At 34.2% G+C, this 144,179-nt stretch overlaps 1 protein-coding gene across 1 annotated transcript; it reads left to right on the top strand.

Moving 5' to 3' along the window:
• The first annotated feature begins 35,418 nt into the window (after positions 1 to 35,418).
• On the top strand, positions 35,419 to 37,331 carry LOC145667561 (uncharacterized). The gene has a single exon (XM_081735034.1). It carries the CDS (start codon positions 35,769 to 35,771, stop codon positions 36,735 to 36,737), a length of 969 nt encoding a protein of 322 aa, XP_081591160.1. The 5' UTR covers positions 35,419 to 35,768; the 3' UTR covers positions 36,738 to 37,331.
• Positions 37,332 to 144,179: the final 106,848 nt, after the last annotated feature.

Here is a 144,179-nt window from a genome sequence, read left to right as displayed (position 1 = left end):
ATATTAGTTTCGAATTCATATTTTTCAGAGTCGCTTAGATAGATACTGACACTCACATCACAATGCAGTTTAACTCCAAGTTCATCCTTATCGGCAGGTAGAGTGGGACAGGAGGGGTTAAAAATAAAACATCAAAAATGACTGAGATTTGTATCGAATTCATAGTTTTCGGGGTCGAGAAACGTCTTACCCAGTTGACATGACTTTTGGAAGATAGTTAGTACCCAGTTCAAGCTGGATTTTAAAAATCATATCAGTTTCATTAAAGTCATATCCTTTGGAGGTAAGGTGTTACTATATTTATGTCAAAAACAGAGTCCGGGATCTTCTGTATTTTTATCATTACACTTTCATTGAAATAAATATTCTAAGAGGAACGAGGATTCAAATATTTCCAATAAACTTGTTCTCCCCGTGCGAGGAAAGGGTATTTCAGCTAGTAGATTTGATTTGATTTGATTTTCAGTTTAGCGTTCTTTCAGCAGTTAAGTTATATGAGATATGGACCTACAGCTTAACTGGGATCCAAACCACGTGAGTTTCTGTCGGGAATCGAACTCAGGTCTCCCACATCAAAGGCACATACGCTAACTGCTTCAGATAGTAGAGGAATAGAGACTATATTAAAGTAGTAATTTCGTCATTTTCAAATTGCCTAAAATGGTATCACGTTTTGAATGTGCCCAAATGGAACTTTTTATTAAGTTCTGAATCCATAATGCCGTCAAGAAACGGAGAATTAGCATTACTTAGACCACAAAGTGAACCTATATTTTTATAACAAAACCACAGTAACTTATAACAAGCGCGAATTTCCAAACTTATATTGTAGCCAAATGATGTACAGATCAAGTTTTTTTTTTTTTTTTTTTAACAAAATTGTAAATCAAACACTTCTGTCACATTTCAGTGAAATACAAGAGAATGTAACTAAAGAGTGCTTCTAGGCCAGTGTTACAAAATAACTAGCAGACAGAAGGACACAAAAGGAAACTTTGTGCTGATAAAGATCCGTGTTTTTACTATTTCCGAAAAGTGAGATGAGATTTTGCATTTCGAAAGCCCATTGAGATGTTTTATTTTCATAAGTCTATGCTATAGAATGTCGAAGTGCCCATGGTATCTTTGTCGTCAATTCTACGACCAGTCCTCCAGTAATAATATGGTGTCAAGTTCATAGTTGATTGGTTTGTATTATTGAAAACCAAAGAGGTGCCTAAACGGAAAATTTAGGTTTTCTAGGGGAGATTTATCACAATATGAGGTGCACACAAAAACTAACTGCCACTTCGTTCTAATATCCAAGAAGAAGGAAATACAGGGAACTAACCTGTGTCTATTTCTCAGCAAATACTCCCTTTTTATTCGTACACAGTTGCCATCGCTCCATGTGGAAAAGTTATCTTTGGAGATATGTTTCGGATACTGAAAAATAGCACTTCCCGGGGATGATCTACTGGTAACATGGTGTCCACCAAGAGAATCCTCGAGGTTTGGGAACAATCAGAAGTCACTCGAAGCTAAATCTGGTGAGTAGAGTGGGTGACAGAAGTTCAATACTGCGGTCAGCCAAAAATGAGGTCAGAACATTAGTACGGTGTGGCGGTGCATTGCCCAACTGAAGGATGAAGTTACCATGTCATTTGTGGTCGTTTCTCAGTCAATTTTGTCGAAAATTCTGTATCCAAAAATGTTCGAAACTACTCACCCATTATTGTATGACTTTTCGGAACAAGGTGGGGCAATATCACTTCCTGAGAATCCCAGAAAATAGCTTTCAGTACCATCTAATTGGATGCCCCCTGATGAAATTTGGGGGAAGGGTGAATCTGTTTGTTTCGACTGTATCGACTGCCTTTTGTTTCTGGGTTGAATAATGGAATATGTAATTCGTCCACAACACACCATTTGCAACATTTATAAATAAATTGCGCCCTTCTTTTCTGAAGTGTGTCAAATTTGCAACACTTGATCGAATCCTTGCCTCTTTTTGATCGTCATTAAGTATTCGTGGAACCTAGTGAGAAAAAACTTTCCTTAGGCCCAGTTCGTTTGTAATCATTCGTCTGACTGTTCCTATTGTTAGTCTCATGTGAACAGTCAAATCTCCTGCAGCCAAACGCCTATCTCCCATGATGAAATTTTCAATACGGGTAATGTTAGCGTCAGTTGATGCTGTTTTTGGTCGTCCTAACCTCTTTTCATTTTTAACACTCGTTCGCCCTGCTTTGAAGTCCTATGAACTTCCTAACAGTGTTTTCTGCAGGAGCACTATTACCATACACACATTCCAATTGGCATTGAATACCGGCTGTACAATGTCCAGCAGCGGTGAGGAATTTCATAATTACTCCTTGCTCTTCAACCGAAAATCCCATGTCCTCGTGCAGTGGCGTATTTACGATTTTGTTTCGGGAGGGGCTTGACTAACTTTGCTCCTGGAAATGTGAAAATTATGCAAAATATTTCATTTACTTTAATATAGTAAATACAATTTCGGGGGGAGCTTAAGCCCGGAAGCCCCTCCCTTAAGTACGCCACTGTCCCCGTGTAATATCAGAAACACGTCTTACTCGTTCAGGCACTGTGACTCCACTGCTGCCACCTAGAAAACAAAACTTGCTCTGCTTAGAGCCGAAGGACGGAGGTCTCCGATTCCTCAGTTGCTTTCCTGAAATTATCAAAAATGGACTTTAAAACAAAACGACACGTACTTTTGGAGTGCACTTCGTATATGAGATCAAAAGAGAACCCTCCTATCATGAAGGACAAACTATATTATGCTGTATAAAAATTAGCCTATTTCGGTAATAAATTAATGATGATACATGGATAAATTAATGATTATACTTTGCGATGCAATTTTTCCTTAGCATCGTAATTCTAAGATTTTGTGTCGCAAACTGCGATGTAATACCGTTTAAAAAACGCTGATATATATATATATATATATATATATATATATATATATATATATGTCTACTTACTATGTTTAGAAAATGAGTCTAATGATAGACACACTGGGGAATCTACAACAAAATAAACATTCTCGTCATCATGACACTAACTTTCAAAAGAATCACCAAGAGAATGAAAGAAGAGTACGAAGTTCATTGCAATCAAAGGAGGCCATCTTAAGAATTAACTATTATCCTCTGTAACACTTTGGCACACACATATTTTTAAACGTCCTATTTTTTACACTATTTTTTAACCCGTTAGTCATCATTTTCTCACTTTTTAATTATTTTGTTACAAATCATAAGATTGATCGTACTCTTTACATGTTAGACTGCATAATTGATCTGTTTGTTGTTGGCAAAGATGTATATGTGTTGACCAGTAATAGTGAATACCTTTTGATAAATAATTCTTCTTCAAGCCTTGCGTAATTGAGAAGTTACTCAGAAGTTAATGTCAACACTTCCTAAAAGAGAGTCTACTGTCACGTGCATAGAAATTATCTAGCTGCTTTCTTTCAATTAATGATACGTGTAAAGTAGCGTTACTTAAAGTATGTGGATATATTTATGATATATAGGCCTACACATAACATACTAAATTCCTGTAACACCTACTTATCAATGTTGAATGAACTCTGTCTCTTTTCGTTCTTTTTTGATCACTTCTTTCTTCCTTTTTTTCGACCACTACCTTCTTTATATTTTACCCAACGTTATATTTCATCAGAGTTAAATAATAATTATGCTGAAGGCTGTATACGGGAAGAAGACTAATTTGGTAGTTTCAAATATTAGAGATTCAAGTCGTGTACGCGAAGAAATCATTCTTGATTTCGATAATTAGCAATGAATCGTCAAGTGTTTCAAATTTTACTTAGGAGGAAAACTTATAAATTGGAACACTCATCGAATCTTGTCTGTGTGGTATTCAACAAATGCAGTTTTGCCAACAAGATGAGACAGAATTTTCGTTTCGACATGTGGGATGAGACAAATTAGTTCCAATAGAGGCATATACACTTTCCAAGATGAGATATTACTTCCACTCCTTTTCGAGACAAAGCAGCCTTAACTATTGTCTCGTAGGGCCGGGACCAATGGCATTGTCCTGAAATACAGCCCTCTTGAAAATGAGAGAATTGAGAATTAGGAATTAGATTTCTGGGCTTTCGGTATCTCTGACCACATTATCCCGTCACATATATGAGAGATGACGTCCCTCCCCTTGGTGATCACACTGCCCAGAGAATTGGAGAGGAAGAAAGGAAGTGGTCTTGGACTAGTATTATGATAGGTACCATCCCGGGATGACTAGTGTGAATGGCATGGCTGGCCTGAAAACGCTGTTGCACCTTAATATAGCTGTTGCGAATAAAAATAACTCAAACGGTGTAAAAAATACTTTCTTGAAAGCGAGTAAAACAAGTTGATTTACTAACATTTGAGTAAATTTAAATTAAATACATCATATTTGCAAAAGCTATGGAATGTATTGTATCCCTACTCTTACCATTCTATTTAAAGGATGTCATCGTGATGTAATCACGCCTAGAAAACCTTAATATTTCGTATACGTAGTACAAAACTAAATAGTAAGAAAAATTGTCAATAACCGAATACATAATGAGGATATGCACAACTTTTGAGACCACATAAACCAAATTTTCATAAGGATATCAAATGCTTCTAACATCAACATTCTCCAACAATTACTTTATTTAATATCCACAATCAATCAGTGTTAACGGGATAAAGATAGATTTTTCTTTGCCTTATGCTCAGTATGTTTCTATAATTATTACAAGTAAAAATGTTATTTGATTCAAAATTATATACGATTACGTGCATTTCTTTATTTGTAATTCTCAACTTAAATTATTTAGTGTATAATTATGTATTTTGCAATCTACGATATATATTTCAAGTTATTCTTGTACTTCATCACTTTTTAAATCTTGTATCCACATCGTAATTTCATCGTTTTTTCATGTCTTCACACATCATTTGCATGATTTTCTGTGTACTTGTTTTATTTTTTCTATTTCCAGTAGTATTTCTTTGCATTGTAATTTATCATATGCATTATTTGCTTACACTTGATAAATGGGACATATTACTCTGTCAAAACCATTGAATTAAGTAAGTAAATAATGATTGTGATGATGGTAATTGATAAAACGTTTGAATTTGGTTTATAAGTAGTATATACCTCTCCGAACCAATAAATGGTAGTCCCTTTACATGATATTCTTACAACAAGAAATAACAGGAAACGAAATGTGAGAAGTTATGTGTTTCAATGTCATTCGTTTATCAGTGTATCAATCGTGTTAACTGATGTGTGAAAATAATTAAGAGAAAAAAGATCATTGAGACAGAATTTCCTTCGGCCTTATACCTCCGATAGTGTTAAATACTAACAGGATATTGGAATATTTGTTAGTTTGACAAGCCAACCAGACACTGCTGGCGTGATGAATTGTTAGATTTTGACGGGAAGGAACAGTAAACAACCATTCGCATTTGACCATTTCCTGACCGCAGGGATGAAGTTATACAACACTTGTATTTGGTGTTTTGTTCTATCTGAGTTGTTTTCATCGGAAATGTGCAATGGATTATCCTCATAATGTAATAAACACTTCCTGTGTTGTATTGTGAAGCTTTCTTCGTATTTTTTGACGTTTTTATTTCCAGGTTGTCAACAGATGACAATTCGGTTACTTTCAAAACTATCCTGACGGTATGTTCGTATTTCCTTTGCGATTATATCAAACATTTTATCATAATTCCTGTAAACCAATATTATACCATATTCAATAGTATGCGCGTCTACTACGTGAGTGCTCCGGTGCTCCAGCACCCACACAAATAATCTTGTAGGTGCGCCGCACCCACAAGATTTTAGTTTGATAGAAACAAAAGAAAATAAATATTTATTACTTGCCATTATTAAAAAGTAATAAGCAATTAAAACACTGAGATGGAAGTTAAAATATCTAACCTCTAAAACATAATTATTTGTGTTAAATGTATTTTTGCAAAGGCATCCAAGCAACACACTTAAGTTAGTCATTTTGTAGTTTATGCTCACAACCAAATCCTTGCATAGTTTTTTTCTGCAATACCATTAAAATTATTTGCTTTTATGAAGATTTTTTCATTTTAATTTGAATGAATATGGTATTTTCTTTTTAGTAACGCGTTGATAACATCATTGGCTCTTGCAATCATTAAGCGTCATGGAAGTTGTTAAAAGTATACATTTAATGATATGGTTACATATGTTGAGAATATTCATTACAGTAATTTACACTTAAGCTTGGACCCGGGTTTGAACCCGTTTCTCTTGCGTTTAAGTCAGCCGTGCTACCAACTGATCTAGCGCAGCTCCAATTTGTCCTCTATGACAGCACAGTCCTTTATGATAGTGTTCATAAAAGATTTTAGCTAAAAGTAAATCAATCAAAAAATATCGAGACTCCCCTGAAAACATATAACACGGCCCGTCATTGATACGCACCCACAGAAATATTGAAAAGTCGGCGCCATTGTCCAATAGTATTGTTATAGAGAAATCACTAGCTCATATTCTTGTGTATGTTAGAGGTAACAAAGTACTATGTGTGAGTTACCATTCCAAATTAACTTTCCTCATGTTTGATGGGAGATCCCGGGTTCGGTTCCTGGCGGTAGTTCATGTGGTTCGGATGCCACCTTAAACTGTACGTCACATATAGCCTTGTCCAATCTGATCAACTATCCAATAAAATTAAGCTTTCAAAAATACAATTAATACGATTTTGAAGAAGCTTTGATAGATTATAAAGTTCAAAATAAGACTTTTCTTTTAAGCCCCAATTGTGAAAATACTTTTATGACTCCGCCCTGCACAATAAGTGTTCGTCGTACTTGGTACTGCTTTGTATTAATGAACTTTGGGTTCAATTTAAATATTTGTACTGACTTCCACCAACTAAGGGTAAGCATTTCTTCACCTGGAAAAACAATAACGTATCAGGAGTTTTTTCAAAAAATAATAGCTAAGTCTTGACTCTTACAGGCTTAGCTTTTCATATTTGCTTAATCACTTATCATTGACAAGTTTAAATTGCTTATTTAAGAATTAGGCCTACGCTGTATGTTTATGTTTGTTTATCTTAAGATCGCGTGTACATGTACAGTACATCATTTATGTTTCCTGCATTTAAGTTAGATATAATAATGTGTACACTAATTTTATCCTTGGACTTCCTTTTTCTGTAATATTGTTTTAAAATACAATGCAGTACAAATAAACATTTATAAAGAACTTATCTGTATTTATTGGTCAGAAAATATGAATAAGAGTTAGCTTTTTCATAAAAAGTGTGCTTTTAATAGTATGGGTGGGGCAAGAAATGAGTAATTATAGAACTTTTTTATTCGGCCCATCATTCTGCCTCGCGGATAGTCGGAAGTCTACTATACTTTAAAACAAATGAATGGGTAAAATTTTCCAAAGTTATTCCCCTTAGGCTAAAGCGGACGGATGATTAATTAAAGTGAATGAGTATGTAATAATTGGTGGAACAACAATCTTTGAGAAAACAAGATAACCCACAGACACAATGTTATCTATCACAAACTTACCATGGCCTGGGATCGAATGGAAGGTCTCTCACACCAGAGACGAGTGTTCTAGGTCTGAACCACTGTGCCTCCACAGAAGTATTTACAGAAATATCTGTTTGCCTGTCCATCTATATGAATGAAAATGAATGTAACGACGTTTGATATTTAATTTCCCCTAGATCAGTGCACCAATTTTAGTGATTTTGGTAATGAGTGGACCAAGTTTTTCTTTTTTTTTTAGCACATTTTTGACAAGGAAAGAGAAAGGTTGAGGTATAAATAATCTAAAATGAGTGATGTTAGTATTCAAACTATAGTTTTCGAGGTTGCTAAAATGAGTAGTGACGTTCCCGATACCACTTGAGTCCAAATTCGTTCCTCATCGGATGGGAGTGATGGGATGAAGTGGAAAGGATTGATATATAAAAATAATCGATAATAATGTTCAATCCATAGTTTTCGAGGTTACAATGAAAGTCGCAGTCTCGATGCCATTTACGTCTAAATTCATCCCTCATCGGCAAGTAGTGAAAAGGGGCTGACATCTAAAAATAATGGATATTATTGTTCAATCTATAGTTATCGGAATTGCTGAGATGAATAGTCACAGTCCGGATGCCGTTCAAGTCCAAACTTGTTCCTTATCGACATGGAGGTGAGAGATGGGGTGAAAACTCCCTCGATAGCGAGCAATGTTAGTGTCCAATCCATAATTTTCGGGGTCACTGAGATGAATAGTGACATTCGATTAAGCTCAATTTCAACCCTCACCGGTAAAGGGGTGAGGTGAGAAGAAGGTGACATACAAAAGTAATCGACAACCGATACTAGCGTCTAATCCATAGCTTTCGCTTCGCTGAGATGAATAGTGATACTCCGGATGCCGTTTTAAGTCCAAATCCAGACAGACACCGGCTTGGAGTGAAAAGGGATGAGGGAAGGGAATGACATTACAGGTTTTTAGAGTTACATTTTCAATAAAATGTGTATGATAAGGGGGAAGGGGGTTGGAATACTTTCCACAAACTTATCCTCTCCGTGAGAAGAACATTTCAGCTAATCATATCATAAAACATTTATGTGATAACAAATATCTTAAGAATACTGAATCACTTTATATCATGGTACACCCGTAATCTCTAAACGATTGTAGAGACATTGTTTCCCGTTGTTTTGGTAAATGTTATTATCGTAATTAGTACTTTTCTGAAAAATTTATGAGATTTGCTCCTAAATTTAAGACAATAGTTATGTAATGATAATAGACATGTAGACCATGAAGCACCTAATACCTATAATTATTACTTGAAACCTGCAATCTTAATTAAAATTCAATGCGTAAATTTGTTCGAAAATAGGAAAGGAAGGATAGAAGTAACAAAAAAAAGAAACATAAAAGGAAAAGAAAAGAAAAAAGGAAAAAATATAGCTAAAATGAATCCAACAGGTAGAGAGCTCTGTAGCACGTGCCAAAACAAATCCTCAAACTATAGATTTCTTTTTCTCCAATCCACACAAATTAGGTAGGGACAACTTTGTCTTGGAATCAACCGACAGATATCTTTCCTAGATCCTAAAACTTCTCTTCGTAATGCAGGGGAAGCATTCCTTGAAATCGCCAGAAAGAAGGTATATATAAAAAAGGAAGAAATAAGGGAGGTTACAGAAAGTCGTAAATATTGCCATTGGATTGGAGTCTTTTCTGTGGAATTTATGAGTGTAAGTATGGCTTTCAGTGACCATATGAACAACGGAACACCACGAGAGTTTTAAAATCTTTCTATTTAGTTTGATGGACGAGGGCCATGTATAGCCACTCATCAATTAGAAGTAATGGCCAGAATAAGCCAATTAGAGAGTTGTCCGCAGTGGTAGGTCTTCCTTATGATGCACAGAATGACGCCAGATTTCTAAGTGGTCATTATTAGCAATGAATTCAAAAATGCATCCTTTTTATCAATATACGAGAGAAACAAGTGTTTTACTTATCTTAAATTAGGTGTACTTATAATGTAAAAGTGCATTAGAAGTAAAATGTTAATATAGGTGTATAAAACGCTTCTCTTGTTTGCATTTGAAGTCTGTTTACTAAGTGTAATGTTTAGTATTGTTTTAATTTAGTATATTTTTTATGTGTGATAATTAGAAACTGTCTTAGTACACTTGCTTATGTAATATATTTTAAAATTTTAACTTAATGCGATACACAATTTTCAGTAGAGCGTCATGAGGATAATTGGAGAGTTACGAAGCCCTTTATGACCTTTTCCTATACAGTTTCGTTTTCATTCCATTTTCGTGCTATGAAAACAAGATCATAATCGCCGATCATTAGAATGCAGTTCAGGGTTGTGCCATATAGGCTAAATAAAACTATGGCAAATTAATCTTTACTTTAAAATCATCAGAAATGTTAAATAAACACTTCTTTGACTCGAATTCACTTGGGATTTATTTATTTATTTATTTATTTTGACTTATTTTACATGTCGAGGTTAAGGCTATATGTAGCCTTATCTACCACCTAAACATGACACAAAGTTGAAAAATCAAAGGATATAGCTAACAATAGCAAAAGAAAAAAAGTTAGAAAGTAAAAAAAAAAACACAAGAAACAGACTGTCACTTGAACACACACACACACACACACACACACACAAATATAATATAGTGCTTTATGTAATAAGTGTTGAGTTTCATATCTTTATGACAAGCTTCTCTATTGGCTCTTCTGTCTCTGTGTCCATTCAACCCTGCTTCGATAACAATAAATTATAAACTGCTCTTTTAAAAGATGCTAAAGATTTTGACTCACGTACCGAGATTGGCAAAGTATTCCAATCACGACACGTTGAAATTGTATATGATTTGGAGGAATAAGTTGATCTATGAATAGGAATTGCAAGTTGGCTATTAAAACGTGATCTTGTGTCCCTCTCATGGAAATCGCTTAAAAAATTAAGATGTTTTAGAAGATAGGAAGGTTCTGTAAAAGTAAGTGTTTTATACAGCAGTACCAACGAGTGCAATTTTCGCCGTTGCTGCATCTTCAGCCATTGCAGCTTTTTAAAGAATGGCGTAACATGATTTGAGAATTTTAAGTTAAAAATAAAACGTATACAAGCATTTTGTACTCGCTGCAAACGCTTTTGTAAATGTATATCAGCGTCAGTTAAGGCGGTGTCACAGTACTCCAAATGTGGTACCACTAGGGTTTGAACAAGAGTTTTTTTCAACTGTGTTGGTAAAAAGTTTTTTAATTTGCTGAGAGAATGAAGAATTCCAAAAGCCTTCTTGCATGATGCGTTAATTTGATCGGACCAAGTTAAATATTTGTTAAGTATGACGCCAAGATTTTTCACAGAGGAAGAGAAGGGAATATTTACGCCTTCTAAAGTTATATTGGGAACAAGTGAAGCATCTATTAACGTCGTTGCACGTTTGGAAGTAATTAAAATTGACTTTGATTTGACTGGATTTATAATCAAACAATTATTTGCTGACCATTTAGCCAAATTACTCAAGTCTTCGTTCATCTTTGTTATACAAGTATCTATTTGCTTTGGTGAAGAAGATAGATACAATTGAACATCGTCCGCATACATGTGATACTTACAGTGTTTTAGAGATTGTGCTAAGTCATTAATATAAAGGCAGAAAAGAAGAGGCCCTAAAACACTACCTTGAGGAACCCCACAAGGAAGGTTACGCTGACCAGAAACTAAGTTGGCAACCACCACATACTGTTTTCGGTCGCATAAGTAATTTTGGACCCACTTAGCAGCTGAAGTAGAGAAACTAAATTTTTGTACAAGTTTCTGCAGCAAAATGTCATGGTTTACTGACTGGAACGCTTTGCTATAATCCAGTAAGGTAAGTATGGTTATCTCTCTCTTGTCCAAAGCAGAACGTATATCATCAGTAATGCTGGTAAGGGCTGTAGAAGTGCTGCAATCTTTACGAAACCCGGATTGAAAAGTGTCTAAAAGGTTATAAGTTCGAAGGTGCTCACATATTTGATCACTTACAATATATTCAAGAGCTTTAGATAGGGCAGGTAATATTGAAATAGGCCTTAAGTCTTCTGCAGATCGGACATCCTTAGTCTTAGGGAGAGGCAGGACTCGTGCTGTCTTCCACAAGACTGGGAATGTTCCGGTAGTAAGGAAAAGATTAAATAAATTGGTAATTGGGGAGAGGACGAACGGTAATATTTTCTTGATCAATGTTATGCTTATTTCATCAGCACCTATAGCAGTGGATTTTATCCTCTTAATCGCTTTCATTACATCATGTGGGGTAACACAAGTGAAAGAGAAAACATTTTCTTCAAAATTAGGGATTTGTCCTGTATTATCAGATCTTGCATTTATCTGTGAGCTAGAACTATCAATTCTACAGAAATAATTGTTAAGATAATCAGCAGAGAAAGGAGCAGCTACATCCGGCTGGACTCTTTTGCTGCTACGAATGCCAAGTAGCTTCAAATTTCTCCAAAGATGGGAGGGATTCTTGTTCTCAAACAGGGTGTAGGAAAATTTTAATTTCGCATTACGCACGGCTTGATTACATCTATTTCTAAGGATCCTATATTCCTCAAATTTGTCATTTAAGTTGGGTAGATTCAGTTTACGTCCTTTCTTAAATTTACTATACGCTCTGTCGCGACAAGCCATTAAACTTCGAATTTCATCTGTAATCCAGGGCGAAGGAGAACGAGAAACACGTTTTTCTCTCAAGGGGGCATGAATGTTCAGAAGATAAAATATTAACTCATTGAAATAAGATAGTTGGTCATCCACAGAAGGAAAAGAACTTATTAGATGCCAAGGCAATAACGCAGCATCACGCAAGAGTGCTTCATTGTTAATGTTGGCTAAATCTCTGTATAAAACAACTTTAGGCTTGAATTTGGGAGTCATAATAGAATAGCAAACAAAGATAAGATCATGACGCGAAATGCCAGGTACTGAAAATTGGCCGAAATGAAGAACTCTATCAATGTCGGAAGTTAAGATTAAGTCAAGAAGTGAATCTGAGGTGGTAGTATGAAACGTAGCTTCGAGCGGACAGATGGACAAATGGGATCGCTTAGCTCCATGCATAGACCATTCAAATATGGCACCAGAGTAAATTCGTAGGTAGCAAATGTACAGCTTATTGTTCGTATACTACTACTACTACTACCAAGTGTAAAATTGGATCTGAAAAGGTAGGGGAACGCATGAAGTCACGCCGTTCCCCGTGCCTATCTTTGCTCATTTTAATTTTTTAGGAAGTGGAGGGACACTGTAGATATTTTCTGAAAGTGGAAGAACGACGTCCTCTCGCGTTCCCTTCACTTTTACCCGAGACTACTACTACTACTACTACTACTATAATAATAATAATAATAATAATAATAATAATAATAATAATAATAATAATAATAATAATAATAATAATAATAATAATAATAATTGTAATGCAAGTAGAATATCAAAGCGTTTGTTTGAGTAATTACACATCAATTGATTAATAAAATCATATTGCAGTTTAGATTATTATATTCATATAGGCCTATAACAAATATTAACGTATTAATCTAGGGATTGTTACTAATGATCAAATTAAATTATGCAGTAATAAAAAAATACTTTTGTTTTCTAAATCTGTATTTTTATGAACTATCAAAAATCGTATTATCACTGTATATTAACGTTTGAACGATATTTCGAAATTTAAAATGGAGCCACGATGGCTCAGTGGTAGAGCATTCACCTCTGGAGTTTGGGGTCCCTGGTTCGATCCCAGCTCGAGCCAAGTCAGCTTTGTGGTGGATCAACACCGTGCGTGGGTTTTCACGGGGTTCTCCCGTTTCCTCCCACTTTCTTCATTCCACCATTTCATTCATCTCTCATCATCACCATTTCCTTTAGCCTGCATGACATAACCGTGGGACATAAAACTGAAAAATTTCATTTCATTTCATATCGAAATTTAAAATTTTAGGACTGTAATCTATACTATTATATACTTCATTGTCCAAGTCAAAGTGGTTGCAATACACTTGATCCACTTTCGTTCATGATATCATGAGGATGTTAGTACGATTCGTAGAAAGTGTCAGCCTACAAGTTCAATATCTCGAGAGCCATTATATACAATACTGGACGAAAATATCGAAGACAGATCTAATGGTTTGTTGATAACACATATAAATTTGAGTGAAATTGTTGATACGTAGCCTATCTTTGGAAAACAAAAGTTACTAAATTTTCGTCGACTTCTCTTGTCTGTGGCTACTATGACATCAGTATCTTCTACCTAGATTAACCTTATTATCTTTGTCTTTTAGTTTAACACCTTTTTTAGCCCCAAAGGTGTATGAGAAGTAGGTCTACAATTAAAGACTGAGTGATCTGAACCACATGCACTTTTATTAGGAATCCAATCCAGGGGCGCCCGAAGAAAATTTTCTAGGGGGTCATCTCCATGGTTGCTATATTACATCTGGTATTTTTGGTGGTATACGTGGTTTGCTGTGTTACGTATAAATTTTTCGTGAGCCACGATGGTCCGAACCCCGCATAGCACCACCATCGGGCACTCATGATCCAATCTGAATCCTCTGCACTAGGGATGCGCACGAGACAACATTTGAGACTGTCTCGTCTCGAAAATGTGCTGTAAAGTGATGTCTCGACTCGAAAAATATATATTTTTCTATTGGAAGGGCTGTGTCTCGACTCGAATTTTGTCTGGAAAATTCTGTCTCGACTCGACTCGAGCGCATCCCTACTCTGCACATATTGTAATATAGTTCTTGTTATAGATATTTACTACTAGTAAAGATGTTACTTTCTAATTCAAATAATTCGTTCTGTGTTTTTGGGAGTGATATCGATGATGAAAAGGAAAGAAAGAAAAAAACGAAACCAAACACAACTGCGAATCCTTTTGTCTTTGGATGAAAGAAACATCTTTTTCTGACAATGAGAATGTCCTGAAGCTCGCCCCTTGATCATGGATCTCAGTAAATCTTCTACCGCCACCACCAGCAACTACACAGATAGAAACAGAGTAGAACAAAAAAGCGCTGCAGGTCATCATTAAGTGTTTGTATTCATGGGTCACGACAAAACGAAATTAACAGACATATTGAACAGTAATTGGAGTTGGTTGAATAGCTTCAATGGTTATTGGTATCTAGTAAGAAGCTACCAATGCATGAGTTAATGAACTTTAAAGAGAGAGAAGGGTTTCATTCTGTCCCTCTTCTTCCTACATCTCCTTTTATTGTGTTTATCCCTTTCATTTTCTTGTCATTAATTAGTAATTGTTGCCAATGACCGTTATTCCTATTGTCTTCTCATCAATTTCGTTTCCCTTTGATAAAAAGTATTTTTTTAAATAATGAATAATTATGTCGCGGGGAGGTCACACTATTATTTTTGTCCTTCTTTACGGATCGAAATTAGTACTTGGTATATTTCAAGTAAATTTCTCATTATTCTTTACTTTGCGCATCCACTCCTGCTTTTATTTGAATATTCATTATAGTTAAGAGTACTATCTTTTAAGGACAAAGGCGCTCTTTCAAGCCAAGTACGTAACGCTTGTCTTTTTCTGAGTATGTGGACCTGGGTTCAATTTCTTGGATTGTAGTGATTTGTATTCCACTCTAAGTAGTAGACTCAGCTAAGAAGAAAACAAAAAGCTAAACTCCAAATAATCTATCAGTAAAAAAAATTGTTTCCGGTTTTCGGATTCTTGCATTCTGTAGATTGTAACATTTAAAAACGTATATTGCGTCAATTACAACTTCGCTTGATTAAAATAAGAAAAATTAGTAATATATTCCGTTAGTCAGTCACTTTTTACTATTCTGTTACTTAAGCGCTTTCAAATCGATAGAAACAAAGAAAATATAATGAATAATCAGAAAAGAATAAGTAATCTATATAAATAAAAATTAAATATTAATATTGTAGGCTGAATTTGGATTTAAACGGCATCGGAAGTGTTCATCTCAGAGACCCCGAAAACTATGGATTTGACTCTTATATCGATCATTTCCTATTATTTTATATAGCTCCCCCTTCCCTAACTTGCAACATCAAAGAAATATAATAAACACCATCCCAAGCCCGAACCTCATCTATGTGGCAAATTTGATCGAGATCGGTCGGGTGGTTCAAGAGTTCTTGAGTTACAAACGTAGTTACTTTTACTTTTATGTATTTTTAAAAATCTCCTCCTTCCCTTCTCTAAGTTGCATAGTGAAATAATAATAGTCATCGCAGACCCGAACCTCATATATGTTGAAAATTTGATCAAGATCGGTTGAGCAGGTCAAACATAGTCACAAACACAGTCACTTTCATTTTATAGAGATTAGCGTTTAACGATGAAAATTTGTTCGAAAATGATCACATTTTAATCAATGGCTTTGACTGAACTAAATGACATGGATAAGTGTAAATCCACTTGCAGTTTTTGTAAAAGTTGAGAAAAATGATTTGTTTTTCTAAACTTAAAAAAAAGTATCATGTACATTAACCACAAGATATTGAGATAATCCACTGATAACAAAGTATACCCTCATCAAAGTCTTTGTTGTGACGCAAGCAAGACGGCAGCACAAAACTTGGGTTATTGAATACCATTAATGCATAAACCTTAACTATTGTTTAACTATAACGTTGTTGACAGATAAAACACATATCAATCTATAAATCACACCGAGCTGAACAAAATGATACGTTTGAAGGTAAATTTTCATGCGTAGTTATCTAGAAATTCGAGAGAAACTAATTTTTATGGCAATAATAAGCGTGTCGTTCGTTGCCAATAATAATTGATAATTTTTATTCTGCAGGAACAGATTATTTCTTAATTATTATTTGTGCGTGTATTAATTGTTAAGTAGCACATTGCATCTCTTCTTACAATGGCACACATATTCCTTACAGTGGCACACATTACTCCAAGAGTGACACACATCCTACATGTACTAACCCTTTATAAAATAGACGTTCATTTTCTTAAAACATACACTGAATATATATAGTGACGGATCCGGATATGATAAAGGGAGGGGCTAAACCATAGTTTACCGCTTTACCCAGTGTAAAGCAGGATTGAAGCCTATTTTATCCAGTGTATACCTGAGCGTCAAGGGAGGCTATAGCCCTTATAGCCCTTTGGATCTTCCACCTCTTCCCGGGACTTTTTGTGGAAGTAAAATCTCCTCATTTTATTGACTTCTCCACTCGTGGAAGTGATGTAGTCAACACCAACTCCAAGACTGGTTTACTACCTCTAATTTCACTAGGTACCTATTATAAAGAGCCTAAGTAAACCTGATAGTCACGAGGGTTAGGTTATCACGATAGCCTCGAGATAGGTTATCACGAGGAAAAAATTGCCACCCTAACCGGGAATCGAAGAAGGGCAGCCCAGTAAGCAGGCAGACGCCTCGTTGACTAATGGCACTATGACTCTTAAACACTAAAATATACAAACAACACGAAAGTATAATAGCCGATTTTTTAATCTGGTATTTGTTGCCTTGAAGTTTGTATTAAACAGAAAAACATGCAATTAACAACCAAAGACTTCAACGTGTGATAAGGAAAGTAGCTAAGTAGTGTATACAGAATTGGGTCATAAAATCAAATTATGTTATGATTTTTGCACATACTCCACTTATTCCTATATCGTTGTTTAACTGTAAAATTTATTTGTGATAAATATTGTCTGAAAAAAGTTTAATGAAGTGAAAATCTGACGATTCTTCATTTCTACAAAAATGTTTAAAAAACTTCAATGTATTTTCCCCTCAGAATTCACCTTTGATCTCAAAAAATCGTATTTCGTTCATTTAATACGCGTAAGACGATGTTTTCTCAAAGATTTAAACGCAATAAAATCAAAACATTTCTTCTTATTTTCTATTAGAAAAATAATCTTCATAAGAAACTGGAACTTTTATGTTTTATGTAGTTATTTCATTACATAGGGCAGCATATATGTAAATAAATAGTGGAATTTTTCTGTTTTTGAAATAATTGATAAATTCCACAAAGGTTTCTTTTCGATTTCTTATTACATTTTAAATAATGGATATGATATATTTGTACTCTACGAACTCCATTATATTCCTTCACTTTACACATACATACAAAGTTTATAACTTGCGAACTATATATACACAGAGTGTTTTCTATGTAACTTTTCACCTGCCAACTCAAAATGGAAAATTTTTTCGGTTCCCCGAAACCTAATTCGAAAATTATAATTTGTTGCTGTATAACTTTCCTCTACATGAATTCAATTTTATAGCTCAATGTGCAGTTAAATACAGTGGAAAATTTTCCACCTAACATCACTGTACGTAATATTTAAAATTGTCCGGATTATGAAAAGATTTTCCACTTGTTTCTACATCATCATGAAAAATTTTCTAATCCATGAAAATTCCTTTCACTTGCTCCTACAGAGAAATAAAACTTTCCGATTCATAAAACAAAATACTTTACTTTTGCTTCAAAATGATTAAAATTTTCCGACTTATAAAAAGTTTTTCAATTTTTTCATACTTGACATGAAAAAATTATTTCAACTTGTTCATACATAGTACAGGGAAATTTTCTGAGCCATCAAAATTTTCAGATTCTTTAAACGATCTTCCACTTTTAAACATTTCTATACATGAATTCAATCAATTCTATGGTTAATAAGGATGTGTTACTTGATCACTGATATTGGTTTTGAACGACAAATTTTCCAGAAAAATATAGGTGAAAATTTTCCATGGAAAATTTTCCCACTCACATCACTAGTCCTGGGTATGTCCTCCATTATATTCCTGATGTGGAGTGAGCATAGATTGAACTATAAAATTTAAGTACGTGTATCTTTATTTACTCCCTAGAGTTAATCAAGCTTTATTAATTATATTAATATTTCCAAGCGAAGAGTACAAATCTGAGTTATATTTACATGGATTTTCATTTATCATATATATATAATATATATATATATATATATATATATATATATATATATATATATATTATATATATATATATATATATATATATATTAAATTCACCAAATATTTAAACGCATTTTTTGCATAGAATCTTGTTAGCAATACTAATTTCCAATATTACATTAATACCATACATATGGATAGAAGAAAAATCAATATCTTGTGTTTATGAAACAATCTACATTTTACTATTACTATTATATTTTATTAAAAACTATCTCGATCCATCACTTAATACAAATTATCAATATTCTATAATGTCAATATAATCATATGTTCCAATACGATTGACTAGATAGCACATCAGGTATAGCGTTGTAAACATTGAGGAATTTCGCGAACTAACTTCAGCCAATCAGAGAACGGCTACTTTCAGAAAGTAAAATACTAGGGTGAAGTCCAAAATCTAGCGATCTGAAGCCTTTCCTATAGAGCTGTAACAGTTTCATTCAAAATATCAAGCAGAACTACTAAAATGTCAGAATGATGGATTTCAGAAACTTCCACGTAAGAAATATTAGTGTATGGTGTATATATATGGGTGCAGTAATGCAATAATGTTATGAGGTCACAATCAGGGTGACATAGGAATTACAATTAAGTATAATTTCTGAGATTCTCAAAGTGCTTGCCTTCACCATTGTTATTTATTCCTTGGCATGCTTTTCTTAGAAATTTGTCTCTTAGAACAAGGCCTGAAAGTTTAAAATTCGCTTCGTCTGATCAACACACTTTCGGATAAATCCATCATCTTGTCATCCTGCATTTCAACATTATCTCGTAAAATTGTAATCGGCGATCTGTATCATCCTCTGATAATCCATGAGGTAATCTTGGCTGATACATTTTCAAACCTAAACATTGTATCAGACGCCCCAAAGATCTACGGAAAATGTTTAACTTAGAAGCTCTCTCTTTGATGTTTTTGAGCTTTGGACAAACGCTTGCGCAACGAACACTTCATTGTTCTGGGTAGTAACACTGGCCGGTCAACCACTCTTTGGCACATTACAGATGAGGACCGTAATCTGTAACTTGTTAGTCTACTGGTGGAGGAGTATCAAAGTCTGTAGCACATTTCTGTCGATGCTTTTCAGTTTTCTCTGTCCCCTAGTATTGTTTGATTATCTATTTCCGTTGGCCGATGGTTATATTATCAGTCATAATTATCTGAAAAATACTGAACAATAATGAACTGTATACCTACTTTGGTGCATCTCCCTGTATATATCCTTAACTATCATTCTCAAATCTTGTAGATCTCTTAATTAACAGTTAGAGTAGATAAATGATTAAATTGCTCAGTACTGAATCTTTTGTTAAGTATTGTTGAGGTTCAATTTTTCTTGAATAGCAGTCTTCAAGGAACTTCTAAGTGCTCTCTAAACCATACACGTTTAAGATAAAATGCATCATGATCTTTTAAAAAAATATTGCAAAGGAACATAGAGTTTAGAAAGCGGTAAGTGACCAATCAGTAAAGGAAAAAATGGAATATTTCAGCGGTAAATTTAAGTTTAAGAAAACGCCAAAAGTGGAACTGTGTGAAATATGATGCCCCAAGAAAGGTTTAATTATTCATAGACGTGAGAAGAGGGTTGACAGCATTTGCGTCATGTCCGAATTCAATACAATTACTAGATGTTCTAGCCCAGAGTTTAATGTACTAAAACTTACAACCACGGTATGATGTATGTCACAAAAATATATGCATTGTGAGTCATGCAAACTAGATTTCCTGAATGTTTTAACACAAGGCAATACTAAAATTCTGTACCTTTCCTGTGCAATGTATATACAACCGATTGGAAGACGATTTATTCGTTTTAAAGTGTTTTTTTTTTTGTCAAAGTGTCCTCCTTTTTGATTTTGCAAATCTGGCAACCCTAAACATACTTTAGGGAATGTGTGACACACCAGTGTGTCGCGACACATAGGTAGAGAACCACTGCACTAGAGAATACTAACCTTCAGTTTATGAAATTGGCTAAAATCTGTTAACAATGAATAGAAATAAAGGTAACAAATAAACTTCAGGCACTGTGTTATCAATCAAAACATATGTAAAGAACTACTAAGTACAGCATACTCCTGAGAAATCTCTTTCGTAAGTCCATAGAAAAGTGTATCATATGATGTATTTAGTATGCCAGTAGTCAAATATATATTTCACATGTACAGTATAAGCTACTACGTTTATATTATTGTAATATGCCTTAGTCAATGTTGATAGAAGGTTATGTCTCTCTGTTGAAGTAAGAAAGCATAGCAGTTTAGTACGTAGTTGATCCTCCATCAGGAATGATTAAGAAATAACTTGGAGTAAGAAGAACATAATATATGCTCTTCCCTCCATTGTTACACAAGCCAAACACCATTAACGATGTCATATAACAAAAGCAAAGATGTGTTATGAGGAACTGCTTTTGTTATAGCGTTGGAAGATGAAGCCCATCGTCGAGTCTTCATAGACTGCAAAAGAACATGATCATTGCAAATACAGAACAAAATAAAAAAAATAATAAAAAAGGTAAAACCCGTTGCCCTTCGACAGGTAGAAAAACATAAGAATCTTCTAATATGTTTTAAGAACTTTTGTTATTGTTTTGCGTTGGTCTGCTCGTGGGATAATGTTTTTTCAGTCACCTCTTTATGACGTCCAGTGAAATATTTCTTACTTTTCCCCGCCCTTTGTTGGCCAAAGGTAAAAGAATACGGACTCTTCTTCATTGCAAGAGCAAGGAAAGATTTGTGCAAAAGGCGTGGCTACTGTGTGACGTGCTTAGCTCTAAACAGGACTTTCTCTCTGGCAAAAGAAAAGGGGAGCGTTCGTCGGCAAACACAAAAGAATTTATTTATTTTTTTATTTTTTAAATGTTCTTCGCTCTTTCTCCCAGTGTTGTTTTGTAGATGATATTTCGGAAGTCAAAAACCTTTGCTGGTGGTGGTTGTTGTACGGAAATCGCGCGTGCCTTTTCAAAACTTGTGGGTTTCGCTTTAAAAAAAAATGTATTAAAAATTAGCTGTTTTAATAGACACCACTTGGTAATTTTTCATCTTTTACGTTTCCTGGAATTTTAGCCTCTTTCTAATTTTGCTGATGACTCTTAGTTCACGAAAAAAAAAAAAAAAAAACGTTTTGGCCTTGTTGGCTGCTAAAATTACAACAGACTCAAGTTTGTTTCGAAGTGTAAATTGAAATTAACTGTTAAGGAAAAATTGGGATATCGTCCATTCAGATACAGAAGTCAATATTGAGCCACCACCTGGTTAGTACAGTTAGTACAATAGATCAGTGCTTGCCAACCTGTGTATCGCACAGTTCCATAGGATGTGTCGCGAAACTTTAGAATTTAAACATCATAAAGCATTTAATAATTAATTAATGTCAAGGTCTCCAGCGGCAGCAACATTCTTCAATATTGCTAATCTCTCTCTCTCTCTCTCTCTCTCTCTCTCTCTCTCTCTCACACACACACACACACACACACACACACATATATATATATATATATAATGGAAACACCTGAAGTTGGAAATACGTCAGATATCTGGGTTGGCAACGAACAGGCGGTGGCTACAGTTCCGGATTGTTGGCAAATGGTGTATTTGGGCGAACTCCATATTATGCCAGGAGCAGTGGAACTGCAGTGTGCAATGAACTGGGCACAGACAGTGATAGTACAAAATGGGAGATCTTTGTGATTTGTAAGGAGACATGTTTACTTAAGTTAGTTTCATGGGATTTGAAAGACACTTTACAACGTCTAAGATTAACCAAACCTTTCCGACACCTTCTGGCTTGTGAATTTTGTTCAAATCTTACCACGTATACCATGGTGTTCTTCAGTGCATAACCCTCACTGTAACTGTGCATGACGATAGGTGACTTATCTAATCTGGCTATTTGCAATGTCTTGCAGCAAAATGCAATTTTAGGAACTACGATGAGAAGACGCATATGCACGAAAAAATTCAAATGGTCGATGACACTAGAAAGTGTAATTAATTATTCGAGGAAAATGTACCAAACGAAGACAGCTTAAATTTATACCTTCTTTGTAAATGGATAATTTTACTCGAGAGAAAATAAGAATGTTAGTGTAGTTGTTACGGAAAACAGATATCGAAATTTTATTTTAAAGTATTATTAAAGGTCCCTTATGTATATGAGTAAAGTTAGTTAGAGGGAACACGGGAAACAAAAGATATACATATAATATATATATATATATATATATATATATATATATATATATATATATATATATAATAACATACTTGTTACAGAACACGTTTCCCCATGAAGTCACACGTAGGCAAGATTAGAATAGTTTCTAAAAAATGTTTGTATACTCGTATTATGAAATATTAGAAATCCTGATAAATCCGAGTTGTGCGTTAGCCGCCGTCTTGACAAATGACAAGGAAATATGTTTCGTGTGCAATCTTTTTCTTTTATCTACATAAATGTTAATTACATGTGAAAAAGTAAAAGACAAAAATTGAAAAGCATAATACAATCGGCTAACTTTGTCAACTGTTGCTTTAAAAAAAATACTGAAAGAATTGTACTAAAATAGGAAAAGGAAAAAGAATCCTTTTAAGTGACTACTTTCTTAAGGACCGATTTTCAGTGGAACAAATGGAGGTCACATAACAGAGGTTTTAATGTATCTAATGTCTAACGATGTGTCTCATAGGTGGATTACATAATCTTACCCCAATTATTTTTCAATTTGTCAAATTTTTGACTTCTACAAATATGACATGAGTGTTGCTCAAGAAAAGTGATGTCGACCTTAGACTTCAAACACTGTTTTTCTATTACATGATTCATAGTATAAAAACTATAAATTGATAAAGGAATTATACGAACACAATGAACAGTATTTGCCAGCGTCTAAAGATACGAAAGTCCGTACACAATATACTGCAATAATAAATATGGTTTAAATTTTGTTATACCATCCCTTTCTGGACCTCTCGTGACTAGGAAGGTTCTGATACGTTCTAGATGAAATTTAAGAATAAATCAAAAGGCATAAATTTTGTACATAAATTTACGAAACGAGAAAATAAAATTTCCGAGACGAGACAAGATTGAATTCTTCGAGAATCGAGACAAGATATAAAAATTTCGTCTCGTCTCGTCTCGTCGGTAACACTATATGTCATACAGCAATAGAGTGTTGCAAATAATGTAACTTTCATCTTCGTAGGAAGCTTTGTAAAATTAGCTACAGAAACGTTTCTCAAACTTTTTTCAAGTAAAGTCCACTTTTATTACTCAAAATATTTTACATGCCACCTTACTTGTTCCTTTCAAAACCTTTTTTTGTGTTTTGAGCATATACTACTCCGGTATATAACATATACCGGTTATACCGGTTCGGTTTATAACTTTTAAAAATATTAAATTCACATAATTTTATACTGTTATTAAGGGAAGAAATACATATTTTATTTTATCATTTGAAAGATATCAAAATATTTTATAATAATACATCTATATAAGCCATTAGAATTTGTATAAACTTTCCCTTATTAATTTGTATAATCTATTATTTGTAATGTATAAGCATCTTACCAGTATGAGATTCTCGATTGTAATGTATGATACACAATCCAGTTGAATTTTATTTATTCTGTTTTTTTATGAAAGACCTCGAGGACTATTTATGATGTTCGGAATATAGTTAGAATAACGCTGCCTTATAACATTAAATAAATAAAGTTATTTGTATAAAAATATGTTTCTTTCTTCGCAGGTATATATTGCAAGGCCATGTAACAAAACATTTATTTACGAATAAGTTCGAGTTGGACATCTAACAAAATAAGTGAACGAGGTATTCAAGTTTTCATTCCTAAACGTAACTGTACTCCTAAGTTAAATAATGTTTCCTTTCCTCTATATCTAAACTATTGAATTTAGATTGAGTAATATTTGAAAAAATGCTTAATGCTTGAGGAGTAAATATTCTGACAAGTAACCATAAATAAAATTAAATTTATGGCAAACTAAACCTAAGAGATAAAAAAAGCCTTATCAGGAAATCAGCGTACATCATATTATAATCTTAATTATTTCCCTACTTAATATGCTTCTGGGTTTTATATTTGGTGTCATTAATCAGGTTCTTTTTGTTTTAGGTCGCAACTTTGAAGTGATTAGGATGAAAAGTGATTTACAACATGATACAAGACAATTTGGATAATGTGATTAAACTAAACAAGAAATTCACGTTGTCTACTCATCAATACAATTTACATCCAAGTTGAAGTAACGCAATGGAACAATACGAATAAGCAATTAATTTGTTGAGAATGACAGTTCCCTTTGTATGAATATTAATACAAATTTTTGACTAACCAGAATGTTGAATGTAAGAACGACCAAGTAGTATAAGGTAATCCTATAAGGGAAAAAAATAAAGATATTCAACATAGATTCATATCTGCTTAAATAATCTCCATGATCTATCAACACTTTCAATGCAAAGAACTCTTTGTGTTTCTCATTAAGATGGAAGAACAAAGTAGCTTTCAACTCCACCTTATTATCTTACTTCGGCTTTATTATTATTATTATTATTATTATTATTATTATTATTATTATTATTATTATTATTATTATTATTATTATTATTATTATTATTATTATTATTATCATCATCATCATTGACATAAATTGCCAAACGCACACCCAGAAATTTTTGTTGTTATGGGTCAATAGTTTGGAGGGGGTCCATTACTACAACACACTACAGCTATATAGTATTCAACTGGCGTTATTATACATCCTAAAAGACGATAAGCAATTGCTAAATACTGCCACTCATATTCTTAGGAAAGATGATAGATCTAAATTGTTTTTATATATATAAAAAGAAAGTGTATATATTTAGTGTACGATAAAATCTTTAGGCTATGTCAATCATTTATCTACTAGACAATACTTTTTTTTTATTAAAGTGTACAAATATACAGGGTGTCCACATGAAACCTCCTTGATTACAAATATTAATTGCATGAATCTTGAAGAGCAACTCAAGCAGTTTTTTGTCTATATATGCACTTCTATCTTGGCTCCGTTAGTAGCTCTCAGAATGTCCAGTCGATCTTCAATCTCCCGCCATGTGTTGTGTAGCATGTTCGGTGTAATTCAGTTGATGGCGTCTTCAATTTCGTGACGAAGAGCAGTAGGATCACTATAGGTGTAGCGTAGATTCTATCTTTGACATAGCCTCATAGGAAGAAATCCATAGAGGTTATGTCAGGAGATCGCGGTGGCCAAGGAGTGGGTCCATCGCGTCCAATCTATTGCTGTGGAGACATTCGGCCTAAAGCCCAAATATCAGTGCGGTTGGGCACCATCCTGTTGGAATATCATGTTTGGTTGCAAAGGAAGTAGCTGAGGAAAAGCAAAGTGTTCAAGCATGTCCAAATAAAAGGGACCAGTTATTGTATGTTCCATGTTCCATGAATAAAAATGGTCCGATAATTCTGTCGCATCCGAAAGCACACTACACATTCACTTTCTCGCTATCTCTGACATATTCACGAACAACGTATGGGGGTTCGGAACCCCAAATGTGCAAATTGTGACGATTCACCTTGACTGATGTGTGAAAGGTTGCGTTATCACTGAAAATCACCCTCCCCAAATAATCGAGTTCATCCTCGATCCGTTTCAGAATCTCCATTGCAAACCTGGTTCGTTTTGGTAGGTCATCGGGCTGTAGCACCTGAACGATTTGCATCTTATGTGCATACAAACACAGTCTTTTATGAAGCACCTTATGGACCGTTGAACGTGGGATGTTCAGCTCGCGTGACGCTCTGCTAACTTTGTTGGGCTTCTAATGAAGGCCTTCCTGACCTCATCCACAGTTCCCTCAGACGTTCGTTCTTTGCCTGAACCAGGCTATCGGTTGACACTTCCCGTGGCTAAAAGCTTCTCAAACAATGTTTTAATAGTCTTGACGTTTGGTGGGTCCCGTTGGTACTTTCGTCTGAAGTTCCTTTGCACACTAACTGGTGATTTAGTCTCAGCCAACCAGACGATACACTGTGCTATCTCTTGTGCTGCTGTCATCTTTGTTCATGAATACCCACAACAAATAACAAAAATTCATATAAACTTTGTTAGTGAAACCTGCAACAAAGAATAATCAACAACAAAAAACTGTTTGAGTTGCTCTTCAAGATGCCGCAAACTGTTATTCTCTGGCACTAATAATTTCCGTGCAATTAATATTTGTAATAAGGGAGGTTTCATGTGGACAACCTGTATATCGAATTAGGAAGTTTAGGGGGATTTTGGACCCAGTGAACCCCCGCATGGATGCGCCCCTGTAAATTGCAAAGAATCTACAGATTGGTTAAAAATAAAATCTGTAAGTATAGGTTTTACTTGAATTATAGTTTGCAAATTAAAGTTTTCCACTTTTCCAATCGATAACACTTAAGGACCCATCTAAGGAAAATAATTTTCTTACCAATCCAATGATTAGGCAATGGTTATCCTACGTTTGCTCAACCTATTTAGCTACTGGAGTCGTCTTCATTTGTTTTTCGTTTCAACCAGTTAATTTCCTCCATTCTCTTCCATATTCTCATTTCAAAGGGATCTAGTTGCTTCTCGTCTCTTTCTCGTGATATTCGTTATTGGGCCATATAGTACAATAATAAAACACACGTATCGAGTTTCATAGTTCAACAATGAAAATCACTAATTTTATAATTCACAAAATAACTTACTTTGATATTTTTATTTCAGTCAGTATACCGTATTTTGAACAAAACTGACGAGTGTATTTCTACATAAAAAATTGCAAATTATATTACTTTGTACTTCTTGTTTCGTAAGAATATTTGAACCATCATAAGCACCAAATTAAAAAGACTGACAATAATTAACACATTTCTCTTGTAATTTCATTATTTCACGGGTATAGTTATTACTCAAATTTTGGGTTTATCTGTTCCTCAGTCGTTCTTTAACGTTCTTGCAACGTAAAAAAATTAAAATCATATATTTACAATGCCTCTACATAATTATCTAGTAAGAACTTACTCATTATTATAAAATACCTTTATGAAGATACAAATAAAATGCCATGTTCATTGAAAACGTCTTTAACCTGTTAACTGAGGAGTTTCCGAATCAGAAAGTAGCATCTGAATGGGAAATAAATTGGTTAAAAGTACGTGAGTTTTGCTTCTCAAAGAAAATACATATTAATTCGTCATGCCCAATACGGATTTTATTATGACGAACATAGTCGTCAGACTGCAAATACATGAGAAATTCTCATGACCAGTTGAGTCGTCATTGGCAGACGTATGTAGGTGCGGCTTAGACGAACATAATGGAATGTCATATTGTATTTCCTAACTTTCTAGTAAACTAGAAGAGAAGGTTGACCATTCTCATGCAATGACACATATCAAACAAGCTTCCCTTGTCATCTGCAGTTACATTTCCGAAATCAAACTACCTATTTACTCTTCTGTGGTTTCTATCTCAATCTATTCCCCCGTAACTCAGCTTCACCATTACGCTCACCCGATATATATATATATATATATATAGTTATAGTTATATATATCCAGAGTGTTAATGAACTATACCGACAAACTGTAAGAGGTGATTCCTCACATCAAAATAACAGAAGTTCATATGGACCAACGGCGAAAAGTGCATAGCTTCAGAGCTAGGGCTGTCCAAAATCGCGAAAAAGCTAAATTTCAACAGGCCCTATTTCGAATTCCGGAAACTGTGGATGGTAGTTCTTATCAGCGTAAAGGAGTCATGCATACGCAATCCAAAAATGCACATTATATCAATTTTCAATGGGTGTGCAGGGTATACTGTACAGGGTATAATTCTTACATATATTCTTAATTGAGTTTTCAGATATACTCTGATTTCAAGGAGGGCCCAAAGTAGGCAGGAGGGAAGCCTTGACAACAATCGACATCTAGTGCTTCAGAGGGGACTCTGAAGTGTTAGGAACCGGCAGCTCCATGCTTTTTGTGTTCGGAATAACGTGTAATGCGATGTACTTCGTCACGGAATATTTCACGTTTTCTTTACTTATATGCGTGAAAGAAAACGTCGCAGCATGCTTTCTCCCGAGTACAAGGGACCGTGCTGTTGACGATCATTAACACTTCCGACATCGCGCCAAATGATTCCGTGCTCACTTCTGTCAATCTACACACTCACTGAACATTAATGAAATATGCATTTTTGGATTGTGATGCGTGACTTCATTTGCGCTGATAAGGAACACTACTCCAGGAATTCTCGAATTCGAAATAGGGTCTCTTGAAATTTGGATTTTTGGCGATTTTGGACAGCCCTAGCTCTGAAACTATGCACTTTTCCCCATAGGTCCATACGAACCTTTTGACTTATTTTGATGTGAGGAATCACCTCTTAAAGTTTGTCGGTATAGTTCGTTAACACCCTATATATATATATATATATATATATATATATATATATATATATATATATATATATATATATATCCCCGTTAGATAGATATAGATATAAATATAGATATAGATATAGATATAGATATAGATATATAAAGTTAGCCAAAATAAGCTTGGATTAAGATCAGTTAAGTGGTAATGGACCATAGCAAGAACGCACCACTTTGTAGCTACACCAGTGGAAACGTCAACTTTAATTTCTTGGTGGAGGAACAACCAAGGGCCAGATATTTTAGGTGGAACTATTATTTATATACTTAAAATGAGTTTTATATTACAATACATATCTGGGGGGGGGGCAGTTGGTGAGTATTTCAAATTAATTGCCCATAGCCAAACTCCCTCCATAAAAATTGTTGCGTGAGTACCTTAGGATTCTGAAATATGTATTTTTTGGATAACGCACATATTAGTTTCCAAGTGAAGTCTTGACCCGACTACGGTACGTCTCATACTTTTGGAGCTATAGGCTTTTCAATTTTATTTTTCATATTTTCGGCAGCCTATATCTCCGAAAGGCAGCATTTGTGCACCCAGGTTGGTCTATATTTTTTGTCTTATCTTGGTGTCAGGAATTACCTCCCAAACGTTGTCAGTATTGCTTTGAAACACCCTGTACATGTAATAAGGAAATACAGTAGAAGCCCTATATAACATGGTTGCTGGGGAACACTTTTACTCCGCTATATCAAACGTGACCGTTGAAGTGATAAAAATCAATATGTCGCGTTTCTTCGGCGAAATCATAGGAGAGTGACAAAGAGAATTCCTAAAGACGATCAAGATAGCCAATGATTAGAAATCGACCCCAGAGATGTTAGGATTATAGAACTATTAATCGCATATCGCATGCAGCAAACATTTTGAACAGAATATGGAAAAACATGTGAAAAAGTTGAGGAGGAACAGTTCGGGTTCACGAGAAGTAAGGGCACAAGGAATGCAATTGGATTATTAAAGATAATTGGTAACAGGTTTACAGAAAAAAGGAAAGAGGTGTATGCTGTATTTATTGATCTAGGAAAGTCTTTTGATGGCGTGAATTGGGAATTGTTGTTAGGAGTTCTAAAAAAGGTTGGGTTGGAATGGTAAGATCGAAGACTCATAGAAACTTATATATGAAGCAACAAGTAAACGTTAGAATACCAGATTAAATAACAGGTGAGTGCAATTAGAAGGGGAGTTCTACAGGGATGCTGTTTATCGCAAACAATATTTAATATCTATCTAGAAGAGATAGTGAAGAAGAGCCTACATAATGAAGGCGGCATTTCGGTAAGAGATAAAATCATTATATGTATACGGTTTGCAGGTGATATGGCACTTGTGAAAAGAAAATCAATGGGATGTTAGAAAGACAAAAACCATGGTGATTGCAATGAAGTGGCTAGTGTCAAATATAGAAACAGGAGGAAAGAAAATAGATCAGGTGACTAGTTTTCGATAATTGGGTATTATTATTATTATTATTATTATTATTATTATTATTATTATTATTATTATTATTATTATTATTATTATTATTGATGATGATGATATGAAGTGCGAACGTGAAATAAAAGCATGAATAGAAACGACGAAAGAAACTTTTAGGAGAAAGAAAAGTCTTTTTTGTGGGACCTTGAATAAAGAGTTAAGAAAAAGACTCATAAAATGCTTCGTTTGGAATATTGTACTGTGTGGGGTAGAAACATGGAGATTACGCAAAAATGATGAAAAACGATTGGATGTGAGTGTGAAGAAGAAAAGAGATAATTAGTTGGGTGGAGTGGAAAACGAATGAGAGAATGTTAGAAATGGTGAACGGAGAAAAGAACAGTTTTAGATATTATTGAGAACGTACGTGAAGACGAAGAGACTAGCTGAAAATCGTGAAGCATGGAAGCTTCTCAGTTGCGGCAAGTGATCTGTCAATAATGACAAAATACCTATGGTAATGATGATTATAACTAGTATATCTTTATGCTAAAATTTATATATTATATGTATGTACACTGTACATACGTACATTGCGTGGAGAAAAGGAGATACACACCGCAGAACTGTATATTCCAGAACCCAACAGAATAGAAGTAGAAACCACCATAAAAAAAAATTAAAGAAACACAAATCTCCGGGTGTAGATGAAATTCCGGCTGAGTTAACTTTAGCTGGAGGCGAAAAATTGTGGAACAAGATACACAAACTCATTCTCCTTCTATGGAAGAAGGAAGAATTGCCACAAGAGTGGAAAGAATCAATCATTGTTCCAAATCACAAGAAAGGCCACAACACTGACTGTAATAATTATCGAGATATTTCTCTTCTGTCAACATCCTATAAAATCCTTTCAAATATTCTATTAGTAAGATTGGCCCCATACGAAGATGAAATTTTTGGATATTATCAGTGCGGATTTAGACGAAAGCGATCTACTATCGACCAAATATTTACCATTCGCCAAATACTCGAAAAAAAAGTGGGGATACAATACCCCGGTACATCAACTATTTATTGATTTTAGAAAGGCGTACGACTCGGTTAGGAGAGAAACATTATACAACGTTCTTACAGAACTTGGAATACCGAGAAAGCTAGTTAGATTGATTAAGAGATGTTTAAATGAATCCCAAAGTAAAGTCCGGGTAGGAAGATTTTTGTCCACGAGCTTTCACGTCGAAAATGGCCTGAAACAAGGAGATGCGTTGTCGCCATTATTATTTAACTTTGTGCTGAAATACGCCATAAGGAAAATCAAAGATAGCAACCAGGGCCTAGAATTGAACGGTATTCACCAGGTTTTGGCATATCCTGATGATGTAAATTTAATAGGTGATGATAGCAGAACAATAGAAAGAAATGCAGAGATCTTATTAAACGCTTGCAGGGACATGGGTTTAGAAGTAAATGCAGAGAAAACTAAATACATGGAAGTGCGTCGGGACCGTAATAAGGCAAATTGTGGATGCGTTAAAATATTAAATAATACTTTTGATAAAGTGGATACTTTCAAATATTTAGGATCGATATTAACAGACAAAAATCATATTCACGAAGAAATTAAATGTCGACTAAAAGCAGGGAATTCGTGTTACTATTCGGTTCAAAATCTCTTGTCGTCGCGAATTCTGTCGAAGAATTTGAAGCTTAAAATATATAAAACGATAATCATGCCTGTTGTTCTGTATGGTTGCCAAACATGGTCGCTTACTCTGAGGGAAGAACATAGACTGAAAGTATTTGAGAACAAGATCCTGAGAAGAATATTCGGACCCAAGAGGAACGGGAATGGGGAATAGCGGAAACTTCATAACGAGGAACTACGTAATTTATACGGTTTACCCAACATTGTTAGGGTCGTCAAGTCTAGGAGGCTTAGGTGGGCGGGTCATGTAGCTAAAATGGAAAAAAAGTAGAAACGCTTTCAAAGTCTTGACTGAAAGACCCATCGGAAAACGAGCATTAGGAAGACCGAGGCGCAGATGGGAGGACAATATTAAGATGGATCTCGCAGAGAGTGGAATACAAAGTAGAAACTGGATGCGGTTAGCTAAGGATAGAAGTCAGTGAAGAGCTTTTGTGAACGCGGCATTGAACCTCCGGGTTCCATAGGCCATAGAGTTAGTTAGTTATAGATTTTTTTACGTGACATAGCTCGTATGTCACTTACGTCCTTTAAACAAGAACAGAAACACGGATTTAAATTCTTATGATATGTAGGATGTTAGAGTTAAGTTATAACGCATATTTTTACTAACAACTCAAGATAAATCTTTAAGTTAATACATTTGATCTTAAAGAATTAATTTTGTATATTTTGTAAGAAATAAAGGTTTTTAAAAGAAATGTTTGTTTTTCTTGACTTTCCTTGGTGTAACTCATTAGTGTTATCCAAATTGCATTTATTATGTAGTTTTATGACGGTATAACATCCAAAACATGTAACGCTGTGAGTATAAATAAAAACAACATATTATCTAAGTTACATCGAAGGGATAACACTGTCATTTGTTAAGTAGTAAGAGAGCACGGTTACTTAGTGCTAGACAACTCAACTTTGGGCGTGGAGTCCCTGTTTCAATCTCAGGTCTTATGAGTTTGTTGTGGACAACATCGTGTTCTTAAGATTTCTTTCGTTTCCTCCCAGATTCTAATTTCACCAATCCTTTCATAATAATTAAATTTTATTACTCATCTGTCTCTTTTAGCCCGAATCGTAGGGCGTTAGACTAGAAAATTAGTTTTATTTTATTTGATAGTATTTAAGAGTAATATTTAAAATAAATTGACAAACTAAAAATAATTCTTTGAGCAGTAGACTAACAGTTAACGTTTTCGCTTCGAAAATGGAAAGTCTCAATTTGAAGTACCAATGCCGCCGTCTTTACAAGATTTTTTAGGATCTCCCAATAAATAAATAAATAGAAATAAATATTCTGCTATCATTGGCATGAAAATTGTCAGAATTGAAAAAATTAACAACTTCGGTCCCCTGCTACCGTCTTCGACTTAAAGTAAAATTATCTTCTAAACACGGTTCATCAATTGCAATCTTATTTTCATTTAGATTTTCCCCTTCCATTACACCTTTCACCATGTAATTGATTTTATGAAAAGCACAATTTCCTTGCCAGTTTATTTCCTTTTGTCATATTTTTAATGAAATTGAACCACATATCAAAACAGTATTGTCAGTATTTTGGCTGACTAACCGGATCTTCTCTTTCTTGAAAGAAAAAAGACGAAAGGAACCTTGTTCAACGAAATATAAAAAAGACTAATGGAGATTGGACTCACATGCGAAGATACCCAAGAACGGGAATCGTTGAGAAAGGAACCTCCAATAACACCAAAGCAGAAGCTGGAAACGGGAAAAACATATGCTGAAGAGAGAAAGAAGCAACATCTACTACGAATAAAGAAATATTATTCAAATGTCAAAACCCGGCGAAAACAATTGAATTCACGTGACCCTTAGTTGGCCGAAACGAAAAATAGAAAGAGAAAGTATTCTTAGTAATGTTCAATTTCTTGAGTATCTTAATTACTGCTGGTAAATAATAATAATAATAATAATAATAATAATAATAATAATAATAATAATAATAATAATAATAATAATAATAATAATAATAATAAAAGAGAGAATTTTCACGTTTGAATCACACAATAACAGCAAACCTGAAAAATTCCTTTTGTAATATGTTGTAATCAACAAGCGTAAAGATTAATTTTGCCGGAAAACACCATATTTAAATTTCTTTCAGATAAGAGCAGAATCACCATTTTTTAAATACAGGTGTTTCTTTGGTCTATAAAACTTCCTGGTACGTAAAAATGAGTGCACCTGCCAATAGTAATTGATAATTCTCTTTGTTTGTTGAATACCTACAAGCACTTACTCAGAGCAAGGGAGCACGAAAGAAAAGACGTGCTTAGGTCTTGAAAACGCACAATTACTTGTTTGACCACTGCGAACGAATTATTTTTATCACCTTTCCTCCTAGACTATATCTGCATTAAAACAGCTTTAAGCGTTAAGAATTAATATAAAACAACAAAGAAAAGGAGGAATAAGTTTCTTATGCAAATTGGAAATAATGCTTACCCCTTTTTACTGGAAATACTGAAATAAAATTTTATAGAGTCAAACTAAGCTAGCGTTTCTTCCTCTAAGTGTGCTGGACACCGAATTAGCATTTCTTTTGGAAAAGAAGATTAAAGAAATCAGTCATAGAATTTTTAATGACAGTGCTTCGCACGCGTTCTATTATTGTAGTTTATGAACTTTCTTTCAAACGAGTTATATGCGCGTGTGTTTATGTATAGTAGCGTAACCTTGTCCTTCATTCAGATTGCTACTGTCTCCCCCCCAAGGTTGAAATCTTTTTCTTTTATGAAAATGAAAAGCTTAGCACAAAGGGCACTTTTTCTATTTCGGCTCATTACTAATCGTTTTGGTCGCGGTTCGGCTTGTAGTTTAGCTAGATAGTAGACCGTGGTGGTACACAATATAGGTAAGACAGAATCAGGGGATTTCTTGATTTTTTCTTTTAGTGGGGAATAAGGAGGAGAGGATCAACCGTAGTTGGAGAATTACTCCAAGCTCTCTCTCTCTTTTTCTCTCTTTCTCTCTCTCTCTCATTCTTTCACTCACTCTGTATGCTTATGCCTCTGAGGTTTTTTCGGCAGACCTGATACCACTTTTTTTTCTTAGTAGCCGAAGAAGAAAAGGAGGCAAAAGGCTGGCCTTGAGTCACGTGACGATACGCGTCATTCCAGTAGCCCTCGTAGTAGCTAACACTGGAAAAGATTCTGGGAGGAGTTTAGTGTTACTTCGTCTTCTGGTGGACGAAGAAGATCTGGAGAACCACAGCGAGATTATTTCTAAGTGTGACAGTGGAGTTCCAACATGCTTTCGTACCTGAGGTACCGGCAAACGAACTAGACATTGGTGACAGCAAATATTCAAACGGTTATTAATTCCTGTTTCGCCCTAAGTGTTTTGTTTATAAGTGTTTGTGTGTTGTTGTGGACACAGTGAGATGCACGTGTGACTGACAACCTCAAAGTGTGTGTTACATGTGCAGGCAGCAGTGGGCGTGTTTATAATCAATATACATATATAGTGTATATTAGTTCATATCAACTCAAAGACCATAATGTCAGTTGCATCCTACCACGCTTATTCATCTCCAGGGTACAGTGAACCGCCGTCACCACTGACAAATAATGGGGACTTTTATAATCCAATGATGATGTATTTATGTAACACATCATCTTCGTCAGCATCGCCGTCGTCAACATCTTCATCATTATCTGTTACTGGTATGTGTCATCATTCATACCAACAACAACAACATCGAAAGACAGATGGTTGTTCTGATGGTTACCACACTCCTGTGTCAAGTCCAGATAGTTACGTGTCAACGCCAAGTCCAGTGGAAGAGAAACACCTTTTAGAAATTGGCCCTGCATCCACTAGACATTCTTCTCCAATGATTTCCAAACATAATTCGGATCCCACTGCTTTGGTACACAACAATTGGAACTATTCAGCGACCGGTGTTGCGGAAGATAGTGCGGAATGTTATTTCAGTGATTTGAACGCTCGAGAAAACAGAAACATTACCATCAATGATAATAAGATACATCGTAACAGTGCCAGTGAATATCCAACTAATAATGACTACCACCAATATACTAATAATAGTTTTCAACAACGGCCAACATATCATCACTACCACCATCACAGTTTTCCCAATAATTCCACCAACAATAGGTTATTACAACAACCAGAAGAAGAGGAGGAAGAAAATAAGGAACCCAGAAGAAAAAATCATCATTACAATAGAGTGATGCATCAGCACAATAGTAGTAATAGCAGTAGTACAAGTAGTAATCCAAAGAAAAGGCCCCAGAAGACTCCTCCGGTGGAAGTGATGAAGAAGAGGAGGTTAGCAGCCAATGCACGCGAGAGAAGACGAATGAATAGTTTGAACGATGCTTTTGACAGATTACGTGATGTCGTACCGTCCCTTGGCAATGACCGAAAATTATCCAAATTTGAGACATTGCAGATGGCGCAAACTTATATTGCAGCACTTCATGAATTACTGCAGCGAGAATAGGTTCTGCTTTAAGAATCATTGCATTAAAATACGTTCGTGAATAATAAGGTTCCTGAAAAAACATTTTTTTAAATAACAAAACTAAATGCTCAAGTTACAACCACTCTAAAGTTTTATTATTAATACTTAAGAGTTGTGATAATGTTCCTCTTTGACATAGAAGTGTGTATATAAGAAACGAACTATATATTTCGTAAGTATATGAGAGAAAATCAACATATAAATTGATATGTTCTGTCATTATCAGTAATAATCTTGTGCCTGTATTTATACATTCCGTCCATTGTTTTGATTATATAGATGTTATTTAAGACTTAATTAGATTTTCCTTAGAGAAATATCAGGTATAAACTGGTTAATATCCCGAAACAAAAATTTTGTTCTTTAGACAAGTTTTATCTTCACTACTTTTAATATTTATGTTTTTATTATTAGAAAATTTTATTCCGAAAAAAATATTAAGATTTTTAAAATATTTTTTTTGTAAACATTAAATTTGATATGGATTTTAGAACTTGCAGAGAAATTTATGTTAGTCAAGATCTGATTTTCTCACTACCTATAAAATAAATAAATTGTTATATTTTTAAACTACTACTAGAATTTATAATTTAAGTAGTTACGTAATAATTATAAACAAATTTACATTACGTTCTCAAACGTAAAATCTTTGTCCAAAGATATTCTTTTGCCGGAAACGGACTAAATTACTGAAGGTTAAACTAGGCTGCACTTGTTTTTTTTAAAAAAAAACAAACATATAAGGTAAGTTATAGTTTGTAAGTACTTAATTTAATTTTTAATTTATAAAACAAACGTTACGTTCCTAGGGTTGATTCTCATACACATTGAACAACAAATATATAAACGAAAATGTGAAGTATCTAAAAGCACCATAGGATACACTTGTCTTTATTAATTAGGTTATTATGTAGTGGCGGATCCAGAGAGGGGGGGAGGCGGCTACCCCAATGATTACTCTTCTTCTAAGTTCAGCTATTTAGCATGTAAAAGTTTAGCCTGTCTCATTTACGGAAGGTGACGTGAACGTGACTTCTAGCAAAGTTTATTCCGTTTCTATTAAAAGGACTTGCTCTCGTTTCGTGGACAACCCTATTTGTAAAGTGCGAATACTTCATCTTTTGACTTTATTGTAAAATTTATAGTCTGTGCAGATTATATGCATTCAATTGTTGCTAGTTGAAAGTAATAGATGTGTTAATGAACGAAATTATATATTTATTAATAATATTATAATAATATATATTTAATTAATATTAATAATATTGATAATAATTATATTAATATATTAATTAATATTAATATTAATAATATTATATATTTATTAATATTAATTACTAGCAAATATAGGTCTAAATGCATTATTTGATATATTTCGAATATGATAAATATACTTAAGATATTAATCTATTTGCGCACATGTCAATGCATACTTTTTATTTTATTAAAATACGTAATTAGGAACAAACATTGCGAAGAAAATTTTCTAGAAATGTTTATAAGGATACATAATTGAATTTAGTCAAGCCTGAAGATAGAAGAGTAACTGCGGAAATCAAACACATTTCCATTATGTTCCTTTACATGGGTCTTTCTTTGATCTTACAATTTAGAAATTAATCACCAATTTAGAACGGTGGTTTAAGTTAGCATTTGAAAAAGATTTAATAAACTATTTTAAAAACGTCAAAAGAAAGAAGGAAAAATATATCCTGAAATAGAGTAACAATTGGTTGTTTTTCGTGTGTCTTGTGTTAAACAGAAATGTCGTAGGTATTTCTCAAATGATATTATTTTAATTTTATTAAAATCTGTCACTGTGAAGGTCCAAAGCAAAAGAAAAAAGTTTTAAAGATAACAGCTTCTAGTGACGTATTAAAAGAACAAACTGCCTCCAATGCTATTCATATTGAAAACTTTATAATAAATCAGTTTCCATTACACTTTGCTGAATGTTGATGGTCTATCATCATTCTTATTACAAATGAATCAATAGATGTTCAAACAGTAGCATACGCAGAATTCCATCAAGTGGGAGGTTTATGCACGCAATCTTACATTCTTCCAGGAGCGTGATATGTGTACGTACAGTATTGCATATATGTCTTCTCATAGTAATGTTTATTTGTTCATAATATCTATCAAGATGAGGGGCAGGGCAGGTTTAAACAACGAAACTTCTCTTGCATACGTCAGTGGTGTCAACATCTTTAAAAGCAATATTAATTTCATAATATTATAATGTAAATAATTTTAACTAATCTATCGTTTATGTCTGAAGCGAATTTCTACTTTAGTGTTAACATTAACTTATCCTTGTTTTTACAAACAAAAATTATTTTAAGTTCTGATTTGAAATATTGCATATTCTAAAATCTATTTAGTTAAATAATGATATGTATAGTAAAATATGGTGACACCGCTGGAATAGGGTTACAAAATAAGATTAGTGGTGACAATAGACTTAAATCGCATTTACTCTTTTAATTGAATGCAAAAAGCAGCGGTGCAAATCTGACTTCAACATATTTATGTGTGTTGAAAATATTTATGAACTTGAAAAACAATGCTGTGAAGGGTCAGGGGAACAGAGTTGTCTTTCACATCTGGAGGCGGGCAGATTTGAGGCTAATTCTTGTGTGTGTGTGAGGGGGGGGGAGGAGACTCATATTACGGTTGATGGATCTGATTTCTGAGGTGAACCTGTTGTATATTATATATCAGGCGATGTGGATGAAGTGGCAGTCCAACACAAATCATCACATTCCTCCCCAGAAAACACATTTCAAATCGGAATATTGGGGGAAAATGCCCCCCTCATTGAGCGAGTGGCAGTATAATGTTTTTCTGCTCTATGTTGAAAAAAGTGTTAAAAAAAGACTAACTCTATTGACACATTCTTAATTTACTTACGTTAGTAAGTATACCATAAAATTCAAATGTAAGATAGACTTCTATAAAAACCCGCATTCAATTACAAAACCTTCTAACAATGTAAGTACAAGTATATAATTTAATTAAATGATATGAGCCCCAATATGTTTTACTATATATTACGTTTATTACTAGAAAATATAAAAACTCCACTATTACTTCACGAACTATGTAGGTGTCTGATTCCGGGTGCTACGTATTTCCTGTAGGAATACAGGATTTTTTAATGTTTATCTAAGGAAATTGACAAGCTACCTTGATTAAGAGGTATCAAACTTCCAACAAGAAAGCCAGAAATAACGACGATAGAAACTGATATTGCCACACATCGCTCAACTAAGATATGTCTAGACAGCCATTGCTTTTCGTGGTCTGTATCAGCAGGTTGGAGGGGAAAAGGGTAAGAGTTATATTGCTTTTAAATCATCTGGTTTACTATAGAATTTTTCTACCAGCTAAATTTTTTGAACCATTTAAGCATAGGGAAATGCGTGCCTTGATTTGTCGTAGAAATGGAGGAAGCGTCCCTTGTTTCAAGGAAACAACACAGCAAATTTTAAAGGATCAGGCTTTTTCTCAGAAGTTTCAAACTACTTTATAATTTGTTATACTGGTAAAATATGTCGCTCAAGGCATATTTAAGTACTACTGTTGTAAAAATTCTATAAAATTTGAATAACCCAGTAATCAAATTATCGAACAATATATTTATGAATATCTGTTGTTATAGTAACTTCCCGAATAAATGAATATTCGAATGACAATGTTCACATAATAATATGAATAACGAAAATTTATCCGAATCTGAAACAATCAGTTGTATAATTACATTAATGAAATTAAGATAAATCACTAATTGTATTAAGAAATATTCGGACAATTAAAGTATTTTTTAAATAAAATTATTCAAATAATAGGACAAACAATTTCGAATAATTAATCGAGTTGAGTTTATTTTGAGTTTAACGTTCCTTCAGCAGCGAAGCTATATGAGATGGGACCTACTGATTAACGTGGAATCTGAACCACATGAGCTTCCGCCGAGAATCGAACTCGGATGTCCTACGCCAAAGGCACGTATGCTAACCGCTTAGCCACGAAGGAGCTCGAACAATAAATCGAATAACGTATATTTAAATAATTTCGAAGGACTAGTATATATTAGTTTGTGTAAAATTTCTCAAATATATTTGCAAATCCATATCCAAATCAACGTAACTCGACAAGAGTGTGATTTTGAAAACATGGTTTGAGAAATTTTACACAAACTGATATATACTAGTCCTTCGAATTTACTTAAATATGTTATTCAATTTATTATTCGAGCTCCTTCGTGGCTAAGCGGTTAGCATACGTGCCTTTGGCGTAGGAGACCCGGGATATATATTACACCTATTACTGTAATTTATAACTGGGAAAAATGCGAATTTGAATTTTTATTTATAAATATTGGAGTCTTTCTCATTGTAACCAATGTAACGAATCTCTCCAAATCTGTTTCTATAATCTGAAACAACTCTTCATATTTATAACAAAGCTTATTTCACTAACATGATGGCGTTAAAATAACCATGAGAAGAAGATATACGTAGAAGCAAAATTTTAAAATGCTCTTTATTATAACTAAAACCAGAGCGTTTCTCAATATAAGTAGGTATAAATAAAAAGTCAGTAAATACTAGTGTCAAAAATTCGCGGCTAAGTGGTATAACGAACTTAAAAACATTTAAATAATTTTCATTCATTAAAACAATTTATTATACTTGCATATAATTTAACAATAGAAAATGAAATGAAATCTTTAAGGTTTACGTCTCACGGTTATGGTGGCTTGGCTAAAGGAGACGGTGATGATAAAAAAAATGAATGAAATGGTGGATAGAATAAAGTGGGGGAAACGGGAGAACACCAAGAAAATCCACGCACACGATGTTTGTCCAGTACAAAGCTCACTTGGCCCGAGCTGGGATCGAACCAAGGACCCAACGCAGTAGAGATGAAAGTTCTACCTCTGAGCCAGCGCGGTCATAATTCAATAATAGAAACAAATTGCAGTTAAATAAATTTACAAGTTTTGTTAAAGAACAGGCCAGAGTTATCAGCACAAGTTTTAAGTGTTGGGATATGAAAATCTAGTTATGCATTACATTTTGTACATTGTTGCGTGTAATAAAAATGTACTTTATAATCATAGCTTTCGAAAGATTTTGTCATATAAACTTATATAATTCAAACTTTTAGAATTAGTATAAAAAATCCTTATAGCTGATTTTCCCAACAAATAATAATAATAATCTGATACCAAAACTCGAAAAACCTACCTTGCTGGTCTAGTGGCTAGTGCATATGACTTTGGTGCACTTGGCCCTGGGTTCGTTCCCGATTAAAAAGCACAAACGTTTAATTTCACAATCACTCATTTTCTTTAATCATCCGTCTCCTCTAGCCTAAAGAAAATAAGCGTGGGACATTAAACTAAAATTATTTTATTTTATTTTCAAAATTTTGAAACTTCAAAAAGTTTAATGATTAATTCTTTTAGATCTTCGGCCATTTGATTAACAAATAATAGTCGCCCTAGGATTCTTTAAAATGAATTAGGCTACTGGAACAATTGCATGGAGGATTTTTTTCTGAAAATTTTAAGAATAGCTTCAATTCTGCCTTTTACACACCGATATATGTAACCTGTTGCCTCGTAACATATTTGAAAATGAACATCCTCATTTCTGTTGTTTGTACGAGGAAAAATTTCTTCAAATTTTCTGTAAGAAATGAAATTATTTCCGCTACCCTTTATGTATAGAAATACGTTACACATTTTAATATAAGTAAATATTTTCTTTAAAAAAGAAAAAAGAAAATCGTGGTCAGGATTGAATATATGTAGTTCGTAGACTTCACAAGTTAGCTGTATGTTTTACTTGAACATTTGCTTTGACTTTTTATATTATACTTACTCAATATTTTTATTCATGACCTGATTGTAAAAAATAAGCATGTGAACGTTTGTTTGATTTCTCCTTTGGAAACAGCAAAAATTTAACATGCACATTAAACTTAAGTGCGTATTAAGGTGTACAGTATATATATTATAAGGAAAATGAAATGGAATTTCTAGTTTAATGTCTCACGTTACGTCCTTTAGGCTAAAGAAAACGGATGATTAATGAAAATGAATGATTATAAAATAATTTGTGGAAAGGGAATGTGGGAGTAGACGTGAGGATCTAGAGTAACCCACCGACATGATGTTGTCTACCACAAACTCACTTGACTTGAAATCATACCAGCCACTTCTCGCACTAAATTTGAGGTCTCTTGCACTGAGGCACCATACTCCACCATTTAAATGAAAAATCTGTAAGTTTTACGTCCCACGTTTATGTCGGCTAGGCTAAAGGAGACGATGATGATGAGAAATGAATGAAATGAAGAAAGTGGGAGGAAACGGCAGAACCTCGAGAAAACCCACGCACACGGTATTTGTCCACCACACACCACTTAAAGAATTGGGAACTAGAAACTTATCACATCCACCTATATACTTTAATTCTTACTTTGCAAACATGTTTAGGTAGATCTCAGAACGTATGTCAGTACCATCGTATAACTGAGGCATTAATACGCATTACTATGCTGTTATAGTTTAAAATTAATTTAGGTTCATTAAGGGGCATAACAGGATACATTATTTCCTGTTTTAATTCAATTATTGATTCAAGTTCGCATAAAATTTCCTGAAGATTAATCAGAACACCACACTATTTTTGATCCAACTTCTATCATATGAACACCGGCAATAAATAGCCGTGTGTTCACGATTATCATTTTGTGTGCTACTTCGTTCAAATTTTAATTCAGGGATACAAGTGGATATCAAAAAAGGTAGGGTGACGCATGGCGTCACGCTTTACCTCGAGCTTACCTTCGTTCATTGTATTTTTTAAGGAAGTGGAGGGACGCCTTAGATATATATGGAAGGGGGCAAACTGCGTCCATCTGCGTTCCCTTTCACTTTTATCCCTGGAAAGGCACAGAAAAAGACAATACAAGACGAAAGTCAAAGTTCAACTTCTGTTCCTGGTAAATTTAAGATGAAATATTTAAACTTCTACATTTATAAACTATTCTGAAGGATAGGAATTATAAATGAAACTGAAGGATGACCAGATGAATAATAAGATGGAAAAAATGTGCGAAAATGGGAATGTCGCGATAAGAAGCCGCGAATATGATATTGTTCCTTACCAAAACCCACATGATCTGAAAAAGAACTTCCTTTGCACCACAGATAAGTACCATTTATTTCACTATTTAAAGTCTTCGTGTGTTACATCTGATTCCTGTGCCATTTTCTGTACTGAAGCCATATTGTTCTAATGATCACATTACACACGAAATCGTAATATTGAAATTATATAGGGTCTCTGAGACCCAGTGGTAAATTTTAAAACACAATAGTGACACCCCTGCTTGCTCGTGAAAGTTTGTTTATTTGGCTCTTTTATTTTATACTTTCATATACCATGTATATAAAAAACCTTACACATATTTCAAAGTAAATACATATAATTGACTTATAGGTCTCAGAGACCTAGTGTTTCTCATGTTTCGGTTAAAGTGTTAAGTCTCTGGAATCTTTAAAAGATCAGGAAAAGAAATTCTGATAAGAACGAATTTTGAAGAAGAAGGAGCTTTTAGTTTTCCGCATCTTTCACAAATTAGTAACTTTCTTAATATATATATATATATATATCCCTCTTGAGATGAAAGAACATATCTCATTCTTTTAACTTTTCCAGGAGGCAAATTTAAACCTTTTCTCATTGTTTATTCTATCGTCTTTTTTTAAAAATTCGGTTTGTTATCCTTCGTGTCAGGTATGTAACTTACGAGATCAAATTAAATTTTGACAGAACACAATAAAATAAACTTATGATAACATCTTTAAATTTGTCTCTTGGAAAAGTTGAAAAAATGATATATATATATATATATATATATATATATATATATATATATATATATATATATATATAGTAGTGTGTTTGTGTGTGTGCAATCTAGAGAAAACACATGTTGGATTATTTCACTAACACCTATAAATGTACGTAAGTACTGGGCTATATTGTTTTTAATTGTATGTAGTAAAATTGACCTTATTTTCGAGACATACATTAGAGATTAGACAAAAAATGAAATTTCAATTTAACGTTCCTACAATTATGCTCTTTAGGCTAAGGGAGACGGATGATTACGGCAAGTGAGTGATGATGGAAGAATTGGTGGAATGAGATAGTGGGAGGAAACGAGAGTACCCCGAGAAATTCCACTTACACGATGTTGTCCACCACAAACTTAATTGGTCGAAGATCGAACCAGAGACCCTACGCACCAGTGGTGAATGCTCTGCCACTGAACTACCGAGCCCCAGAGAAATTCTATTTCCCAACATAATTTTCTTTTATTCTCGATGATGATGATGATTATGATTACCCATTGCTCTAATTATCCGAATTTCTGCATATGCTGATTGGATCCAGAACTCATTAGCAGGGTAATGGGAGTTTCACTGTGCTTTTAAACAAAGGGGAACTCAATCTTTCTTATTTCTTTTTCCTTCTTATAGAAATCTAGTTCGTTGTTCAGCGAGATCATCGAATAATATATTTCTCGTGACTAAATTGTTATAGTTACCGTACTTAATGCGGAAGTCCCTGTTTCGATTCTCGGGGACTTCCGGTAAGCCCATGTCTTATAACTAACATGTAAGTGCCGAAAAAGAAAACTAAATTTGGACAAATCAAAAGGAAGTATACTTTCTGTTAGAGACGCGCTCGACACAAGAGCTGAAACTGTTTCTTCTCGAAAAATGTGTCGTGAAAGATGTCTCGTATCTGTTTCTATTGATAGAGCTTTGACTTGTCTCCTTTTGTATAGTACGTAACTCTACTCTGTTTCCATTCTGAGGACTATATTACAGGCATATTTCGCGGGGGAAAAGATAAATTTAATTACAGATCATTCTTATACAGAAAACCTCCTTTAGCATATAGTGTTCCAGTGCAGCCGCCTTATATTTGATTTTGTGCGCCCTTGGACAAAGTTTTCTGAAAGAAAGCCTGATTCTGGGACTCTGAATGCCTGCTCAATTATGTGTTCTACAAGAGGTCAGTAAAGTGACAAGACCTCGACTAGAACGATATTGCAAAATAACTTGGAAACTATGTTTAATGTGTGAAATATGTATTATTGTTATTTATGAAACAATATTTGTCCATGAAAGGCAGTTGGAGAAATACTAAAATATGTATGTGAGTGATTTTCTTACTAGCAGGAAATTCAACCTCACTTTGCTAGTTGTTAGATGGATTAATTGCCTAGCAATATCTTACTAGACAGGGAAATCGGGAGAAATGTAACAACAACAACAACAAAAAAAAATATCACCAGTAGCCCAGATGGAGATTAAGATTGTTGAGTACCTGCGCCATTACTGTTTTTATCCTATTGATTTAATAAGAAAGTATTCTACTCTTTTCGTTAAAATGAACCAGAGTTTTAATGGTTTGATTTTACCGATTTCTTTTACAAACCTAATTAATTGTTCCTATCTTTCTGAAAGTTAAATTTTGTGATGTATAGTTTTTAATATTTTAAAATCAAATTTAAATTTAGTAATAATATTTATATACAAATAGATGTGAAAAAAGTAATGAAATCAAACAATAAAATCATTGTTCACCTAATTTGGAACTAGGAACCATTTGTCCTATGGAAAATTAAATTCATACCATGTACAGATATTCCTCTAAATAATGGGAATATCTATATACTGCTTGCTAGATGCAACCTTTGAGTTAGCAACAATGAACGCTTGTGCGCTACGGCTGTTTTATGATGAGTGATAGTGACTAACACGCGAGATGGTGTAGGACGGGTTCCTGTGTGCATTAGGCCAAACTTTGGTAGTGGAAAATAGAAGACATCTTTGATCTTCAATTGTGGATGGGAGGTTATATCAAGCTTATCCAAGACTACCTATGTGTTAAATGTATCAATAGCAACAATGTCCATGATGGTGAAGTAATACAGAAGTTGTGGCAAGATGTCATTAGAGAAGAGGTATAGTGAACGAAAATTGAACGTAGATGAAACGGATCGACGAACGTTGGAGAAGATTGTCATGAAGAACTATAAAGATAATACACTACAACCAATTAATGCGAAAGTTAGTCAGCCTCTAGAACGATATATTTCTGAGCCCCCTGAATTTTTACTGGCCCCTAAACTTTTCATGGTAAGCTTGCAAATGAACTATAATCTAGTTGGATCTCCTCTTATTTCTACCGGGCCCCACTACATTTATGGCGAACGTTCGACAGAAGTTGCAGCTGCTTCGAGAACTATCTGTACATAACTTCAATATCTGCGGCCAGGTTGATTTTTTTCAAAAGCTGTAGCGCGAAAAATATGTTATCAAGATTGTAAAACATGAACCGCCAGAGAAATATGATTTGACGAGTAATATTTTTCCTTTTCTTAAACATCAGGCTGGGTTTATGTATAGCGGATATAGCCAAAAGGGTGTATCTTTCGGACTGTCTACTTCCTACCGTTGAACATGGCTATCTGCTGATATGCTCCGCAATTTCATTCTATATCGTAGGTCCCATCATTATACAAAGGTTATCGGAAATGTTATGATAGCTCTATTTGTTTTTACAAAAATGGGAAAGAAGAAGACATTCTGAAATGAGCAAATGGAATGTTAGTATATATGTGAACGTTATATATAGGGAGTTTGATGAACAATCTTGATAACATATGTCCTCATATCTAAATCAGGACATAGCACGAGAAAAATGAGTACAATGAATTGTTCGTTTTATTTATGTTTTACTTCGAATTACATTACAAATCATTACAAGTACAATTACAATTATGCAAAAGCCCAGAAGGCACTTAGAGTCCTTCAAAGTAGCGTTCCAAAGAATGCAGTAGATGTCAGATCATGACGTGTGTGCAGAATCTCGTACGATAGAGATGGGAAGTACCCGAGCATCCACCATATTGACCAGAATTATCACCTTACAATTTCGATGTCATAGCAAAACTGAAGGAGCTATTGAGTGGAGCACGCTTTTGAACACATGAAGACGTTATCGTAGCAATTAGTTTTGAAATAAGAAGATTCGCTCATGGTGAGGCCACGGGTAGTCAGCGTCTTCAAGATCGTTAGGAATTTGTGATGGATTTTTGGGTGACTACTTTGAAGTACTCTAAATGCCCCTGGTATGTGTTTCTGAACTTTATATATAATTGTAATTACATTTGTAATTGTTTTTAATGTTGTAACGCGAGGTAGAATATGTATGAAACGATCGATTCATTGTGTTCATTTTTCACGTGCTATGTCCTCATGGGATATATGTTCAAACTCCTTACATGTAACGTTTACATTTGCACTAACCTCTCATTTGCTTATTTCAGAATTTCTGGCTTCATTCTCATTTTCGTAATATACAGAGTGATCACAAAGTCCCGTTACCCACTATCGGTTATCCACATATTCACAGATGGTCGCATTGTATTAATGTGTGATCATGACAGAAGACAACTTTGAGGAAGTGTGACTTTTCTTTACTATGCATTCCAGTGTGTCTGTGTGTACACCATCGTGTTCATTACAGTGTGATTTTCCACCATGTACGATGTGAAATTCTCCTTAATATTGCTAGCGTCTGGGCCGTCACGTCGGAACCAGGGGGGCGCCGGAACGACAAATCAACAGAATTCAATGAATTCAGATTATGTTGGTAAATGATTTTTTTTTAAAAAAATAATGTTAATTCAGATATTTTAATAATGATCAGGCCACGGCTAAGTAAAATTTATTTATTTATTTATTTATTTATTTCATAAGGACAACACAACAGGCTTGATGTCCAGTTATAATATCGTGAACGTAATTATCTAACATACACTATTATAATACATTATTATACATACACAAATATACGTCGTTTAATTGTGCATAAGTTATTACCTGACAATTGTTTTGAACTTGTTTTCAGTTATACCAAATACATTTACTGCATGAAATCTGATCATCTCGTTATAAGAAAAAATTCTCCACAGAGGAGACTTACGCAATGTTAGTTCTTGCTTTTCTACAATAGAATGTCCCAGTGTTTGCTGTTCTAGTCTTACCTGTTGGGGCACGTAATAACACTTCTGAAACTAATTCTGGACAATCAATTTTACCGTTTAATAATTATATAAGAACAACCGATCAAACACCCATCTCCTTTTTCCTAATATTTGAAAACTAAAATTCGTTACTAAGTCTTCATAGAGGACAGACTTTGGATAGAAACCGGTTTTCTTGTATGTAAGCATTTTTACAAATTTAAACTGTATATTTTCTATTGCATCAGAGTATTTAGTGAAATTCGGTGTCCAAACAGTACAACAGTATTCAAATTTTGACCTCATATACGAAAAATATAATCTTATAAATGTTGATTTTTTTTTTTTTTTTTTTGGTAGAAATCCTGTCCTATCATATAAATTAAACCTAGGTTTCTATATGCAGTACTCGTTAATGCTTCAGCGTGTTGAGTAGAGATTAATTTGCTATCATATATAACTCCTAGATCTTTGGTAATATTTAGGGTAGACATGGAAGTGCCACTTATTGTATGGGTAAAGTTAATTGGATTTTCTTTCCTCGTGAAAGATAGAGATTTGCATTTGGACACATTCAGAACTAATTTATTCTTATCATACCATACTTGAACTCTCTGTAGATCCTGTTGAAGTTTCACACAATCATCAATTAAACTTACTTTGGAGTATAATTTGAGATTGTCGGCAAAATGAAGAACTTGGGAATTTCTTATACACAGAGGAATATAATTAATAACAAGAAGAAACAACAGGGGACCTAGATTAGGTCCTCGAGGGACTCCCGATAGAGTACTGAAATCGAAAATTACCAGTAATGTAAAACTTCGTCTAGATTTATTCAACTTTAACTCTCTCCAGCCCACTGTCAGAACAAGTTCTTTTTTATTTTGGAATTTAATATTTGTATATATTCTATGCTATTACTATGTTGTGTATCAAGTTCAAAATAAACAAGAATAGCACTGATTTCAACAATTCAAACTACGCTTTCATTAACTTTTATGCTAAAAGCCATTCACTTAAAAAGAAATCACATAATACCAACTTCTTTTATCTTAGATTATGATCTTAGGTCCCATATTTAAATCTAGGAGTACAGGATAAACTCTGGTTGTTTCTCATAACAAATGGGGGGCGCCTCGGAATTCTCGCCCCGGGCGCTTACAAACAACACGACGGCCCTGGCTAGCGTGATGGCAGTAAATGCACGTCGAACAGCACCCTTAAGTTCGTCAAATGTTTCGTAATGTGTGGCAGCAATCTGTTTTATTTTGTGAATCCCCATAATGCAACGTCGCATGATGCCAGATCAGGACTTCGGGGTGCTCACTCCAAAGGTGCAGGTAAATGGGTAGAATCGCGTCCAATCCATTTATCAGGAAATACTTCATTGAGATATTTTCTAACGGCAATACGAGTAACATAATGTTCTGGTGCTTCATCCTGCTGGAACCATACACTACCAAGTAGTCCCCGATCTTGCAGATATGGAATAAATCAATCACAAAACATGGTGAGATACGCAATGTGATTCAGAGCACCGTCAAAGAAATATGGACCTATCAAGTAGGTTGTAGATATAGCAGCCCAGATCATGACATATGGTGGGTTGTGTTCAATTTCTTCATAAAAGTGTGGGATTTCTTTACTCCAGAAATAAACATTCTAGAGGTTTTGCACGGCACTTTATCGCAAACTCCTACCAGAAAAACATTTTCCTCCTTAAAAGAAGAGTTTTAAAGACATTGAGCATACTACCAAAGCCTGCTGACGTTTTTACATGTCACTATCACTCAACTCATCTACAAACGAAAGTTTAAATGCCTTAATCCTCCTTCACATGTTTTTGTAATGTCGACGCGAATGCTCGACAGAAACTGCAGCTTCCACACACGTTTACAATCATGTTGGTGGTCATCCTGAGCGGAGCTTATCTTTTATGCAACCAGTTGTAAAGAGACCTTTCTCTCATCGTAAAATTGTTGGTTTTGGAGGGGAAGATTTCTGAATCCTTACAGTGAAATCATTCCGAATATATCTAATTGATTTTCCTGTATGGGATTGTTCGTGAGCTTCGTGCTCATTACGATTTGTTCCTTCATGGTGCAGTGGCCTAACTAAAGGCTTGGGAGCTCTCTCGCAGACAGCCTGGAGCGGGGCCCCTTCTCTACGTCCCACTTCACGATTTGGGGGCCCCCTGATTTGAGGCCCCCCGCAATGCGGGATCTTCGGGGCCCTTATTTACGCCCCTGCCATGGTGTAAGTGGATTCATCAGCCATGATTTAGATGTTAATCAGCACCTGCAATAATAAGAAACAGTAATTCATTTATATCTGTACAGTACATAGGTGGTAATGGGCTTAGATGAATATCAAAACCTGCAACAAGAAGAAACATCAAATTTATAGGAGATAACAGGACTTTGTGATCACTCTGTATAGTTGCCATGACTTTTGCGGTAACAATCGTGCTCAAACGACGAATAATTGACAATGGGCGCAGTGGACATTTTACGAAACCAGATAATTCCTGGGTACAGATGTTCCCTAACAATGACATAATCTTTGATAATGGCAATGCGCCAGTAGATAACCCCACTTATTCAAGCTTGGTTAGAGGAATATCAGAATGAACTAATAATATCTCACTCAATATCTTCACTTGAATACTATTGAACAATTATGGTCAGTTCTAGAGTAGAAATTTGGCGCAACTTTCTCCCTCATTGCTAATGCGAGTGAATGCTCTGCTGCATGCAGAATGGTCAAGTACTCCAGCGGAAATGATTCACGAGTTACGTGATTCAAATCTCCGAATAATTATAAGCTGTACTAGAGTCTAAAAGTGGTCTAACACAGTATTAATCAGGTAAGTTGTATTTTGTTAAGATGCTGCCATTATTTTGATAACTATTTGTACATAACTATAGAAAGTGGCACCATAACGACACTAACTATAAAAAAAAAAAAAAAAAAAAATGCGTATCAACTCGAAATGTTAAGTCTGGATCTTTGCTCTGTCAAAATATGATTTCCCCAACTCCTTCTGCTATATCAGCAGGCACCCTCTGAGGCGTGCTTTCGATTAGATTGACGGCATCTTATTCAATATTTTTAACTTCTTTTGCACAATCTCCGAGTTAAGTAATGGAAGTCGGCTACACCTTCAGATACCTACGATATGTGTTTTATGGGATTGAGATAAGGGTTCTATGCAGGCCAATACAAACTTTGAACCATTTCTGTCCATACCACATCAGCAACATCGGATCTTGCATTTTCGTTTTCAAAGTAACAGGGATTCAATCCATAGAAATTCCATAATGTTGAGCTTGAGAATGTTTCATTATCTAGAATTTTACAGTATTGTCACAAGTAAATACTAGTCCTCCCAGACGTGAAATGTTCCCACACCATAATGTCACCTCATAATTTTTATTTTTAAGGTAGACTGTGAATTTCGATAGAAGGCATTCTCTGGCAAACCTTTAACCCTTATACGTCCATTTAATCAACAATATAAACTTCGACTCATTATTCCATAGAATTAATTTAGAGTACATCAGTGTCCTGTTATGATGGTCTATATATCACTTGAATCTCCAAAAATTTATTTGTTTTCGTGATTTGAGGTTTATGTTTAGCTCCTACGTCTGAATTTTCGGGGAAGTTGGCCTCTGGTTTTAGTATTTTGGTGAAAACAGAAGCTGCTATTGTTGCCTGAAACTTGTGTTTGATTTGGGAACTTACTGTGTTTGCTATGTGACAGTTTCATATCTTAAAGTACTACAATCTCAGTGGGTTACAATTTTCTGTTATCTCGGACTTCGGTTTTCCTATTGCTTGGCCCTTCCTTTACTACTAGATTTAATAAACTCTCTTCTCTCGGAGCATATATATATATATATATATATATATATATATATATATATATATATATATATATATATATATATATAGGGTGTTTCAAAACAACGGCGACAACGTTTGGGAGGCATAGTTGGGTCAAGACTTCACTTAGGAATTAGTATATGCGCTATCAAAATATCCATGTTTCAGAATCCTGCGGTACTTCCGAAAAAACTTTTATAAAAGTAGTTTGTGAGTACTTCAAATTACATGCCAGCAGTCAAACTTCTTGTATAAAAATTGTTGTGTGAGTACCTTAGGATTCTGAAACACGGGTTTTTGGATAGGGCACATGCTAGTTCCTAAGTGAAATCTTGACCCGACTACGGTTGGTCCCATAGGTTTGAAGCTATGGGCCTTTAAAGTTCATTTTTTCATGTTTTCGGCGGCCTATAACTCCAAAAGGAAACATTTGTGCACCCAGGTTGGTTTACACTTTTTGTCTTATCTTGTGTCAGGAATCACCTCTCAAACGTTATCGGTGTTGTTTTGAAACACCCTATATATATATATATATATATATATATATATATATACTATGTGATCAAAGGTATCCGAACACCACCCCCCCAAACATACGTTTTTCATATTAGATGCATTGTGCTGCCACCTACTGCCAGGTACTCATTATCAGCGACCTCAATAGTCATTAGACATCGTGAGAAAGCAGAATGGGGCGCTCCGCGGAACTCACGGACTTCGAACGTGGTCAGATGATTGGGTGTCACTTGTGTCAGAAGTCTGTACGCGAGATTTCCACACTCTTAAACATCCTTAGGTCCACTGTGTCTGATGTGATAGTGAAGTGGAAACGTGAAGAGACACGTACAGCACAAAAGCCTACAGGCCGACCTCATCTGTTGAGTAACAGAGACCGCCGACAGTTGAAGAGGGTCGTAAAGTGTAATAGGCAGACATCTATCCAGACCATCACACAGGAATTCCAAACTGCATCAGGATCCACTGCAAGTACTATGGCAGTGCCCGTGAGGTGAGAAAACTTGGATTTCATGGTAGAGTGGCTGCTCATAAGCCACACATCACGCAGGTAAATGCCAAACGACGCCTCGCTTGTTGTAAGGAGCGTAAACATTGGGCGATTGAACAGTGGAAAAACGTTGTGTGGAGTGACGAATCACGGTACACAATGTGGCGATCCGATGGCAGGGTGTGGGTGTGGCAAATGCCCGGTGAACGTCATGTCAGCGTGTGTAGTGCCAACAGTAAAATTCGGAGGTGGTGGTGTTATGGTGTGGTCGTGTTTTTCTTGGAGGGGGCTTTCATCCCTTGCTGTTTTGCGTGGCACTCTCACAGCGAAGGCCTACATTGATGTTTTAAGCTCATTCTTGCTTCCCACTGTTGAAGAGCAATTCGGTAATGGCAATTGCATCTTTCAACACGATCGAGCACCTGATGATACTGCATGGGCTGTGGCGGAGTGGTTACACGACCATAACATCCCTGTAATGGACTGGCCTGCACATAGTCCTGACTTGATTCCTATAGAACACCTTTGGGATGTTTTGGAACGCCGACTTCGTGCCAGGTCTCATCCACCTACATCGATACCTCTCCTCAGTTCAGCACTCCGTGAAGAATGGGCTGTCATTCCCCAAGAAAGCTTGTAAGTCATTTTCAGCCAGGTGTCCGGATACTTTTGATCACATAGTAGGAAAGTTTTAAATCATTCGTTTTACCACGTTTCTTTTATGTTGCTAACCTCATGAGAAAAATATCAATTTAAATTCCGAAAATTTTATTTGAAACATGAAGCAATCAATAAACAATAATAATTGCTAAAAACATGACTTAAGCACAGACTTGTGTCCGTCTCCATAGAATAAGCGACTCCCAAAAGCCAGAAATGCAAAAACCATTGAAAACTAACTGCATTGAGTAAGATTTCGTGAAGTAATTCATATACAGCAACTTTGATTACGTGACTTGTTACACAAATTTAGAAATTATTATATGGAAATTCACGAGAGTTGTCTTCCACTGTAAACAAATAAAAAAAAAAAAAAAATTAGCGAACATAAAATAAGGGCAATAATATGTAAATAACGCATCCCATGACATATAAATATTAAAAATGAAAGGAGCCAATGAGAATTGGTCAAAAGAAATTCAATGTTTATCAATTTTGCTACTGTTTTCGTTCTTCTTCTTCCTTCTACCAGCTTGGAAGTAGAATTTTGCATATTTAATGACTGATTAAAAAAAAAGTCTTGTATTTTATCTGAAAAAGCTTAAATATTCAATGCATTGATAAAATCTGTTTATGTATATTAAGAACGTGCAAGTTTACACACACATACATGAACTCTGAAACATATAAGAAGATGCATGATATATAAAATTTAATGTGTTCATATATTAGTCTGTTTGTTTTTATGAGGGTAATTTATATTCTTTATGAACATCCAAGTACTCTAGAGTAATTTTAGAACAAAATTTGGTTAAATTGTCAGCTTAAAATTAAGTAAAATACCTAGATACCAAACACGGACAAAAGTAGATAAAAATTATCAAGTAATATAATTAGTACATCCTAATAAATTCCAATAATTTCGAAATTAAATTACACTTAAATATATTCAAGGTGCAATTATAATGACTTTGAGAGGAACATATCAAAATACATCTTTCTGAAGAATCCCCATTTGTTTTCAACACTACAAGAGAAGTTAGACTTTTTTATCCTGAAACTGTTATTTGCTCGTGAAAATGAATATCTGTGTAATAAATCCATAATTATCTAGTTTTTAAATACGTGGTAGGTGTGTATAACCACTTCCAATGACCGTATAATAATCTGGTTCCTCAGCATCTGTTAATACTGTTTTTATTCTTTTTTTCTTGCAAAATATGATCAAATATTAAATAAGTTGTTTTAGTTGTTCAGCCAGTACTATTTGAGTTTAAAAACCTGAAATATTTTGAACATTTTACACTAGATAGATCCATGAACAAACAAGAATAAACAAACTTAAAAACAGGAATAATTTAATATAAATAATTAAGGTTACCAAAAGGGATCTTTCTCGTGTGCGCTTTCTGAGCGCGTATAGTAATTTCCATTCACGGTTGAAGCAGATCAGTGACAACGCCAGCTATAATTTCATGGGAAGGTCAGAGCGGTCAAGGGGGCGCGGAGGCTTAGTGGTAGAGCGTTCACCTCCTGTGCTTGGGGTCCCTGGTTCGATCTCAGCTCGCGCCGTGTGGACTTTGTGGTGGACAAACACCGTGCTCGTGAGTTTTCCCGTTTCCTCCAACTTTCTTCGTTCCATCATTTCATTCATTTCTCATCATCACCGTCTCCTTTAGCCTAACCGGCATAACCGTGGGATGTAAAACTTAAAGATTTCATTTCATTTTCAGAACGGTCAGATTTTTTTTTGGGGGGGGGAGTAGTTATTTTTGTATATTGAGGAGGATAGCTTTATATTACTTGACCTACATTACAATAATATATCGAAAGTGGAGGGAGGCTGGCGTTCCTCCGGCTTTGTTACTGAAGTATATGTCAGATCATATTGAATTATAAGTCTGCCTTAGCTTTAAGCTCCAAACACAAAATTTATCAATCTTGAGCTAAGAATTAACTACAATCAACAACCGCTGGTAATTCACAGTTTGATTAAGGTTTTTCCACCTCTTCTCCAAAACCATTTCTATTTTGAGAATTTTTCCACGTTACTTCTCAATATTTCTTGATTTTGACATAATTTTCTATTAGTGTTTTATTGGACGCATTTTGTCTCTTGATACCCAATAAAACGTTCTGCACAACGATTACAATTTCTGTTTGTAATATGCCCGACTCACTTCTAACTCCTCCTTCCTGATTCATGTAGCTCTTTGTCTATCTTAATGTGTTATTATTGCTAGCATACTCTGTTACAGTGGAGAAACCTGTTACAGTGGAAATTACGCTGTCGGGCTATTGGTAGGAACCAAGGGAAACACATCGAGTACTTACGGACCTGGCGCCATGTATTCTTCTAAATTTTTAGGTAAGTCGAAATTGGCCAAATGTAGACTGAACAACCTTTGTAATCGTGGGTCGTTAAACTGAGAGAGATTTCCAAAAATTCAACTTCTAAGGGACAAAGGGACAATTTTTACAATGTGTCTCAATACAGAAAATAAAATCGGTGATGTCTGTCTCACCATTGCTAGAAATGAACAAATCGTTTCAAATGGATTTTTAAAGCCAGGTTTGAGTAAGGTACTTATCTTGGCACTTTCATGAACTCAACTTGAATACAAGATGAGAACAAAACAACAGAATGTGACATTTTTTCTACGAAGTTCTCAATATTTTTTTTAGTTCTTTTCTGCATTTTATAAGTGATATATAAGACATCTCTTGAAATTTGTCTCATAAACAGACTTCTGATCATTCTTACAGAATTCTTACCTATTGCTCTACAGGAAATTTGCTAGTTTTTGCTTTCAGAACATTAGCTAATTACCGTCGAGACAATAAACTATCCATGCTAAACCTCCAATGAGTCTTCCTTTCTTTATTTTGCAGATCTTTTTGGTTCCGCAAGTTGCCGTTGGTATTACAGACAAGAATGCCTTAAAGAACAGAAGAAACAGAAGAAAAATAAAAACAAATAAAAGTCGTCGATTGTTGGAGTTTGAATGACTCAATGGAGATTGATGTGGGAAGATGATTATAGCGGTGCCTTTTGTCTCGTGCTCAATGAACTTCGATAATTAGACAGACTGTCACGAGGCGTCTCTGCAACTCGTAAATCACAAATTCCGGAGACATTTTGCACTTTTTTCTTTCATTTTATTACGAAAGGAGAAGAATTCCTTTCCTTTTATTCCTCCTTAATTGAGTAACTTCCATCACTAGCTTTCATAGCTACCAAATCTCCGAAACTTCAATAGATCTTGAGTAGGAGCTAAGTTAATCTTGAGTAGGTTATTTACTATAGGTTTAGCTGTCATAAATAACGATTAGAACAATATAATGCTCTCATGTACTACATTATCAGAAATCTGTACTACATCAGACAGTACAATATTTATTTCAGTTTTAAGATATAAAACTTTCACTGTAGAAACAGTACTTTATCATCTGGTTAATGTCCGTATTTCGGTTGTCGTGATTGAGTTAACTAATATTCAACATTAGCCTACATTCAATGTTGTCTTGGATGAAGACTTGCACATGAACAGGATATATCAAATTGGTTGCAAGTCATCGGAATGAAATATTAAATTACAGGTGCTTAATTCCAACATCAACAAGACTAACATTAAATCACGATCCAATATATTAACACAGCAATAAAATGTTGAATTGAGTTGATTTTAACTTCCCGTACAGCAACGGGTCTATATGAGACGTAGACCTACTGATTAACGTGAAATATTAACCATAAGAGCTCCCGTCGGGAATTGAACCCGGGTCTCCCACGCCAAAAGCGAGTACGCTAACCGCTAAGCTATGAAGGAGCTCCCAAAGCAATAAAAATATAAGCAACCAGGCAGTAGAGGTCTGATAATTACTTGAAGTGTAGAAATTTCCTGTTTTATAATTGTAATCACATCTATTTTGTCGAAAATATTCTTTAGGTTCACAGTCGCAATGATAGGCATAAGGAGGTAAATTTAGATTAATGAATGGATGGCAAGATAAAAAAGAAAAGAAAAAAAGAAAAAGAAATTTAAGAGCAAATTTCTTGCTTCAGTTTAATTATTTCTAGTTTGAAGTCAGCAATGGAGTATTTAGGGACCTATCGGATTCAAGCTCCGCCCCCCCCCCCCCGAGATAAATTTGTTAGTTTTTTCCGCATTCCACGTACAACAATAATCCTTCTTACCATTTCTCAGAATTTCATTAACTTTCCATTTTCTTATGCTCTTTGTTCAGGAATAATACAGTATTTGTCAAAGTCCATGTAAGAACTGCATTCTTTTTTCTTTCTTTCTTCCATTCTACTCTTCTGTTTCTTTTTCTTAGTTGTTACTTTCTTTCGTTTCTCCCAGGGCCAGCGTGTGGGGGGGTCGAGCCGTGCCACCGCCCAGGGCGGAAGTCTAATGGGCGGCAATTTTGAAAAAGGAAAGAATACTATCAAAATATAATGCTTCGTAATAGGCTCACATGGGAAAATAAAATTGTGTTCACCTGAGAATGTAATTGAACTTACTTCACTCACATTCAAGAAAATACTCACTCAAGAAATTCAGAGCATTGCTCCTCATTTTCAATTATCAAACTACTAGCCACAGATATCTCGTTCAATATTTCCCTTGGAGCGGCGTAGACAAGATTTTGAGCTAGAGTGCATAAGATTACAAGGTGTTTTTTTATATATTTTTTTTCTATTCAGTAATGTTCTAACGCTCTGCTCCAAGTATCCAAAAGATACACTCCCACTTGAGACAGGCCGTTCTAGCCTGTAGCATCTAGAGACATTTAGTTTCTAACACCGAGTATTTGACCAATTTACAAATTGTTCATTCCGAATATACTAAATTGTACAGCATATTTTTTCTTGAGAAATGTTTCATTTTTGTATAGCTAAAAAAAAAGTTTGTGACTTTTTTCTGCGTCAGTTCAACGTTGGGCCATACTAAAGGAACATATTAGCAGTCTCACTTTAAAATCATTAACCACCACAAGGTGGGGGAGCCGAATTGATGCTCTGACTCAGTTATCAAATAGGGGAAGTTTATGATGCCTTACTTCAAATAAGTAATGACAATAGAACAGATAGAATGGTCGCCCACGATGCTCTGTGTATAGCAAACCAGCTGCGTTACTTTCCTTTCCTTTACTCACTCGTCTGATATGACTTTTTACTCCACATAAACATAGTAAGCAAAAATCTTCAAAACATTGATTCTCATGAGTTGGATGCAGTAGGATTTCTTGAAAATATATCTGGGTACTTTGAGAGAAGAAATGATGCAAAGTTTCAATCTTACTCAGTTGATGCGACAGAGTTGGCATCAGCATTAGATATGGATGATCCACGGATATGTATTACAGTGCAAGCTCGAAGTCGAAAGAAGAAGAGAGTTTCAGTGCGAGGCAGAGGATGAAGCTATTGAAAATTAACAAACGAGATACAAGATCGATTTTTATTACTACAAAGTTCTAACGCTTAGCTATAAGAGAAAGGTTTGAACAACTTAAATATCACGACGAGTATTTCGATTTACTTTACGATATAAGTAATTTTAAAGATATGCCACCTGAACTTTTGTCTGAAAAGTATACTAAACTTGCCAGCATTTTAATAAACGAAGAATAGAAAGATATTAACCCCAGTGATTTGAAAGACGAACTGTAAGTGTTATCCGCTATAATTAAGCCTAAAAGTTCACCAAAAGAGACTTTAAAATTAATTAATGAACATAACTTTGCTCCTAACGTCAGTATTGCACTTAGAATTTTGTTACCCTTACCGATAACAGTGGCAAGTGGAAAAAGACGTTTTTCGAAACTTAAGCTTATTAAAAACTATCTACGTTCTTCCATATCTGAAACACGCTTGAGTGGTCTAACGATGATATCAATAGAACACAAATTGGCTAAAACATTGGACTACGCGAATGTGATAAAGGAATTTGCTTATATCAAAGCAAGAAAAGTTTCTTTCAATTAAGGTATGTTAAATTTATGTATCTCTATTGTGTTTTAGTACATTGTAAGGGCTTAGGCTAATCACTTAGATTTACCGTAATATTTGATTTACTAATTATCTTCTTGCTCCATACTCTATCGAAAACGCCTTTTGATATAAAATAAGCCTAAAAATTAAAATTCTTAGTCATGACTAAAGTATATTTTTTAAATTTTATTTTCTGTATGCGCTGCTGTATATTAAAGATATGCAGCGAAATCAAGCATACTGAATATTGTGTCAGTATAGAGTCGTTTAAATATTACGTAAGCATTCCAGAAAGGTAGTGCAGTTTCTTGGTTTACTTATCCATTTTATACATGTTTTTAAATGACACTTGAACGTCATCTGTCAAAATAAGGTTTGCGGATTCAAGGAGCGGCATGTGGAAGCACCGCCCAGGGCGGCAAAATTGCTAGCGCCGGCCCTGGTTTCTCCTATTATACTTTCGACTGTTGTTAGTTACGATTCAAGTTGGCCGTCGTCAGTAACACCAAAACTAAGAGGAGCTGATAAGCGAAAGTGGTGTTCCACACCAACTTGCACAGATATCAACATGGGACTTTAGTTATAGCAAAGGAATATTTACATCGTTTAATCATAAAGAAATGTAAATGTTTGAATTAAAGAAAATCAAAAGAGGGGGAATAAGCAGCCTGGGAAATTAGGCAGTCCAAGAGGATGTTTCGAACAGAAGTAGAACTCGCTATAAAGAAATTAAAGAAACACAAATCTCCGGGTGTAGACGGAATTCCGGCTGAGTTAATTTTAGCTGGAGGCGAAAAATTGTGGAACAAGATACACAAACTCGTCCTCTTTATCTGGAACAAGGAAGAATTGCCACAAGAGTGGGAAGAACCAATCATTGTTCCAATCCACAAGAAAGGCGACAAAACTGATTGTAATAATTATCGAGGCATCTCTCTTCTCTCAACATCCTATAAAATCCTTTCAAATATTCTATTAGCAAGATTGACCCCATACGCAGATGAAATTATTGGGGATGGGAATAAGATCCTGAGACGAATATTCGGACCCAAGAGGAACGGAATGGGGAATGGCGGGAACTTCACAATGGGGAACCACATAATTTATACTGTACGGATTACCAAACATTGCTAGGGTCATCAAGTCTAGGAGGCTTAGGTGGGCAGGTCATGTAGCTGGGATGGAAGAAAGTAGAAACGCTTTCAAAGTCTTGACTGGAAGACCAATCGGAAAACGACCATTAGGAAGACCTAGGCGCAGATGGGAGGACAATATTAAGATGGATCTCGCAGAAATAGGAATACAAAGTAGAAACTGGATCCAGTTGGCTAAAAATAGAAGTCAGTGGACAGCTTTTGTGAACGCGGCATTGAACCTCCGGGTTCTATAGGCCATAGAGTTAGTTAGCTTACGAAGCATGAGTAGATGCCTAGGCTGATACTACAAATAGATGAAATGCGTATTTACTGAAAAGATGGGTTCTACTGATATTGGGTAGTCTATATACTCTTCGTGTGCTAGAGCCTAGGGGAGAGGAAGAGATTAGATTTCAGGTTACGTCACGCACAGTCGCACACGTTCATTTTCATTAAAAATGGAAAAGCAAGAAAAATCAATATCATCTTACATTCCTTTGTGGCAGTCGTACACAAATCATCACACTTATCCCAAAAAGCACTTTTCACGTCAGATTATTGGGGGGGACAGTCCCCCCAAGTTCAAGATTAGGAGGGGACATGTCCCCCTCGTTCCCCCGGGATTTGTGCCAGTGCCTTTGATATTCTGATACTATTCGGAAGACATTCTTCATGTCAGCATTATACAACTACCAAGACGGATTCCAGCACAGTTATAACGCACTTGAAAATAAATATCACATGTTGTACTGTTTTAGGTGGAGCATCATGTCTTGACCTAATGGTTCCGCTGCTTCGCCAGTTTATCAACGATCACGTTGTGTATATTTAGATTGTTTTTTAATGACAGTCACGCGAATTTACACAAACAATGATATAAAATTACGGATAACAAAATCATGACAAACCAGAGATGCAACAATTTGCTTTCAGGCAAAAAAGTGAATATACAATACTTGATCAAAAGAGTGCGCCAGGATACCTTTGCCAGATGTTCAGAGAAAATCAAATACTGTACATACATATTATCAAAACATACACCTTCTATTTCAAAACGAGCCCATTGTATGAACTAGGAAATGTTCCCCGAACAGACAGAACAATGCGGTTTCCGTGTCAAACGCAGGATATACGAAAATGACAATATAAATCTGGATTCTTGGATTTCATCTTCACAAACACGTATTTACAATATTTACTTGGTTTATGGGCAAGGGCGCCCATCAAGGGGGCAAGGTGGGGCGCTCGCCACCCCTAAGAGGAAATTGTACTTGGGAATATTGAAAACCCAATAGAATTTTTACATTAGTTACTGCAAAATTTGAAACTATATTTGAGACGTAGCTTATACTTGCCCCCCCTTGGAAACCACAACATGGGCGCCCTTGTTTATGGGTTACATATTGCTTCATAAGTATTTGAATAAATAAATAAAAAAAACTACCTTAGGCTCAATAAAATCGCAAGATTAACATTTCTCTCAACCTTAGGACACCTGACTTTAGGTTCAATTTGTTATTGCTATATGTTTCAAAGAAATTTATATAAACTATAGTAACATCCCTCATCCATCTTGAAAGTTTAAATAATAAGAATATACAAACAAGGAAATGTCTCATTCCCCGTGCTAGTCATGTTGAATTCGTGCAAATGAATGAGATACTCGTACTATATAGAATAAAGTAAAATGCCTCAATATACTTCGTGCCCTTATGTCCAGTGGGTCAAAAGAAGTATGTGATAATGAAGTTTGTCATATTTTAACCTCCTTCTGAGTTAAATATTCAAATATTCTTTATGATATTAATTAACAAACATTGACCTGCCAACATATTTAATAAAACAATCTCGATTCACTAAGTTCTTTTGCGTGATAGTGTACCTCAGAAATGAATGGTATTACTTATACATAGAGAATGACGAATATTAAATTGTGAGTGATGAACTTTAAAGCCATTATTATTAATGACTCACTTTAAATTTTACTTTCTGGCAAATGTTTATTGAGAAATCACGCTCCCAAATTCTGATAATGTTCCTGCTTCTCTCATAGAATTTCCAACATTCCTTCAAAACCTTTCACTTTATACCATGGTATATAGATACTCGTATAGTCACCCCACACATTTGTTCACCAAACTTCTCGTAAACAGAATGACTCTTACTAATTTATTCTTACATAGGTTCTCTAAATGAATTAATTATTTGATATGAAATCTACACGTAATTGTTCTTATTTATGGCCAAAAACGGACAAAAGAAAGAACAAAAGATTAATCACTTTTACTCATTGCAATCATGTAACTGTCTATTATATTAATCTGTTGCATTTGCTCTTAAAAGAATTTTCCTAAACTTGAGACCTAGTTAAATAATTTTATCTCACCCGAAAATTATAGGTTTCCTCTCTTTCATACTGTAGTCATTACATACATAAGTATCTAGAGGCCTTACTCTTTGATGGAGCAGTCCCGATCACATATATATTTCTGCAAAACTCAGGTATTACCAGTTTTACCCTTTAGATACCTACATGAACAATAAATTACACTGAGGAAAGAGTGAAACAAAAATAAAATAAGTAATAATTAACTTCGTAGCACAATTTGTTTAACCTTTTATATTTTTGATCAGTTCTCTAGAATTAAAGCATAATGAAAGTTAGTACTGTTAAAATTATTCAAATAATTCGAAATTTCGCTATTCTCATAATTTTATTCTGTTATTCGAATACCCGAATATTCGTTTTGAATACCCGAAAAATTGTTCCAATAATTATTCTTTATCTAAATAATTGTTCGAATAATTATTCGTTATCCAAATAATTGTTCGAATAATTGGTGGGTGAGTGTGTAAAGTGCGTTAAGTCAAAATTTAGTGTTTTACATAAATCGCATTTGAAAGTTCAGACATAAATCCAAAATCCAGTTTTAGGAAAATGACTAACTGCTGTAGCTCTTCATGTTAATAAGACTGTTTTTTTGGATTTATGTCTGAAACCCAAAACCGGATTTTTGGATTTATATCTGAACTTTCAAATGAGACTTCTCTAAAACACTAATTTTCGACTTAGCGCACTTTATACACCCACCCGCCTATTATTCTTTATCCACATAATTGTTCGTATAATTATTCATTATCCAAGTAATTGTTGAAATAATTATTCGTTATCCAAATAATTGTTGAAATAATTATTCGTTATCCAAATAATTGTTGAAATAATTATTCGTTATCCAAATGATTGTTAAAATAATTATTCGTTATTCGAATAAGGAATTTTGTTGGAATGTTCGAAGAATCCATTATTTGAATATTTTAATAATGAATTATTTAGAATTGTAACAGCATTATGGTGATGACCTTGGTGAAACAATCACCCAAATCAGTTGAAAATTTGTTAGATATCACCTCGAGCAAACTAGCTCATAATGTTTCTATATTATGTTCGGGTAGATAATATGTTTGCTTTGTTTTCAACACCGACAGGCCAAGGGAATAGATGGACACAAAATATGTCCCCAGATCTTAATCTTATGCGTTTTTATAATTTCATTGAAATGCGTATCCAAAGGGAAAGAAAAGGGTTCAAATATTTTCCAAAATCTATTTTCCCCACGTGAAGAATGGGCATTTGAGCATTTTACCTACTATTAAATAAAATCAAGATATTTAAGTAGCTTGTGTAGCACTTAATTACGTCAACCACTTAAGTGACAGTGAACACCAAATTTACTGATAAGAAAGTAAAGGACAAAAAGGAAGAGGAAAACAAGCAAAAGAAGAAGGACTGATTATAGCTGATGAATGTCAATTTAGTGGAAGGCAAATTAATGAGAATATTCAAGTCAGGCATCTTGTTGTGAGTATATACACATAGGGAGATCTTTAACTCTTTAATATTATAGGCGTTGTTGTATCCAAGTGTTTTGTTCCGCTATGATTAAGATGGAAAGCTTGATGAAGGCTAATGACTTGTCAGCTCGATTGAAAACTAATTGGTTTGGTGGCAGAGGAGGGGAAGTATTCCTCCAGAGGTGTTCTAAACTTGATTAAACCTGTTTTTACTTTCTTCTTTCTCCGCACTGATTTTTCTTGGAATATATAAATAAGAGAAACGTCCTCGACAATCTTAAAATACCCGTAATAGTCTTGGTTTACACTTTGGTCTTAATTAATATATTAATATAACTTCTATACAATATAGGCATGATAAATAATATCTACCAGTATATAATATAGGCGTTATAATTATATAATGCTTATTTAATTTAAATTCCATCATCTCCCAGAGGCATACAGGATGAAAATAGAATAACGTTATACAGGATATATGAGTAAAACTGACCATTTGTTTTAAACATCTATGCTCTCGCACGTTTCATTAGAATAAGTCACTTATTTCCCATTAATTGAGTAGAAATGAATATCTGACAATTGGGACCTGCGACAATTGCCATTATGTGAAAACCAGAGACTCACTTTCTTTTGAGAGTCATTAAAAATGACAATTATGACCAGTTACGACTACATTATTAATCATCATATAAATTGGCATCTAGTTTAAGATTAATGTTTGACACAAAGGTTAAATATTGTCCAAAAACTGTTAAGTGAGCAAATTACTAACACAAAGGTATATGACAAACTAATACATAACTACAGTTAAGAAAATTACGACAAGCAATATATGTAGTGTCTTTCGCTTGTAAAACCGCATGTCTGTATCTTGGAGGAGCCATCAATCGGTTGCCAGTATAATGGTAAACGGTTTGCTACACGTTTAAGAGCTTAAATAGCAATTTATTCAAGCTTATACCATTCATACTGAATTCGAGGGCACAAGGTTGAAAGAACGCATTTGTAGTATAAAGCATGATTATTCACACACGGTGAAGCTTCTGCTAATGGGAAGTTAGAAGAACTCTTGGACTGATTTTTACACTCGAGTGTTTGGAAAACGAAGATATTGTTGTGAGGATGTGGACTTCCTATCAGCGGTGACACAGGACTAACAATACGGTAGAAGTATGAATAATAAGATAAATACATTGCTCGGTAGATCTCATTTGAAGGTCCAATATTTGATTTCCTGCTCAAGTCGAAAGCACGAACATAAATTTATGAGAACCTAAAAGCAACAAAAGATAATTAACGATACATACAGATGTGAGGGGATTGAGAGAATCGTTCAGAAGTGCGAAGTTACTGTGATTTCAGAAAATGCTTCAGAACTTTGACCCAGAAAACTGACGACTCATGAAAATGTTGATACTCATTTTTCATATCTTGTATATAATAATAGTACCAGATAAACGAGTATTAAAGAATACTGTGAAGTGAAGATCAACATAACACTGCAAAATAGTTGCGCATTAGTTCGGGGCTAAGACTATTTTGCAAGTCTCATGTTTGGAAAAAAATGTGAGAAATCGATACTAAATCATTAATATTGGCATGTCTAAATAATATAAACAACAACAATAATAATAATTATTATTATTTCAAACTAACTAACTCTATCACCTATGAAACTCAAAGATTCAATGCTGTATTCACAAAAGTTTTCCATCGATTTCTATCCTTAGCCAACTGGATCCAGTTTCTACTTTGTATTCCTATTTCTGCGAAATCTTAGAATTGTCCTCCCATCTGCGTATAGGTCTTCCTAATGGTGTTGTCGGGTTGAGTTTCTAGTTAAAATTTTGAAAGAGTTCGTATATATTCCTTTCTGTTTAATTAACCTGCCCACCCTAGCTTCTAGACTTAATAACTCCAACAATGTTAGGTGAACATATAAATTATGCAGTTCCATGTTATGAAATTTCTGCCATTCTCACTTCCCGTCCCTCTTGAGTTCGAATATTTGCCTCTGGATCTTGTTTTCAAACAACTTTAGTCTACGCTTTCTCTTCAAAATAAGATACCATACATTACAATAGAAATAATTTCATACATTTGAAGTTTCAAATTGAAGACTTTGGGCAAAAACAGGTTAAGTCAAAAAATGAAAATGTAAAGGAGATAGCTTCATAAGGGTTTCTCGTCGTCCGATTTTCTCCAAACTTAGCACATATATACTAGACCGAAAATAAATCGACACGTATTTTTTGTTTCTTTCGGAAAATAGGTTAAGGAGGGCAAAGGTCCCATTTTCAAAAATGGGCCTATTGATTAAAAGTACACATTAAAGAAACGAAACTCTGGCGATGCAAGATGACTTCAAAGTAAGAAATACGGGTTTTGTGGTTTTGCGAGAAAAGGGTTGCAGAGGCTATGGCCCCCTTCGAAATGACAAAGGACCCCGCACAATCCTTATAGAAATTGGATTTTGGTGGAATAGCTTAAAACCATGTTATGTTGTAGATATGGTGTTCTTGAGAAAAAGTCTCAATGAGCACTGCCACAAATCACTGACAGTTTTGCCACTACAGGGCCACTTTTTTGAAAAGAGGCGATGATAATGATATTCTGGATTTCGGTAGAAATTACTAAACCCGTGATATGTTGTAGATATTGTCATGATGAGAAAAAGTCTTAATGGGGATAACCACCAATCACTGATCGTTTGGCCACTACAAGGTCACTTTTTTGAAAGCAGTCGAAGATAGTGATATTCTGGATTTGGACGAAAATGACTGAAACTGTGATTTGTTATAGATGTTCTGATCCTGAGAAAAAGTCTCAACAGGCACAACCACCAATCACTGACCGTTTGGCCATTACAGGGCCACAGTTTTGAAAAAGCAGAAGTTAACGTTATTCTGTATTTCGGTCGAATTGCTTAAAACCGTTATATGTTGTGGATATTCTGATCCTGAGAAAAAGTCTGAAGAATCACAACCATCCATCACTGAGCATTTGGCCACTCTTTTAAACCGAACAAGAGGTAACGTTTTTTCTGGACTTCAGTGAAATTGCTTGAAACTGTGATATGTTGCTCTTTTAATCAAGAGGGCCCATTTTTGAAAAGGGGGGCCTTTGCCCCCTTAACCTCTTTTCCGAAAGAAACAAAAAATACGTGTTTTTTGGACTTAACCTGTTTTTGCCCCAAAGTCTTCAATTCCTCGACAAAATTTGCGAAGATAAAAGAATTTGGATTGAATACTAATATGAATTCCCCGGATTCAGTTAACTTTGAATTCTTCATGGATATAATTTTGGTCGGTTAATGTTGATCCTAGGTATTTGAAAATGTTTACTTTGTCGAAAGTGTTACGTGATGTTTAAAAGTATCTATAGTATGTGGTATCATGGTCACGGCGGGTTTTCGTACATTTGATTTTCTCCTCATTTAGATCTAAACCACGTCTCTGCACGTGTTTAATAAAATCTTTGCATTTCTTTCTATTGTTCTCACAGCATCCCCTATTCAGGTTGACGTCAACAGCAAAAGCCATAACTTGGTGAGTGTAATTCAGCTCTACGCTCTAGCTGCTATTAACTTGCCTTATGGCATATTCTAGGACAAAATTGAATAATAACAGCGACAACGCATCTCTAAGGAGTGTGTTTCTACGAAATACCAATTCCCTATGCCCAACGGTTTCGAAGATATAATCAAAACAAAGAAAAATTCAACAATACTTTTCCGCCATCAAGGGAATACATTTCGCAGTATCTCACTTCATCTGTGATCTAACAAGTAAACCTTACGTTTGGGTGAATCGAGTTGCTGACTGAGACACATATGAGAAAGTAGTACTAAATGTGGACAGTATTTCAGTGAAGTTGTAGGTGCGAAGCTCCAGGGGTTTAGGAGATACAGCTACCAGAACATCACATGGAAGTACAAAATAGTCTTCATACAGTTGGAGGTAAAAGCTCTGTAAGACCTCTTGTAACGACAAAAGGTGAATAACAAATATATGGGTTCATATTAGGACTAGGGGAAAGTCATATAATAAGGGTATACCTGATGGCGACCATCTTGAAATCCGCCATTTTGAATTAAGGTTAAGTTTTTAAAATAGGAATAGGGTCATGTGAGATGTGATACATGATTTAAGGCACAAATTTAATCAGAAGAACAATGGTGACGTTAATTTTGATTTACGCGCAATTGGTAAAAAGTTACAGGGAAATTAAATATTGTTGCAGCATATGTATTAGTCCTTTACCCCACCTTGTAAATTTTGTGTTAATGATGATAATTAAATAAAAAGCAGGTGGATAAATATTAGGTCTATGGTAAGAGTTGCCTTGATGGCGGCCATGTTCAAATCCGTCATTTTGAATCAGACAAAAGTTTTAAACAAAACGCATAACATTGACACCTTATTAATAGCAAATTTTACCATAAATCCAACGATATAACCATTTTTGCTTTATCATTAACCAGCATTTGTTATCGCATAAACAAGTTGCTAATTTAAGGATAAATGACCAAAGTGGAATTGAGTCATAATTAGAGACCGGATGTTAGGCAAAATGCCTATTCTTTAATATTAAAGATATGATCAAAAATAACGTTTTAAAGTTTATATAGGGGGTTATAGTTTCGATTTAAGCCAATTTTATTTTGCCTATTTTGCCTATTTCGACCTTTAATGCCTAAATAATTGCTTTAGTGCCTAATGTTACCTATTCTTTGCATTTTCTTCAAAATAAGCCTTCATTGGAAAAATATATAATTTATATAACGTAAATAATACATACATATATACGTATATTAGGTATTGGTAAACACAAGCACATGGTACGTTACAATATATACATAGGACGAACTTGAAAGACATACTTCCGAAATGATTAATGATATCAAAAGAAGACAAAAAGTTCTCTTGTAGTTTGTCGAATTCCGTGTCGTGTGCGAGTGATAATGGTGCCAACTTGGAATCGAAAATCGAATATTGACAATTGGACTGGAAGATAGATGTGCACATACGTTGGGAGGTGATTCGTGACATGAAAAGAAGACAAAAAATCCTATTGCATGTGGAATTCCGCGTCGTGTACGATTGACAGGGGTGCTAACTTGGAATCAAAAATCGAATCCTGACAATTGGAACGGAACAGATAGATGTGCATATACGTTAGGAGGTGATTCGTGACATGAAAAGAAGACAAAAAGTACTCTTGAATGTCACGAATCACCTCCCAAAGTATGTACACACCTTTATGTCTCGCTCCAATTGTCAGGATTCGATTCTCGATTTCAAGTTGGCCCCCCTGTCACTCGTATACGACGCGGAATTCCACAACATACAAGAGGGTTTTGTATTCTTTTGATATCACGAATCACCTCCCGAAGTATGTGCACATCTTTCAGGTTCACCCAGTATATATGGAACGCATAGCAAGCTTCATTTTTATACATGCAATAAAAGAAAATATTAGTGCCTATTTTACTGCCTATTTTTTTAAATTTTTAGTGCCTATTTGCCTGCCTATTTTCTAGGTTTTTAGTGCCTAAACATCCGGTCTCTAGTCATAATTGAACTTGGGTCTTTCTTCCAGAAAAGTCCTCAATTAGTACAATCAATTTGTAGTTCAGAAAGGAGTGCATGACTTGCACAAATGCTCTGCTCACAGTGAGCACACCTGACAAAGGCAATCGAGTTACACTTGACACATTTGTCGTTAACAATTCCGTCAAAGCAGTAGTCGTAAGGAGCGATCCATTTAATTTTGTGCTGGTTAATGATAAAGCAAAAATGGTTATATCGTTGGAGTTATGGTAAAACTTGCTATTAATAAGGTGTCACTGTTATGCGTTTTGTTTAAAGCTTTTGTCTGATTCAAAATAGCGGATTTGAACATGGCCGCCATCAAGGCAACTCTTACCATAGACCTAATATTTATCCACCTGCTTTTTATTTAATTATTATCATTAACACAAAATTTACAAGTTGGGGTAAAGGACTGCCTTAAATCATGTATCACATAACCCTATTCCTATTTTAAAAACTTAACCTTAATTCAAAATGGCGGATTTCAAGATGGTCGCCGTCAGGTATACCCTTATTATATGACTTTCCCCTAGTCCTAATATGTACCCATATATTTGTTATTCACCTTTTGTCGTTACAAGAGGTCTTACAGAGCTTTTACCTCCAACTGTATGAAGACTATTTTGTACTTCCATGTGATGTTCCGGTAGCTGTATCTCCTAAACCCCTGGAGCTTCGCACCTACAACTTCACTGAAATACTGACCACATTTAGTACTACTTTCTCATATGTGTCTCAGTCAGCAACTCGATTCACCCAAACGTAAGGTTTACTTGTAAGATTATGGACAACATTTTAACAAAATGTCAATTTTCTACGGTCAACAGTTTCGGAGATGTGCTGAAAAATGAGAAAGTATTCTACCTCTTACTGGCTGTTTTTCGTAAAATCATGTATTCAAAATCTAGGGTTCATGGAGAACGGTTGCACAAAATTTCAAATTCCAACTCCGAATGCCAACGGTTTCGGAGATACAATTAAAAGACAAACAAAATCTAATACCTCTTTCCTTCCTCCTCGTTAGGGATTACATTTTGCAAAATTCTTTCCTTCCTCCTCATTAGGGATCACATTTTGCAAAAAAATTATCTTATTCACAGCACAAGATGCAAGAAATTTTTTTACACAGAATTTTAATTTCGAACGAACAATCCTTTTAGAGATCTGGTGTCAATCTTCAAAAGAATTGAGCGATCGAAATTGATACAGGAGATGCATTTCTTTAAGTAAGTAAAAAACAAGTTATTTGTTACATATACTTTGATAATGATGATTATAATATGTAATATATATATATAATATTATTCATATTTATCATCTGTGTTGAAGAATAAATAAAATGTTGAAAAAAATATTTATACATTAACCATTGTTTCCAATATCTCATGGTAAGTTAAGAAAGCTGATTTCCAATATTGTCTTTTTGAAGTGCTACAAAAATGTGTAAGATATTTTAGCCAACTAAATGAATGAAAGAGACGAGTCTAGGTCAAAACTCCCACAGCCAAAACTCCCACACTCAAAAAATGTCAAAACGCCCACACAATCGGTCATAATTCCCATACAAATGGACAAATCTCCCAAATGCACGAACGGTCAAAACCCCCACAGCCAAAACTCCCACATTCAAGAAATGTCAAAACGTCCACACAAACGGACAAATCTCCCAAATGCACGAACGATCATAACTCCCATAGCCAAAACCCCACACTCAAGAAATGTCAAAACGCCCACAGAATCGGTCTAACTCCCACAGAAATGGACAAAACTCCCACATAGCAATGGTCACAATCCCCACATAAATGGACAAAACTCTCACAGAAATGGACAAAACTCCCACACGCAGAAATTGTCACAACCACCACACAAATGGTGAAAACTCCCACACAATCGGACAAATCTCCGACACTTTGAAATTATTCTGGTTGCACGTCTTGTAAATTTCACACGCTGAAAACTAAAAAAAGAAGTCCAAGGGTGTTTTGATCGTTCGTACATGTGGGAATTATGACCGATTGTGTGGGCGTTTTGACATTTCTTGAGTTTTGTCCGTTTGTGTGGCGGTTGTGACAATTTCTGCGTGTGGGAGTTTTTTCCATTTGTGTGGCAGATTTGTCCATTTATTTGGGGATTGTGACCGTTGCTATGTGTGGGAGTTTTGTCCATTTGTGTTGGAGTTATGACCGTTGTGGGCTATGACCTCTTACCTGTGTGGGAGTTTTGGTTGTGGAAGTTATGACCGTTCGTGCATTTGGGAGATTTGTCAATTTGTGTGGGAGTTATGACCGATTGTGTGGGCGTTTTGATGTTTTCTGAGTGTGGAAGTTTTGGCTGTGGGAGTTATGACCGTTCGTGGATTTGGGAGATTTGTCCATTTGTGTGGAAGTTTTTGTATTTTGTGTGGAACTTTTTGCATGTGTCGTTTGTGTGGGCGTTTTGGCATTTTCTGAGTGTGGAAGTTTTGGCTGTGGGAGTTTTGACCTGCTTCCAAAGAGACGATGTAGATTTTATGTACAAACTTTGAATCTTAATATTCTCCGCGTTAGCATTAAAAGCCATGTCAACCTTCTCAACAGTATAAATTAGCTGCTAATGCAAAGTTGTCAAATAAAGATATTTTATTACTCACACAGAACTCAAAGTGCATTAAATGAAGATTTTACGCTAGTATCCGTATTATAGTCTATGATTACATATCATAGGTTTTTACTCAGGTTGGCCTGTCCTTTCCTTCACTAATGTACTATTCGTATTTAGGGTTGTCTACGTACAAGGCAAGAGTTCAAGTTGTCTCGTCTCGACAATGTGAAAGTCGCGTTTCATCTTGGAAAATGTGTATGTTTCTATTGGAAAAGATTTATCTGGTTTTATATTTACTCACGAAAATCTGTCCTGTTTCGTCTCTTAAACTGTGACTATTATTTAAGTAAATACTGAAAACTAACAAAAGAAAATGAAATGAAATCTTTCCGGTTTCCTTCCAACGGTTATGCCGGCTAGGCACGGGAGAAATCCGAGAAAACCCACGCACACAGTGTTTGTCCACCACAAACCTTACTTGGTGCGAGTTGGGATTGAACCAAGGACCCCATGCGCCAGAGGTGAACGCTCTACCACCGAGCCACCATAGCCTATTAAAAAAGGAAAATACTAATAAAACTCCGTTAATAAAACTTGCAGTTTGGCGCGGGAGACCCGGGTTCGATTCCCGGCGGGAGCTCATGTGGTTCGGATTCCACGTTAATCAGTAGGTACACGTCTCATATAGCCTCGCTGCTGAACGGGACGATAAACTCAAAATCAACTCAACTCAACTCAAAACTTGCAGTTGTATGCTTTGGGATAAAGGAGATGGATATTAATGAAAGCGAATGATGATAAAGGGTTGGTGCAATGAAGATAGTGCGAGAAAACGGGACGATTGTGAGAAAATATACAGACACTCGGTTGTCTGCCACAAAATTTTTATATCTATGTTTGCTGCGTAAAAGATGTTAAGTCCAAAAATCATAAATCGTAGCGCTTTACACTGCTGGCAAAGTGTTGAGTGTTTTAATTCTCTGGATAAATTGTTCCCCACATTAGGTTTTTGAGTTCAAACGTTTAGAGCATTTTGAACTTAACCTTTTTTACGCAGCAAATACAGATATATGCAAAATTTGAACAATACGAGTATACTATTCGGTGATCAAATATAAGTATTATGGTAGGACCGTGTAATTAATTTATGTACATTATACCAGATCTTCTTCAAAAATCCACCATAAATTTCGCACAAATGAATAGCTGCTACACTGCAAGAAAAGTTTAATCATTACGAAATCTCTATCTGCTTCATTAGTACCTCTATTTTTTTCTTCTTCATCATCATTATCATAAAATTTCTTACTATTATTTTTCATCCTACATTTGAAGGGGTAAGAGGAGGAAAAATCGAATTTATCCTTGTCCTTGTATTTGGGCGGAACTTTGAGAGACCTAACTAGTAGCATTTTCACTTTGAACAAGGGAGCAAATTATTCTTGCTCTTCGATTGGTTAGTTTTCTTTTAATTTGGCCGGAAGACAATTTGGCTGCTTTGCTAGGACGGTGGTGGTTTTGAAGGTCGTATCTTTGGAAAAGAAAAATAAAAACTCCTTAGGCTGCATTTAATTCCACTAACACGCTATACCTCTCTCTCTCTCTTCAAAGAATAAAATATTTCTGATACAAAAAGATGGTAGAAGAGGAAAATTCTTTTTTTCTTTGCTTTTGTTTTCTAAGTGTCAACCAGGTAAGAATGTACTAAAGAAAATCAGTATTCTTATTTCAAAATATTCCCGTTTCGGATTTTGTTGATAATTGTTTCAAGAATTTGATAATTACTTAAATGGTAATAATAATACTTCCTAATGCAAATTTTCACATTAGACCGAATTATTATTTCGCACGATTTCTTATATTTAAGTTTGATATCATACGGCTTAGTTCAGCTGGTACAGATGATTGGAATCAGTGTCAACAAGTGGCATTGAGTTATAAAAGTTATAGAATTTTGGTAAATAAACGTATCATAGATTTATTGGGTGTCTATACACAATGCTATTGGGTGTCTATATGCACCGTATGCTGATGACACATTGAAAAAAGAAGCTGGAAAACGTTTCTGAAGCTCTCTGATGTGTATGCCACTTGTCTTCGGTTAATATGTGATTGATGGTGGTGTATTTATTTCAGGTGTGAATGGATCTGTTCCTAGTTTTGTAAGTTTGTGTACATAGCATCCTCGGATGGATTAACTTGATGTTCACAAACTGCAGCACCGGTAATGTTTTCTGTGTTTCACAATATTTGTGTGTGATATTTAAGCTAAAATTAAGTATCAAATGCACATCGTTTTCATATTTTTTAAAAAAGAAATTTTCAATTTCATTGAATAGCTAATTTATGTGAAAAGACATACAATTAATTTTTTTTGTGTTACGATACTAACAATGCTTATTTCTGCTAAATCCCAAAATTCCTATTTAAATATTGTAATTTTGTCCTGGTTCAATGGTTAGAATTCTTGCCTCTGTGCAAGGGACTCGGTTCGATTCTTGGTGTGAATAATGCATATCTTATTTTAATCATAAAAATTAACCAAGAGGCAGAAACGAAACTTCAAACAACAGGTACTTTAAACAAACGATTAATCAGTATACTCATCAGTACCGTATATCTTATTTCAGAAACAGAAAATTTTCTTTTAAGTAGAAATATCTGTAGATTCTTCTGCATTGTGGATTTACAAAATACAGAAACAACGAGGGTCAGTATCAAAATTTAGGCCTAACAGCAATCAACGTATCAAATATATTATACACTTATAATATACTATTACTGACATGCGATCAACCTACTCGGCGATATACAAAATGCTATAGAAACCTAAGGTTTAGATATTTTCTCAAGAAATCGGTTGCATTTTCCTTAGAGTTGGAGTTTCTTAAAAAACAAATAGTGATTGTGTTTTGCAATCACTTGTCTCTTTAATATTTCTAATCTCTTCCACAAAATATTGAATATAAAGAAAGTATAGTTTTCTTTGATTGAAATACGTGTTTAGAATAATACTAGGTAAAAGCAGGAAAGAATAAAGTGTAAAGGCACTTGCACATTGTTTCTTGATTTAGAAATACTGATTTATACAAAATAGAAGCCTATATGAGAAATCCTTTAGAATTCCCTTAACATAAAAGAATTTCTAACTTGCAGCTTTCCTTCACAAGTCTTGTACTCAGCAAAGGTTTAAAAAATAGAGTAAAATATTTAGTTTAACGTCCCACGATTATGCACTGAGACTAAGGGAGATAATGATGATGAAAAATCAATGAAATGGTGGAATAAAGAAACTGAGAGGAAATGGGAAAATTCCGAGAAAGCCCACACAGATGGTGTTTGTACAGAACAAAGTACACTTGGCGCGAGCCGGGATCAAACCAGGGATCCCGCGAACCAGAGGTGAACGCCCTACTACTAAGCTACCACGGCCCCTAAGGAATATTCAATTTTCACAGTATTATTTGGGTTGTTTGCGTTAGTTGTGTTTAAAAAGTCGCGATAAAGCTGTTAAAATCGTGTGTTAACTGTAAGTTGCCTTTTTGCGACTTGACTGTTATACCGCTATAAGATATTTTTTTCAGTAAATATCATTTATTGCTGTTATTGCGATCCCATAAATGTCTAAATCCATAAGAATATCTCACAAACATTGGTAAGCATTTTGTACGATTCACAGATAGACAGACAGAATCAGTTCCAAATTGTATTAGCATTTAATCCAATGTTCTCGGGATTGCTGCCAGAGTAGGTGTTGCTGTGCTGAGCTTTCGTTACCATACAGCGGCAACATCTTCAGAGCTGATGATGTTGCCGCTGTATGGTAACGAAAGCTCAGCACAGCAACACCTACTCTGGCAGCAATCCCGAGAACATTGGATTAATAGTAGACGCCAGCAAAGCTTCAAGATCATATGTATTAGCATTTGTTTCGCCGTTATGATGGAAACTTAAAACAAACAAATTGGCAAATCTGCAAGGAGTTCTTTTAAATAAATGCATTATTAAACATAATAAGTTGAAGGACAATTAAAAATTACTTTCATATATTGTACGTACAGTATATAATGAGAATATAGGAATGTTTGTTTTTTGCAATGAGCTACTCAAATGACGGACATACATTCAGTATTAAGTACAAATTTCTTTTTAAAAGTGTTTTTTATTTTCGTTATTTTTATTACTTCTTTCTAACTATCATATATTTACCGTTAATGTTCTATAACGTAAACCAGAAAAGAAAGATGATTGATGTAGGTGTAGACAATGACGATAATTATGCAGAAATTCTTTTCTCTTTTATTTTTCTCTCTTCTGAGTGTTGGTAAACTTCACACGCAAGACAGACAGAAAGAGAAATCCATCCATCCACACGCCTTCCTTTTACCAATCCAATGTTCAACACGGCAGCAGCACTCTTCAGGAGAAGAAAGATGCGGACATAGATAACGATCTGATCATGTATAACTGGTTCTTTTTTATTTATTTATTTTTTTATTGTAAGGATAACAAATTGCTTCCAGATAGAAATTCCGTAGCTACTGAAGGAGTGCACTATTAGTTCCAAAGTAACTAAGAGCAAAATTCACAGACAGACGAGTAATCTACGGAAAAACATGGCCTTCAATTATATATTTTTATTCCTTTTCTTATCCTTTTTTTTATCCTTTCAAAAAAAAAGTTATATAAAAACACTATTTTTCTCTCCGATTTCTCGTACAATTACCCAATTTCAATATTGCCCAACGATTTCAAACTGGCTATGGGAGTCACGCAAAGTACTTTAATAATGATAGATCAGAAAGAAACTGATTGGTGGGATTAAAAGGTAATTCTAATGATAGAGTAGTTTCCTACACGTCCAGGTAGCAACAAACATATGTAACATAAAGGAACAAAATAAAATAACCGAAATGTTTCTGAGTATTATTGAATATTTTTTATTATTAAAGTTCCTATCGGTCGAACGTTTATATATGAGAATTTTAAATACTATCTTATAACATATTCATCCTATAAGAAAAAAAAAACTAAATGGGCGAATTGACAACATAGCATATATGAGTGGCTCTTGAAATGAAATGGTATTTTTATTTATTTATTTATTTATTTTTTTAATTCGCTCAGCCACGTTACTGTCAGCCGGTGCCTTGAGCATAAAATGGTATGCCACATTTAACTTTCGAGAACTGGAACAGAAGGTTCAACATTCCCATGCAATTCAATGGAATGACATACTAAACAAGCTTTCCTTGCCATCTGCAAGTGCAATTCGTAACAATACCTACACACTAGAGATGCAAGGGCTCGGAAAAAACCGGCTTTTTTTGAAAAAAAAAAAACTCGGTTTTTTTCTGCTTCGCTTTTTTGCTTGGGAAATTTTGGGCTTTTTTCAAAATTGTGCTTTAAATTGATAAAGCAGACTTTGTTTCGCTTCTCTATAACACAAAAAGTCATTTAATTAGTGGTTGATGCCGATAATAATATAAAACCTCAAAAATAAACCATGAATTTCGAAAAGATATTTCAAACAATTTTACTTCAACATATTTACATTATGAATTCCAATACCAATGTATATAATAAAAAAATTTTAACCTCCTATATACAAAAGTAAGCAAAGTTGGCAAGAAACATGGTTGTTTTTGAAAATGCCTAAAACCCGTTTTTTGGGGGGAGTTTAAACCAGGCTTTTTTTGGTTTAAACCAGGTTTTTTTTTGAGTTAGATATTTTGCTTTATGTATTTATATTACATATTTACAAAAATAAGTTTGTTTCGCCTTGGTGTTATTATGCAACAACGGAGTTATGCTGGAAGAGGTCCCATAAGTTTAAACAAGTCCGGTCAGTAAATTTCTTAAATTGAGAAACTCCAGCCCTAGCCATCGGAAAAATCCCGTCATTACTCTAAATGTAAAACAATAACGGGAAAATCCTGTTATTGCTTTGCATGTTAAATTTAAAGGTCAACGTATCATAATCAGTACGCTAAAACTGAGGTATTAAATTACAAATTTAGTATGTAGATATTGAAAGTCCAATCCAAGCTGATGTTGGAAGTTACGTAGGGAATCGATAAATTTTGCCAATTTCTATCAATATATTTAAGCAACCTTGGCTTTTTTATAAAACAACAGGCATTCAGGCATGCAGAAATATATAATTTGGTTTCGTTTCGTATGTTTAGGCTTAACATTCTAACGTAATACCGAGGTTATCAAGGAAAAGACTTTCGCTTAAAGTGACATCCGAACCGCTACTTTGTTGTAGTTTGTTTGAGGGTTGTGGTACAACAAAGAAGAGTTGCGGTTCGACCAAGAATTGAGCATGGGACACCTTGATTAAAATGTGGAAAGGAAATAAAACTAATGCAGATGGTCTGATATGTGGAAACGTCACCATGAAGTCCACACGATTCGCATTTTTCGTTCTTTTTAATTTTTTTGGTTTAAACCAGTTATTAAAAAAAACAGCTCGTGTAAACGAGCCAACCCTAAAAGTAAACACTTCTTTTTTTAAAAAAAAAAAATATATACAAATAACTAGCAAAATTGTATGTAGTATTTTTACTTCAAAATATTCCATACCCTCTTTTTGAAACAAAATATTAAAATAAACATAAGAGAAATACTTAGATTTATGTGATACACTTAAAGGCTGCACATCTAGAACTTTTGGTTATGTATATTCGTGAAATTCTACAGTTAAGTTTTTTATAATCACCATCACGGTTTACCCAATCCTCAAGTTTTCTGAATTTTTAACAAGAGGGATTCAACATATCATTACGGACCCCCCCCCCAAAAAAAAAGGACTATGGAATATATTTAAGTTAAGCTAAATACAACTGCACAACAAACATGACTGAGTGGTTAGCTTTTGCGCCTCTATCGGAAAGTCCGGGATTCAACCCAGCATTCGATCATTCTGACAAAGCTTTTCTTCATTCCATCTGTGAATATAGAAATTGTGCGTGTACTGCGAGTTGGCCGACTTCCTTTCTTATTGTTTTTAAATCGTTATTGTTACTAATTACCAGAAGTGACGGTTTTGCGAAGGTTAGGGGGTCGGTCTTTCTGACTGAAGCCTGTTCCTCAAAGTTGCGGAATGTCTAAAACAAACGACATATCTATTAGTTATGCCTTTACTCATAAACTTTAAGCTCTTGTCAAATAAAAATTACGAATGTTTAGAAAAACTAAACATTGCTAAAAAAAAAAAAACCCTCCCAAAATACTTTTCTAAATTCGCCACTGATTCTCAGTATAAAATGATCTTCAAGGTTGTATCCGGAAGATTATTGCTAAACATATAAACGAAACGAAATATTGGTTACGCCTGTACTCATAAACTTCAAGCATCTCCCAAATAAAATTAGGACTTTTTAGAAAACGAAACAACCTGAGAAAACCCTCCCAAAATACTTTTTTAAATCTGTTACTGATTATTTGTATAAATTGGTATTCAAAGTTGTATCCGGAAAATTATTGCTAAATTATTGCACTACTACAATATAACAGAAATGTGAATGTACGGTTTGACGGACATATTAAAAAACGTACGCTTTGACGGATATATAGAAAAACGTAAGTTTAACTTTTGTCTTAGAAGCTAGAGTACTAAGCTGTTAGAAATGAAACACGGATGACAAATAAAAATGATCTAGAGAAGAAAAAAAAAATCGATAACTCAAAAGTTAAAATAAAGTTAAATAGCCTGTAAAATTGCCCTCAAATACACTACATTCTTCATGTTAGCTTTAATTCGTAAAACATGTGCTCCATCCATCTTGATGGTGAATTTCAGAGCGAAATATGGTATTTAGGTCATGAAATTCTTATCTAACTATAGAATATACTATAAGAAAGCTATTTAGATAGAAAAATCGCGAAAATGAAAAAAGCCAAAATTTCCAAAATTCTCGTTTTTTTCCCAAAAAAGCCGGCTTTTTATGTGAAAAAAAAAACATCGATTCAAAAAAGCCGGCTTTTTTGCATCTCTACTACATACTGTTTTGTGGTCCAATGCAAATCAATTCCACCTAACAACTCAATTTCACCGAAAGTGGCGCTTAACCATTATACTCGCCCGAGCCGCTCATACGAGGATCACAATTTTTATTTTAAGCCTAACGATGAAAAAACAGTAATTTGTCATTGAAAATTGATTTATTGTTTTTCGAAATATTCTCATTTATGATCAATTCACTTTTGCATTCGTTCGAACCATTGTCAAACCATTTTTCCAATCTTCTTGAAACACCTCCATAATATGGTTTTTGAACGCATCTACAGCTTCTTCCGCCGACGAAAATCGTTGTCGGTGCAATTTATTCTTGACATTCCGGAACAAGAAGAAATCATTGGGTACAAAATCATGACTGTACGGCGGATGACCCATCAATTCGATTTTTTGAGTGTTCAAATAGTCGGTTGTTAGACGAGATGGTGAGACATTGGAGGGTATGGAGCCTATTGTTGATACTCTGAATCGATTTGAAAGTAGCACTTCTTGATATTTCTCACTGTTTTTGCTCTATGAAAACGAATATTGAAAACGGAAATACTAGTACATTTTTGTTACCTCCAGCTTTGATAGAATAATTATGCGATCTATTATAGTTTGTGTTATAACCGTCACCAGGTCATATGAGTAATTTTTGTGGACGCTCTGTATATTTTGTAAAGACATAAATCATTCTTCAATTTATATTTTATTTTTGCGACGCAAAGAATTTCTTTTCTTCGGTGGGAGCTACTAGCAACTGATTTTTTCCCCCCACGAATTAGAACAAAAGTTTTTCATCTTTCACCCATACATATACCTAGGTATGTGAAACGTTTTTTCACGGTGAGAGAATTTTAGTGAGTAACCAAGACCACATTCATTATCTGAACTACGTATATGTATGAATATCGTATTTCTATTACTTGGATCCTCAGTGTTTCTTCCTTACTCATTAATATGCAAAGACTACATTGTATAGTTATTTGAACTAAATTAAGTGCTTTCCTCAATTATTTATGGAAATAGTGGCAGGCCAGAGCAGACCAGATGTTTGAACGGCTGACCGGCTCCAACCATATAGCTCAGTCTGTTCTTATTTCTACGTTCTCGCGTTCGAACTACTCCCGTCTCCTTATACATTGTGGCCAGTGAACTGTGAATTAGCGCATTTTTTTTTTAACATTTAATTTGCATATCCATACAGGTGGCTTAACCTGATAACATTTTAAAATGAACTGCCAACATTGACCAGTCGGTCAACCAAGTTCACACTTGGAGCACCTCAACTCTAAGAGTTTTCTCCGCGTGACGATGTAGCCACACTTTCATTGAATTCGCTATAGAATTAAGTAAAGGGGCATGGGTCTTATAGCCTACCAAGGACTTGTACAGCGGCTAACCCCTATTTAGTAAAGTCCCAGGTCCTTTGACCCAGTGCGTATAAGTAGTAAATGGGTTCTACCAATGTCCTAATTATACATTGTGCTACCCCTATTTGTTCTGCTGGATACTACCGTCAACTTTTTACGGATTCTTCTCGCAGCAGCCAATAACTTACGTCGTGGGATTACCTTTCGTGTTACCCCACATTGCTAATCCCCCAGTTAGTGGTGTGAGAAAAGTGTTTGTGGTGAACCCTCAAATATAATCTTTCATTCATCTATAGAGGTGATACAAAGGGTTATTATCTCGCGAAATGTCAAATGTAATTTTGTTTGTAGAAGTAGTCAAGTGTCTATACCTATATCAGTGTTTAGTGTTCTGATTGTTTTTCTTATATATATATGAACGATATTTTTTGTGTGTCGTGGTCTGAGCAATCATCTAGATGCCCGTGAGGATTTCGAGACGAGACATCCGAACCTGTCGGTGCTTGATGCTCATCTCATTATTGAGACCTGAGGGCGATCCGGAAAAAGTTCTGTAATCCCTTCTTGAGAATGTTCTTTGATGTCTTCATCAGGTAAGTTCAGGTGAACTCGAAGTACTCGTTGGTGGTATAGCGGGGGGATGATCCGAAAAGCGGTTACAGTATCCTATATCTATCATTGTTAAAACTGGGAATAGTTCATTTTCGACAATTCAGATTTCACTAGTGTTAACGGAGAACATGGAACCTATTCTTGGGACCTTGAATTCAGTGTTTCTTCCAGACATGTTTTTGGGGGGCACTGTCCCCCCCGGAGTTCTGAGAGTGCACCCCGGAGAACACCAAAATGATACGTCTATAATATATTAATAAATAGAATAGTATCAGCAGTGTCCCCCGGAATACTAAGTGTACCCCCCGGAACATTTTTCTGAAAGAACGACTGGTTGAATTTATTCGAAAATTCCACATCTCCATTTCTCTGACCGTTTTTGCTCTATGAAAATCAATACTGAAACCGGAATTACTAGTACCGGTAAATTTTAACTGTTTCCGATATTGGTAGTGTGCGGGTGGTTATGATACATTCTTTTGAGATTCTGAACCGATTAAAAAAACAGCTTGTCGCTATCTATTACCGTTTTTGCTTTATGACCATCAACTTTGAAACCGGAAAGGTCGGTTTCTATCACTTCCGGTTTATTAACGTAGGAGATGGAATCAACTGCATAAAGTCCGCTTCTCGACATCTCCAAACGTTTTGGTTGTTATACTTGTCTATAATTAGAGAGACGAATGGACGGACATAGTAGTTCTATAAGACTTCCGACACTTATGCATAACATAGTTTGGAAGTCTAAATAATGAGATCTTTTTGAAATATAGAGGTAGATATGAAGAAGAATTTTAAAAGCTGTACCGAATAGGAAAGCAATAAGGAAGAGTTAAGAATAGCAGAGAAGAAAAGCACAACATTGAGGATAGAGAAAGAAACCGGTTAGAATATGTAAAGAGGGACACCAGAGAAGATATGGTGGGAAGACAGAGTTAAAAAGAAATCTAAGAAATGAACTAAGAAAATGGTTCTCATCGTAGAGAGGCGTTAACATCACCCAGGGGGCATTCTCATTTCCAAAGGGAGAGCTAGAACAAAAAAGGGCGGTTTGGAGAGAGAGGATATTTAGGGGGCGTTTAAGGTTTCATGACTTGTTAGACTTTTTAATTATTATTGGACGAAAGCTATTATTCACATTGCAAACTATATTAAAAGTTTAGACTTTTATTTACAATTATTATTTTCCAATCAGCAGCTAAAGTTTTAATGATTCTGAGGAATAGGAAAAAGCCAAAGTTAGCACTTTTTCAAAACTGAACTTTCTTAGACTGCTTCTTCCAAGTCTTACGTTCAGCCTTGTTCATGGATGGATTGGATTAAGATGGCGGACGGCGCTTAGGACAATCGCATTCACTCAAGGAGGCGCTATACTAAAAAAGGTTGAGAACCACTTAGCTAAGGGGTAATTCCTGTCAAGACGAAAACGTTAGTTGAGGATCGATCATTTCTTGGAAGCTTCTCAAATTGCTGCTAGTGACTTGCCAATGGTATCAGAATGCTTATGATATTGAGTGATTGATGGTTAAACTGTGATTTATACATCTTTCAATCCATTTTCAAAATAGACTTTCAATTATTTTCTATGACATCAAAATTTCATAATTAGAAATGCTTTCTTAAAACTTTTCTTCTTGATGCGTGGTGTAGGAAATGATGTGTTTAGTGCTCAAGGGAATCAAGTCCACCTTTTGGGTATTTTGGTAAATTTCATTTATAAGATCTCTGTCTGAAGCTCCATTCAGAGCTTAAAAGATTCATGTCCATACCTGTATATTGTAACTAGGTCTTATACTTGTAATGTGAAAAATAGTGTTAACTTTTACGTGTACTTCAGCGTATCATACTTCTGTAACTTATATCTCTCTATCTCATAACTTCAGTAATTAGATTTGATTTTCTTATGCTCTGAATGTCCCAAACATTGTTTGTACATTTGGGGCCTTATGCAAAGTCGTTTTGACGTATGATCAGCGTCATACTAAAGGCTTGACTACTTCAGGAAACACATGTTAGTCGAACTATTTAGTATTTCACTAATCATGCGTCAGAACGACTGCATAAGGCCCTTGGAATTTATCTTATATCCCAATTTCGAGAACAACGTTAACATAAACCCGAATCACATACACTTTCTGATCTCCACGAAAAAGCACGACCTACAGGAGAGCTAGTAAGAATCATTACTGTCATTGCCACCGAATTAGTGTTTCTTCCAGGCATATTTTTTGTGGCACTGCCCCTCCGGAGCTCTGAGAATGGCCCCCGGAAGAGACCAAAATAATAAGTCTATAACATAAGAATAAATAGCATAGTACCATATAAAAATATGTGCCCCTCCGAATATTAAGTATGCCCCGGGATATTTTTTTCTGAAGCACTTCACCAAATAGACAATATTGTTTTCCTTCATGCGACAATCACTTTGCTCTATCGAGAAAGATTTTGTTTACAATCTACTCTCCCGGATGTACGAAGCATGAATCAGTGTTGGAAACTCTACATTTATGTACAGTGACGTTAGTTTATCTTTTGGTATTTTAAGTGAGCGGAACTGAGCAACTGTATTTTTAATTCAAAAATTATTGAGCAATGATATAAAATATAATTATTTATAGTAAAAGGAGTATCAGCGTGAATCTCACGTGGATATTTCGATTAGTTAATTTTTTATTATAAACTTGTAGTGATCAAAAGGAGACTGAATTAGTTTACTCCTTATTGGAAATAGGTGTAATCTTACTGTGAAATCTACTTCTGCCGGTGCCAGCGTTGGAAATATCTAAGCTTTTCCGTCTTCAGATATACATAATGGGGATTTGTGGTAAGTGTTCCAAGTCTATATCTAGGCAAGATACTAATTTAAAGATACAATGCGGGGAATGCAAGAATCTCTTTCATGGAATTTGTGTTAATATGAAGGAGGATGATGTTAAATTTCTGAAAGTCAGTGACCAAATTTGGCGTTGTGAAGATTGTAGTAGAGTGCGACGAAAATCATTGGTTAGTGATAATCCACCTGAAGTGAGTGAACAAATCCCTACTTTAACTCAAATGTATCAGTTATTACTAAGCATTAAAAATGAAATAAACGATATTAAGGGTACCAATAAAAAACTTGAAGAAGAGTTAGGGAAATCTTTAAATTCAGTACACGAAAAGTTAGACGAAAACTTCAACCTCATAAAAAGTCAAACTGAAGAACTGAATAAATGCAAGGACGATATTGATGTTCTGAAAAACGAAAATTTACTGTTAAAGAAACAAATAGATAAATTAAGAGTTGAATTAGACGAAATAGACCAATACAATAGGAGAAACAGTTGAAATTCATGGGGTTCCCCTCCTACCTAACGAAGATGTTAATGACATAGTCAAAAAGGTTGGTGGTGCACTTAATATTGATGTAACCGAGAATATGATCGATGTTTGTCATAGATTAAAAAAATCACCTAATCAGCCAAATCCAGGTATCATCCTAAAATTTTTTAAGCGTTCTGACAAGGATAGGTTTATTAAACAAAGGAAGGTCAAAAGAAATTTATCCTGTAAAGATCTCGGCTTATCTATTGGAGGTCCTGTCTATATTAACCATAGTCTTACATTGCATAGGCGAATAGTCTTTAGTGAAGCAAGAAAAGTTAAGAGAGAAAAAAATTACGACTACTTGTGGATAGACTATGATGGTAATATCCGATTAAAGAAGAAAGCTGATGATACTTTTGTATATACACTTAACACAGTTGAGGAAGTAAGACATCTGACATAGATACATGAGTGAAAGCCATAATTTGATACATTTAAATTATCAAAATGTTAGAGGTATACGTACTAAACTCACAGAACTATACACAAATATTACAGCTTCAAGCTTTGACATAATATTACTAACTGAAACTTGGCTGTGTGAGGGTATATACAATGGTGAATTTATTGACCAAAGGTATAATGTTTATCGGTGTGATAGGACTCATAAAAATGGCGGTGGTGTTCTCATAGCTATTTTAAGAGATTATTGTGTATCTGAGGTATCCATAACAATGAATTGTATTGAAGTACTTTGTCTAAAAGTTACAATATCTAGAAGAAATTTTTATATAGTATTGGTATACTTTCCACCGAAGAGTCAAGTAGGAACCTATAATGATTTCTTTCAAAAATTAGAGGAAATTGATGACATATATGATCAAAGTTTGCTTGTTGTTGGTGATTTTAATATATCATCAATTACGGATGCTGATTTTGATTTATTGCAGGGTGGGTCTGTTTGTAATATGTTGGCGAACTTCATTTCTTTACATAATTTAACATCGCATAATTTAATAAGAAATATGTATGGGAAAACTTTGGACTTGGTTTTGTCTAATTTTGGAGATGATATTAACCTAACTAGAAATGTATTTCCATTATTAACAGAAGATAATCATCATCCATCTCTTAATTTTAATATTAATCTTGGAAATTTCACATCAAGCATAAAACATAACTCAAGTACTTTGCTTAATTTTAGTAAGGCCAATTTTTATAACCTTTATAAACAACTTGACCTACAAGATTGGATGCATCTATATAATATAAATGATGTTGATAAAGCTGTCAATTATTTTTACGATGCTTTGAATAGTATTATTGAAAGAATTGTGCCAAAAAAGAAAATATCTACGAAATATCAATATCCATGTTGGTTTACTTCAGAAATTATTAATATATTGAAAGAAAAGTATTATTATAGGAAACACATAAAAACCTCCGACTATAATTTAAATAAATTTAAGGAATTGCGTAGAAAATCAAAAACGTTGATTAAGAGGGCTTATGCTTTATATATAAATCAGTCAGAAATGGCATTGAAGGATAATCCTAAAAATTTTTGGAATTATATCAAAAATAAGAAGAACCAAAATTTAGAAATAAATCATATGACTTTCAAAGGTAAAGTAATTACAACAGATGCGGACATAGCTTACAACTTTGCTCAATATTTCAAAAGTGTTTATTCTCCTCACCCTTCTGATTACGATATTATTCCCCATACCAAGTCAATCATACCGTATTGTCTGACGGTGAATTCCATTTCTGAATGTGAACTTAAAGAGGTTATTAAAAAGTTAAAATCTTCTAAATCAAGTGGGCCCGATCTATTGCCAACTTATTTATTGAAAGGATGTGGAGAACTTTTAATAAAACCATTAAATTACATTTATAATCTGATATTAAGAACTTCAAAATTTCCAGAAATCTGGAAGATTAGTAAAATTCGTCCAATACTTAAGAAAGGAGATGCCAAGAGTATTGAAAATTATAGACCAATATCTCTGATTTCCACAGTAGCTAAAATATTTGAGCATATTCTCTATAATAGAATATTTCATCATGTCAAACCTTACATATCTAATTTTCAACATGGATTTTATGCACGGAGATCGACCGTTACCAATTTATTTCCAATTTTACAGTCTTTTGCGGATTCCCTTAATAATGGTTTTTCTGTGGATGTAATTTATACAGATTTTGCGAAGGCCTTTGATAAGCTAGATCATGCTGTATTACTTGCAAAATTATCTAATTATGGCTTTTCAAAGCAACTACTATCATTAATTTCTTCCTATTTAAATGGTCGAAAACAATATGTTGTGTATAATAATCACAGTTCTCCATTGTTTGATGTTAATTCGGGTATACCACAAGGCTCTAATCTTGGACCTCTCTTCTTTCTACTATTTGTTAATGATTTACGATCTGTACTTGAACATTCACACTGTTTATTATATGCGGATGATATGAAATTGTACAAGGAAATAATAGAACTTGACGATGTTCTAAAACTTCAGAGTGATTTAAATAACTGCTATTTATGGAGTGTTGAAAATAAGTTACATTTTAATATAAATAAATGTAATGTAATCACATTTTCTAAAAGCAGAAACCCTGTACATTACAATTATACCCTAACAAACACTATTCTTAATAGAGTTCAGGAAGTAAATGATTTGGGTGTCATTGTAAATACTAAATTGTGTTTTATCGCTCATATAGAAAAGGTTGTCAATGAAGCTTTCAAATCTCTGAGTTTTGTGATAAGAAATACTAGAGATTTTAATAATCCATATGTCATTATTATGTTATTCAATTTTCTAGTACGAAGCAAACTTGATTATGCAAGTATAGTTTGGACACCGTATTATAAGCAGTACATTGCAAAAATTGAACGGATTCAGAATAAGTTTCTGAGATACTTATATTACAAAGCCTATAGAATAAACTCTTATGAAAATAAAATATCGTATGCAACTCTTCTAAGTTTATTTGATGTTGGAACATTATCTGCTAGACGAAGGTATTTTCAACTTACATTTCTTTTTAAGTTAGTAAATGGAATTGTTGATAGTCTTGAGTGTTTGCATTTATTAAATTTTAATATTACACATAACTGTCTGAGGAAAAGATTGCCATTTATTTGTAAAAGATTCAAAACCATTGCACATCTGAATACACCCTTGATAAGTATGTGTAGATTATTTAACAATTTAATACAAAATAACATTGAAATTGATTTTGCTATGCCACGTATTGCCTACATAAGATCGCTTATAAAAATTTTACCATGTTTAGATTATCTATAGTATTGATATTTCTATATCTACTTATTATGTAAGCCAATTTAATTGTAACATGATTATAATGTAAGTCTTCAATATTTGAATAATTCTTCTATTGTTACTATTTTGAATTTGCTTAGTAACAATATTGTATATATTGTTATAGGATCTTATGGGATGTCATATTATACTTTAGGATATTTATGGAATATTATCAGATATTATGGTTTTAGATTTCAATTTTAGTAAAGTTACAATATTTTATGTCATTTAGATTTAAGTTTATTCACATCATTTTACCCATTAAATCATGTCACACAAATATTAGGAATAACATTATGTCATGAAAATCATTTAGTTCGCTGACGCTTTATTATTTCATTACTAAAAAGCAAATAAAGCAACCTAGTTACATTATGTTAACGAGAGAATTTATACAATGTAGTTATTACGTTTGTCAGACAATTACAATTGGATCAGCGTTTTCATTTTCAAAATTGAGAACAGAATGTTTATGTTATTGTAAGAATTATGTATCTTTTTGTTTTTAAAAATTCTTGGATTGACAAAATTTAAATCATCCGAGAGATTGTGTCTGGAGATTCTAGAGATTTCTGGTCAGCAGAATGTCTTGTCCCAATTGAGTTTCTCAAGAATTCCATGTGCTATCTGGAGCCTGTTGTTGTCATGAATATCTTCAATGTCTGCAACCTCATTTTTTGATTATATAAAACCGTTTCTTTGGAAAGAGAGGCAGTTAAAAAGGAAGGAGTTAATAAGAAGCAGTGAATAAGAATCAGTTAACAAGAATCAAGTTAATAAGACCTCAGATAATGAGAAGTTATTAAGAGATCTATTTGTAACAAGCCGAGATAGTTACTTTAATCTAAGTTTCGGAAAGATCGTTTATAAATTTTATTCGCGTACACTATCAAGTGATAAGCTCATTTCCATGGACGATTTATAAAGTTTGGAGCTGAACTGCAGATGGGATTACTTGACAACATAGGACCAGTAGTCACCCACGTATGATATTCTTAAGGCCAGATTTCCCTAATTTCTTTCCTCATGACCTTTCAGATATTTAATCAAGTCAATCTCAGAACACTAAATTCATTGACCAATAAACTGTTACAAATCGAACAATATGTCTTTCTCTGAGTTAAATAACACTTCCATTGATCACAACTAAATTAGTCTTAAATCTCATGTTACACATTTGCCTAACTTTTAGGGGCATGTTGAGAGAGAAATTCCAGATATTTCTCTTAGTTTAGTTTGGTCTTCTCATTCTTGCTACTATCCCCACATTCATTTCGTACAAGAGTAGACCAGGCTAACAATATTAAAAATTGCTTTGATAAGTTGGTTTATGGACTTTGTTATGCTCCTTCACTAAAAGATGGCTTTATAAATCTACTTTAGAAGTATCTCACTGATACTGTGCTCATAAAAATTATTTTATCAGACTTCTAATGTATTTTCTATTGTTTTTGGTCGTATGTGATTTGATAGTTTGTGTATCTTCTCTTTCTGGTATTTTATTCACATCTTGCTCTCTCTCTATGCATTTAGCATTTTGCCATTATATGTTCTGATGTTTCCTTGTGGATATTTTTATTTATTTTTTTCTTCTATTGTTCATTTGTAGATGTAATATTAATTTTGTAAGCCTGTTGTAACTGGGATAAACTCCTGAAATAGGCAGCAATAATAAATAAATAAATTTTCAATATTCGTTGAAAACAAGTCAGGTAACTTTATGTACTATACTTTGCAAATTAAAGTAACTGCTGTACACATGGATTAATTTAGCTACCTTTTATAAGATTCGTACAATGCCTGCAGTAAATCCATAGTGTATGATATTGTATATCTACATATAAGACTCTTGTAAGTGAACACATTGTAATATACTTTATACCTAGGGATAACAACTCTATTTAACCATCATTGATACTGGTCTCTGGTGCTGAAACAACCATTGATTCTACTTCTTACATTAGCATATCAATAAGAGGCCTTTAGGATCTAGAATCAACCAACCGCCTCCGCTTATATAAGCCTTTATACGATATATATAATTAATTTTGACGTTCAAAGGAAATATATTTACGAAAACATTTTATAAAGGTATCAATTACATGCAGTAGGTGTGTATGAGAGTATGAGTTTTTGTGATCTAAATATCAATGAGAGATTTACTCGTAGTAAAGATATCTGCAATGTAAATTATATGATGTTCCTTCTCTCTTCTTCTTCTCACATCTCAGAAATTAAAAAAAGAAAGTAAGAGAACAGGGGTAACCAAAGCGCATCTCGTTTGGAAAGTACCCAAAGATAAATCATAAGTTTTTTCTTGTGGAAGGAGTTGTGCTTCTTGAAGACTAAAACACCAAAAAAAGAGTTATGGGCGGGTACGAAGTGAGGACTTGCTTTGAAGATAGTGTCAGCACCTTTTAATGAAAGATCTTATGGATTCCTCCTTTAGAAGGTTGTTTTTTTCTTTTGGTTTAACATTCATGTTGTGATACTAGAGCTAGTTCATTCCCAGTGTCTTTCTCAATTGTCTTTTTCTATAATCTTACCAGCAATTGATTTCTTCATGTATTCGTAGGGCGGTTACTGTTAATAAATAGTGCAAATAAATATATATATCCACACAGAAAAAATATTATCTGTATTGTATACATATACACAAAACGTGAAAAATTTGCTTTCACAAAGAAGCGATAAGAACTTCTTGTTCTTTTGAAATAATTAAAAGTTGCTCCTCCTTCAAATGTTTGGGATAATGATCACCGCAAGATTTTTCGTTTCTTAAATGGATTGAAGATAATGGGAGTACATAATAGAGCAAAAACCCAATCAAGGAAGCAAGGCAGTTTCATCCAACAATGTGGCAGGGCAGTGAGAAAGTTTCCACTCAGAACGAATTATCGTCTTCAAAAAAATATGAGCCTACAACTATAATTCAAATATACAAAAGTAGGTCACAATTTCGGTCAGATTTTGTGTTTTTTTTAAAAAAATAAAAGTTATGGGATTTATCTAAAAATCTTTATTAGAACTGTCTTTCGGTCCCTTTAGCGGTATTTTATAAGTAGAACAACTTTTCATTATGTGATAAATAGATTTTGTTCTAGTGTGTAGGTTAAATGATATTGTCTACTTAAAGGATCAAATTCAAGATTAAAATAAGTAGATTATCAAAGAACTTTATTTGAGGCTCTTTAGTTTTAATTCTAACAATAAAATTTAGCCAAAAAATCATATTTAAATTTTTGCTTCTTCTTGCCATATTGAAAACCGGCTGTGATTTAATTTATTGCATTGAAAATTTGCATTTCTTCATGTCTACAGGTTTTAATTTTCTTTCATTGTTATTTAGCTTTTAAATAATAAAATGCTGCACATACAAATATTAGTGCATTTTTAAAAATAACAATACACTGTATAGGGGTACTGTACTCCTTATAGTATATCACTTTTAAAAACTATTTCAACTTGCAATGAAATATAATGGAGATATGAGATAAACACTGAATTGAATGCCAACTCCGGAAATTTTACTGTTTACGTTGGAGTGGATTCCAATAAGGACATAAGGTGAAATGTTAGTCAGTAAGAAAGAAAACGTTCTAGAGAATGAATCATTGTGACACATAATTTGAACATACTGGATAAACATACAGTCCATATGACAGGCTTGAAAAAAGAGAACATTATTAGATTTCACAAAAAAAGTTCAATATTACTCATCAAATTTCTTAATGATACAGCGAGAAAATACGATTAATATATCTAACCTTTTTGAATACCGATTACAGAAATATTAAGTTCCTTTCCACTGAGCATATTCGATAACATTGAACAATATTAACTATTATGTTACGAATCCTGACGCTGAAGTAGTTCTCTGAACCATCTAACAAGAGGACAATTTTCCATTTTTCTACAAACCTGCTCAGACCATTTTTCAGGCCCGAGAAAGAGGACATGTCTGGGGTACTTTATACAAAGACAAATCATCACTAAATTATTCGTTTTATACGATATATTTCATGTTATTATTATTATTATTATTATTATTATTATTATTATTATTATTATTATTATTATTATTATTATTATTATTATTATTATTATTATTATTATTCTAAAAATGAGATGAATAGGATAATAAAGACACTTATAGACTTTAATTATTTCTTTCCTTCCATTATATGCAATTGACAGCTATTCTGTCGATTTCTGCTCTAATGTCTGGGTTACTTAACAAGGTTATAAAGTTATAAATACGTATTACAGACAGTTTCATATTATAAAAAATGTTGTAAGCTTCACCCACTTTTCTTCTTATCTTGATTTCTTCTCTCCAGTATATATATATATATATATCAAATTTCATGGTTCTAATCTTCAGATATTCCGAAATATGGATATTTTAATGTAATAACTTCCACTCTTTATTCTCTCTAGAATGTCAAATTTCTAAAATCCTTTCTTTATGGTACCTTAGGTCACATATCCTATATACTATCCAAATGTGAAGATTCTAGTTTAAGTAGGTTCCTTGGGCGTTAATCAGCAGTCTCTCACTCAATCAGAACTTCTTATTTTAGAGTCAGTGAGCATTTACCATCTCCGTACTTGCCCATATTCGGAATGTAGGTTTCTAACTGTATAGAACACATTTGCTAAGTTCACTCTCAATTTCTTGAGTTTTAGCAAACAACTTTAATACTATGAAGAGTATAAAAATGTAGAAAGTTAACCAGGTAATGTCTACAAAATACTATTAAATAAACTGATACCTGTTTCCAAACTTTTTCTTATTGACTAGAAATTTAGGTAGCGCAGTTTATGATATGGATTCGATGTATTTTGTTATACAGCATCCAAATTTCGAAACCCTAAGACGATTGACCCTGTCAATTCCTTTTTATGGGCGAAAAATTTGAACAATTTTGGATAGGGATGACACGTTTTTCGCTCTAAAACAAAATTGACTCAGTCAATTATCCTGGGGTTTCGAAATTTAAATTCTGTATAACAGAATACATCGAATCCATATCCTGGAGTCAGGTGTACAGAACTTCTATTCTTTTACTTTGTGTGTATGTATGGCTGTGTAATCGTTGGCACTCCAATTTTTGCGCCATAGATGAATTTTATTGTTTTTTATGTTCTTCATTGTCTTTAAAGCTATTCACTAAAGTTCAAAAAACATAGGAGTGAGTTTAGGGAAGATCCTTGGTGATAATATTTTTAAAAAATATGTATAAACGCATTTTTAAATTTCATTAATATTAAATGTGTTTCTCTACTTCCCTCTCATCCTCTTTGATTTGTTCAAATTTTCTTTATGCATGAATAGGTTTTCACTATTGTAAACTCTTTCGTTGTATCTAATTTCTATAAAAATTGCTCTTAACTTCTGCAAAATGTAATTAGTGCATTTTGTAAACGATTCCATTCTTAGTCTTCTACTTCGTGCTACATCAGCTTAAAATATACTGGAAAAACTTCTTAGTTTTACACACGAGGCTAATAATAATATGAATGATTATGATAATAATACAATAAAACATTTTGTGACATAGGCTTACATGTCAATACATATCAGCACATTTGGTGAATAGACGGATTTCAAAAGATTATATTTGCTTACTTAATTTTAACACGTGGTATTACTTATCGGGTAATAATAATTTCTTTGATTCGTTTATACAGTTGGAATTTTTAGCTTTGTTAATTTTTGTGAGCTTCGTTTTATCGTTTATTCAGATATCACTAGAGTCGAAACTAAAACCATGTTTTCATGTGTCATAATCTTCATTATGTATTTTTTGTTGCGTGCGTGTGAAGGATTCTAAAGAGGCAGGCCAGTGCATTGTTACCTAAAGCATACTTTCTTAAATCATTTGACAATACGTATTTTACTCCAATACCATGCCACACTAAAATACGTGTTCGTACCTTCCCTTCAAGCATAATTATTAAGCTTTCTTTATTCACAATCTTGATACTTTTCATTGAAGTGACTTCTCTACTTGCCTTCAATCTATTGAAGAATTGGTCAAATGCATTTATTCGCTTCGAACTTTCGGTCTTGAGGATCTTAGATACTTAATATCACACAATGTCAGGAATATGTATTATATAATTAAATATGGTAATACCTATCTCTATACATACATTTAATATATTAGCAAATGAAACTGTAAGTACGTGGTAAATAAAGCAGGTAAGTAGATCGGTCTTTTTCCGAGTATGATAGGCATAAAAGTAAAAATGTTCATAAAAGCCAGTATCTCATATGAATCTCATATGAATATGAAATTCAAACGTTGAACATTACCTCTAGGTAAGATGTATATGAAAAATATTGTAGCAAGTCACATAAAGAACCACACAAAGATAGCATGATTGTTGACGTTCTGTCAATTTAGATGTATTTTACGACCTGCAACAATAATTTCAGTATGAGGTGCTTCATGAACCATTATACTTCTTGTTTTCATGAAGACTAGAGTTAATAAACTTATCAATAAGTAAATTGTTCCAAAAGCCTCCATGACATAAAATTAATCCTTATTTCTCCCTGTATTCGTAATCAACCTCGAATTTTCAAACATGCAAGTTTGATATGTGGTAACTAATACACATGATTCTAGCTGGATTCAATCTTACATACTAAAATTTTAAAGCTTGTTTCAAACCTATATACTTAAAATTTAAACGTTGTTTCGCACTTTATTCAAGTTAACCTTGCTTTCTTGGTCAAATACATTCTTGCATACAGTACAATATAAAATATTTAATTTGAATAAGATAATTTTATTACTAGATCGCTGGCTCCCAAACTAAACTCCTTCTTTGTAATTTCGAACTAGTCTATATATTAAAATGCTACAGTACCAATTAAGAGTGACCGAGCTCTAACCTATAACCTTAGCTTTCAACCCTTTGATTTACGGTTATTTGTGATTTTACGTTTATAACAAAGACAATTATTTTTAAAAGAGTGTGTTTTAAATAAATTACGTAAAGAAATATTTTTAAGAAAATTTTTATCCTTTTAAATTAATGTTCGAAGGCCTTTGCCTCTAATAAGCCTTCTCCGAAATAAATGCACATGAATCGTGCTGCCATCTTTGGAGCTCTTTTAAAGTACGCGTATATGTATGTGGCCAATTCTTTCGACAATGAGATCTCGGAAACTACAGGCTCTAGAAAGATGACATTTTCACTGATCGATTGCAAATTTCATGTAGATTGTCCAGTTCTAATTGGATATTTAAAAAACATGGGCACTATTTCTTTATTACATTTTTACGGTACATTGGAAGTGTTGAAATTTAAAAAAAAAAAATAAAGCATCACATCCTAAGCATTATACATTCCAACACCACACTGTTGTATATAGGGGTTGTATGTGTCTCAGTCGTTTGTTTCATGGCCAAATAATAATGGAAAAGGAAGGATAAGCACTTCTCCAGTCTAAGATGAACCTTTTTTTTTTGGGGGGGGGGAGTGTTTTGCCCAATGAACACTATATATAATTGACATTATAATTAATTGTGTATATAATGTATTTGCTTATTACATACTGCATGCAAGAAGAAATAAAACACTGATCATACATGAATTAGAAACTCCAACCGGAAGCTGGCTCAAATCTTGCAAACGATGAGAGATATTGAGAAAAATAATCGAAAAAAGTCCCCCCTTTATGATACCCCTAGGCTTTTTTTAATCAATACGTCTTTCACTTGTGTCTGTAAGGGAACATTTATAGATGTTGTAAGGAATGATAAGGAGATTTATGCTTATATGCGAATGATGCGCTGTGTAGAGAGCGCAGGTTCAGCTAGTTGATATTAATAATTAACGTCTGAAAAGTTAATACTGCAAAAATTAAGCACTGCTACGAAAGTTATTCTAACTAGAATTGAAATAATAATACTAATTATAAAAATAGACGATCACTTACCAATAATCGATCACAATCAACACCATCATCAATTAAAATAAATTCTTCTCCCGTTCTCCACCTGGCCTCTAAAATAATGGTCTATTGTGTCGTGGGAAGCCCAGGCTTTTCTTCGTTTCGACAATTGTACAGTGTATGTATTATTCCTTCAAATGCTCTCAAAACAGCTGCAACCTCTTCCTGTATCCCTTCCTTCATCACCTTGGATAATATCCCTCTCGATACACCCAATCGCTTCCTTTGCAATAACTTATCTGAAAAAATACGAGAAAAAGATTCGAATAATTTTGTTACCTTCGAAAATACTTCGGTTCCGTGAGAAAGTATGGAGGCGGGAATCTGCGCCGGATTCGTGTATCTAAAACGGGCCAGAAGTGTTTAATTATGTTCAGGTTCGAAAATTTTTCGAGCCGAGGAATTTCTCCAACTTCATCCCGATGTTTCTCAAAAGACGCCGCAACAGCTCCGCTGTATGAAGGAAACATTATTTTCATAGAATGTGGCGTCGTTGTCTGGAAACAACATGTGAACCGTAGATGCGCATGATTTCCTAAGATGGGGACATAATCACGGACAGTGACGCGACTAGTAAACATCAAACAAAACCCACTGAGAGCTAGCATATTGTAACCAAAACCATCTAAGAGCCACCGCCATGTTTCACGGATGGACGAAAACCCCGTGTACGCCCGATACACATAAACACGGTCAGTGGTTTGAAGTTCACGATGACTCATCTTACCATATCACACGTTACCAGTCAACAGCGATCCATGCTGCATGTTCACGGTACCATTAGATCGTACTAAATCTATACCCGTGTCCATTAACACAGGTGAACTTTGTCGATATTTATGGAAGATACTGCTTTAATTCCTCAGTCACTTGCACCACAGCCGCACGATGGCTTTGAGTGACAACCCGCTTTAATACTCGATGTGACCTGTCGCTGAAGATTTCCTTCCTTTTCGCTGATATAGTGCTATCGTGAGTTTTATGGGTCATTATCACCTTGGATAATATCCCTCTCGATACACCCAGCATACTTATCACTTTCGTCACGGACTACATAACCGATCGTCAACTATTTGTCCTCTTTGGAAATTAAAAAGGTCGCCATTTTACATTATCATTGTCTGATGAGTTTACTGCCGTTCTACTGTTCCTCACATAGTACGAAGCTTTTAATAATACACCAACAACCGAGCGTTACGATCGCCGCCTGACTATTGCAACTTTAGACATCTGGCGTGTTTTCGACTCCAGGTGTTTCCACCCAATTGATAAGTATTTGTATATACATTTTTGGTAATACTAAGTCTTAAAGCAAACTACGTTTCAGATTTTTATATTAGATTGCACTTATCACTATCTATTGTAATTTATCATTTCATTGTGAATTAATAATGAATATCACTAAAGGCTGTGCACGTTAAAGGCCAAAGTTGTGAACTTAATTTCTATTTGCTTTCAGGTGTTCACGTAGTAATGTTGCGACTTGGTTAGGTGTGTTCAGCAGGTGACAAGGTTATATTTACGAAGTTTACAGTGAAAAATATATTAAAATAACTTTGTTACATCTATGACCAAAGGATAAGGACGTGGGGCCGCGGTGGATCAGTAATTACTTACCCATTGGTCTAGGGTTAGCGTGGGTGGCTTTGGTGCACGTGATCCCACGTTGATTTCTGGTGGGAGATCTTTTAAAATTTTAACCGTTCTTGATACCTCTGTGTTCGTGTCCTCGTCATGTCCAGTAGTCCTGAATAGTTGAAAGTTTCACCTCTAGTTCGATCTCATGTCATAATAACTGAACTTCGTGATGGACAAACATTGTGTGCATGGGACTTCTCGGAGTTCTCCTGTTTCTTCCTACTCTTTTTATCCCACTACTTGATTCAATCTCGTCATCACCCGCTCCCTTAGCCTCGGTGCATGATCGTTGGACATTAGTCTCGAAGTTTCATTTCATATTTCCAGAGGAAAAAACCGTGATTAAAGTCACAGAAACTCCGGAAATTTTAAAGGATACATATGCACGATGTATTTGATTTTATTTTTCATATGATATTACTCCCTAATCTGCGAAGATGGGCGTTCCTATGGGAGGCCAGGAGGGCAAATATCCCTTCCTTAATTTTCCAACGTGAGTTTCACGTATTTGAACTAATGGATTTGAAGACCAAAATAAAATCTAACAGCAGCAAACACTTATTATTACAAAACTGTACTACAGTTTCTGTGATATATAATTTCATTACACAGACACATTAATGAAAGCATGATATATTGCGAAACTGGCACACAAATAAGTAATAATAAGTTTATTTTGGTTAGATAAAAAAATAAGTTATATATAATAGCTCCAAAGATAGAACAAGCAGCATTCTAACAGACTTGAATAAAACATACACATTTCAGTCAACAGTGAACTATGAATAAAATAAAGTTAGATAGTTCGTGAATCTTGAACATTCACATAAACTGCGTCAATCAAGTGAAACGTGCATTTATTGAGACAGTAATATCAAATATTGCTCCGCGAGATCTACAAAAGTTACAGATTCCATTGAATTCAGACTTTGTGAGTTTTATATTTTAATGAGAGATCCAACTGCAAAATGATTAAGTGTGTTACTCTGTTTCCCTGCACACTAACCGTTGAAATTGTGCCTAACTAAAAGCTTTAATTGTTTACATTTTGCTTGGTCTGTGTTATAGAATCCTAGACACTGCAGATCAGGATACCCTGAACTAAGCTGAATGATTTTCGTGACCGTAACCAGTATGCAACCTGAAACGCAGTGGAGTAGTTTGGGTTGTCTAGCTTGAAGAGTTCTGAGAAACACTATATTTCTGAACCTCAAGAACGTGTGACTCCCAGCCAATCCCCTACGAGCGAAAAATAAAAACAAGATTTCGTACGAGATTAAATCTGATTAAGATCTACCTACGTGCAAAATTTGATATCTCTAAAAGACTCCTTTCTATGCGAAAATCTAATTACAGACACATACATACACAAAAAGTTATTTTGTATATTATCACAGATGTACAGTCCTCGCCTATAAGTACCTCCCCATTGACTGATATAACTTCATTTCGTAAGGTCCAGCACTTTTTTCTGGTATCACAAACGTCTGGACAGATGCCACCCAATTTACACGTAACATTTCAAGCAACTAATAAAATAGTTGAAACAAGAGATGGTCAAAATTTTCCGGAATCGGAAATCTCACTTTCCGGATTTTTCCGAATTCCGGATTTTTTTCTATTTTACTTTCCGGATTCCGGAAAGTAAAAATTCCGGAAAGTAAAAATTCCGGAATTGGCCATCCCTAGTTGAAATATATGCAAAACACTGAAACAGGCTTTTGCTTTGGAGTTGATGCACGAAAAAATTCTCCATTTTAAGATAAATATCTATTGTTTGCAGCCTGTTGTCCAATGAGCACCATATATCAAAACGTTACACTTGTTATGTGCATAAAGCATTATTTCATTACATACTAAATGTGAGAAGAGAGAAAAACACTGATAATATATGAGTTAGAAAATGGTTTAAAGAAACTGAAAATAAACTACCCCACAAACCATTCATCTAAAACTGACAAGTTAATCTATTAGTTACAACATTAAATTAGTTAAGTATACGTTTATGATCATTAATTTACCTTGAAACCTAGAAACCCAACTAATATTCCTGCATCTCTTGATACAATTTAATGAATTAAAAAAAATGTCGTGTGCCTTTATTTCACCAATCTTAAAATCTTAGCCTCGAGGAATATTTCAAGATATTTTTCTTATTGAGGAAGATGTATATAATTTGTTTCTAAGTTGAAGAGGAAAATGATGAATAACTCAATTAATGATCGTTTCTTCATACGGGTCTTAATGTTTTCAACTAGCTAACAGTTTCTATGCAACACCAAGGGATTGACTGGCGTGGGTAAGTGAATTGGATTTCCACAAAGGAGAGCCGGGTTCGTATCCTACCAGGGCAGAACTTTTTAATATGGTTCAATTTCAATTTCTACTCATACTTAGTGTGATAAGCAAGATCGTCTCCTATGGAGAAGGAAAGAGATATTCGAATGAGGAGAATTAAGGAAAATTGGAGTAAGTCCATAAATAGAGACAAATATTTCCAAACTTATTTCCTTCAATTGTTCCAGATTATATTTTCATTTTTATTTCAAGCATTTTCTAACTCATGTGATCAGTGTTTGTCTCTCTTCTTACATTTAGTATGTAGTGAAATAATACTTTATACACATAACGAGTATAACGTTTTGATGCATGGTGCTCATTGGGCAGCAGGTTCCAAACAATAGATATTTATCTTAAAATGGAGAATGTTTTCGTGCCTTAACTCCCAACTTAACTAAGCTTGTTTTACTGCTTTGTAAATATTTCAACTATCATTGGTTGCTTAAAATGCTACGTGTAAGTTGGGTAGCATCTGTCCAGACGTTTGTGATGCCAGCAAAAATACTGGATCCGACCAAATGCAGATATATTAAAACGAAATATATTATAAAAACACTTCGCTTTAGCCCTGATTCGTTTATGTACCTTTAAATCACTACGTTATTATAATAAATATATCAACTACTAATTACTAACCATAAACATGAATTGTGTCCAGATATCGTCGATTTATTCTTCTGTTTTATACGTACATGAAATATCAACAGCAACCATAGCTTTTGTACATATCTTCCAATTTCGTGTGTATAACTCAGTAATGATCTTTCCCATAACAACTAATAATCTTGTCAATAACAAACTGATAGTTTTTGTCATAGTCTTTTCCCATGACAACATGTCCTGTCAATAACAGCGTTCTTTCTTTTAATTACATCTAAGCTATATGCTTAATTATTGCGCCTCTGATCAGTGTTGGTAAAATGGGTACAGATTAATTATAATAGGAATGCATCGCTGTATGAATGTCGCCCAGAACGGGAATTCCGTAACAGTATTATAGTGAAGGAAAGAACCCTGTATATTTTCAAAACATTCACTTTTGAATAGCCCTCGTACTAATTATTACTAAATCAACTCTCCTATTAATTATTATTATTACATCAATATAAGTAGTTTTCTCTTCTCTTCTTTCTCCATATATATATCAATTCATTTATAACAACATTTTTCTTTTATTACTAATCACATATCATAAAGCGTCGATTCATTAAAAAAATATTATTTGTGGGTCTATTCAAAATTATAAGTAACTGATGACTTACACAGAGTTACTAGTTAATTGTTCCTCTTTTACATTGAGCGATAACATTCATATACAAACAACATTATTTACAATTAAGATTGCCATCATATCACACGTCAACAACAAGATCAGAAGGTAATAATTACATTTAAAAGCTTCAATTTAAGTTCACTGTCATGGATTTCAAGTTAACACAATCAAATCTCTTTTGAACATGTAAAGTAAAATAAAGGTAAACATAACATTCAAAGTTAATACAAAGATAAGATAAATTAATCACATCATAACATGTTGCTCAAATATAAAGTCCAAATGAAGTATTCATAACACAACTCATAACATCTGAGAGAATAAATTAGGAATTGTTATCCATCCGTAACTCAAATCTAAGTTACATGGCCAAAAGGTTCAATCAAGCTAAACGATAAGTCACAAACGGGAATACAGCCATCTTCAGCTACATCTATGCTAAGAATTTGAGCACAACTCTTAGCAAAAATAAATCCAATTCCTCCAATGGCACAACACACATCTACCAAGGAAGTTTCTTCGTCAACTTCAACCATTTCTGCGATGGAAGTATACAGCATCAAAGTATTCACTTGAAAATAATAATCTGGAGATACTCGAAAATTCATGTCACATATAGTTTCTTTCACATATTCTTTCTTGAACAACAGCTGTAGTGGTGGAGGTTTCTCACCTTCTTCCTTTTCATTGAAGATCTGGAAATAGAGCGATGTTACGTTCAAGCAGTTTCTTTCTCTGTTTTGGACATAATCTTTCAAATCATCCGTAATCTTCTCTATAGACGAATGCTTCAGAAAGTCAGCAAGTCCTTCATTCTTCTCTTTTCTTTCTTCTGCCCAATTTGTTAAATCTAAACTCCTTCTCGGCAACAAATCCATTAGTCGCGTGAGTGAAGATTTTATTTCTTCAGTATTCTTCTTCAACTGTTCTCTATAATTAACATCCCACAAAGGTATTGTAGCCTGTTTTATTCTGTCTTCTACGGATAACTGAACTTTCGCCTTTTTATAATCCTTATCAACAGAGTTTTCCAATTTTCGCTTACGTTGATCAGCTTCGACAACTTCGGCTGAAAGAACTCGCTTCTTCCAACTGTATCCATTCAAAATCTTTACTGCCATCTGTTGGTCTTCTTCAGTTTTGAAGATCAAATAAATCCAAGAACTCGCTCTTTTCGGCGACTTAATAGTATGGCTTCCCAACTTCAAATTATCAGTCAACAATTTCTTCAATTTCCCTAACCGGTATAATCTCGGCAGACCTTTCACTTCAATTTTGAATACGCCTGTAGTAGTAGTGGAGGTTTTCTTGACCGGAGATGACGGTTCTTCTTCAATTGTAGCATCTTCCGTATCATCATTCGTCACAGGTTCTATGGTTTCATTACCATCTTGTTCTTCACTATTTTCGTTTCGTCCATCTTCATCTAGCTTTTCATCTAGCTTTTCATCGTACAATTTTTTGTTGTCGATCAAATTTCTGTTTTAGCTTTTCATTGTGTTGTTCGAATTTAGCATCTAGTATCTGTTCTAGCTTTTTATCTAGCTTTTCTTCGTACAATTTTTGTTGTTGATCAAATTTAGCATCTAGTAATTGACTAATCGTATCAACAAGATTAGAATAGAAATGTTCAGACACAGTTACGGCATTTCCAGATATGGTTTCATTTGAAATACTGGGTACTTCTTCAATCTCGGAATCCTGCATATTGCTAATTCTTTGGATTCTCTTCCCACTTCTCAAAGTAGTGAAACTCATAAAATACGTATATACATAAACTCAGTTCTTACTATTCTTCGGAACTAAATAGTATAGTATAGTCCCGTGTCTTCGGCACCAGATAAAACGAAATATATTATAAAAACACTTCGCTTTAGCCCTGATTCGTTTATGTACCTTTAAATCACTACGTTATTATAATAAATATATCAACTACTAATTACTAACCATAAACATGAATTGTGTCCAGATATCGTCGATTTATTCTTCTGTTTTATACGTACATGAAATATCAACAGCAACCATAGCTTTTGTACATATCTTCCAATTTCGTGTGTATAACTCAGTAATGATCTTTCCCATAACAACTAATAATCTTGTCAATAACAAACTGATAGTTTTTGTCATAGTCTTTTCCCATGACAACATGTCCTGTCAATAACAGCGTTCTTTCTTTTAATTACATCTAAGCTATATGCTTAATTATTGCGCCTCTGATCAGTGTTGGTAAAATGGGTACAGATTAATTATAATAGGAATGCATCGCTGTAATATCAGTCAGGGAGGAGATAAATGTGGGTGGCTTATACAACCATGTTTTAAATATCTGTCAATTTCAAATGTGAAGAATGTTCTTTTTTTATTGTTATTGGTTTAAATATCATGCTTTTATTTCAATAGTATATTTTCACCAAGTTTATTATTATAGTATTTTGGTTTTACATAGATCTTTGCTTCCTGAGGATTATTCTGTGGGAGCTCATGCTCTGGCTACACATGACTCATTTTCCAGTCCTCACCTTAAAAACAATTTTGAAGGTAACCATATCCATCAAGCTTCTGCAATACAATTAGGAGAAGTGTATTTAACACCCAATTCTGGTATGAAAAACAAATTTTATTATATGTATAATACGGTATTTTCAAAGCAAAATTACTTTTATCTTTTGAATACATTTTCTAATAGTGGATATTCATATATCCAGAAGAAAGCTATTAATAGTGAGAAAATTTGTTGAACGTGGCTTACAAATTTATGTTCCTTGAAAACTACATACGAGTTCAAAACAATTAGACGATATTAAATAATAAAACTATCCACAATTTGTAATGCCAAGTAGTGTTTGCCAAGCAAACATTGCGAATCTTTTGTTACCCAAATCACGTGTAATCATAGTACTAAATATGCAAATCTATATATATATATATATATAAAAAACTTGAAAAGAAAGTTTAGGATATAAAAATGTTTAGAATATAGGAGACATTGCAATTTTGTGAAGAAGCCTCAGGGCTTTATGTCTTTAAATACAAACCAGTCAGAACACAAAGCAAACAAATACAATTGAATAAGGAAAAAATATATGTTCTTTTTTCAGTATTTCCATTCAATTAAAATACACTAATGTTGTTTTTATTGTGAAAAAAAATATTCATGGTGTGTACTGAAACTGAGGTACATCTTGCTTGTAGTTTGCTTTCATGTAACGTCTTCTTCTTTCGTTAAATGGAAACCAATGTTAAAAAGATAGGACACGGAGAGTACAATGGATTCGACCAGAAAACCACAACTTTATTCTAAACAGAACTGTTTTCTGGACGTAACCTTTTTGAGGCAAATCGGAAGGAGGTGTGGCCGAACACCGTGAATGGTTGATGCCTCCTTCTTGTAGCACGTTCTTCTAAAGGAGGCCCTCTTATAACTTCTTCTTTCTCTCTTTACTAACTTAAAATAAAACTTCCTCCCAGGAGCTTACTGAACAAGCCACGATTTCTTCCAGAGCTGTAATCAAGGCCATTGTGTGGAGTTGCGTGAGGCAAACTCTCAATGTTATTAACTTGTTTGACGCGCAATGTGTTTTCTGTAGATAAAAGATGTCACACTACCAAAAAAGAACGGGTTTATTCCATTATTCTTAAGACAGGTTTTGACAAGGGTTTGTTGTTTGGTTTTGTGCCCTCCTCATTGTCTACTTGAAAATAAAATATGAATAAGAAAATTTCCTTTTAATATATTTTCCTCCTAATATATTATTTGCTATTATCTAAGTGAAAAATAATAATAAAAAAATATTGCACTTCGGTTATTTATAGTAGCTTCTAGAAATGAAAACGAAATCTTTAGGATCGCATAACTGGAAGGCTTTTCTTATATCCATTACTTTATGTCTATTTCGTTAGTTAAAGTAACACAATAATTTTCTAACCTAACAAACGAAGATGTTTTAAAACGGATAGGAGAGAAGAGGACGCTTTTAGTCAGCATCCTTCGTAGGAAGGCCAATTGGATTGGACACATCTTGCGAACAAATTGTCTTCTTCATATAGCCATAGAAGGAAAGATGGAAGGAAAGCGAGGAATAGGAAAAAGAACATACTGATCGATGATTTGAAAAATGGAAGAAAAATAGAGTTAAAAAAGCTGAAGATCGAGAAATGTGGAAGAAGCTTTTCCAGGCCCAAACCTAAAATAATAATAATAAAACTCATTACTCTCAGGACCTACCAAAAGACAGAATACTTAATAATAGTAATAAGGTGAATAACCATATAAGTGACGAAACTGATTTCAGTGCCTTCCGTTAACCAATAACTTTGATCAGTTTAACTGCTGATATCAATTTAACTGTTAAATTGTTAAAGTTAATTGTTATAGTTTGGTCAAATTATCACAAAATTATACGACAAAGTCTCATTTCTCGCACACACATACACACTAAACTTACCTGATAACTTATCGATTCAAGCTAATTGTGCAAATTTAATTAAATTGTATCTGTAACCAATAGTTTAACTACTGAGAATGTTTACTTTTAATTTTAGTTATGGTTGTGTGTATTCATTTGTAATCTAAGAAGTATTAGATCAAAAAGAAATTCTCCTGCTTGCATAGGTCCTACAGAAAGTAGGAAAAAATTACAAAATGAATTTACATTACATAGACTCCCGATGTTCTCCACTCACCGTCAGAGAACCATTTGGTTACTGTCGATGGGCAAATCACCATATCTGTAGTCGATGAAAATGTTCTTTCGGGCCCTCTTAATCACCAGTATCTGGATGTAAGCTTGTAGTCATTTGTTCACACCAAAGCACTTCATTTACTTGCTGTAGTACTTGGTGACCAGTCCATCCCAGGTGAGTACCACTGGGATGGTGGTCACTCTTGTGTGATACATATGCCTGAGATGTCTAGTAGCTAGTACTTGCGTAAATTAGTGAGTTCGAATTGGCCAATATATTCTTGTTCGTGACGCCCATCTCGATCAGAAGTATCTGGTTCTTCGGTAGGTCGTGAATCATTGTTCAATCCTTAGTTCCATCGTTACAGCTAGTTTCGACTTGATGTAGGTACTGGACCACATCATTGTGTCGCTTTTTGTAGTCCTAATTTAGCATCCGACTGCAATGTGTTGTCAGGTGATCGAACGTTCTCTTCCCCTGGTTCCAGTGGTTGTTTCTTCTACATCGTAAAAGAGGTTTCTATCTTGATGGTTGCAGAACATTGCCTTCTCCTCTGCTGAGAAGTTTCTAATCTTAAACTACACTGATAATTGTTTGACATCGATCACGTTGCCCAGATTGACCAACAGTACTCCGTGTACTCTCTAATAATAAAAAACAAGTATATAAATAAATAAATTTATATTTTCTTACATGAAATAAAATAAGAAAACATATAGTAAACATGGAAATGAGCATTTCGTTTTAAAGTTTACTGCAGTAGTATTTAAGTAAATGATAATTTGAAGTTTGAGAACGCTGTACAGTGCTAATGAAGGGTGTTCAATCCTTATGCATAGATTGTAGATTACAGTCACAAGTGCTGAATGAGGGAAGCTTAGAGTAACTCCAGTCTTATTCGTTTATTTTGAATCCTTACTTAAATTTCCCGCATATCTATAGAAAACTGTAGATACACATTGATGACTTTCTTAAAGTGTCACATACAACACTTTTGAATTCCAAGTTATTTAAATTTTATGCTTATAAGAGCTTTGTGATAATGTAAGGTATAATATGTAGAAATTTCACTCGTCTCCTGAAGGTTTTCTCCTAGTTTCTTCATAACGTTACTCATCCAAACATTTTGCTTAGTATCCAAAACACCATATGTTCATAAGGTAAACCATAATTTTCATCATTCATTTGCCCTGTTTATAGAGAACATATAGAGAAATCCGACCAGCAATAAATTATTATTCTTAGTCCATAGTCCGTTGTCCGAGTTTAATTAAATCTCTTCCCGTAAAGATTCACTTGAACTAAAATTAGCTTCATTTTCTGTTACCTCTGTGCAATTTCTGTGCAACTTTTTCTATCAAACTAAGCCTGAATTGATCTATTTCCCAGATAAGCAAATATATGAGTTGTGTCACTAAATATTATTTTCTTATACTTGTACCTCTATATCATCGAATGTAATCAAGGGAAAAAATATTTTGTATTACTGTCGTATAAAGTAAGTATTTGTCCATAATAGAGCATTTAATTCTGGTGCGAACTGTTTCTATCTCGGTTTCAGTGGACTAAATAAGTTTGTGATTAGAACTAGTGTCCGTATTCCTACGAATTATTTGCATTTCATTCCACTAATTCCTTCATGTGTCTCCCTTAGCCTACAAGGAAATAACCTTAAAATTTGTAACCTGAAAATTTCAATTCGTTTCATTGAAGTACTAAATTTATTGACCTCATCACAAAATGTCTAAATGACTCCTAATGTGTATGGTTTATCTGTACTTATTTAATATGAAATTCATGTTTAGTTTCGTGAGAATATTAATGCAATTTCAGGAGTCCAATATTAAAATAGAAAATCTGTTTAAGTTATTCAAATCCTCTTTTTTTGAATGAAAGTTCCCGAGAAAAGTTCTTCACAGATATTAACATTTCACATAACTATGCTTCTTCTTGTTAACTTTGGTTGCTGAGTCTCTTTTCACTGCAAAGTGTCATTGCATTATGTATCGCTAGTTGTAACGCCCTGTAATATAAGATTATTGGAAAACCCTTGAAACATATTCAAACTGTTGACTTCTAATTCAGTAAACTTATTAAAGCCATGTCAAATTCACTGGTTTCAGAGTTCCTGCCTTCCCAAAATCAACGTACATTCTAGTGATTCAGAAGAAGTTTTGTTTCCTTTACACTTGCTACATTAAATTATTCCTATTTTCTCTTCTTTTTGAGTAGAATTTCTTAAATGAAAGAAAGTGAAACTTTCCTATTCTCTTTATGAAGAAAGCCTCTATGCTACAATATTTCTTGATACTAAGTATGTCTACCGATTTTTATATAGCCTATAAAATTGTGTTCCTTTATGTTGAAAGAGTCACGACAGTTCTTTGTTTTCTTCCGTTCTCCGATGATTGATTTTGTCACTCTTTTCCTCCCACCACGTCTTTAGGATGGAATTTATAAAATTAATTTCATTGAACATGATGCTCATTTACAGTTTATGGAAACCTCCCTAGACCTTATAAGGGAGATCGGGCTATTTGAATATCTTCTTCTTCACCTCAAACATAGGTTGGTGGGCAACAAAGAAATTTTAAAAAAAATTCTCTCCCTTAGGAAAGCTGTTTTATACTTTCATAAGGTTTCTTCTTCTTAACTGCATCTAGATATTCTATCCTTGGTCTTCCTTCTGACTTCCCCTCTATCAGCACTGTGATCCAATCGGAGTGCCGAATAAGATGGCCAAGTATGCTGTTTCTTCTTTTTCCTATTATCTTCATGATCTGTCGTTCTTCATCAGCTTCCTTTAGTCGTCTTCATTCCTTTTCCTTTCGGTCCATGATATGCGCAACATTCAGCGCCAACACCACATTTCAAATGTTTCCAGCTTCGATATTTCAGCTTTTTCCAATGCCCACATCTCTGATCGGTAAAGCACCACGCTCCATACCAGGGTCTTAACAAATCGCTTACTTACGTCCAACGACATATTTCTTGATGTTAGCAGTCCTCTTTTCCTATTGTACGCTTATTTGGCCTGCGCTATTCTGGAACTAACGTCTTTTTCACTTCTTCCGTCCAAGGATATTAGACTTCCTAAATAGGGGAACGTCTTAACGTCTTTGATTCTCTCTCCGTCTAGCCATACGTTTGCTCTCTCCTGTCCTGCTTTTGTGCACATTATCACTTTGGTTTTCTTCTTATTTATCTTCATTTTGCATGTTTTCCAGTTGATCGTTCAAGTTTGAAAGTGCTTCCTGCAAGTCCTTTTCGTTCTCCGCTATCAGTACTATGTCTAAGCAAACTTTATTGTGCTGAAAATCTGGCCATTTACTTTTACGCCTTTCTCGTTTTTATCAAAGAATTCTTTCATAGCCTCTTGTATATAAACGTTGAACAGGAGAGGTGAAAGTCCACATCCTTGCCTTACTCCTTTACTTATTCTTGCTTCCTTCCTCTTATTTTCTCTTGCTCTTGATCTCTTCTTATAACAGCTGCCTGGTTCATATGAAGTTGGTATATTATTCTTCTGTCTCTGCAATCTATTTTCAGATTCTTCAACGCTCTGAACATGTTATTCCAATCTATGTTGTTAAAAGCTTTTTCTATATTTACAAACGCTATTACAACTGGTTTCTTTAGTCTATTTGAGTGTAGTATAAGAAAATAGATTTTTCTGAAAACTAGTGTAACAGGCGATTTAACTCACTACGCCGAAATTCTAACAAATTATCATAACTAAAGTCCTATTATAAAACCAGTAGTCAAATAAATATTAAAGTAATAGTAGTAGAACATTAATCTTGCAAAAACTGATAGGCTATTTGAATCGTTGCTGTACTTTTGTTATATTTTTTAAAATAATAATTTCTAAGTCTCATTCGAACTGAACTTAGTGAACGGAAATTAAATAAGAACAAACGTGTTAGGGAAAGATTAGAAAATAAAAAAAAATGTTTAAATTTTATTTTATCATTCATTTTTAAAATCAATTAAGATCTCTACATATATAAAGTCAGTCTTATGATATTCTCCTCAAAATAAAAATAAGAAATATAAAAATCGGAATTAGAAAACACATTTAGAATCAAAAACTTCTAATAATTTTTTAGTTAAAAGGTTCAGTAACAGCAATAAGAATTAGATTCTGAAATAACGTATTTTAAACTGTAAATAAGGTTGAGCGCAGAGACATTTAAAATTGAGAATAGAGTAGTTTAAAGTGCAATAAATTGGTATCACTAAAGATAGCTCATAAAAATTATATTAATTTACTCAGTAGAAAGTCAAGGAACACTATCCTACTAAAATCATGTACGAAGAGAATTTTAAAAGTCACGTGACGGGGACATATAGCCTTGCTGTTGATGCCCCCCTTACACAACCAATACCCAATTAATCAATTTTAAAATATTCACTTCACAGGCTCTTGCCACACACAAGTTCTTTCCTTCCGTGAGCTCATACATATATGTTATGATAACATTGTTTACATGTGTGACAGTGAATGGAATCACTTTTCCTAACAAATTCTTGACAGTAATATTTGAACTATCCATTACACATGGCATCATTTTCTCAGATTCATTTTCATCACAAAGACAATGAAAAATCTTATTAGTTACTACAGGTCGTCCAGGAATTTTTTTTCTTATGGATTCTCTTTTTTTTTTCAGGTTATGTTTTTAAGGTTTCTTCATTGCTTTTATTTTGTACGGCACTGTTGAACACTACCCGTTGAAAAAAGAAGTGCAATTTTCTTTTTCTTCTTGGTTATACTTATGACATACTTCGTAGAAGAAGAAAAATGTTAGTAAGCAATGATGTTGAGCATTACTTTTATTTTTATTTTTTTGAGTTTATCGTCACATGATTATGCATGACGTTAAGGGAGATGGTGATGATGAGATGGACGATAATAGTGAAATGACGAAGGTGTGAGGAAACTTATCATACACGGTGTTTGTTCACTACAAAGCCTACTTAATGGGAGATGGAAGTTTGTAATTAAATTTAGAAATAAAATAAAAACTGATAGAAAAACTGAATTCTCGTTGTCATGTTCCCAAATTTCGGCTGCTGTAAAAGGAACACATAGTAGAATATATTAAATTTAACCTAGATTTAAATCAAGTTGAAGATTTCAGACAATGCGAGTATAATTGTGGGAATCAGTAATGCTGTGAACAGGCACGTAGCCAAGGGGCGGGGTCCGGACCCCCCTTCGAAACCAGAAATGAAAAAAATTAAGGAAGGATGAAACAAAAAGAAACGACAAAAAGAAGAATCAGCGTTAAAAACAAAAAGCTACAGCAAGCATTTGGTTGCTCTTTCTTATGAGGAGATTTGTATTACTTGCAATACATGGTGGCGAATAAGCGGGAAATCCTGGAAAAGTCAGAGAATTTGAAATTTCTAGAAAAGTTACGGAATTCTCAGAATTTCTGCTACTAGTCAGGGAAATTTCAAGCTTTCGAAAGCATAGTGCCGTTCTGTAACAATGTGGACATTTTTTATCATAATTTTTCGTCATCGATTCCCTGCAGTATCAAACATGTTATTTCAGAAACAGTTTTCTACTGCTCCTTTAACCTGTCATTTGGAACAGGCAGTAGTTGACGGAATAATGAAAAAAAGTTATGTGGAAAGAAATTTCTGTTAACATTGTTTGATTCAACAGAGAAAGGAACAAAGATAATGTAAAATATGTTACAAGACATTACTGGATATGTACTTTTTATAATAGTTGAGATCATAATGAAAGGAAAATTGTTATATTTGAATGAACAAAGGAAGGAACGTAAATATTGTAAAATCTGTTTCATACTTTTTTTTGTACTTTTACTCGAGATTTCTTCATACTTTGTTATTAAAATACTTACTAAGTATCCTCATTTTATTGTCCTAGTAAACCAATATATGTTGCCAGGTCTGATAACCACAGTATTTCATGTCCCTCCCCCCCTTCCTTCCGCTTTCATTCGAAATTCTGGCTGAACGAACCAATATATGTTGCCAGTAAGTGGCAAGCACAACTTCCCACCGTGCCTCAAAGAGTTAATGAAACGCACTCGGTTTTCGCTATTTTCCTTTCAATAGATGTACGTACCGTGATGTTTGCACTGTAATGGAAATCCCAACAAACCAGAGTCCACTGCAGAATTTACTACTTTTGCTTTTCATGTGCATAACTACTTGAATTTCTAGTAGCATTTAAATCATTTTAGTGGTATTCTTGTGTTTTTGTCTTTGATCCTTGGCAAAAGTGCTAAACTATTGGCAACACTGCTGAATATCAACAGAAGTAGAGATTTGGCTTGAAATTACTTTTATTCATAAATAATGTCTTGAAATGTGCATCCAGCATAACGATCACTTGTCTTCCTTACTATAAGGTCAATGTAACTACGGGGGAAAATACAGCAAAAATAAAGATAAGCCTTGGGGATGAGCTTATTCTTCTTTGACAAATACACGAGCATGGTAAGAGACAAGAGCACTGCTGGTGGCCAAACTCGATTTAGTTCCCTCTTGTAATACGTAGTAGAAAGCATGATGTAATAATAAAAGAAAATGCGAAACTATAACAATGACCCCGAAGGGAACTGCAACAATTTCCGTGCCTCTGAGCTAAAGATCAGTGGTCTGTGGCCTGAATTAAAACATTATCTTTTCAAGGACTTCTGTAATCGTAGGTGTTACAATAAAGGAAGGTCTTTCATCCTCAGTCGGAACAGAGTTTCTTCATGGCATATTATGAACTTCATTCAAAGAAATGGTTGGTTGGGGTGTTTGAAAGAATAAACTGAAAAGAACAACAACAAAATCACTTTTCATTGTAGTGCAAAGATAGGTGTCACCATGGAACTTCTGAGCTGAAATCGTACCTTATAACAAAGGATATATAGACAACCAGAAAGATATGGTAGCAAATATTTCACCATGCTATTGTCAACTACAGATTTTACAAATAGCATAGGTGAATTACTTTCTTTTTCTTCAGTTTCTTTTTTTCGAATGTTTCCAACCATGAACTTTGTATTCTGCTTTTTTCTATTTAGGTGATTCAACTTTTCATTGATGTGTAGGCTTCGTATTAACTCATTTGGTTTTAGACTTTAATGATGTTACATTTTAATCTTCAAGCTTCTAAACTAGAAATCTGTGAAATGATAATTTTCTTTTCTATAAGACTAACGAAGACAAGAAAACCTATGAGTTAGCAGCCTCCATGAAATTGAACATTTAATGGAAGTGATTTAAACTTCCAAATTTAGCAAAATACTTTCATGAGATTTGTCTACTTTGATATTTTCCTAACCTATTATTGTTACAAATGAATGTTTTCATTGTGCAGTCAGTCTCTGAGTTCCATAATTCCCTGTGTCATTTCCTTTTCCATAGAAGTTCAGAAGAAGACCCTGCACATGGAGAAGACTTTATCAATAAGCGTAACGAAAGAAAAGGGACATAGTATTTTTCTACAAACAATTATTTCATCAGCTAACGGTACTCGGAAAAGTTGCTGACCAAAGCACGGACATGGTAAAATGAGATAAACGTTGTATTATCTAAAGATCCATCTATACACAGAAACGTTTGTATGTTAATAGCTTTCGAGGTTTTATTCTTACAACAATAAGATTGATCATTACATATGTTTATTGTTGAATCCCCTCTTTGTTTCTATGTGAGTCGTCATACTGTCTCCATAATTCTTTTGTATTTGATATCTTTTGTCGTCGGATCCGGTATCGCCAGAATACTAATGCTCGTATCGATTAAGGTGAAGCATGATACACGCATGGCATTCTTAAGCGTTGAATACATTTGTTTATTGATTGTAATTAGGATTGTACCTACAAAGCAAAAACCGTATATTTCTGAATCTATTTTTTAAAACAAAAGATTACAAAAAAATATATGATACATCTACAGCACAAGTATGTTTTCATTTTTGTTGTAAACTACACTAAAAATCAAATCAGATACATACCTCCTTTTAGATTTTTTTTTTCACCGAAGGGGCCCCTGAATCTTGAAATGTTCAAAGTTAAAGTGTAGGTGAGGAAGAGAGTCAACTAATGATTTTGTTCAGTAAAGAAAAATCCCACAACTTGCAATTCTCTCGAAAATGACGATTTACATTTCATAAATCGTCACCATTACCAAATATATATAATGGTATAATTCTTTTTCATGGATAAAATCTAAAAGGGGTAGTTTACTCTGGGAGGATAAGTTATTTTTGGACGATCTTCTCGGAAACGACTCGGGCGATTTTGTTCATATTTCATAACTATTCCATTAACCGTTCTATAACGGTGTGAGTAATTTTCCTGAAAATATCCACAAGTAATAGTTTACTTTTGAGGGCGAATTATTCAGAAACATCGGAGGCGTTTTTGTTCATTTCATAAATATACATTTTATTAATAAATCTACAATATGGTGATGTAATAATGGTTTTTCATCATTCAAAGATCCAGAAGGGGTAGTTTACAATTGGGGTAAGTTTCTTGGGGCGATTTTTCTCGAATATGTAGCAGGAGATTTTGTTCATGTTTCGTGCTGCAGTGGCTAAGTAGTTGATTTCTCACGTCTCGTGCGTGGGGTCTCTGGTTCTGTCCTAGCTTCTCCGAAATTAGTTTTGTGGGATAAACACGTTATGCATGGGTTTCCTCGGGATTTTTTAGTTTCTTTCAACTATTTTCCTTCCACCATATCATTCATTATCTTTATTACCATCTCCGTTAGCCGCAAAGTATAAATGTGAGGCGCTAAATTTAAATATAATGTTAATATTTTATAAATAAAAATATTCAATTAATTACTCTTTAGTGCAATGTAAGTAATTCCCTGAAAAATTCGAAAAGTGGTATTTTATTCTAGTTGTATAGGTTTTTCCGACTTTCTGAAAAAAAAATCTCAGACGATTTTGTTCGTATTTCATAAATACATGCTACGTATAACCACGCTATAATGTAGCATAAGTAGTTTCTTCATCAAAAGCCCAAGGGGGTTACTCTAGGGGGGATGAGTTTTACTCAGACTATTTTATCAAAAACTGTTCAGCCGATTTTATTCATACTTTACAAATAAATATTAATAACCACATAATATGACATACCATTTCAACATAGATAGTTTGACAAAAACTGTTCAGATCATATTGTTCATATTTTATGAATAATGTAGTTTGTTAACAACCGTACAATGTAGCGTAAGACTTTATCCTGAAGATGATAATAGGAAATAGTTTATTCGTGTGAGAATTTTTTTTCAGATGGTTTTTCCAACAGCTACTCCGCCATTTTATTCATATTTCATAAACAAATTTTCATTAACAATATATAATGTGGCATAGTTGATTTCTTTTGAAAAAAATTAACTATCCCCAAGAGGTAATTTATTCTTAGGATGAATTTTATCAGACAATTTTCTCAAAAATTACTAAAGCGATTTTGTTCTTGTTTCAAAAGGAAATATTTTGGTAATTATTGGGACCAATTTAAGGCACGGCTTAATTTAATTTAATAAATGCACTGATGTTCCCATTAAATCTCAACCAATCAATTTAATAAATGAGAGCGAGAAAGTTTCGTACAGTAGTCCATACTTTTTCGTATTTTCTTAAATTATACTTTTTAATGCATTTCTAAAATATTATTATTTAAATAGTTTTAATTTGTAAAGAGTATACTTACTTAATCTAATCTAATCCAATCTATCTCTATTGTACAATCACTAAATTAATAAGAGTAGTACTAAGACCCCATACTTACATTGCCTAGGTTAAGAGAGAAAACAATTGAACTATGTGAAAGGAAGTGGCAAAAGAAAAAAACTTAAAATGTTTTACAAACTACTTACACCATATTTTAATAAGTAGAATGCCATTGTAGGAGGCCTCTCAAGCATTCAATAGGAGTGTTACTTTTTGTACACTTTATACTGTAATGAGTTAATAAGCGTTCATAAAATGTCCATTATTATTATTATTATTATTATTATTATTATTATTATTATTATTATTATTATTATTATTATTATTATTATTATTATTATTATTATTATTATTATTATTATTAAAATAATTCTATGGCCTTTGGAACCCGAAGGTTCAATGCCGCTTTCACAAAAGCTCTCCACTGACTTCTACCCTTAGCGTACTGGATCCAGTTTCTACTTTATATTCCTATTTCCATCTTAATATTGTCCTCCCATCTGCGGCTAGGTCTTCCTAATGGTCGTTTTCCGATTATTGTTATTATAGCAGTAGTAGTAGTAGTAGTAGTAGGAAGTTAGAGTGAAGGGATATAATGAAAATTATGATTACTACATACGAGATCTTAGTAATTACTGATATAAAGCGTTTTTTAAAATACATTTTCACTACTTGTACTCCCCCAACATATTCATGCTCCGCCGCCCCAAACTTCTGTGGCTGGTTACTTGCCTGATCAGAGCAATAAAAGAGCATGTTTTTTTTTTTTTTTTTTTTTTTTTTAAACTCGAGTAGCGTTTCCACAGAGAAATATAACCGAGGTACACTTCTGCTACAACCTATCCTCATGCTTCAGTTAATATTAGAACACAACCTTTAAAATGAGGTCCGAAACTCCACTGAATTGGAACTTGCGTTAAGAAGTTTTCGAGCCGGCTGGAGAGTTGCAAATCTTTCAAAGATTTTCGTTTGGCCTTAAAAGTTACCAAAACGGAAAAATAAAATGAAATCTTTCAATTTATTCTCCCATTATTATGCCATTTAGGTTAATGGAGACAGATGATTAAGGCAAGTGAATGATGATGGCAGAATCGGTGGAATGAGAATGTAGGAGGAAATGGGAGTATTCCGAGAAAAATAAAGGACATGATATCGAACCAGGGATCCCACGCATCTCTGAGCCATCGTGCCTGCTAACCAGGTCGGAGAATGGCCTTTTAGCTGGTATATAAAATGTCAGGAATGCATTGCAATTTTAGTAAGAAGTCAATGAGGATGGCAATGCTAAGAAGAATTAATGTCAATACTGTATGGGAAGAAAAGACGTAAGACGTGTACTTTCTATCTTTTTTTTATTTTATTTATTTGTGTAGTTAGGAGAAAATGCAATTCATGTCGGAAAATTTAGTGCTTTAGCCATTATGGAAAGAAGATTTAATTGTTTACAGCGATATTTCGCTCTGTTCTTTCAAACAGGATATACTTGGATAGTGAGAAGTTTTAATAATAATTTCCTGGTTATAGAAGAGGAATATAAACTAGTAAATGATAATCCAAGATAATTTGGTCTAGTTCGTCCTTAAGCCCAGGATGTAGTTTATGTTTATATAACAAACATCTTGATGTTTATGTAACAAACACATATATATCTGTAACGTTAGAAAAATCTTATGTGTAAATACAATCTGTTGCAGGAATAAGCTGACGTAATTCACATACATGTTCAGAAGCTCAATACAAAAAATAAATAAAATTAATAAAAATATAAATAAAAATTAATCTGCGACTTTGGTCGGAAACGCCTTATTACGAAAACAGGACCAATTTAAGGTAAGCTGCTCTACAAACAATTCCTCTAATTAAATTGGCATTTTCTCTATAATTAGACTTTTCCGACCAAAGCTACAGACAGTTAAACGTTTTTCTTGTCTTAAGCTCGTGAAAATATGCAAAGTTTGCCGGTTTATTTCCGAAAGCATATGGGTAAAACAACATTATACAAAACAATATATTGTATAATATTAATATAATAGAAAATAATATACAAATTATAATAAAATATTTAATTATACAAAAAAATCTCAACTATATAACTATACATAGTACTGACAAAATTTTAGGACTTACAAGTTAGTTATATGTGACAGATTAAAATAGTATAAACGTGAATAAATCGTTAATTAATAAAAAATATAATACATTAAACTTATTGTCTGTATTTCAATTTACATTTAATGAATTCGTAAGATATTTTACAAATGTAAACGAAAAATTTTGAAGCCTTTTTCCTTTACTAATTCAAACATGTCTTATTATTATATACTGGTTATTGTTAATGTTGTGTTTATAGCTTTTTGTTATACTTGAAAGTCCAAGACAACTACAAATTCTTACAATAAGAAGAATGAATTAATAACGAAAAAAATAATGAAAATAACATTCTGACAATGTTCAAGATTAATCTTCATCAGCTGTTGGATTATAATCGCCACCTTAAATGAGGCTATAAAAGAAAGACTATTGCTGACCTTTTGGTAACCCCTAAAACAAGTACCTATTCTGCAGAATAATGACGTTGCATTTGTTCGTATGCATCATTGGGGTTTTTATTTCTCTTCTAATAAAACCGTTTTGACTCATTCTTTGTGCGCATACATATTCTTTGCGTTGGGTATTAAAGTGGTTACCACATAGATGAAGGAAAAGAAGGGAGGAAAAGATATTGTTGTATGAAGTAGGGCGTTAGAATAACTGTTACACGATAGCAGAACTTATAATTGCAGACGGCGTCTTAGGAGAAATTAACCATCGATGTCTTACTATATACATGCAAAGTAGGATATGAGAAAGATAGATGCACATGGAAGATGCAGCTGGAATGTAGATGTAAGTTTCAGATTTACTTCAGGACCATCTCCATCTGCGTGTGTGTATCGTTCGGTCTTTAATAGGAAGGTGTATTGCTCAAATATTGCTGTCACTCAAATGTCACTGAACATACCCTTTTTATTCATCAGGCCTTATGAGTCTGAATGCTTAATGCAATCACAGAGTCTGTGGGAATTCCATCTTGAGTTTAGTAGTAAAATGATCTGTTATTTTGTCAATTACTCACATATGAATGTGTGTAAAGAAAATCTAACACATTCAAAGTGATGAAATCATAAGAATAATGTCCAAGTCAACACTTAGATGTCTTTAGTGATATGGAGGAAATAAGAGCTCGATAAAATGTTCAATTTATAACAGCAAACATGCCGAATTACTATAGATAGAAATGTGAAATTTAAACGAAACACTCCTTTTGTTAACGAAGCAGAGGATAAGAAAGGATGCATTTTAAATGAATATTTTAAACGCAGTAAAAGAGGGTTCTTTTTCTTTCTTTTTTTCTTTTTTTTCGGAATAGGGTATCTCACGAGTGTCTGAAGTTAGGGAGATGAAAGTTGGCACATAAACTCTTCATCAAAATAACGAAAGAGGTATTTCGGAGACTTCGAAAATTTCTAAACTGAAAGCCATTTCTATAATATTCAAATTTCCAATTTTATATTTATAAAATATTGAGTATGTAAATTTGGGTAAGTTGGAATTGTGAAATTCAGTGAGTCAACGCGTGTTCCAGCAGTTTAGAAAATTCCACACGTAAATGGGTACAATTTCTGTAATATTCCTATTTCGATTTTATGTTCATAAATATCGAATGTGAAGATTTGTTTAAATTGAAGTTATGAAATATAGTACACAAATTCTTTATTAAAAATAAGGGGACACAAGATTAGTGTTTTTTTAAAATCCATTTCTAAGGGGGGAAACGGGGGCAATTCCTGTAATATTATGGTTTCCAATTTTATTTAAAATATCTGCTCAGATAATTGGAAGGGACACTAAACTTCAAAAATAAATAAATAAATAAATAAACATTGGTGTAAAATTAGAATCTTGTAATAGTTTAAAGTACGCGATTCACACGTTATTGATAAAAGTGTTCGTATATGATCAAATAAAAGTTAAGGAAGAAAATTGAAACAGGCTACTAGATGAATATGACGCCAGTAAGCATTTCACTTCTGTGTTGAAATCAATTAGACTCAATACAAATATTATTATGTATAACATGAAATTGTAGTCTATCCTAAGATGAGCGGCTGGAGGCTATCACTAAAGCCAATAAAAAAATGACTGATGACACTCGTATTGTTGCTGACACTTGTTGGATGTTACTCCAATATGTAATCTTCTTTCACTGAGGTATGTCCATTGTTTTGCGGCACAAGAAGATGATTTGATTTGATCTTGACTATGCGAAGAGTTATTAAGGACACTGCAGTGAAATAAAACTTGCATCCCGTACCCTGAAACCAGAAAAAAAATTGTACAAGTACATTTACCCTGAAGTACTTTCCATACACCTTAATATTTTCATGCAAAAAATAGCACTTTTGCTAGTTACATTAATAAAAAACTGGAAGCTTTACTGGTGTTGAAACCCGATAAAAGGTTTACAACTGCAACTAGGAGATCACAGTCTGTCCATCTATTCGAAACGACATTAGTTCTGCTTATCTAGACACCAAATTTGTTTCCTATTACTTTGACCGGCTCCCTAATTGCCTCACAATATTGGCTCAACACAACTGTGACCCGAATCCTGAATAACGTACACCAACGGCACGTGTGCAAACTATCAGATACACGGGAACATAAAATTTTATTATTTTTAATCTTCGTAAAATAAGAACTACGAGCATATTAATAACAGGGATATTAGTGAGAGAGGATCCTTAAGGGTCTCTAATATCAAATAACAAGCTTTCTTTTCTCTATTTGTGTTTCTATATAACGAAAAGACGATAAATAACGGTTTTCTATAGTAAGATGATAAAAACAAGGACAAAAACCAACAATGGAGTGGAGGTAATTGAGGTAATGAAGAAAAAAGAAAGAAAGGAGTAAAGCAGAAAGAGACATGAATAATAATAGATAAAAAATATAGGAGAATAAGAAATAAAAATAATATTTTCTTCCAGAGGCTGTGTTTCGCCGGTCACGTACGTAGACAGGCGACAGAGAAAGAAGCTGTTGGTTGGTGCTTGCAGTGTTCCGCGGCTGATTTCCACAAACAATGCGCTGTGATCTTTTATTACATCCTTGCTATTTGTTCAACGGAAAGAGAGGGGAAGATTTTTCACTCCCATATTTCATCTACTAACAATCTTATTAACGTGGCGTTGCCCTGACCGTCTTCATCTTCTGCGGTGCTACAAGGAGTTTTTGCACGGTCTTCCACTTTCTTCTTCGTTTCTTCAAGATCTGATGGTTTCTTGTAGCAGCGAAACTGACTACAGTAGTAAAACCACCCATGTAGTTATATCAAGATGATTTTGAAGCATTTAGTTTTTTTTCCTACCCGTTGTTTGCTATGTTACTCATCTGATCATAAACAAACTCGTTGTCTTCGTATCCTATCTCTTCTTCTTTCATTCCTCCTACTTTGTCATGTCTGATTTCTTATTCTTTTTATATGAAAGCAGGTTCTTATTTTTTTTTGTCCACATTGCCTTCTTTTTCTTTCTTAAATAGGTAAATTTTTTACGGATCCTTTAGTATTGGTATCACTCCTTCCATACCCTTCCTCAAGGTTGCTTAATATCTGTGCTATCTTTTCCGAAAGCCAGCTAAAGGAATGTTAAAGTACCATAACAGACCGTAGACAGGAAATGCCTCAAGAAACTGTTCTTCAATAGATTCCCCTTTTCTAATCTTCATATATTTCGCTTCCATTGCATTAATGACACAAAGACATTCATGAAGAGCTCAGCAGTACGATTATTCATCCCTTCTGAAGGTTTTTCTTCTGATATGTGGGATTTAAAATCATAAGTGCACCAAGCACGTGTTTCATCGGAGAACTCTAGTTACGTCATAGCGTATCTTTTTATAGTAATTACTAGAGCAACCCATATTATGATTTATTTTTTGTTAAATTATGCTTTATTTTTTCCAAATTATGCTTTTTATGTTTTATTGTTAATTTCAATCATTGTTTTACATTAATCGTGTATAATGTATAATATTTACTATACATTAAATATTCTAAATATCTTGATCTATTTATGAGTATTTTATGCAACCAGTTTCTTTCATATTTAATGAATTTTCTACTTAATGCACTGTAAAGAGATATGCTTTACTTGAGTCAGTTTTTTCTATCACTTCGGTGCAATCACAAACTAACAGAAATATCAACCGAAATTAGTACTTATCTTTTACAAGCTGCTATATCCAGGTATATTGCAAATTCTTTTTAGAAATCAATTAAATTTAATACTGTTCTTAGTATCTAAATTTCTTCTGTTAACAGAACACAATGATATAATTCATATTTGAGTTCTGAGCAGCCGAAATTAAGAAGATTTGCTGAAAGAAAACACACATACAAAATATACATTTATCTATGACAGATTTTAACTCTTGACAACACTTGAACTCTATTTCTTTAAAGTGTTCACGAAATAATTTCGTGTCACTAAAAGTTCCTGATAATGAGTACTAAAAATACAAGAAGAAAATCGTTAAACAAGAACTTAATGTCAGTTTTAGAGTTGCTTTGATGTAGCTATCCTCAATATTAGTTCAACTTGCAAAATAAAATATACAGGTACAATAAAGCAACGATATCAGAGAAAGTATGACAAAATTGATGAAAAGATTACTTTCAAAGGCCATTTTAATTGCTAATTTCTTTAATGAAAACAATTGTATCAATGTAAACTTTGCATTTAAAATGCAACGAATAAATGACAGGACCAGTTTCTGCAAAGCGCATACAATCATTTCAAACTGAATCTTTGTGATTCAGCGACCATCTGAAATGTAGGCTGCAAAGAATTCCCTCTCTTTAAATAGCGTTTCTCAAAGTGTTTGGTGGGATCTAGTTTTATGGGTACAATTAAATTTCTTCACCATTTTTTATAAACCTGTGCTTGCCCACATACAATGATGAAACTATATTCAACTGACTTTCTTCATTAATACGAAAACACTTTTGAGGGAGATCTACCATTTCGGAAAAAACGAGAAGTAGAAGCAGATTTTAAACTCTTCGTATATTAATGACATTGTGAGTACTCATCAATAAATTTTCAGAAAGAAAAGAAATGGTATATAGGCACATTTGAGTGCATATTCAGATCTCACGTAACATTTTTAAACATTGTAGAGTCATTGACGTAGCATTGGATTGCAAAGAGTTGAAGCAATTGGAAAGAAAAGATTAGTTTTTTTTTTTTTAATATTCCTTTTCCTGCAAGAATGTTTAGAGAAGAAATATTAGAGAAGCTTAGTTCTCTAAACATTTTGAAAGTTCTACAATGCCATACTCGAAGAGAAACTGGGGGGCGCGGTGGCTCAGTGGTAGAGCGTTCACCTCCGGTGCTTGGGGTCTCTGGTTCGATCCCAGCTCGCGCCGTGTGGACTTTGTGACGGACAAACACCGTGCTCGTGGGTTTTCTCAGGGTTCTCCCGTTTCCTCCCACTTTCTTCATTCCACCATTTCACTCATCTCTCATCATCACCGTCTCCTTTAGCCTAACCGGCATAACCGTGGGACGTAAAACTTAAAGATTTCATTTCATTTTTTTTTCGAAGAGAAACTGTAACACGTACGTGTTTGACTTCTACAATACAAATATATTGAAAATAAATAAATAAAAATAGAAACGGAAAAATGTGAACGACGAAAGAGACTTAATTATTTCATCTAAACATTCTAACGCGTTTCATTTTATATGAATTAACAATCCAGTTTTCAGCGCAAAATATGAAGAAGAGGCAGCGCAAAATATATTACACAGAGAAGTGTGTCAAATGACTGATATTAGTGTTTCAAATCTACATTTTATTCATTTTGTGTGGAGTATTAGAACCAACCTTTCAAGTATTCTGTCAACGAGAGTGGAGCCAGAGACCACACTAGGAGTCAGAAACACAATAATGACATGAAATAATGGAATGAGTTTTTTTTACATTTTTTCAAAAACCTATTTTGTCTTGTACTAAAATTTACAGCAGTCTATTAATCTTAAAGTATAATATAATAATTCCAGTGCAACTCCAACCGAAATACCGCCGTGAGATTGAGCAATAAGTTATGGACATAAACAGAGTTAATAGATTTGTTACCCTGAGCCATTCACCTTTCTTCCACTCGTTCCATTGTGTGTGTGGTGTCCACTATTGTGGTCCAGTGCCGGATGCTGACCAGAAGTGAGATAAAGTCATAAAGACATTGGCTCAACAAACAGAAAAAAGGAGGAGTATAGGGCACGACCTTCAAAAGTTAATGAACTTTTTTAAATACCATGTTTTTCTTCCTAATTCAATTCTTTTAAGCCTCCGAAACGAAGAAGCTTGTAGTAGAACACGAAGTAAAAATGTCACCAGTGTTGCCAGGGGCTATAAAAATTTTAATGAGTATAATATATCAATAAAATGAAAACTATGTCTCTTACGGACGAATATACAAACATCTACGAAATCCAATCTGAGAAACTAAATAATGCTAATCTTGTTTGTTCATTGACTTGTATGTATTGTAAGTTTACTCTATGCCTTTGCTTATGAGAAGGACAAGGTGTTTTGGTCTCTTTTTAAATGTTTGCTTATTGAGAAATTTTCAGTAATGTAGTGCTAAAGTTTTTGGTCGACCGTTTTAAAGAAAAAACAAAGCTTGCACCCACCAGAGATGGGCACCTCACTCATTTTTATCCGCAAGAGGTCCGCCCTCACCCTCACTCTCTCATTTTGTTTGATGAGTGTGAGTGTGAGAGGTCTATTGAGGGTGAGTGTAGCTGAGGGTAAGTGAGAGAGAGTCGATTGAGGGTGAGTGTGAGAGTGTCGATTGAGGGTGAGTGTGAGGGAGTAGATTGAGAGTGAGTGTGAGGGAGTCAATCGAGGGTGAATGTGAGAGAGTCGATTGAGGGTGTGTGTGGTTAAGTGTGGCTGAGGGCGTGTGAGGGAACTGATTGAGGGTGGGTGTGAGTGAATGTTATCAAAAATGTCCATCTCTAGTACCTACCCCCACATACGCTCGTTCTGTCATAAATTTAAGATGAGTATACGTTGGAATATAAAAATTTTAGCTGGGTATACGCAATATGTCCGTATACGCCCAATTAAATCTCTTCTGTATCTAGGTTAAGATCTGTGCTTTAACATGTGGCACAAAGGAAACCGAAACCAGGTCTCCAACATCAAAGGAAAAACACTTCTTACATACTGTGAATATTGCCAAATCGATCGGCAAACTGATTTGTTTAAGATTTGAGTGCCAAAATTAATTTAGTAAACATTGTATAATGGAAAATTATAACATTAACAATATTATACTGCATACCAGTGATGAGCAAACTTCTTTTAGAAGGGGTTCAAAGAAAAAAGAATATAAGATGCCAATATAAGGGGCAATATAAGATGCCAAAAATAACAGTGGTAAATTTAGCACAATTCTTGTAATACTAAGCAATATTAATGGCTGAAATGTGGTCACTAACAGTAAGCTAAACAGATGAAAGGAAGGAAGGAAATAAGAAGAAAATAATCCAAAGTTACTTATTTTCCTTAATTCTTCTTTTCATTCTTCACATTGGGAATCTTAGGAACCAGACCAGATTGAACTTTTCAGACTGCCGCGTCTGGGCCGCGGGCCGTAATGTGCCTATTGCTGCTGCATACTATGATCGACGATCTTGGCGACAAGGAGGTCTGACCTTCCCAAATTTGTTTTGTCTCCCCAGATTCTGGATATATTTGCTTGAAGATATATGTCTAGATATAAAAGAAACGAAACACATACCTGAATGGCCTAGCAGTAGATAGTAATATAGGATAGATTATAATTATTCTATAATACTATCTTTCAGTTATCAAACTGAAAGTTCATCAGAAGAGTGTAGAACTACGTTATAAAATTGTACGAATATCAGTAAACTACCTCACATTCTTAATGATGGGCTAAACGTATCACGAAATAATTTAGAAGAGAGTTAACTCAATGGTTCGACATAAGCTACGCACATTCAAGAATAATTTCACGATATTGTGGTTAACTCCCGGTCAGCTTAGCAGAACAAGTAGTCGATGCATGCCCTATTATTGTCTGATGGTTGTAGTAATGTCAGATGTAATTCCTGATATTGTTATGTGTAAGTTAATAAACTGAAAGTTTATTAGATCGTAGAACTTCTGATCAATCCGGAAGATATGAACTATTTTAAACTCAGTTTATTCTCCTTGATGTCAAAGAAAACTAAATACAAATTTCTCTATTCATTTCAAAGTTATCAAGAATTGAATATGTAGTGGAAAATATATGCATATCCAGTAGAGAATATATTACATTATTAGAATAAGCAAATTCTATAGCCATTTTACTTTAAAAAAAATATTTAGTGCAGGAATTTTAGGTCAAAATTAGGGGTTTATACAAAAAATTCATACAAGCAAGGAGCTTTGCACAGTTGTAGTACTTGACCTCCTTATCAATATACTGAAAGTCCCCTAAGATTGACCTTGAGCTTCGGCCGCCATATTAGAAAATGGCCGCCGATTTTAAGTTTTTTGCCTATAACTCCAGAATGAGCAGAGATAGCGTAAACGTAATCTGTAAAGAGTAATGATTTGTAGAGAATAAAATAACACACGTTTTGGTGTATAATACATCTCTCTAACTTTATTCATTCAGGAGATAATGAAGTTTTAAGTTATGGAAACTTTGGTATTTTGTGCAGATAGTACGGTTTCTCTGGCAGAATTCGAACATTACAGATTGCATACTCACTCAAATTGAGCATTAAAATGAAGAGGAAACAAAATACAGATTTTGGTGTATAATATGTTTATATATCTGTATCACTGGCTTGTAAATCACACAGTAATAAATCAAGTGGTGATCGTTTAATAAATATAATTATTTTGTAGTAGACTTAAACGCCTATTGAGCATAGTTTTTTTTTCTTAACAAACCTCTAACTTTGACTTAATATTTCTGCAGTGTTTATATTTTCAAAGGTGCCACTACATGTTTATATATAGGAATGCTAAAAAAACATTAGAATACAAGAATTTATATTGCATGTTACTATTAAAATAAGTTCTAATGTTTATTTTCTTTATCTGTGTAATTTAACTATTAAATGCATCTAATTCATCCTCATTTTCATGCGAAGTAGAAATATCTGGGTAGTTATCACACGAAACACCCTGGCAATAACCACATATGGGTTAACAAGGTAACCCAGCGTTGAAAGAAACTCAATCACTCTTACAATTATCTTTACACCCACAAGATATTATGTGCAATAACTCTGAAGGAGCATGTTTCAGGTCTGAGCAAACCAGTATCTATTTGTTGTGAGATTGTGTCCATCCCCAATTAGTAGGCTGCAACGAATTTCCCTTCCATTCTTGAACTTGATGATATACACAGAAAGGATGTTGCTTTGCGGCTGCATTTGTTGGGAGTAGCACTGCGAGATCAAATCTGGAACTTAAAGTTTGCTTACCGATGAGAAAATAGTACTCATAATAACGATACTTATCAAGGCTCTAGCTTTTCTTGACACCATAGAGTTGAAGCAAAAATCTTTCACCAGCCTCGGCTATTGTTTCTTTGATACACACTGGATCATTGAACATTAAAATTGATGTCCTCAAATATTTATCTTTCTGGAGAAGACGCATGACTTGAAGTTTACTATTTCGGTATATAGCCGAAGTTGTATCCCAACCTGTTGATGCAGGCAAAAAACAAAAGTACATCACATATTTCTTCCTCAAATAATAACTGTTGCTGCTAAATATTAAATATAGTTTTCTGTTTCTTAGTTTCAGAGGCAGGCTTGCAAGCCTTAGAAACCACAAATCACACTTTTCCTTTGTTAATTCTGTTATCAGAATCAAAAGATCAGTTTTCTGCCCGATAAAGACAATAGACACTTGACATGTTGAATTTTTCCAAGGCTAACGATTGAAATATCAGCATTATAGCTTCTGCTTGGCAAACCTTCACATTGGAATTCAAACAATGAGTTACCAAGGTATATTAATTAAGGCAACTTTATTATTGCAATTACCTAAAACTTCATCTTGAGTACAGGTCTTATCTTGAGTTTTCCTGAAAGTGAATCGTTGCCGACGTTGTATGTACAGTTCTTCTCTGTTCCTCGATTCCTTTCGTTGGCTGTTCAGGATATCCATCAAAAACAACGATTCTATTATCACCGTAATGGATACTATGTACGACATATAGCAGTCAAGAATATCACTGTATATCCCTGGTCTTAGCCATACAACAGAATGCAGCTGTGTTCTTCATCTAAACCATGAACAGCATTTGTTGGTACTTGGAAGTTGCTTTCTTCACATTTAAAAGCTAAAACTGAAGGTAACTTGATGTCCTTTCTCATTGAGATATTATCAAATAATGAAGGTGGATTTGGGAAAACTCATATCAGAAGCAATCTTTCAACTGATCAGTTCCTTTTACGACATACAGTAGATGTTTTTATGGAATAATTCTTGGCTATTAATAACTACATTATTGCCTCGGATTTTTATTCTTTTATTTAGTGAAGCCAGAGGGGTAACTTTATTCTTCAGTTTCAGTTTAAGAGTACTGAAATCATTGCAATTCACAATTTGAGTAAGCATGCAATCTGTAGTGTTCGAATTCTGCCACAGAAACCGTACTATCTGCACAAAATACCAAAGTTTCTATAACTTAAAACTTCATATCTCCTGAATGAATAAAGCTAGAGAGATGTGTTATACATCAAAATGTGTGTGTGTGTTTTTTTTTTTTTTCATTTTCTAAACATCATTACTGTTTATAGTTTACGCTATCTCTGCTCATTCTGGAGTTATAGGCAATACTAGAACTCATCTCATAGATTGGATACTAATATCGATCGTTTTCTATAATATTTATATATATTTCCCTCTTTTACCCAGACCTTACCGATGGGGCTGAACTTGAAGTTCAGCGGCATTGGAGGTGTTACTAGTAACCTCAGCAACCCCGAAAACTATGTATTGAACACTAATATCGGTCATTTTCGATTATTTTTACATGTGACCTTTCGTCTAGTAAAGAGTTAGCGTCAAATATATTTTAATATGCTATACCTATCACACTTTACCCTCTTCCCGAAAATATGCTAAAAATATAAGTTAAACCATGATACATTCATGTACCAAAAAAAAAAAAAATCAAAATTGATGCTGTTAGAAGGATTTCGGGAAGAAATTTTATTATGAAGAAGATGCCCCCTTCAAAATGGTAATTTTCAAAAAGACGTTCGGACAAGGGTGCTTATTTTAAATAAAAAAAATATATATATACCAAGTTTCATTTCCTAAATTAATAAGATCGTGAGATACTCAATTTTTCGCAAACATTTTGACCCCAGCTACCTCCTTCGAATACCCATATTATCAAAAGTAACATGATAAAAAGCGTAAGTTAAGCCATGATCCATTATGTATTAAAAATAATCGAAATTCCTGCCATCTGTCTAGCGGGTATCTGCAGACAAAATCGTTACATTCATTTTATAAATGTTGAAGATTCCTTCTTGTCCCCCCTAAAAACGGAAAATTTCATAAATGCTTTATTATGGGTCTCATTATTTTAGAAATGAAGAATGTGTGCAAATAGTTTCATCTTCCTAATTTGAGAGAATCGTGAGATACTTAATTTTTAGCATAAATTTTGAATGCCTCTCCCCCCGTTACAGTACACATTTTAATCAAAGTAACATAATAAGAACTTAGGTCATAGTCCGGTCATGTACCAAAAATCATCAAAATTGTATCAGTGGTCTAGGATGTATTCGCGGACAAACATCGTTACATTCATTATTATATATACACTGAAAACGGACACATTAGCCCGTCTTAAAACAAAAATTTTCAAAAGCGCTAGTTCATGGATCTTGTTATTTTAAATTAAGAATTTACATATCAAGTTTTATCTTCCTAAGTCGAGAGAATCGTTAGATACTCAATTTTTTTCATAAATTTTGAACTCATCTATCCTCTTAGGATACACGCATCTTAAACTAATTAACATGATTAAAACACGAATTAAGCTATTGTCCAGTTATATACCAAACATATTTAAAATTTGTACAGCTAGAAGATGTCTCCTTGTCTTCCTTAAAACGGAAATTTACAGAACACTGGGACATGGATCCGCTTATTTTAAATGGAGAATTAACATGCCAAATGTCATCTTCCTAAGTTGAGAAGATCGTGAGATACTCCATTTTTCGCATAAATTTTGAACTTGCTCTCCCCTTAGGATACGCATATTAATCAAAGTAACATGATACAAATCTAAATGAGGTAAAGGTCAAGTCAGGTGCCAAAAATCATCAAAATCGATTCAGCGGTCTAGGAGAAGTTGAAGGACAAACATCGTTATATTCATTTTTAACTCCTGGCGTAAGCATACGGGAGCTTATAATTTCATCCCAGATGTCTCTTGGTAACTACTGGCAGGATCTGACCTAAATTTGGTGGGCAAATAGCTTATAGTAAAATTAATTAAAATGTTATATTTGGTGGCCAGGATCGGCCAAAGACAGGCTCGACTGGGCTCGATTCAGCTTGTATATGCTACTTCATTTCTCTGTAATTATTAGCCGAATCTGAACCAAATTCGGTGGGCAATTAGCCCATCGTCTAAGGAATAAAGATCGCTACGTTTGCTGGCCAGGTTAGGCCAGGAACAAGCTCAGCTCAGGTCGAATTGCCTTCTGATTCTTTATTTTTCGGTAACTACTGGCCGAATCTAAAGGAAATTCGGTGAGGAAGTAGCTCATAGCCTAGAAACTAAAGATCGATATATTTGGTGGCTGGGTTCAGCCAGAGACAGGCTCATTTCGACAATAGATGCTGTGTTTTACAGCTTTTCCCGCCTGAAACTTCTGAGTTCGATTAACCTTGGCTTGTTATTATATATAGATATGTATTATAATAACTCAGAATGCATTACAATTTCAATTTAACTAGTTGTTGTCATTTTCATATTCATCTACTAAATGACAAAAATAGTATCTTATTCATTTTTTAAAAAGCTAAATCTTTAACTATAAACTTGTGAATCTTTTGCGAAGCAGCTTGGACGGACCAACTTTAGCAAAGCAAAGATTTTAAACCATATTATGAGATATTCCTCTTTTATTCCCTAGGACCAAAAGATCACAGTTTTGATAACCAGCAGTTTAATGTCATTTAATGTGCCATCACTATAATGTTACCCTGGAAGTACGGTCCTGGTGTAAATTCTACCATTCATTCTACTAGCTATTGTCCTATAATTCAAATGAATTAATAATCTTGATACAATTAGTGAATTTCTCCCAGAGTTCGAGAGTTTTTAAAACTCACGATTTATTCAACTGTTTTACTAAAAACCTTATACAATTTGGACAACCTTTATGTTCTATGTATTTTTTTTTTATATAATGTACATTGTCCAACTAGAATGTATCCAAGTGTTGTTATTGACAATTCTTATGAACAACTAAGATAATTCAATCTACTTCTTAACACAGATTCAGACTTATGTCTGTACCATCTTGGGTCCAACAATTGCTGCAACTATTATTTTGATCTAATTCACTTCAATTTGATAACAAACTCAGGATGTAAAGAAGTTGACTTAAGTTAACGTCTTAACACAATTTAACCCATAAAGATTTAGAACATAGAAAGAACAGGTAATAAGAATTTTAGGAATAATCCAAAAAATGTATCAAAATATTGCGATCTTAGCCAAGAATTAGTTTTTGGATCAGGGGCCACAAATTTTTTGAACGTCCCCTAAATTGAGTATTCATATTTTCTACGGAATAAGCACATCATACTGAGTTAAGTAATAGTTTGGATTTGGCTACACTATATGTAGTTCTCCAGATATAAGACTTAGAAGAACATTTTTGATTGAAATATAGTGGATCTCTTGATCCAAAAAGGAAAAAATTGTAAGTTACAGGATCTTGATGGACCCGTCAACTTTTGGATCCCATCATCATCCATTATTTTCATCCATATTTGCATTAATAATACTATATTATAAAACAAGTATTAATAACAAAACTGACTGGAACTAAGTGATATGACTGGAACTAAGTTTACAACTGAAGTCACAAAACCTCACTTGAGGTTGTAAAGTGAAGCTTAAAAAGAAATATATTAAACTTTTTGAGTTAAAATGAAGATTCAATTAGAAAAACAAGTTTATTTTTTAACCTTCATTTATATGTAAAGAGTGCATATATATATATATATATATATATATATATCATAGGTATTCTGCCCTTATTGGCAGCTCACTTCCCGCAGCCGGGAAGCTTTCATGCTCCACGGTCTTCCGCTAACCTCTTCGTCTTCACGTATGATCTTTCTGTTTTTATATCATCCATTAATTGTAGTTTCTTTTGCCCCTCACTCTTTTTCCCGCCACCAATGTCCCAACCAGTTTCTCTTCCTAATAATATCTAAAATTGTTCTTTTCTCCCCCACCATTTCTAACACTATTTCAATCGTTTTCCGCTCGACCTAACTAATTCTTTTCATTCTTCTTCACACCCACATTTCAAAAACTTTAGTCGATTTTCATCACTTTTACGTAATGTCCACGTTTCCGCCCTATACAGTACAACACTCCATACGAAGCATTTTATAAGTCTTTTTCTCAACTCTTTATTGAACGTCCCACAAAACAGACTTTTCTTCCTCCTAAAGGGTTCTTTCCCTATTCCTATCCTTGCTTTTATTTCATGTTCACACTTCATGTCATTACTATGAATACTACCCAGATATCGAAAACTATTCACTTGTCCTATTTTCTCTCCTCCCACTTTTATATTTGACACAGACCCCTTCGTTCCAATCACCATGGCTTTTGTCTTTCTAACATTTATTTTCATCCCATATTCTTCAAACCCTTTCCTCATTTCTTTTAATATTTTATTACAAAAATACAACCAGTTGAGAATGCTCCAAGAGCATTGCTAGAACGAACTAAAAAAAATGAAGAGATGGAGTAGGAAGGATAACTGTAATTGTTCCAACATGTAAAAGCAAATCCCTTTGCCCGCATCTTCTCTTTCAAGCAAAAATTCGCAAAATATCATCTCTCTATGATTTACGGTTCCCGAGATATGGCTCCTTAAATCTCCCGAAATTCGAACATTTTTGGCCAATATCTAAGGAAAGTGGCCAGTTAGCCAGTGGTCACCGGTTACTGTTCGGTAACAAAATTTTCACCATTCTCTTAGGCATTGATCAACACCAATATGATCTCTCTATGACTTACGTTCTCGAGATTTTGCTCCTTAAATCTCTCTAAATCAGAACTAGTTTTTGGCCATTATCTCGGGAACGATAAGTCATAGAGAGATGATATTGGTGTTAATCAATACCTAAAAGGAAGGTAAACATTTTGGTATCGATATTAACTGGTGGCCACTGGCCAAACCAACGGCCAGTTGGACAGTGTCCGTCAGTTACTATTTGATACCAAAATGTTCACCATCCTCTTAGGTATTAATCAACACCAATATCATCTCCCTATAACTTACGGTTCCCGAGATATCGTTCCTTAAATCTCCGGAATTCGGTCATTTTTTGACCAATATCTCGGGAACGGTAAGAGTGACGCGAAAATCTTCATCACTTTCTCAGATAGTTTTTGATGCTCTATTGAATGGAGGGCACAAAATTGAAAAAATCGCAAACAGACAGATGGACGGACAGACAGACAGACACACACACACACACATAGATACACAGAATTCAGTAACGAACTTTTTAAGTTCGTTGAAAATTAATGTCTGGGTTATGCTCTAATTATGGATTTAATTTTTTAAATATTCATAATCACTATTGAATATAATCCGTTTAAAATATACTGAAAATATAGGAAACTGTATCTTCGTCTGTTGGCTATTGACGAGCCTTTAAGCCAGATCCGTAATTCAGAAATTCAATATCGTCTTGCAACCCTGAAGTCTCGCGGTTTGAGATAGGAGAATTCTTGTTCTTTAGTTATATTGAAGATATAAGAGGGGACCACATTGTGGTAGCAAATAAGAGATCTTGTATATGTGAACAGATGAACATATATATGTGTGTAAGTGAATGAAAATGAATTCTTGTTGTTGGTGGCGAATTTCGTGGTTCACTAAGCACTTGCAGAGCACCCTGGCGGCTAATTAAGCAACGACAGAGGATCTGGTTTTGGCAATCATAAATCCTTCTCTTCCAACTCTTTTATGAGTACCGTTAAGACTCGCCAAACGATAAATAGTCTTTCAGGCATTGTATATGTTTTGCTCTGTCAGGATGAATTTTCTTTTCTTTTTACCTCACCTTACACTATCTCAGTTAAACCGATTAGAAATAAAGGCTTTCAATAATGAACCAGTGGCGTACATAAGATTTTATAAGGAGGTTCAAATGCCTATACTCATATCGTTTCAAAATATAAGTAGTTTTTGTATACATGTCTTAATACAGTAAAACATTATTTTTACATAATATCTTGCTCAGAGGGGAGAGTTAAAGCCTGTAAACCTCCTTGTGTACGCCACTGTAATCAACATTATGTTGAAACCAAATCTTGCGGTATGCTGTCACACTCCCTGTAACCAAATCTACTAACGATAAACCTAGTGCAACCTTACAAGTTCTACGGTTCACTGTGGCTCAGTGGTAGAGCATTAATCTCTGGCGGGTGGGGTCCCTGGTTCGATCTCAGATAAGTATGATTTGTGGTGGACGAATACTGAATGTGTGGGTTTTCTCGAGGTTCTCCTGTTTTCTACCACTATCTTCATTCTAGGGATGGTACCGAGACCGAGACTAGTCTCGGTCTCGTCTCGGTATCGTCTCGAATTATCGAGACGAGACAGAGACCGAGACGGCCTTTTATATACCGAGACGAGACCGAGACCGAGACGGCCTTTTATCTACCGAGACGAGACCGAGACCGAGACGGAGCTCTATAAATCGAGACGAGACCGAGACGAGACTTAGGTCAGTCTCGAAAGTCTCGGTCTCGTCTCGAATATTGATATAGACAACTATTAAGATTGACCTTTACTCAAAATTTCTTTCGTTGGTGTATTAGGTAATATGGGAACAGTTGACTGATGTTCAGTGGCGTATTTAAGGGATGGCTATCGGACTGAAGCCCCTCCCGAAATAGATTTGTGATCATTTTTTCGCATTGCACGTACAACACAAATATTTCTTACTCGTTCTCAAACCTCTCCCGAAACAAAATCCACTGCTGATGTGTATAGTCATCTCTGTCTCTCTCTCCCTCTCTCAACACACACACACACACAATATATATATATATATATACACCAGCGGATCGAGGATATGATCGTGGGAGGGGCTAAACCATAATTTGACATTTCATCCAGTGTAAAGAAAGAAGTAGGATTGAAGCCCATTTTATACAGAGTACAGCTGAGCGTCAAGGGGAGGTATATAACCCCTTTAACACTCCCCTTGGATCCTCGCCTATATCATATCTAATATAAGTAAGAGGAAGAGTTTGTTTGTCTGTGTGTCTGCGTGCCTGTCTTTCTGATTGCCTGTGTGCGGCCTGGGGACCAGACGAGAGTCCAAGAGTTACGAAATTTGGGTGACAAGTATCATGTCCCAGGCCTCAGACCAAGAAGAAGTGTTTTTTTTTTTTTATTTTGAATCAGGAGGGGCGTATACCGGGACATGTAAAAGCAATAGAAAATGACCAATATTAGTGTCGAATATATAGTTTTCGCAATCGCTGAGATCAATGATGATACTTCCATTAGCGATGACTTTCAAAGTCAGCTGCCAGTGCATGCGGGCCGTGGTTCACTTGCGGGGAGGGGAGTACCGAGACTTAAAAATAATACAAAATGACCGATATTTGTGCCAAATAGTTTTTGCGTTTTCTGAGATCAATGGTGAAACTCCGATCGCATTAACTTCAAAATTCACCCCATCCAGCTGCGGCCCGGAGTTCATAGGAGGGATACCGAGACATGTAAAAGTAATCCAAAATGGCCAATATTAGTGTCAAATGTATAGTTTTTTGCGGTCGCTGAGATCAATGGTGTCACTTCCATTAGCGATGACTTTCAAATTCAGCTACCAGTGCATACGGGCCGGGGTTCACCTGCTGGGGAGGGGGTACCGAGACATGTAAAAATAATACAAAATGACCGATATTAGTGTCAAATACATAGTTTTCGCAGTTGCTGAGATAGTGATACTCCCACAGGCCTTGACTTCCAAATATTGGTCCCATGCGAAAAATGGGTATTTCATCTAGTTATATATAATAGTCATATATATTTAAAATGCTGAATTTTTTTAACATGCTGTGTAAAATATGGAAGGGGAAATTCTTCTAAATACTCTGCAATACCACTAGATAAACAAGCAATGTTGCCAACGCAACATAAAGTTGTAATTTCTCAACTTGCACTACGTTTGATATTACATATTCAGTTTAATTCAGTTCAGTTAATTTAGTTTAGTGCGTGGGTTTTCTCGGGGTTCTCCGGTTTCCTCCCACTTTCTTCATTCCACCATTTCATTCATCTCTCATCATCACAGTCTCCTTTAGCCTAACCGGCATAAGCGTGGGACGTAAAACTCAAAAATTTCATTTCATTTTTTAATTGAGTTTAACGCCTCTTTCAGCAGCGAGATTATATGTGACTGAACCTACTGATTAAGGTTGAATCTAAACCACATGAGCTCCCGCTGGGAATCTAACCCGGGTCTCTCACGCCATAGGCTAACTGCTTAACCACGAAAGAGCTCTACATATTTCTAATTTAGATATTAAATAAAACCACAAAAGCACATATATTTTCAGTGTAACAAAGAACAATACATAGGCATATCACTAACATCAACATTTTGGAGATCTCTAATAACTCAAATGGCAGGAACATTATAACATTAGTGTTCAGTAGTTTAAATTACAGCAAGTCGCAGTTACATTATTTTAAGCAGTGTTGCGAACTTAAATAAATTGCTAAATATTATTACAAATATAGTGCAAATAACGTAGCTAAAGTGCAAAATATTTTAAAATTACTCGTAATTTGTTTTATGGTGCAAGAATGGTTTCAAAACACAATGTTTTTCATAGTCTTTGGGCAACTTATAATGTTAATGTCAAAGTTTTCGTTCCAGAATACATGTAAAAGCAAATTGTAACTGAAATTAAACGTAACTGACAACTTTTCAGTAGCACTAGTTGTTCTCCCTAAGCCTTAGGCCTGGTATATTTTTTTAAGATTAAAACACTGCTTTTTTAAAGCTTTAATTTCATCCTAACTGCATTTCATTTGTTATAGTTTGACCACCGACCACCTCGAACTCCATACCATATAGCTATATGCAATTCTTCAAAGAATTACAGTTAGTAATACACATTGTGTTGATTTTTAGTTTGTTTTGTTTTAGTTTAACGTCTCACGATTATGCTAGGGCGGCTAAAGGAGACGTCGAGTTACTGATCATAGTGGAATCCGAAAAACTTCGGTCGTTGAACATTACCGCCACCGGGAATCGAACTCGGGCCCATGCGAACCAAAATCAAGCGTACTAGCCATTACAGCAAATGGGGGTTCTTACATTGTGTTCATTTAAATAATTGAGTCAGTGTTGCCAGATCCGAAGATCAAAAAGTAGCGTGTCTGTGCTCCAAAAGTAGAGGATATGAACTATTTGTAGCCCAAATATATAGAAATGAATTATTTGGCAACTAATGACTGGTACTAATGAAATAATGTTTAAAATAGACCGGAAAATGTGATGGACATATTGCAAGACGAAATTATGATCGATAAACGAAAATAATTTTAAATTGGATACCACGTGACAAAACAGCCTAGGAAATGTCCGCATACAAGAAATTGTGACAAAATCAGGAACCACTGGGGAGTAACCTGGAAAAGAATTACCCAAGATAGATAGTTGTAGAGAAAACTTGGGAAGACTTCATCCAGCAGTGGATTGATAATGCTTGATTATGATGATGGTGATGATTTTATATCGAGACTTCAGAGGTAAACTAAACCAAGTCATAATTTCGTAATTTTAAAGGAGAAGCGAAAAACCGGTTCCTTAACTAAGATCTATAATACTATTTTTCAAACTATACTAAGTAGTTAAAAAGTAGTAAGATGGCTTTAGACTTACATTATTACACCACTAGAAAGAACATAGTCTATTAAAAAAAAAAGTGTTCCAACTCAATTTGACCAAAAAGTGACTTAACATAGTCTACCACTAATGTTCAGATATATATCAGGTATCAGATATATATTAGATATATATATCAGATAATGTTCAGTTCAGGAATTTCGTGTTATAAGGTGTCAATTAAACACGTAGATGTGAAACGGTAATAAAGCATTTGATCAATTTTAAACAAAATATATTGTAGTAATAATTTACCCTGTTTGTTAAGATAATGAACGTTATATTATGTTTTTAAAATGATACTCAAAACAGAATGTATTGGATAATAAATGAGAAATTGTAAAATTTCAATTTCGGTACGATTAAATACATTCATGCTGCTATGTGTTGCGTTATCCGTTAGAATATATTGAACAATTCTTATTCTAAGGAAGGAAACAACTACTGTATAGTACAGAAATTAATTTAATAGAGTTTAATTGTATAGGAAGTACTGAGGCCATATGAGAAAGTCTTTTGCTGAAAGTGAAATATGGGTTACTATTAGAATTTTATCCCAGATTTGATATACCCACTGATGATTGAAACTGGAACACACGCATGGAAGGCATCAGCGCTAGCAAATTAGCTCTGAAGAAGTACGCCATTCTATAATTCTAAGTCAAGAATAAGGCCAAAAATAAGAAGCAGAAACGACAGACTTTACAATAATAATACTTTTACAATTTTAATTTCACCTATTTATTTCGAAACTTTCGAGACGAGACCGAGACGAGACCGAGATTTGGCCCTCGAGACCGAGACCGAGATCGAGACAAGCATTTGTTGACCGAGACGAGACCGAGACCGAGACGGCGATTTTTGACTCGAGACGAGACCGAGACCGAGACAGCTATTTTTAAACCGAGACGAGACCGAGACTGTACAAAGTCTCGCCTCGTCTCGTCTCGATACCATCCCTACTTCATTCCATTATTTCATTCATTCTCATCAACATCTTTAGTCTATAGGCGTATCCGTGTGACTTGAAACTGAAATATTTCATTTTATTTACATTACAGGTTATAATAAATAATAATCATAATAATAAAGTATTATTATTATTATTATTATTATTATTATTATTATTATTATTACTAGTAGTAGTAGTAGTAGTAGAGACTTAGATTTATGACTCGCAGGAAAAATAAGCGCAAACTGTCAGATTCTCCGGTATTGAGTATTGGGTATAGGGAGGTGAAAATTGAAAAATCTGATTATTGGAACTAATTACAAGTCTCAATATAAACATCAAGAGCGGTGTGGTGCGGCGGAATTTTGGGGAAGTAGAGGAAGCTACAATTAATACACTCATTTTTTCCTATCTTATTTAAAGATGGAAATAAGGTCATTTTATTTAGTGAAAATTCAGTGTCAATACTACATTTAATTATTGACATAGAGCATGTTATACCAAGATATATAGTTGTGTAAACATAATAATTAGATAAGTTTTTAATAAACGAGAGATTTTTTTTTAGCTGGTACTTATGTTATAAAACATACATGGATAATTCAATCAGGAAATAAACAGAGATCCTTATCTCCCATAAAGTCTATGCCGCATCTTGTGACATACTCACTACAGAAGTAAATCTGCTTTTAACCGTTTCAAACCTGGTGGTAACATTTGTGTACATCATATTTTAAGATTAATATAATTACTCTGGAGGATTCAAAATGGTTGGGTTTTAATGTCAGTATTCTTTGAACTTGTCTAAATCGCTTTCTGCTATTTCTCTGGTGCTTTCATCTGTTGTCAGGAAGGTACACACATTTCTTGTAGAGTACTTGCAGGGGCTATCACGATGGACGAAGCTCAGCCACGTTGGGTGTTTTATTTTTGGTGAAACAAACTATTTGCAATAAATCCTCCTTCTGCTTTAGTGATGTGTTTTGAGTTTCTAAACTATGTAGATCACTATGATCTTTGGATTAATGAAATTTTGTATTTTACATACGTATTTCAACCCTAATGCACGCAAAATGTTTCATCCATAATTCTTAAAATATGACATCCGCAAACAAATTGACGGTTGTATTTCATTTGTTAAGTCAAAAAGAATAATAAGACAAAATAAAAATAAAATCGGAAAGTAAACAAAAAGCCAGGGCTGAAAGGGCTTTTTCTGGCATGCACTACCTATGCTTGTAATATTAAGGTCTCATTTTTATTAAATTAACCAACTTCATATATTACATGAGGTAAGAAACGTTTCACCCTCAGCCCGGTGAACTTGATTTTTCTTTTTTTTCTTTTTTTCTTTTTTTTTTTTTTTTTTACATGAAATTCGCTTTAGAATGTTAGTTCCAATAATTTAATTTTCCAATTTTAACTTCATTACATTGGACACCTAAGATTAGAAAGAAGACATCATTTCGTCATTAATTTTCCATTACAACTAAATATTAAATGCTATATCTCAATTACTATTTGCAATAACTTAACGTCGGAGTTTCACTAAATTAATAAACATTATTTATTGTTTTAAACAAGGTAAAAATATTTCACTTAATATAATAATTGTAGTTTGCCCATTCCGCGGCAATCCAGACCTCCAACGTGACATCTCTTGATTTTTTTTTTTTTAACATAAGATTTGTTATAAAATCCATAATTAGTTGAACTACGTTTTTCACATTTTAGACAATACTCAAGGGCGAAACTCGGACGTTCGCGGAGTCTAATTATTTCTCCAAATGCTTCTGATAACAAGTTACATTACATAAAGCTATTTTTACTATAGTGATGACACTGATAGTGATATACCATATCTTAGTTAGAAATGCCTTGCAAGGATTGGAAAGAAAGAAAGAACACCGGAATTTACTACGATGTGGCGATTAAGACAGTACCATTGAATGTGGAGCATACAACCAATCAACGGCAACTCATTTCACTTATTATTTTTTTGGTATAATCAGTGGCGTATTTAGGATTTTGTTTCGGGGAAGGCTATGCACAACACATGAATAACACTTACATTTTTCCTTTTGGGTGCCGAAAAATTTTAATGAAGCATTGCATATAACAAATTTATTTCGGGGGGGGGGGCTTGAGCCCGATAGTCACCCCCCTAAATACGCCACTGGGTATAGTGTTTATAACAAATTACACAAGCTTCAAGCTGACTTGCAGCCGGAAAATATGAATTTCCCTATTCTACGGCTGACAAATGAATAAGGTCGATCAGCCACAGTACATTGGAGAGAATTACAAGGTTTATGGAGAAGACGGCAATAAACAATCAGCAGCAATAAGCAAGCCATTGTTTGTCCAAAATATATATGGTGTGTTTAGATAGCTTTCAACTTGTTAATCTATGTGAGTTCTCTTTATCTACTTTACCAAACTTAGGTAGCCTCCATAGAACTATAGTTTAATATAGAAATGAATTTTCTAATTCTACTCTGAATATCACATTTAATTTGTGGAATATTGAAAAGGTTTAATGTTTACTTAGTAAACCTACATGAAGAAACAATATAAAATTAACGTTTGTGTATTTAAATGATCATTTAAAACTTTGAAGAAAAGTATCGTTTGACTTTCAGTGCTAATTAGACTGTTGAAACGTGTAAAATCCTTGGAGATGGTGATTTACATTTATACCAATCGCGTCAAAGATTAAAGTTTCCATTATATCATTTTTTCTTACACTTATTCAACACAAAAACTATGAATTATATATATAGACCTATATATATATATATATATATATATATATATATATATATATATATATATATATATATATATATATATATATATATATAATTCTGCATAGTCACGTTGTTTCAATGCTTGTCTGACATTAGTATTCCTCTGTTAAGTTCTTCTCTTCAATATAGAAGCCAATGATTGGAATATGCCCCGCGGATGTTTGATTTTCAACCTGCTTTCATATACGTGGAACGTGCCCTACTAAGAAAGGAGGATAATATAGCCATTATATCTAAATCCAATTTAACCGAAAGTAGTTTT

The sequence above is a fragment of the Thermobia domestica genome, chromosome 1 (assembly GCF_964235325.1).
Source record: "Thermobia domestica chromosome 1, izTheDome1.hap1.1, whole genome shotgun sequence".
Lineage (NCBI taxonomy): Eukaryota > Metazoa > Arthropoda > Insecta > Zygentoma > Lepismatidae > Thermobia > Thermobia domestica.
Note: the sequence above shows the minus strand (reverse complement) of the source record. Positions and strands in the feature narration are given on the sequence as shown.

Coding starts and splice junctions, on each gene's coding strand:
- LOC145667561 (XM_081735034.1), top strand. CDS start 35,769: ATGTCAGTTGCATCCTACCACGCTTATTCATCTCCAGGGTACAGTGAA.